This window comes from Aegilops tauschii, chromosome 1 (assembly GCF_002575655.3).
Source record: "Aegilops tauschii subsp. strangulata cultivar AL8/78 chromosome 1, Aet v6.0, whole genome shotgun sequence".
NCBI classification, from domain to species: Eukaryota; Viridiplantae; Streptophyta; class Magnoliopsida; order Poales; family Poaceae; genus Aegilops; species Aegilops tauschii.
In genome coordinates this window covers 11,957,746-12,101,924 of record NC_053035.3, presented here as the reverse complement: position 1 = coordinate 12,101,924, position 144,179 = coordinate 11,957,746, and the positions used below count along the sequence as shown (strand labels likewise).

General features: G+C 45.2%; 6 protein-coding genes, 1 long non-coding RNA gene and 2 pseudogenes across 9 annotated transcripts; 4 read left to right on the top strand and 5 right to left on the bottom strand.

Annotated features, from left to right (window-relative positions):
* Nucleotides 1-35,756: 35,756 nt before the first annotated feature.
* On the bottom strand, nucleotides 35,757-40,431 carry LOC109742004 (uncharacterized). The gene is made up of 5 exons (XM_073503570.1): nucleotides 40,404-40,431; nucleotides 40,213-40,305; nucleotides 39,396-40,113; nucleotides 39,193-39,290; nucleotides 35,757-39,106 (listed from the first exon to the last, which is right to left on the bottom strand). Exons 1-5 carry the CDS (start codon nucleotides 40,429-40,431, stop codon nucleotides 35,757-35,759), a joined length of 4,287 nt encoding a protein of 1,428 aa, XP_073359671.1.
* Nucleotides 40,432-41,448: 1,017 nt separating this feature from the next.
* LOC141039153 (uncharacterized) lies at nucleotides 41,449-42,141 on the bottom strand. Its single transcript, XR_012200153.1, has 3 exons — nucleotides 42,044-42,141; nucleotides 41,668-41,931; nucleotides 41,449-41,587 (listed from the first exon to the last, which is right to left on the bottom strand). It is a non-coding gene; the product is annotated as an uncharacterized lncRNA (long non-coding RNA).
* Nucleotides 42,142-44,751: 2,610 nt separating this feature from the next.
* LOC109742003 (uncharacterized) lies at nucleotides 44,752-45,237 on the bottom strand. The gene has a single exon (XM_020301091.1). It carries the CDS (start codon nucleotides 45,235-45,237, stop codon nucleotides 44,752-44,754), a length of 486 nt encoding a protein of 161 aa, XP_020156680.1.
* A 17,684-nt stretch (nucleotides 45,238-62,921) lies between these two features.
* Nucleotides 62,922-67,674, bottom strand: LOC120966851 (protein ACCELERATED CELL DEATH 6-like). The gene is made up of 3 exons (XM_040393413.3): nucleotides 66,774-67,674; nucleotides 63,989-64,530; nucleotides 62,922-63,876 (listed from the first exon to the last, which is right to left on the bottom strand). The coding sequence occupies exons 1-3, from the start codon at nucleotides 67,672-67,674 to the stop codon at nucleotides 63,160-63,162; spliced, it is 2,160 nt and encodes a 719-aa protein (XP_040249347.3). The 3' UTR covers nucleotides 62,922-63,159.
* Nucleotides 67,675-68,439: 765 nt separating this feature from the next.
* LOC109742002 (uncharacterized) lies at nucleotides 68,440-69,230 on the bottom strand (annotated as a pseudogene).
* Nucleotides 69,231-88,753: 19,523 nt separating this feature from the next.
* LOC109742001 (DEAD-box ATP-dependent RNA helicase 41-like) lies at nucleotides 88,754-90,870 on the top strand (annotated as a pseudogene).
* A 9,527-nt stretch (nucleotides 90,871-100,397) lies between these two features.
* LOC109741986 (uncharacterized) lies at nucleotides 100,398-105,374 on the top strand. 2 transcript variants are annotated; one of them, XM_020301076.4, is made up of 14 exons: nucleotides 100,398-101,039; nucleotides 102,165-102,312; nucleotides 102,419-102,527; nucleotides 102,619-102,762; nucleotides 102,964-103,068; nucleotides 103,454-103,537; nucleotides 103,676-103,791; nucleotides 103,883-103,984; nucleotides 104,066-104,179; nucleotides 104,272-104,328; nucleotides 104,445-104,511; nucleotides 104,595-104,648; nucleotides 104,730-104,804; nucleotides 104,893-105,374. In XM_020301076.4, the coding sequence occupies exons 2-14, from the start codon at nucleotides 102,284-102,286 to the stop codon at nucleotides 105,040-105,042; spliced, it is 1,206 nt and encodes a 401-aa protein (XP_020156665.1). In that variant the 5' UTR covers nucleotides 100,398-101,039; nucleotides 102,165-102,283; the 3' UTR covers nucleotides 105,043-105,374. The 2 variants fall into 2 exon arrangements, with proteins under 2 accessions (XP_020156665.1, XP_020156666.1); XM_020301077.4 differs by having other exon boundaries at nucleotides 100,413-101,043.
* Nucleotides 105,375-105,582: 208 nt separating this feature from the next.
* LOC141039148 (uncharacterized) lies at nucleotides 105,583-128,611 on the top strand. Of its 2 annotated transcripts, XR_012200152.1 has the most exons (7): nucleotides 105,583-107,479; nucleotides 108,123-108,297; nucleotides 108,724-108,783; nucleotides 108,876-109,169; nucleotides 109,522-109,562; nucleotides 110,130-110,236; nucleotides 127,801-128,611. XR_012200152.1 is itself a non-coding variant. In XM_073506459.1 (5 exons), the coding sequence occupies exons 2-4, from the start codon at nucleotides 108,148-108,150 to the stop codon at nucleotides 109,122-109,124; spliced, it is 459 nt and encodes a 152-aa protein (XP_073362560.1). In that variant the 5' UTR covers nucleotides 105,583-107,479; nucleotides 108,123-108,147; the 3' UTR covers nucleotides 109,125-109,169; nucleotides 109,522-109,751. The 2 variants fall into 2 exon arrangements, 1 of the variants encoding a protein (XP_073362560.1); XM_073506459.1 differs by lacking the exons at nucleotides 110,130-110,236; nucleotides 127,801-128,611 and having other exon boundaries at nucleotides 109,522-109,751.
* An 8,023-nt stretch (nucleotides 128,612-136,634) lies between these two features.
* On the top strand, nucleotides 136,635-139,014 carry LOC109742021 (cytochrome P450 71A4). Its single transcript, XM_020301106.3, has 2 exons — nucleotides 136,635-137,658; nucleotides 138,184-139,014. The coding sequence occupies exons 1-2, from the start codon at nucleotides 136,690-136,692 to the stop codon at nucleotides 138,787-138,789; spliced, it is 1,575 nt and encodes a 524-aa protein (XP_020156695.1). The 5' UTR covers nucleotides 136,635-136,689; the 3' UTR covers nucleotides 138,790-139,014.
* The last annotated feature ends 5,165 nt before the right edge of the window (nucleotides 139,015-144,179 follow it).

The window sequence follows — 144,179 nt, the reverse complement described above, 5'->3', positions numbered from 1 at the left end:
CCTCATTTCTAGCTAGTCTTTCAGGCCATAGTAGTTCTTACATCGACTTGCAACAGAATGCAATCGAGCGGGCATTTTTGTGATGAACTCACAATACCCAAGAATTAGTGATTAACATGTTTAACCATAATTCGCAAGAACTATATCTTTGACCAGCCTTCTATACATCAAAAACTTGTATGACATTCATACATGAGCTGGATATTCCAGTCTTCTTTCCTTTTGCCTTTATACTTCTAGCAGTTTAACTTTTAGTATTTCTCCTACTCTCGAAGAAGCACCCAACTTAAGAGTGGCATTAGCCCCGGACTTCCTAGGCGTGTAAGTCATACTAACACCCTTTGGACACTTCCTTTCTCTTTAAGTTGTTGTTTTATTCACCTTTCATTATATGACAGGCGTTCTTCTGGATCCCTTTCCCAACAGTCAAATGCATAGTAAACACTTTTACTAATACTTGCAAACAAACATTGCTTTGTTTGTATCTGAAAATAGTTTTCAGTTCCATGAATATCATATAACTATCCCAACTTTCGAAGTTTGGGTTTCATGGAAGCAAACATATTCCACTTGACCGTTACAGAATTCTAGCTTTTGGAAGGACGAGAGTCACATGATCCATAGCATTAGCGGGAGGATACGGAAAGCATGCGATAGGACAAAGTCCTTCTCGGCACTTTTGAGGACAATCCTCATATTACGTTACCAATCGTAAAGTTTTAACCAGATATTTAATAGCTATTCAATTTTAATAGGGAAGGTGGAAACGCGAGCCATTATTCTACAACTATTTTGCAAGAAACACTTAGACAGTGTTCATAATTAATTGCACTGAGAATTAAACATGTTAATTCAACAGTGCGCTCCCACTCAAATCAATATCTCTCAAAATTGATTGTGAGTGATACAAGACCCACATTTCAATTGTTCGCCATTGGTGTAAACCACTGATGATGAAAAATCTCAACCGGTAGGCCAACTTGCCAATCACATCTCTATGTGACTCTTATTCATCTTTCGATGCGTGTGTTCCGAGCTCATGACGGTCATGCCTGAACGTCAAGACAACCAAGTGATCTCGCTGCGAGGTCTCAACTCACCCGCCTCACACTTCTCTAATCGTTCGTACCCGTGTGACACGGCGCACCCCGAAAAGATAGGTGCCGTGACGGTGCTACACTTGGGAGAACACTAACTACTTGGTATTTTAAGTGAGAGATCACCCTAATAAAAGCGACTACCGCGCAATCAAGAAGGGTGCATCATAAGGGATAAACATCTCAGGCAATTCATAATAGCATGATATGGTATAGCCCTTTCTGACGGAGAAGTCTTTCATTTCTTCGTCTTCGGCATTCGCGTCGGTGTTCACCTTCGCGAAGATTGCCACCACCTTGTCGATGCACCAGATAATATTGCTATCTCTATAGCTAACAAAATAATGCATTACAACAAGGTTGACACGCAGGTCATTAAAGTGCAATCATATGGCTCCAACCATCATGCCGAATCATGACACGCAGGTCATGTTAATCAAATTACATCATATAGTCATCTCATACATAATCGAATTAGTATGAGCACTGCTATACCACATCATATGCACATCCTGCAAAACCAAGTTAGACGCCTCTAATCGGTTTATGCAAAATTTATTTTACGTGGCTTCTAAGGTTTTGACTTAAACCGCAGCGACCAACGTTTTATCATCAAGTATGATTATTCAAGTTGCTAGATTAACATCTCGGGGTGTATGAAACACGAGATAATTAAATCTCGAGCCCCATACTAAACTTCGTCATACGCATGACCCCCGTGCAGATAATATCTGCAATGCCCTTTCATCTGCGAATTTCATCTTTCTTTTGACTACGGCAGAACCCAAAGAACTGATAGCACTTCCATGATCAATCAGGATCATGGATTGCCAGAACTTTGTCAAATTCCACCATGCTGTCTCGAGATTGAGCAAACGCAAATTCTAGGGAAGCAACAAGAACGTCGGGTAACAGATTTCATCTGTCACCCGCATAAATAATTTTCAGCAATAGATCTCATCTACTACCTAATTATACTATGCAATACCCATACATCTCCATGTATTCTAGATCGAAACCTGCATCTATGCATAGCACGGCTCTTGATGCCACTGAAGGGGAACGCGACAGAAAACAAAAATTTTCCGACCTACGCACCAGCCCAGGACCACTATGGAGACTGCATACATGGTTTGATCTTTTTCGTTACCGACTCGTAGCGCAGCGGGAAGTAGAGTCGATGACGACCGGCGGTGCAGATCCCCGCAGCTAGGATTTACAACCTCCCAACCGCGAGGATGTATACCCTCATCTGCTCCTCAGACAGCCCTCCGAGAGGCGGTCGAACAGCCCCCCGGACGGTGTCGCGGACAGCCCTTCGGGAGGACCTTCGAAACTCGAACGGTCACTCGGACAGCCCTTCGGGAGGACCTTCGAAACTCGGACGGTCACACGGACAGCCCTTCGGGAGGCACTCACGAACTAAGACCGAAACTACGATCTCTCTACAGAGTTGCACACATACGGTGTCATCTATCCGGCAGGGCTTCGCCGTCCAGAACTAGTTCCTGCCGGAACCCAGACAGCCTTACGGCTCTACGAAACTCTTTTCGTGGGAGGGAGAGAAGAAGCCAGATAATGCATGGCATGTGTATGAGAGCAAGGGATGAGTGTGGAGGGCTGCCCCTCCACCTCTATTTATAGGAAATCCCAAGGGGGTAGGGTAGTTTCACAAAAAACCCAAAATGCACATGAATGAAGTCCTTCCACAAGGACCTAGGAGTGAAACCAAGGAACAAGAGGGTCCCCAAGGGGGTATACCCCATGTGGCCGGCCACACCCCCATGAGGGGCCCAAAAAATGGCTCCTATCCATCCATGTCATCCCCAAGATCTTTTGGAGCAAAGCCCCAAAAGGTGGCTTTCCATAAAGTAACCATAAAGCTGATTTTCACTATTCACGACGACATTTTTCAGCGTCTGATCGAACTGAAAATATTTATGTGGGCTAAGAACATTTCCAGTACCCACTAAAATGATTTTCAACGCATTCCGAAACAATTCCGGTTTTAGTGATTTTCATCTGCGAAACGCATCTGAAGTGGCTCCGGCAGCTCCGGAACATTTCCGGTTTTTATCTCAGAAAATTCCAAAAAGCTTCCAGAATGATTCTGGCATCCTCCAAGAATTATCAGGCATGTGCCGAAACCAATTTGACTTAATGGTGTATCCCGAAACAACTTTTCGGTATCATCGAAACTTATCCGATGACCTCTCTCTGCGGTACGATTCCGCTGTCCGAAACTTTTCGGTGTCCGAAACTTTTTCGGTGATTTTCTCTCAGACTCCCTGTCTAGTATTCAGCAGATAGATGACCCTTAAGCGTGTGACCCTATAGGTTCGGCGAAGTATAGACATGACCCGGAACCCCTTCCGATCAATGATCAACATCGGAGCCGTGGACACCCATATTGACCCCTATACCCACACGAATAAATATTCGAGCGAACCTCCAGTTGCCGTGTGCTATTCCTGTTGCTTCGCGATATGTTACAAATACCCGAGGTGAGACATGTTGGCATTCCCGTGGATCAACAACTTGTCCACTATGCTAGTTACCTCGTTACCGGTTTTGTTCTCTTTTCTCGTTTCGTGTTCCGGCATCCCCGTGATCAAATCACAAAGTGTCTGGCCAGACGATGATGGACACCGTAACACCGAGTGGGCCCGAGTATATCTCTCCATCGTCGGAGGAGCAAATCCCAATCTCGAGCTATCAAGTTACTTAACATAATTTCCCATGAACCCGTAAGCCGCCGTAATAGCCATCCAGTTACGGATGACGTTTAACAAACCCCAAAGTTCATGAAGCAAGCATGAAGAAACTCGATACTCTCATGGTCTAAGGAATTATGCAAACATTAACTATCTCTGTGTTATAAACCATTAACTTGTGACGAATGTATCTCATAGCATAACATCAATTCGGGTCGATTCAACACAAATGTCCTTCCTGACATTGTGCCCTCAAAGTTGCTTGGCATAGACATGCCCATGATTGGGAAAACATAATCATCATGCAACACTTGAGCTAGTCTTAGAGGCACGACTAGGAATACATTTTACTGTTTATTATTCCACACGTGCATATGGGTTCTCCCCAGAGCCTTTATGGATATACGGGCTCGGGAATCACAGCAGTTATAGCATGGAACATAAACATAATTATGAACAGGGAGATAATCAATAACATTTATTATTGCCTCTAGGGCATATCTCCTACAGGGCCCACTCGGTAATGCATCATCATAATGAGCTCAATGTGACTAAGGAGTTAGCCACGGGATCATGCATTACGGTACGAGTAAAGAGACTTGCCGGTAACGAGATTGAACAAGGTATTGGGATACCGACGATCGAATCTCGGGCAAGTAACATACCGGTTGACAAAGGGAATTGTATACGGGATTGATTGAATCCTCGACATCGTGTTCATCCGATGAGATCATCGTGGAACATGTGGGAGCCAACATGGGTATCCAGATCCCGCTGTTGGTTATTGATCGGAGAGGTGTCTCGGTCATGTCTTCATGTCTCCCGAACCCGTAGGGTCTACACACTTAAGGTTCGGTGACGCTAGGGTTGTAGAGATATTAGTATGCGGAAACCCGAAAGTTGTTCGGAGTCCCGGATGAGATCCCGGACGTCACGAGGAGTTCCGGAATGGTCCGGATGTGAAGAATTATATATAGGAAGTCCAGTTTCGGCCACCGGGAAAGTTTCGGGGGTTATCGGTATTGTACCGGGACCACCGAAAGGGTCCCGGGGGTCCACCGGGTGGGGCCACCTGTCCCGGAGGGCCCCATGGGCTGAAGTGGGAAGGGAACCAGCCCTTAGTGGGCTGGGGCGCCCCCCTTGGGCCTCCCCCTGCCCCTAGGGTTTGAAACCCTAGGGGTGGGGGGCGCTCCACTTGGCTTGGGGGGGAAGCCACCCCCCCTTCCCCCTTGGCCGCCGCCCTCCTTGGAGATCTGATCTCCCAGGGCCGGCGCCCCCCAGGGGTCCCTATATATAGTGGGGGGGGGGGGGAGGGAGGGCAGCAACACCACAGCCCCTGGCGCCTCCCTCTCCCCCTGCAACACCTCTCCCTCCCGCTTGTGCTTGGCGAAGCCCTGCCGGGATCCCGCTACTTCCACCACCACGCCGTCGTGCTGCTGGATCTCCATCAACCTCTCCTTCCCCCTTGCTGGATCAAGAAGGAGGAGACGTCGCTGCTCCGTACGTGTGTTGAACGCGGAGGTGCCGTCCGTTCGGCGCTCGGTCATCGGAGATTATGATCACGACGAGTACGACTCCATCAACCCCGTTCACTTGAACGCTTCTGCTCGCGATCTACAAGGGTATGTAGATGCACTCCTTTCCCCTCGTTGCTAGTAAAATCCATAGATGGATCTTGGTGATGCGTAGAATTTTTTTTAAAATTCTGCTACGATTCCCAACATCTAGTATGTGCCCTAGATGTGATCTGTTCATCTATTATGGTAGTTCGCATTATTAGTTTAATCTCTGCTATTGCTGTCATGATTTATCTTTTGTTCATTTGGATTAAATCTCGTAGTAATTTGCTCATATTTTCAACAGTTTTGTGTTAATTCAACTAGTAGGCTAGGTTCTGAGTACTTAGGTTCTAGTATGAATATAGCTTGTTCTGTGTTTTTTTAGAAAAGGAGGTTGAACCCCCGGCCTCTGCATCAATCGATGCATGCATCCATCTATATTAATTATTCTACAAAGGTCTGACAAGAACATACATCAAATCACCCGAAGCCATCACTCACACCTACAAATTCGATAATGAGGAGTGCTCTCACTGCCCATATCTACACCCAGTGTCGTCGCCGATCCATCCACATAACGACTAACAACCGGTGCAGCAGACCTAAAGCGCACACCACATGCACACGTTTTAGAAGCCGCCATCTTCATCGGACCACTGACCCATCTTCAGGAGATAGATCCGCATCATCCTTGCCAGTCCGGACATCCATCGACGCCACCACGGCGCCCAACGGCGCCACCGCCCTGCGCTCGTCCGTCCAGATGCGAAGACTCTGGAAGATCTGTCGTGCGTAGCACCTGCCAACCAGGCATGACTCAGCGTAGCACCTGTCGGCCAGGCATGACTTGACAACTCCACCGAAGCTCCGTGCAAGACAGAGCCGCTCCACCTCCTGCCTGTGTCTTCTAGCGCTGCTCCACAAACGATGCTCCCAGAAGAGAAACGGCACCGCAATACCGCCATCATCCGATCCGGAGAACCAGATCCTAGGGTTTCCCCCGAAGCAGTGCCCATCACCAGCAACCGTCAAGGACCCACACAGTGTCCACCACCACTTAGCCCTCAAGGTGACGCCTTCAGGAAGGTCACGGCGTCAAGGACGCCGCCGCCGCCACCGGAGTTAGGGTTTTCACCCGAGAGGCAGAGAGGGGGGAAATGAAGGAGCAGACATAGACCGATGTCTCCAAGAAGAAAAATGGCGCCCTTGAGCGTCGTCGCGGCCGACCGGGGCCGACCAAGGGGTTTCCCCCAATCTGGATCTCCTCCACCAGCTTCACCCGCGGCCAGGGTCCCGGCAACCACGCCGGCACCGTCAGGAACCCGCAAGAGAGAAGCCCACTGATCAGGGTCGGATGACTGCGGCCAGATCTGGCACTAGAACCCACCACCCGCGTGCACCGGCAACCGAACAAGCTGACCCTAACAACGCCGGCTACATATCTGGCCACACCCAGATCCGACGCACCCGCCGCGCCGACGACCACCTCCACTCGCCGGAGTAAAGAACCACCCCGGACGCGCAGCCAAGCGCCGGCGACACCACGGGCCGCCACCACCCACAGCAGGACGAATTTGGGCAGGGGGCGCCCAGATCCGCCACCACCGCGCGCCATGGCTGACCACCATGCTGCCCCTGTAGTCATGGAGGCGCAGCCCCGCCGAAAAGCCCTGGAGCCACCGCTCCAGCTTCCTATCTCCGCCGCCACGCCTGACGCCCAGGGTCGCCGTCGCGCGCAGCCCAAGTCCGCCCCCAGGAAGAAGGGCGAGCCCGCCACCGCCGTCCGCCGGACGAGCTTTGCTCGCCGGCTTCCTCCGGCGGCGGCGGGGGAGGGTGGGTTGGGGGCGGCGGCGGCTAGTGTTTGCCCGAGCTGCCCCCCTGGGGGCAGCGCGAGCGCATCAAATTCCGTGTGATATTGGATTAGCATATTGGACCTTCAGTGCTTGCTAGAGTTCCACTAACAAATTCCGCCATTTTCATTGGCAGCTACTAGAACAGAGTACTCTGCTATGTGCATAGAAGCATAGACTAATCACAGTGACGAGGATTATAATTAGGCCATTTTCGGTTAGCAACTAATTACACTGTTTTACATTCAGATGTGTGATGATACTCTGATCCATTAAGTTATGTATGGTAGTGCTACTCTGGAATAAATAATATACTTACCAGGCTTAGTCATTTACTATTTAGTATTTATAAATAGCTTATGTGTATGTGGTGCAGTACCACTGTGTTGTTCTGTTTGCTATTTCTGTTACCAATTTGGTTCACTTTCTGAATATGCATATGCCCCTTTAAAAGAAAATCAGTGCCAGCCTTCCTGCACCTTTGGCTCATCAAAAGAAAGGTGGACGATCTGAAGACTTAGGGAGAACAGGGGAGGTAAAAACAGGCCCACAAAAATTGATTGCCCCAAGCATTTTGCATCATACTGAAGACGGACTACAGACTGATAGTGCAGTTTGGGGGAAAATACAGATAGTGCTGTAAATTTATCCTGTTTATGATAAATTGACAATGGATTTGATCTCTACAAAATTATTTTAAAATCATTTGGTCAGTAATTCTATAGACTAGATAACCGCATTATCTAAAAAGGTATATACATAAGGTGATTAGCAAACATGATCTCCAGTACATATATGTGTGCTTTACTACTGTGCAAATTACTTATTGGTATTTATGCGCATATAGTTCTCCAGTTCAGTACCTCAGTTTCGAGTCCTCCTTTACTATGTGATTTTTTTGCAGGGTTACTATGTGATTTTTGGGTGTTACCCAGTACATTATCATGATACTCAGTGTTGAAAGTGAAACCTTATCTAGTTCAGCTCCTTGCTGTTTATGATAAAGCGATTTCGCGAGGTACACTCTGCTATGCCATTACCTGTTGCAGTCCACTCCTCTTGTCTGACTGAAATTGTTCCTAGTTCGTTGAATCAAGTTGCCTGACCTACCTAGCATCCACGTCGCTCTAGTTGATGTGTGTCGCGACCAGAGATACTATCAACAACCAGCAGTAGCAGTAGATGATGATGATGATATGATTGCGACAAGAAACAAAAACGATCGGATGGAATTCTTCACAAGAGGAAGCAGAGGTCTAGATCGATGCATCGATTCGCTCGGCCTGACTAGTGACCACAGAGCACCTAGCTGAACAGTCCTGACCACAAGGTCACTAACTCGCGTCTTCAGCTTTAATTTGTTATGGGATCGTAAAGAAATGATGACTATTAATTCGTGGTTTCCTTCCAACATGAATACAACACAACCCACAATACTCAGCTATGAGTTACATCTACGTTTCATTTGCGCGTAAACCCAAGTAAGAAGTCGAGTTAAATATTCAACATCTTAAAAACAGACTTATTAACAAACTGGTTAATGTATTCATGACAGATGACACAATACCACACCATGCAAATTCAACCGTCCATACTTTGTGCACAGACATCGACAACATAACCATTCGATCGGACTGCAGGCATATATAGGAAAAATATGGCAGATGGTGTTTACTTATTACAAGCACAAGTACCAGGAAGAACAAACACAAACTTCTGTAACATATATAGGTTCTGAGCAAACATATGTTGACGAACCATTAGTCACAAATCTTAACAGATCCATTCATTTGTTCTAGCTCATCACATGTTTGATCCTTCTACACTGTAGTCATCAGTGGTTCCGGAGCTTCTGTGCAATTGCGGCCCAACCGAAGATAAGTATGAAGGGCCAGAGTTCCCGGAGCAGTTGGGCAATCATCGTCATTGCTAACCACTTTGAAGCCCGAACTGGTCCCATCCGTACATATAACGGCCGTGCAAGAATACCCAACTTTAATAAGATTTCAAAATTTCTATATAGCACCACGAGAGGACTAAGCACACAGATAACAATGGCAGTGGCATGAGCAACCGGAGCTAGCACCATATACACGCCCAATGCAAAAGCAGCAGATAAGCTTGTGACTGAACTTGCCATGAAGAACCAAGAGGCGCTCAAGTACATGCGGCGGCTCACCAAGTTATGCATGGAAGATCCAGAAAACATGAGACCAATGGTAACTATTGAGGAGCAAATAAAAGCTAACGCATTCGCCGTCATGAATGCGTCAAACGTATACCTCCCAGCAAGTGTTGGTGTACCTCTATTGGTATGATCGTCAGCTACGAAACCTCCGGGAACAGCAAAGGTCGCCCCGAACGCCACAGTTGCTATTAAAACTGAACCAATGCCTATCATTTGGCTTAAATCTTTCACGTTCTCAGCTTCTTTAGTTGTTTCTTCAGCTGTTAGTTTGTATCTATCCTTCTCTTCAATATGATCCTCACGAAGACAATTATATTTAGCATTTGCCAATTTGAGTGTGTTGTGAATCAGGTTGTCGCTGTTCTGAAAAAACAAAGGAGAATATGATTACCATATATATGTACATGCCATCGATAAATTTGTGCTAGTTGAAGAGGCGAAGCCTTAAAAAGTACTCCCTCCGTAAACTAATATAAAAGCGTTTAGAATACTAAAGTAGTGATCTAAACGCTCTTATATTAGTTTACAGAGGGAGTAACAAGGTAAAAGTATGCTACCCAATGATAATACATTCCGCGAGGAAGCATGCTTCTTGATATATCAACAGGAGTCTTCTTTTTGTTATTTGCAGGGCCGTCCAAGGGCATGTGCGGGCTGTGCGACCGCACAGAGCCCCCAAATTCCAGGGGGCCCGGGTATCTGGGCCACTGTCATTGTATTTTTCGTTTTGGGCCTTTTTTCACAACTAGACTTGGGCCTGGGCAGCTGGCTGTCTCTCCCGAACTGGGGGCCTCCTCAATCTCCAGAAATGAGCGCTTCCTTATTACTCTTATTACTAGTACTGATCGATATAGTCTGCCGATCGAGGTCTATCGATCTAGCCCGCGCGGTCTGCTCGGAAAAGGAAAAAGCCGCCGCCGCACAGAGATGAACTAGCGGAACTGCGGCGCCACTGCATGGAGACGGAGGCTAGTGGCGTTTGACTCATTTGATCGGTTCGTTTCCTTCCCGGATACACAAGCCGCAGCCCTGCCGGCACGAAGAATTCACTCCACAACTATGTTGGCCGCCGGTGGCCGAGGCAAGGTTAGGGCACCACCGATCTATCCACAAGATGAGCTACTGAATCCTATTTAATTTAGACTATTTTGTCTTGTTGAATGATTATATTAGTGAGTATACTGTGTGCATACGTATCAGTTTATGAATCCAATTTTTTAGGGAAGATATATAGTAGGCTAGTTGATCAAGTTCCCGCAGAAAAAGGGCTAGTTGATCAAGAGTTCCACACTAAGTTTTCGAAGCTAGTTACTCGTTTGAAATTCAGAGTTTGGCCTTCTTCCTTTTGTTTTAATATCAAGATAAGCCCGTAATTTATGCAGTGTTTGAATTCATTCATATTTTTTATAGAAAAATCATCTATTCTAGAAAGTTTAGGGCCTCATCTTGCATTTCGCACTGGGTCCCCGAATTTCTGGAGACGGCCCTGGTTATTTGCTATACTCAAGTGCACTTTCTTGTTTGCAAACAGAGAACAAAAGGCCCGAAGCTTCTGAGCCTGGGCAGCTAAATGTAATGCAGTGTTCCCATCATTGTCTCGCATGTTCAAAATCCAGTTTAAAGATGATGTTCGGCAAACAAAGGAGACTATGTTCAATCTACTTTTCTCAATGGCAACATGAAGGAATGTCCGTCCTTGAGCAGTCTGCAATCCGCACTAGTAGAAAAAGGGTCAAATGTGAGACACATTAGTGCCGGTTTGCATTTGAGCCGGCACTAATGTGTCCATTAGTGCCGGTTCAAACGGCTAGGCGGGAGGAGATCTTTAGTACCGGCTCGGGGCGAACCTTTAGTACCGATTCATGCCATGAACCGGTACTAAAGAGAATGGGGCCCGGCCAGCACCTTTAGTACCGGTTCGTGGCACGAACCGGTAGTAAAGAGGTTGTGGCAGGCTGTTTTTAGTCCCACCTCGCTCCCCTAGCAAGATTTTTACCACCTTAAATATGTTACTTCTCAAACTATCACAAGCACTTGGTCTTCATTGAACTCTATGTGTAGAATTTGTGGTCGTAATATGAGTCTTCATCATTTCTAAACCGTTGAGGATTCATATTTACAATTCAGATTGTACACAAAAAAATCATTGATAATCAATGTATTTTTTATGATAATCATCTCGTGTACAAACTGGACGCACCTCGTGTACAAACTGGACAATCTCTTTTGGAGTATCAGGGTTTCGGACGAGAACTCATCTGTTACACGGGCACTTCAATGTTTTTTAAACTTATTTGAACTCCAGCCTATTTTTACATTCAGTATGCATCATTCAAAGCGACGTCATCAATTTCCAACACGTTCTGACATCATTTGCTGTTCTTCAGTCATTTATCGATTTGTTTAGAGAGCTAAATGACGGTGAAATTGAAAATCACTACAAAATGAACTCTGAAGATGTTGGAAATTGGCATGGTACATTTCACCCGCATAGCATGTGAAAAAGAGTAGAGAGGGTCACGGCGAAAACTGGACGCACCTCGTGTACAAACTGGACAATCTCTTTCGGAGTATCAGGTTTCGGACGAGAACTCATCTGTTACACGGGCACTTTAATGTTTTTTAAACTTATTTGAACTCCAGCCTATTTTTGCGTTCAGTATGCATCATTCAAAGCGACGTCATCATTTTCCAACACGTTCTGACATTATTTGCTGTTTTTCAGTCATTTACCGATTTGTTTAGAGAGCTAAATGACGGTGAAATTGAAAATCACTACAAAATGAACTCTGAAAATGTTGGAACTTGGCATGGTATCATCATTTCACCCGCATAGCATGTGAAAAAGAGTAGAGAGGGTCACGGCGAAAACTGGACGCACCTCGTGTACAAACTGGACAATCTCTTTCGGAGTATCAGGGTTTCGGACGAGAACTCATCTCTTACATGGGCACTTCAATGTTTTTTAAACTTATTTGAACTCCAGCCTATTTTTGCGTTCAGTATGCATCATTCAAAGCGACGTCATCAATTTCCAACACGTTCTGACATTATTTGCTGTTTTTCAGTCATTTATCGATTTGTTTAGAGAGCTAAATGACGGTGAAATTGAAAATCACTACAAAATAAACTCTGAAAATGTTGGAACTTGGCATGATATCATCATTTCACCCGCATAGCATGTGCAAAATAGTAGAGAGGGTCACGGCGAAAACTGAACGCACCTCGTGTACAAACTGGACAATCTCTTTCGGAGTATTAAGGTTTCGGACGAGAACTCATCTGTTACACGGGCACTTCAATGTTTTTTAAATTTATTTGAACTCCAACCTATTTTTGCGTTCAGTATGCATGATAATAAAACAGAAAATAAATAAAACAGAAAAGACAAAAACTATATAAAAAAATTACTCAAAAATAAATAGCAGAAAATAAATAATGCAGAAAAGAAAAAAACTATATAATTTTTTTAATATTCACAAAGAAACTAAATACAGCAAAAAAACTACTCAGAAAAAAATAGAAGGAAATTATATAAAAAATTGTTGGGGCGCTGCCCAGTGGGCCTGCCAGACCTAGGGTTTGCAAATACAGGCCCAAAAGGGCCAGCAGCTCACAGGGCAGCGCGCCGAAGTTAGGCCCAGAAGCCTGCTATATAGAGAAGTTTGAAGAAGCAGCCACGGCTGGGTTTATAAACCAGTGCGGCTGCACTTCGCTCGGCGAGGTGGGACTAAACATTGTGCACCGCCGGTGGCAGCGCACAACCATTAGTACCGGTTGGTGGCTCCAACCGGTACTAATGAGTGGGCCTATAGTACCGATTGGAGCCACCAACCGGTACTAAAGGCCCCCGCCGCCCGTTGTCGCCGTCACCGCCGTCGCCCCAGCCGCCCGTCGTCGCCGTCACCGCCGTCGCCCCAGCCGCCCGTCGTCGCCGTCACCGCCGTCGCCCCAGCCGCCCGTCGCCGCCGCCCCGTACTACGTCGCCGTCTCGATCGCGCCGTCGCCCCCGGCCCGCCGCTCGTCGTCGCGCCGTCCCCGTCGCATCGCCGTCTCGCGCCACTGCCCGTACACCGCCGCCCCTCGCTCGTACACACACACACACATACACACACACACACACAGACACACACACACACACATATTGTTTTTACTTATTTTCTGTTTTCTGTTGTTTAGATTAATGTTAAATAAATTACATAGATAAGAATGTTAGAATGTTAATGTTAAATGAATTATATGGAAAAGATGTTAAATATTAATGTCAATTTTAGATGAATTAGCTAGATATTAATTAGGTATATATATGAGATTTGAACTAGTTGAATTAATATAACTAGTTTATTTTTAGTATGAAAATTAATAGAACAAGTTTATTTTTAGTAAGAAAATTTAGATATATGAGATTATTTGAACTAGTTGAATTAATATAACTAGTTTATTTTTAGTAAATGCTTAGTTGAACTAGTTGAATTAGTAGAACTAGTTTATTTTTAGTAAGAAAATTTAGGTATATGAGATTTGATGATCTAATTAAAATATTACTATATATATAACTACTTTATATATTTTAGTAAGAAAATTAATAGAACTAGTTTATTTTTAGTAAATTCTTAGTTGAATTAGTTGAATTAATAGAACTAGTTTATTTTTAGTAAGAAAATTTAGATATATGAGATTTGATGATCTAATTAAAATATTACTATATAGAACTAGCTACTTTATTTTAGTAAGAAAATTAATAGAACAAATTTATTTTTTTAAATGCTTAGTTGAATTAATAGAACTAGTTGAACTAATAGAAGTAGTTGAATTAATAGAACTAGTAAGTGTTTAATGTTTCACCTATATGAACATAGGAAATGTCGTCTGACGACGAAAACGATTTCATTAAGTGCGAATACTGTGAAGACCAGCGCGGCCTGTGCGACAGAAATTTCCTTGTTGATGATAGACGCTTCAGCATCAAGCTGGATGAGACCTTCGAAGTGGATACAGTAAGTCACAACGACATGTCTTTTTTCGTAATTAAGCATGACTTATATATGCTTCATTTGCTTCAACTTATAATTTTAAATTTTCACTATTCTACTAGCGCATCCCCTGCCATGCAAGAATTTTTGTTTTGGATAAGATAGGTTTACGAAAAAGGGTTTTCCCCCGCTTTATATTATAAAGAACCACCGATTACAACCGCGAGCCGATACAAACACACACCCCACTACCACACCACACACCCAAGGCTAGATACAAGGGTGCCGGGCACCAACCCACCACTCCAACGACTACAAAGCACCAAAAAGATGAACAAAGAAGCGTCGCTTAGAGCCGACGGAGATCACCATGAGCAATCCACCGAGGAGAAATGAGACGGCCAACGGCGGAGCGAGGACTCCAAAACGATGCCTCCAACAAGGGAACGACCAAAGCCGCCACCGTCCGATCCCGCGGATCAAGTTTTCACCCGGAGTAACCTGAAGGGAGAGGGAGCACCGCGACGGAGCCTGCAGGGAGGGTACGACGTCCACGGACGCCGGCACCGTCGGCCAGTACAGAGACTGGACAAGTGATGTACCCCGGTGCACCAATCCCTCCAACGCAACCTCACTCCGCCAACCACCCGCATCCATGCCGCCCGAGCAGCCAAGTCTGCCCGCCCGCACCCGAGCCGCGCAATCCGCCCAATATCAACATGCCTCCCACCGCCAGGGCCGCCGCCCTGCATCCAGACCGTCCTGGAATCATCAAAGGAGCAAGCTTTGGCCAGTGCAAACCCCAACCATCGCCGAAAACTGCAACGACCGTCCCGCCTCAGAGCACCGAGTCAGCAACCAACAAGCACCAGGTTGGGGAAGTGGGAAGGAAGGAGCGGCACACGGCCCCGACCGGCGACGGGCGGCCCGACCTCGTCGAAGCTCCCATCCTACTGGCCTTCCCACCCGAAGCACTCTGCTTCGCCCCACCATGGCCATTGGCACCAACTAGCGAGAGGCCACTGACGGCGCGCGTCCGTCGAAGAGGGGGAGAGAACCGCCACCACCGCATCCAAGGAAGAACCACAAATAGCCTGCCCGCGCCGCACGCCGCACGCCCAAGCCGGGACGGAGACCCGGCCGGACCCACGCACCGCCACCGCCACAACCACGCCACCAGCACTGCCACCCCTAAGCACGGTAGCGCCGGCCACCCGCGGCTCCTGCAGAACCCAGCCCTCGCCGCTGGAAGGAACCCCAGCGCCAGATCCCACGGGATCCAACCGGGGCCATCCCGCGCGATCCGCCCGACGCAGCCACCCCATGGATGAGCAGCTCCACCACGCCAGGGGCCGGCCCAGCCAAGCCGGCAGCCGCCCCCAGCCCGCGCCGCCGCAGCCCTCGTCGCTGGCCACCGGATCTGACGAAGCAGCCACTGCTGCCCCGCCGCCCCCAAGCCAGCACGCCCCGCCACTAGCTCCACGCAGCCGCCGCCGCGCCGTCGACCCGCTGCGCCCGTCGCACAGCAGCCCGGGGCGCCGCCGCGCACCTCGCCTGACCCATGTGTCTCGCGCCACAGGGCCCCAGGGGAGGTGGGAGAGGAACCCCGCCGCCACCGACGCCAGCCGGGCTTCGCCCGGTGGCGCCCTCCGGCGGCGGCGGGGAGGGGGAGAGGCGGGGAGGGGGAGCTGGCGGGCGACGGCTAGGTTTTCGCCCTGCCGCCCGCGAGAGCGGCTCGGGCGAGATCTGATATTCGTCTCATGATAAGATAGGTTTCAGTGCTAGGAAACTATGGAGGTAAAGAGAGTTTACCTGAAGACCGAGCATGGTTATACTTTCAACGTCAAATTATACAATGCAGACACGTACACCTATTTTGAATGCAAAACTTGGCAAGCACTATGCAAGGCTTATGCATTTGAGCCTGATATGGTTATCACCTTTGATATTCGTCCGGAAGATGATATTGAAGGTAATAGAGACATCTAGGTCGATGTGCAGACGCCTCCAGTTCTACCATTATGTGAGTTTCTCAACCATATTTATGTCTTTGATATTGTTTATTCAAAAAAAAAGTTGACAACTAATTTCTATTGAGAGCTTATTTCCATTCAAGCAAACATGTCCGGCGCTTGGTAGACAGGACCTACTACTGTCCCGGAGCTGAACTAAACTGCGAGGAGATAAGTCATTATGTTTCATGGCTTGAGGATCTTCATACTGTTAAGACAAATTTTCTTCCTGCACTTAGAAATGTTAGTACTCAAAACGTGCGACCAATAGTGATCGTATTGAACTACGGTCACATCTATTTACGAAAGATGGTAAGATTTTTACTATTTGTCCTCAGTGCATCTTTTGCATACATTATTTTTTGCTAAACTTTCATTGCTAAGTATATTAATTACTATACGATGTTCTTCAACAGGGACTCCCGATAACAGTTGTGCCTCAGTGGATCGAGACTAAAGGTCACATGTCAATGGTTAGCTTACGGCCAAGATATCCTACATTGCACATGAGTGCATTCAGGATTTCTAAAAGCGATGAATGCTTAATAGTGAAAGATTGGAGCAAAATTGTTAACGATCCTAGCAGAGAAGTACTAGGGGGCAGCAATGAGAAGCGCAGCCCACGATTAGGAGACAGGTTCATCTGCATGCTCCAGTATGATGAATCAGGAGAGCTATACATGTTCTATGCTATTTTACCTGAGAGAGAGCAGCAGGAGTGATTTAGCTACTTCATGCTCTTAGTACTTTTGTCCTCTCATGTCCGTGTTCTTCGTCCTGAACTTAATCTCATAGGGTGATTTGCTTTTGTGGTGTTATGAACGCTTATAATATGATGACCATGTTGAACTCGATGATATCTTTGCTTCTGGTACAAGTGAATGTTTTTTCTTTAAGCTAGTGTTGGTGCTGATTAGATAGCGGTAATGACTGTGATGATTAAACAGTGGTAATGACGACTATGATGATTTTTAGCTAGCTAATTTACTGTTGTTGATGATATGATGCAAGGGTTTTTATATTAATATGATGATGATGATGATGAGTTATTATATCATTCATAAAAGAAACCGCAGATTAGTTTCAGCTGGATGGATCCTAGCTAAGTGATCAAGTATATGCCATATCCATATTATAGTTGATCACTTAATTATAGGTGATCAAGTATAATATGGATATGGCATATACTTGATCACTTAGCTAGGATCCACATGCATCCAGTCGAAACTAATCTGCGGTACTTTCACCTAATGATTTAACAACTAAAATAATCACTAAATTAAATTGAAAACACAACATTAAAGAAAAAAATAAAAAATAATACCAAAACACCCCCAAACATTTAGTACCGGTTGGTGTTACCAACCGGTACTAATGTCCTGCACACACCCGGGCCTGGCTCATGCCACGTGGTGGCACTTTAGCGCCGGTTCGTGATGAACCGGTACTAAAGGAGGGGACCTTTAGTCCCCATTCTTTAGTGCCGGTTGTGGAACCGGCACTAAAAGCCCTTACGAACCGGCGCTAAAGCCCGGTTCTGCACTAGTGCCGGCAGTACTAGGAAGCTTCTCAAGTAGAGTGCTGATGGTAGAATTCCCACCCATAGAGGCAGCAATATGTATGGGGAACAATCCTTTGTTGTCTGCCTGATACGCTGGTGCTGGGTTAGCTTTGAATAATTGCTTGAAATTCTTGGAATCCTGGAAGGAAGACGCCAAGTGAAGAGGCGTACTTCCATCACTGTCCCCATGTGTTGTAAGGCTATTATTCCTCTTTAACACAAGTTCTATGATCTCTGAAAATGTGATAATTTGTTTGTTAGTCCATGGTAAGCAAAGTCACATGGCGACTACAATAACCGAGTGTCAAACATTCAACGAAGCAAATGATAGGCGCCCGATCGATTATGGACGAGAAAATAGTTCTGGACATTCACTTACTGGGATTAATGAATAAAAACATGACAAATTACTTACCGAAAAAGGCTTTCGCCCCGCTTTATATATAAAGCACCAAACCACAAGCATCCAGAACAACCACACGCCACACCACCGCAACACACGCACACACCCAAGACATGATACAAAGGCGCTGAGCGCAGCAACACCACTCCTAGCACTACCGCCCCGAAGATATGAAGCTACATATGACGAACCATGCGCTCCAAGGCGGCGCCTTCAGGAAGGATACGACGCCGGAGCGCCGCCACCGCCCGATCCAAGGATCAGAGTTTTCCCCGGAGCCGCATGACGGGCAATGAAAGCCGCGACGACGCCTTCAAGAAGGGAACGATCTTCGCCGCCGCCGGTCCGTCCGAAGATAGAGCAGGTTTTCACCTCGGCCAACAATCACCGCCACCGAACGCCACACCCCGGCAACCACGCCGCCCACACGACCATGGTGATTGGGCAGCACCAAGGCACGGGCTTTGTCCAAGACCACCGCGCAACCACCACCACCAGGGCCACCGCCCCAACATCCAAGACCTCGACGCCGCCTCACCCGTGACCCGCCACACCCCAACGAAAGAGACGAGCAGAAATGTCCCACCTTTCGCGCCCCTGGGCGACCCCCAGCGTCGAGACCCAATAGGTCGGCCAGAACTGGCATCCACCGACCCATCCTGCTGCCCCAAGCGCAAGATGAGCTCGGTCCTGCAGCAACGAGAGGGGGACGAGGTCAGTACTGCTGCATTGTGCGCGAGACGAGCTCGGTCCTGCTGCATCGTGCGCGAGACGAGCTCTGTCCTGCGGCATCGGGCGCGAGACGAGCGGTGGACCGCAGCTGGGAGAGGACCAGCCCTTTGATGGGAGGAGCGCCCAGGAGACGAGGAGATGGGGTGAAGGTCGAGACGGCCTGAACGCAGACAAACCGACGCCGGAGAAGCCGGCCGTTGCCGCGGACAGATCCATCGAGCCACCGTGAAGCCGCCACGACACCGGTAGGCCACCGAGACCTACCCATGCCGCCGCCCACGGCCGGAGCAGCAACCACGCCCGGCCGCTGCCCATCCGCGTCGCCCGGCGAGCTCCAAGGCGCCGGAGCCGCCGGGCACGCACCACCGGAGCCATCGCCATTGCGCCGCCACCCCGACCAGCCGAGGGGGCCTCGGTCAGGGCCGCCGCCCGCAGCCCTAGCCGTCACGGCTCGCGCCGCCGAGAGGCCAGATCCGGAAGAGCCGCCACGGCCACCGTCTCCAACCTCCAGCCCGCACCACCACCACCAACTGCCGTGGTGCCACCACCACCTGCAGCGGCCACGGCAGAGGTGGCCACCTGCAGCCCGCGCCGCCCGTAGCCCGCGCCGCCATGGGCCAGATCTGGCCGCGCAGGAGACGCCGCCGTCTCGGGCACACGCGCGCCACCCGCCTAGCCGCTCTCCTCAGGGGGGAGGAAGGGATGACAGGGAGCCGCCCCAGCCCGCCGCGCCGCCATGGAGCCCGGCCGCAGCTCCACGACCCGGCCCGGGGCGTCGGCCCGCGCCAGCACCGCCCGAGCGGGGAGACAAAGGGGCCCCGCCACCGCCGGCAGCAGCAGGGCTTCGCCCGACCGCGCCCCTGGGCGGCGGCGAGGGAGGAGGAGGGGGGAGCGGCGGCGAGGGTTGGGGATAGCCTCCGGACCGCCTCGCGGGAGACGACGCGGAGGGAGAGCATTATCCGTCCCGATCCAAGATTGCTTATGTGACAAATTACTTAAAATAGGTACATGGTCATATTTGCCCAGAGTCTATCACCCACTACATGCTTGTGTCTCACTTACATTCTATCTAATACTCCCTCCGTTCCATAATATAGTGCATATAATGCACCCACAAAAAAAAGTGCATATAGATTTTCTAAAAAGTCAAACTTTACAAATTTTGACCAAGTTTATGGAGAAAACTATTTATATCTATCACACCAAATATATACAACATGGAAGTACGTCTTGTGATGTATCTAAGGATATGTTTTTGTTATTCTAGATGTATTTGTTTCTCTCTACAAACTTGGTCAAAATTTATAAAGTTTGACTTTTTAAAAATTTATATGCGCTACATTGTGGAACGGAGGGAGTAGCAAAAGTGTCAAGAGCACCTTGTCCCGAACATAAAGTTTGTACAGTACGAAATTGGCGACAACGATGGATATGGACAGAAAAGCTTCAAAGAATGTAGTATGCATACACTCCGCTGGTGATTTGGAGCACCTAACTTTCAAGATAGAAATACCTGAGCATTGAAAAGTTGCAGCATGTAGCGCATTTTGCCCATTTGGCCCGGAGTACGAGAGATTCCCATTGCTTTTATCATATAATGTCCTTGCAATGCCATGTTTTTCCAGTAAAATTGCTAGGTACAATGGTGAAGTGCCTTCTTTAGGATAACTAGTAGAGTGCCCGTGTGTGGCCACGAGCTCTTGAAATAGTTTACCAGAGTTACATGTTAAAATCCACACATACAAACAATATAACACAAACTGAAGTCCATTATTGCAATGTAACAAGCTGAGTGATGTTACAACTTAACATCTATTACAAAAATACTAATATCTAGATGATGCACTTAAGAAATTCTTTCACAATATCAGGAAAGTTTCCTCTAGCTTCATTCCCGTGATGTTTTAGCAAGTATAATAAAAAATGCTTCCTCAATTCATACCCATCCTGCAGAAAAAATAAATGTAGTTAGTATGAAAAATTCATAGAGAAGGTCTTAAAACATGTAACCCACAATACTCACCGCGCAAACCGGCTTGACCAATTCTTTACCGTTCCACCAGAGCATAAAATGAAAAACAAAATAGCCAGACACATTCCTGGAAAACTTTCAATTAATATTATAAATAATATAATGATAACAAAAGTAAATATTCTTGTTATGAATTCATTACCCGTCTATACTCATTGGAACACCGGCCGGAAATAAACGATGCCATTTAGATATATCAAAATTCCACCCAGGCAACTTTATTTCGAGTGCTTCTTTGAAATCCCTTGAAAAACTTTTTAATTTCAGTGAATGCTTCAAGTTTTTATTCTCTGACGATTGTGATGATTGAATAGGGTCCATAATATATAGACGACGTGCCTCTTTGTCGACGATGTACAGGATGTATCGACCGATGGATGCATAGGGAAGATAAATCTACAAGTGGAGCTATTAGAAACAAAAACAAACCATGATAACAATGGTCAAAATATTTTATTTACCTTATTGCAAGATGAGATGTCGGTCTCCATCCCAGGCCAGCTATCAAATAATGTTGCCAACGTCTGGATAGTTTCCTTCTCACAAAATTTCTGACCTCGTGTTGACTCTAGCAGCATGGACTAAGTAAAAGAAAAAAAAAATTGTTTCAACATGTTGATACTAATGGCACCTAGAATGAAGAGTTACGGTAACTTACACAAAATCGTAGATCCATGTAGTGTATAGGAGGGTCTGTGAACAATACTCCCTCGTCACATGCCAGCATAAGCACGGCGGTGTTGAAGCAATCATTGTCCTTGGGCTGCTCCATGTTGAGTATGCACTGAAGTTTCTTAAGACTTAAGCTCATTGGATCGGGTGTGGAGCTCCGGACCCATACCTTCCTGTAATTTGGATGGTAAGAAGAACAATATTATACATCCGCACATTAAATATTGATACATGATACTTACTCCAAACATCCAGCATCATTGATCGACATGATGTAGTTGCAGAGGCCGGCAAGTATTTCACGTTGGTCTGTGGGAATGATAGTGATTGGGGCGGGACGTTTCTCTTCGACCACGTCAGATGGATTATCCAGGATCTCAAGATCAGAATTAGCTAAAGTTTCTTCGTTGAGAGGTTGATGGTACATGGGACATCCTTTTAACTTATTAAGCTCTGAATCGAACAAAATAATTGCTATTTTTTGTCGAAAATGTTTCATATCCTCCTACAAAAAAAAAGATGAAAACAATTTATAAGATATTTTGATAAAACATTATGAGATAATGTATAAAACTGAAATACCTGCGTAAACTGGTCTGACAGTCCATGTGGTGTCCAGTATTCCATATAATTTAGCATAAACAATCCACATGATACGCTATAATATTATAAAATAATGCTTCAGAATATCACGCAGATGAATCTAAAAACAAACCATTGTAACAAGTGCTTACCCATCGGTTTGTATTGCCTCCTGAATTTGCTCTACAACTGTCCATTTTGTAACATTGAGATCAGGCCACTTATGACCTTTGATAAACTCCGGACTATGCTCTACAAGTTTCAGCCATTTCTCGAGCCCTAGCAACTATTTTATATATGAGAAATGTTAAGGATGAAGTCAAACAAAATAAATGCTAAGATGAGAAAAGAAATAGATATTTACCGTAGTAGCAAGGTCATTGCGTTTGACATTCTCACCAAGTGAGTCCAATACTTGGATCTCTTGTTTTTTGGCATTGGCAACTGCTAGATACCAATGGTAGCCCGACATGTTAATCGGAATGAATAACTGGTGTAAATAAGATACAAGTTACAGTCACAATTAGATATAGTTATTAATAAATCATTAAACATATGAACTAAATAAAAACAATCCATAATTATATGCATGGATTACGAGACAAAAACTAACCATATCTTGTTGTAGATAACTATTAACATGACGCACGATGCGACGATATTTTGATGGGTCTATGTCTCTTTCCCCGTCTTCTTTTATCTGGCCCGATACAAACGTGCTAATAATGTGTACCTTTTCACCCGCCCTGTCTTGTAGATGGTCGTGAGCAAGCATGCAATATATGTAAGCATTTATCACCTGTAATGGGCATTTAGATTATATTTATATTTTATGATATTATATATTGTTCGTATTATTAATTACAAAGTTTGTGCAATTGGTCTTACACCGTCATGTAAGAACATATCATCTTTAATAAGGCATTCCAAATCGTCGGTTGATAACAAGGCATCTCCAATGTCTACGAACTGGGTATTCTTCGGGGCAGACTTGATTGATTCGATGACTGTAATATCCCTAGCGGTACAAACATAGTCTGTCGAATTCATAAAAATATGAGCCAACTTAACAATCAAAATGAGCAAAATTAGTTCAATACAAAAGACAATATTACAAAAATAAGATTGATAATAATATAAAAAAATACCTTGTGGGATAATATGTAAATTAGCATCCTTTTTTGGTTTGTTATGAGAAATAACCTCTTTGACATTTTTATGTTGTGAATCTTCGTCCCCTTTCAGCGACATCGCATCTGAACCCTCAATGGATTCTTTCCGTGCATCTCCAAAGTCCATATCCATGTCTCCTGTATTCTGAAAAAAACAAGAAAAATAAAGAAAGCCCTTCCGTATTATCATCTATAAGATACATACAGAGGAAGGTTAGCTATATGCACCTCTTCTCGTGGTGTTTCACTGTGGTCTGTCATCGTTTCATCAGTGAGTATGTCGGAACCCATCAATTTATACTATGCTGAAATATAATTAATACTTTTTAGTGCATCATAAAATTATATATAATATATGATAAAACTGAATGTGAAACTAACACAACTGTTTTCTCTGCTAATAAAAATAGTATTTGGTTATATTAGGAAAAAATGACGCTTAGATCATTTTACTAACACAACAAATCGGCGAAAACAACAAAATATAATGTTCATATATAAGTAATTAAGCGTCTGAAATTGCTTAAGTTATTTTAAATTATTTGTATAGGCTATGGAAAATTGCCATACAAAAACTAAAACAAACAAACCAACATTAACCAAGTATATTTATTTTTTATATGATTTGTTTTGTGATACCCTTAGTATATGTCATAGGAATATAAATATTTATTTTTTATGCACCATATTTAGTATATATATATATATATATATATATATATATATATATATATATTCAAATTTGTTTAATTTTTGAGGTATGTATACTGTAAATATATATGATATTTTGTGAGGTATAAAAATAATTACAAAAAAAAATTCAGATGTCCACTAATAACAAATATACCATGATGAAATATTTAAGATGAAATATAAATGGTATTTCATACTACATCATATTTGTATATATAATATATAAAAAAATAAAAGTGAAACTAACACAAATTTTTTCTATGCAAAAAAGGATACCTATTTAAATAAATGTTGTTTAAATAAATGTCCTACCCCATGAAACTCGGGATAAACAACAAACCTCAATGTTCATATATAAGTAATTAGTCATTTGATAATTATTTAAAATATTTTTGTAGGCTATGAACAAATATCCAACAAAAAAAACATTTGTAAACTATTTCAAACAAAAAACTATAATGAATTACACGGGCCATAAACATCACGTCCAGGCCCAGACCAAATGCATCACGGGCTAGGCGTCGACCCACCTCCCCCGCGCGTCGGCCCGCCTCCCCGCGCGTCGGCCCGCCTCCCCCGCCGCCTACCTTATCAACCCACTCGCTCCTCTTCCTCCACTCACTTCATCTTCCCACTTTTCCCTCCGCCGCCGCATCGCCGCGGGGTAGGTGGCGGCCGCGCGACTCCGCCCGCCGCATCAGTCCCTCTCCCCTCCACTCATCTCTCCTGTCCACTCACTCGCCAGCTCTCGCCCTCTCACCCCCCACACCCGCCGCATCGCGGCGCGCGTCGCCGAGCTCGCAACCACCACGCCATCTTGCCGCGACCACCGCACCAGTCTCCGGCGCCACCTCTCGCCCTCCCACCTTGCCCCGCCGCATCGCGGCACGCGTCGCCGAGCCCGCAACGACCGCACCAGTCTCCGGCTTCACCTCTCGCCCTCTGACCTCCCCCCGCCGCATCGGGGCGCGCGTCGCCGAGCCCACAACCACCGCGCCATCTAGCCGCGACCACCGCACCATGCTCCGGCGAGACGTGTGCGACTGCTGTCGACGCACGCATGGAGCTTCATCGCCCAGACGCGGGTGCTGGATCCCGTGCCCTCCGGTCGGATCCGCGGCGGTGCTGGTCTCCGGCGAGTTCGACGATGGATCCGCAACGCGGTGCCTCGATCTACAACGCCAGCAGCTCCGGTACGCAGATCCGACCCCTTTCCTCCTCTACTTTTCTTTTTGATGATTCCTGAACTGATCTCCTACTCGCTGCTCTATCGAGGCGCCGTGACCCGGCCTCACAGGCAGGGCCAGGGCGAAGACTGCTCCCCGACGGCCAAGACACGGCCACGGTGGTGCAACCTGTGGTCTACATCGCCTACCACTCCGCCGTCTTCCGGAACCCCCAGCACTTCCGCGGCAAGGTGAGACAGACGGCCCCTCCATGACGACAACAACAATAATTACCGTAGCATGCCTCTTTCTTGGTAATTAGTTGTTGCATTCAATTCAATTAGCCTACTAACTAATCTAGTCCATTATTAATTATTGCTCTTCCACTGTTTCGATATCTCTTGGTTTGCATTGGACAACTATGTGATGAAAACACATCACCAGTTTTGGTTCAATTTCTATGTATGCACATGATTCAAGTTTCTTCAATGAATGAATATGCAGCAGCATTTTTTGGTTCAAGCAATGTATAGATTCTGTTATTACCATTGGTCCTTTAAGTTTGTTTGTTTCAAGTGATTTGACTTATTACTGCTCTCATGGCCATAATTCTGCTCTATGGTTGTTTACACCTGCCCATGGCATGCTAATGTTTAAAGCCGCCTCTGCTCTCAGGCTAAAGCTATATGTAATATGGTTCAGATCGCCCATGGCGCGGACGAGACGGCGACGTCGGCAGGAGGGCACTTTGCAGCCCCTGGACTGAGGAGGATGGGCGCACATAGCCACCAAGCCCTCTGCTCCTCTTCTTCCAAGGCGAGCGATCAAGGGTCCCGAGCTCGACGAGTCCAGCCTGGCCACCACGACGCATTGCTCCCAGCAGGTAGCACGTCCCTCTCCCTCTCCTCACTCACCTGCTACTATGCTAATATTCCAGTGATTGCTATTTGTTAGCTAGCTAGTTAAACAACCTGCTTTTCTGCTAAATAAATGCCCCATTAGCTAGGTAGAGGCAGTGTGCTATGCATGTGGTTGTTTAGGTTCTTGCGTATGTAATGTAAAAGAAATGAAAATATAGGCTGATTCTACTGTAATGCATTATTAGTCTCAAAACCAAGTTCTTGCATAATCACCAACACATTATTGACTGGTTATTTGTGAGAATCTCACTAAATTGGGTATTTGGGTGCTATGATGTGCAGGTGTTGGATAAGATCAGGTTTGAGACCCTGACCAAGTCCTCGTGAACAACCTTGGTACCATTGCAAGGTTGGGCGAGAAGGATTTCATGGAGGCTGTAGCTGCTGGCATCGACGTGTCCATGATTGGTCAGTTTGGTGTCAGTTTCTACTCCGCTTACCTTGTTAATGAGTAGTATGTGTGGGAGTCCCAGGATGGTGGCTCCTTCACTGTGAGACATGATACTACTGGAGAGCCCCTTGGAAGGGGTACTAAGATAACCCTATACCTCAAGGACAATCAGGTACAGCAAAACACAAGTCTTGTCACTATTTACATGCTCATGCTAAATATGTTCTTGTGGGGCATTCAGAATTTCTATGAATGTACCGTTAAATTGAAATGTTGTTCATGTGTTGCTTTTGTTTCTATGCTCTGGGGTTGTAGATTGGAAGACTGTTTGATTGATGATGCTTAGTTTTAGGAGGGTTCTGCAGAGAGATTCAGGGATTTGTTTTGGTTAACACACTTCACGCCCATCTGAAACATCTTCGTTTTGAAGATGTTGAATATGCTCCTTGGAGAAGTCTTCTTCTACCGCTTGCCGTCTAAAATATTTTCTTTAGAATATAGTGCTTCTTAAGTTGACTTGTCACTGTAGCTGTGATATGAATTGTAGTGTCCAACTCATCCATTTCATATTTGTACATGGAACATGTATCTTTGAATCAAAGTTATCCTTAAAACCACATTTTTGTAACTGAGTCTTGGAATCAAAGTTATTGTTAAAATTTGAGCTCCTAAAATTCTCAGTTCGGTTTAAATATAGACCTTGCACGTGTTCTTGCTGTCACACGTCATTTTGTTTTCAACGTTCCTCATTACTTCTCAACTCTACCATTTGAACAGCAAGCGGAAGAGAAACCGAAGGAGTGCCAAGCAGCAGCAAAACGGCTCGACAAGGCTCTCTTGGTTAGTATGGTTCCATGAAATTTGTGAGTCGTGGCGCAACATACTTTTTTGGTCTTATCCCTGATTTGTGTTCTCTCACTGCCTAGGCAGGGTTTTGACTTTCCTGTATATGCCTATGCCATGGATAATTATAAGGTGAAGTCTGTTTGATTTCCTCACTGCCTGTAATCATGGTTTCAGTTTATCGGTATAAAGTTCTTACTATTGTTATTTACATGGCTTATGGTTAATTATATGGTTCCTGGTTATGCCCTGATTAGTCAGCACCATCTCTGCAATGGTTGTTGTTATGCCATCGTAATTCTGGTTATGCATGATTTTGGTAGGGTCTATTCTTAGTTTTGGAGTTAAATTATGCTACTGTTTACAACATGGCATTTGAGGCATAATTCTTTAACAAAGGCATGTGTATGTGTTGTGCAATGTGTATTGCATTCATTGACAGTGTATTGTATATTTGAGCAATTTGCTGTTTTATTTCTAAGCTGGCAATGGGAGCAGCATAATTGACTTGGCTTCTGAACAACTAATTACCAAGAAAGAGGCATGCTACGGTAATTACTGTTGTGGTCTTGTATACCCTCATAATTATTTGTTGTTGTCGTCATGTATAAATAGCCAGATTCTTTTTTGGTTTTTTCTATGGCGTCGATGAGCACAGTAGCTCGGAGGAGGCCACCATGGAGCTGATGCCACCTCGGCAAACAAAACCTGTGCATAACGAGAACGACGAGGCGAGCCAATACTACAGAGGAGCTGAACCATAGTGAGGTATTAATTTTAAGTAGCAATATTGGTTGCTAGCATAGGAAAGGTTTGACGTATCTGTCCACCTTTTAAAATATAAGTATCTAAATACTGAATAATGATTATAGTGCTTTAAGACAATCAGGTGCCGTTTGGCTTAGCATATAAGTGTCTAATTACTATATATAGGTATCTATCCACACTTTGCTTTAACAATCAGGCATCGTTTTCTTCATCTTGCTAGCTCCAGTTTGTTGCAGAGGAACTATAGTGATCTATGACCGGACTTCCTGTTGATTTAGTGATTTATGATTCCTACAAGTATATAGGAATATTTTAGCTCCATCATAGGAAAAATAATCTGAAATAGAGTTTCGGTGAACTTGAATATCATGGCGTGCACTTGCTTCATTTACCTAGTTAACAATAAAAAGGCCAAGTCTTTCATATTGAAATGGCATTTTTTTGTTCAACATGATATTGTGATTCTAGCCTCATTTAGTCTGTGTTGCAGGTTATGAAATTTACAGTTTAAAAATTAATATAGCAGCGATCCCCTTCCTATAGTAAAAATGCTTATCAGGAATCCTGATATTACAAAAATCCATCAATGGTTATGTAAAATACATAATATTCACTGTTGTTGGCATTTTCACAATTAGCTTGAATTTATCTCACTGCAATTCATTGCTCATGGCTTCTACTGGCTTTTCTGTTTTGAATGTTCTCTTTCTTTAGGAATCTGGCTATCTGGCTATTGTTTGGTGCTAACTGTTGTGGTAAGTCATATTATATCTTGTGTCAATAGTCTGTATAATTTTTTGCATCATTTGCACTCATACGCCTTTTTTTAATGATGGTAATATAGGGAGCGCATGTACGTGCAACTGTGGAATGATAACCCAAACCACCTCAATCAGAAAGGGGAGGCCAAAATATGATATGGTTTAGTACCAGTTGATTGAGCAACAGAAGGTAATGCCTATCTTAGTAATTCTAAGCTCATTTCCCCCCAATAAGTGTTCCTTTGTTACCTGTATTATAATTATTATTCAGTGAATTAAATCAGAAGCTACTTCTATCAAAAAGCAGTTTCCTTTCAATTGAGGCTATGATGGCAATCAATATTTTTGTAGTATACCTCAACCAAACATACTTTTGATAGTACACCTCAAGCAAACATAACAACTATTACAGTTTTAGAGAAAATAAAGATCCAGAATTGTTCATACCTAGAGGTACTCGCCTTCTTGATGCTCCTTGCTTACACAGAGTACTCCTTGGGAACTTCTCCTCCAGGTCTGGCTGTTGTGATGGACGAAAGAAGAGCAAGGAGGGGGAGGAGGGATGGCAGAGGAGGTTCACATATATAGGTAGGCCATGCGGAGGATAACTGGCTAGCAGATCATTGCTTAATCTAGCACTACCATATATACCTGTCCCCTGCACATCTATTTCCTTTTTCCATCAAAATCACACCTGTTAATAAATTAGGCATTGACGGATTTTACAGGATGTTAACATAAAATGGTAGGCCATGCAGAGGAAGGCTGGGTAGCACATGTCTTTGCTTTTTTCATATATATACTTATGTATGGTGCAGATATCTTTCCTTTTTTCATCAAACGCATAACTTTTAATAATATATTAGAAAAGAAGTCAGAAATCAAAACTTACTATAAAATTAGATTGTCCTTAATGTCCTATCCATACTTTAGATCATGATGATGTCAATTGTCATGCCTTAATGTTTTTTTGTGGTACTCATTTTTTCCCAAATGCTTATGTTCTTACACATAAGCTTCATGAACTTATCATTGATTAGCATGTATCAAAATAGAACATTCACGGCATGCACACTAACATATCTACTATTAACGTGGTTCTAGTTGTGTACTGTAGGGTACTGATCAATAAGAAAAACCATGCATATATCATTTATTTTACTCTATTCAGGAACAGATAAAAAATAATCAGCGTTTATTCGCTAGCTGGAATTTAAGGCAACGGCGAGAGAGGAAGATCAAGGACAACTTCAGGATTAAATAATATATGCAAGGTACGTGCCGTATGACCTTCATATGTTTATTTACTATTCTATAGCTGGAATGTGATTATTTCTGAAGAATAAAGTATACATCGTATCGTATAACAGTGCGTGTATGGATGAAGTTATACGATACGAGATTAGCTACAGCAAAAGAAAATTAACGACGTGCACAATAACGATGAAATATTAATGAATTTATTTGTTCACTTAAATAATTCACTGAAAAAAGATCAGGAAAGCACTACGTGCTAATCATGCATTTTAATTTGCATTGCAAAATTAGGCAGTGAGAACTGTTCATCGGCACAAAAGCTAGGGGTGTGGCACAATTGTAATCTAAATAATAGTCTAATAGGCTAAAATATGTGTATAAACAATTGCCAAAAGCTAGGGATCGCCGGCGCATTGTTTCCAATGATGGGCTCCATCGCTGATCGATACGCGTGAGTGATCGTTCACTGAGGTGTCTTGGCAATTAGGATGTCGATGCAGCATATATATAAACGGATATATTTTTAATGCTTTTTATTGCCTGCCAAATATATTAAGTCGTTTTTAAGACGTAGATGATTCTTTCTAATTATAAAAAAACGTGACGAGGGCGTATCAGATCTTTCTCCTTTTTTATAGTTGAATATTTTGTTCCTAAGGCATGACATATTTACAGTTTAATCTCAACGAATCGAAAAAAAATCAACCTTTGTATAAAACCAGATATCCCGAATTAAGTACGCGTACAAATAATACATACTGCCATAATGGCTACACTTAGAGTTGACAAGCAAAAACAAAACACACTTTAACAGAAATGATTGTTCTGTGTGAATACATTATTATTCCAAATGTAGATAAAAGGACCGAGGGAAACGAGCTTTTTATTGAGCTGTGTTGAAAAACAAAGTAATCTACTGTCCATTTTTCCTGGCTACAACTGCAGCATTGACGTATGATAGTGTTTCGTCAAGTGTCATTAAGCAGGCTTCGTGGATATCTACGAAAAAACAATTTGTTAGTACTAATAACATCGTAATACAGAAAAGAACAAAAAGCCATAAAAATCGAAATAGTTTATATAACTTACCTTGAAGATGATGAACATCATCATTAATGTTGGGGGAGAACAAGAATGTGCTCTCCCTCATAGTCTCCATGCACTTATCCCTCAGGTTTATCTGTATGTACGTAACTGCAATTTTCTCGAACAAATTTTCAGTGCTCTGCAAGTGGTACAAGTGACGACCAACATGCTCTTGACTTAGGCGTATAAACAGTATCTCCCGTCTGGAATGATAAAGATATGTTGATGGTAGGCAACTATCAAATATTACTAATCATATAAAACCTCAAGTACTGATTGGAATTTACCGAAAATTCATGATGCCTATCTCAACAAAATGGACCTGCCGTCTATATACTGAATCCCACCTATGTTGTATCCTACCAGCATAGACAAGAATACCAAGAACATCTGGAAAAAATTAAGTCTGGGTGAGACAAAATGTTAAATCGATAAATATGCAAAAACAAACTAAAAGATGTTGCACCGGTAATGGTTTTGTCCCGTAGCAAGGATATGGCACCAAGTTGTGGGAAAAATGGTGGACAGATTGTCGATGCAATACTGTGCACCGATGTCCTAACCATGGTTATAGCATTTAGTTCAATGACAAACTCCATGCATAGATACCAGAAGTGACCATCTAGCATTTCCGTGGGGTTTATCCCGACGCTACTGAAGTCATATGTTAGCCCGGTCTGCAGAATGGCGTTGAATCGATAAGCTTGGTTGCTGAAGGCAATTGCTTCAATCTTTGTTCCCTAGAAATATTTAAAAATTCAGATAACAAGACTTTAGAACACATGTGTATATACATTAAAAAAGGTTGCTATATTTAGTGATCACTAATCTCATACTTCCTGGTCCAGAAGTATGCAACGAAAGTATGGGTTTCCCATTGCATGCACCCTGATATGGGACTTCCACATCACCTTAGCTCGAATTATCCAACATCTTTGATAGATATGTTCCAACTGTACACTTTGAAAATTCAGGTACCTACATAAAATAATACAAAATGATGGGATAAACAAACGGTGATGTCAGATAAGCGTGCATGAAGATCTGTACACTTGCCTGTTCATTGGAGGGATGGTAGGCAGAGGCATGATGGGATCCGGTGGATTCGCCATCACCCTCCTCGAGGGCCTCGAGCTGTACGATATCACCATGGTCAGGGAGCTAATGGATGAAGTGTTAAAGAAAGATAGAGGGGCGCACGGGCACGGGTAGTGGCATTTATATATATAGTCCAAGGGGCCCACACGTGGGAAAATCAAAATTCTTTCAATATTTGCATGTGGCCATCTAGCGAAAAAAAACCTCTACTATCGAAACTATTATAAATAGTAAGTTATGAGAGTTCTTTGGCAACAAAAAATTTATTGCTAAAACTTTTTGAATCAATTAATTATTTATAGATATTTCAGATTCTTAATCTGATCGAAATCATGTCAATTATCTCACCAGTATCATTGTTTCCTTTTCGCCTGTGAATCCGCTATATTCAATATAACAAACTGCGGGAATATAATGATGACTTCAGATTTTTAGTTAGGAACGCAATAATTGGATATATCAAAATAATTAAGGTGATAGTGCGTTAAGGTAAGTGTAGTCACGCAATTAATATATTACCATGGATTCGCCAATATTTCGTCGATTAAATATATTACCATTAATTACCAACATGTAATCAATTTCAAAAATCGATTATTTACTCAGCTTTTATTATACTATATGTTTTTTTAAATCCCAACATATTTGATTTTATAACATGTGATGAGACGTCGTTCTGTTACTTTGCAACGACTATTTTACGGGCATTTTAAAATAGTAACAAAAAATTAAATCGAAGTTATTAGCAATAGTAATAATTTGTTCAGTCGGTCTTTGATGGCTTGATTCGTTGGTCGTGGTTGCATGCACAATTGAGTATGCGCGTGAAAAGCTAACTTCGATCTGTTTTTTAATTAGCGTCTCTTTTTTAATTTGATTCTGTGTGATCAGTGTAGTAACAGCCGCACTTTCAAAACCAGCATGCTTAATTGAGAAGCATGTGCGTTTTGTGACGTAAGTTAGTTAATATAGCACAAACGCAGTAAATGCCATTTGTAATAAAAAGAATATTTCGATGAAAGTACGGATTACAGCATTTGTACCGCGTATTCATATAAGAAAAAGAAAAAAATAGCATGTTCGGCGACAAAGCTCAAAGGGAAGATCAAAAACAGAGAGTAAGAAAGCAAGCATGAAACAATATCTGTTCTTTATTCATACTTTCATAGTTTGACTCCAAATCGATTACAATGCAAAATGCTCTTAAGGAGCGTTGAAACATAAAACATAAAAAGTTGTAAAGAATATTGTATAACTCCTCATGATTGCTCCTTTCAAGGCATTTCCGTCTTCTTGTCGCATGTTTGCATGTGCTTCACAACCATATGTTCCAACTGATTGATCTTCTTTATGAGAGTTTGCATCAGCTTGTTGCTCTCCTTGGTTGCCTGCAGAATTTGATCGTTGCTAGTACCCCAACCGTCCCCCAAACCTTCTTTCCTATCGTCTTTCGTAACGGGATATCTACTACTAATAGGCAGGTTAATAGGCTCGACGTGATTATGCATCCTAAGCCTTTTTGACTTTGGTGTGTTACCCTTACCAAAGGGACGCATCGGCGTAGCGCCGTCATGATCTTCCAGTTCACCGAAATCTTCACTTTCTTCTTCCTGCCAACGAATATCCTCAACAGCATCATCGCTGAAGCGAATTGAACTATTGGATGACGCCATGTGAGAGGAGGATGGAGAGGTCTGGTAAGGTCGCTGGAACGGTTGATCTATATATAAGCGTTTCTAGGAAGCTCTGAATACGAAATCGGTAAACAAATCGGCCGATTTGGTCACAATCAAATATTAATTAATGGGATCAATTTTGTGATTCGGTGAGTAGAACCTACTATATTATTACAAGACAAAAAGATAACCTGTCTTAAGATTTCATGTGTGATAAACCGATTAGGAATTTTTTTAAAAGGAAGCAAATAAAATAGTTAACATGCACGTATTGTACATTTTTCAAAAACACTTCTAAAATTTCCTTATACACGGGATTTTTTTAAAACTATGTTGAATACTGTTTTCTTCAAATGCATTAACACTTCATTCAAGTTTGTGCCAGCTGTAACATTTACTTACATTTCCTTGTTCAAACAGGAAAGAGAACATCAAAAAATAAACATGAATTAGGGAAATAAATAAAAAGAAACCTATTGAGATCAGCTTACAACTCTTTCTTGCATTTCATGTGTAATACCTCATGTATATCAAAAAATATAATTGGACTACAAATCATTCAGTCCAACACAGCATTGCAAAAGATCATATTTATTATTCTTTTTCATCACAACAATCTGTATAACATACATACGTACATATGAGAAATAGTAGTAGAAGTACACGCTCCCATAGCTAGGAAACAACATAAATTTGTGTATTTATGCGTATGCATTAGCAGCAACGGTATTACACACATGCACTATCTGTTTATGCATTAGCAGAAGTAACACATCAGCGGCATCATTCGTTAAGAAAAATTACGCTTGTAGAAAATCTATATCAGCGATGATGGTGTATACATACAAATATTTTAGGTCTGAACTATTACAGATGCACAATAAATTCATGATGGTAAATGAACCAATGCAAGAAAATAATATGTAACCTGAACTGAACTGTTAAATAATTAGTTTAGATACGTGAAAGTATCAAGTATTCTAATTTTTTTCCAAATATTGTACACTTCAGCAATCAGACATGTCAGTTGTCACATTTTTTCAAAGTCGCACGGGCATATAAACTTATTCGCATGTACGCAGGCTAGCTTTTTATTATTTATTTGTAGTACATATGCAAAATATATATTCACAAGCTTCACAAACTTCCCTCCTGCGTGTGTTGGTCTTATAATTCAGACCAATCAGAATATTATAGTTCTGACCTAGCAGATGATTGTAGAGGATCATAAGGACGTCCATAAACTTACATTCAAACATACTATCAAAATACCAAAATAATAAGAACAGATATGTTAATTTGCCGTAATACAATAGTTTCATTGGATGTTCGAGGTCTTTATCCTGCCAATCACTATATCTGAATCACATATTACACATGAAAAAGTACGCTTGTAGAAAATCTATATCAGCGATGATGTTGTATACATCCAAATATAAAAATACCAAATAAAAAATATATGTAAAAGAAACGAAATTCAGCATATCTTGACCATCGCAAGAGTAAATGCTCTGTCATTACTAAACCTGCCAGTCTATTAAGACCGAACTTCAGCCTGTAAGGACTTCCTTGTAGACGATGTTCTTCATCGAGGTCAGTAAGGACATAGTCGGTCTTTTTCGCTTCTTTGGATTGTCCTTTAGCTTGTTGGCCTTCTCCTTCGGCTTCTCCTTCTGAATGAGTATCTTTATGTTTCTCTTCGCGGTGGCTCGAGACAAAGCAACATAGAGCTGACCATGAGAGAACACGGGATTGGGTAGGTAGACACCAACTATCGGTATGGTCTGCCCTTGAGCCTTGTTAATGGTCATAGCAAAGCTAAGCCTTATAGGAAATTGCTTTCTCTTAAACTTGAACGGAAACATGTCGTTTTCAGATGGGCAGAGAGGTATTCGAGGAAGGAAGACCATCCTGCCAGCGTGTTGACCAATCACGATTTCTGCATCAATGGTGTTCCTCTCAAAACCTCTTACAACAAGCCTAGTGCCGTTACACAGTCCATTAGCTGGATCAATGTTCCTTAGAAGTATGACAGGGCAGTTCAGCTTTAGCTTGAGTGCATGCGGAGGAAGACCATTAGGAGTCAATCCATTAAGAAACTCCTGAGCGTAGTAGCCATATGGGTCGTCCTCTGCAATGTCAAAGCTATGGTAGATTACTTCATCTCCATGAAAATGGTCTATCATGCGGATGTTTATCTTGTCGACATTGTCGTTTGTCGTGGAAAGGATTGCTCGAGATGTCATGTAATTGGAATCAGACATGTTGTCATCTAGACTCGGAAACACGTGGTCAATAAGTTTCTCCAGGTAGTCAACCTCGCCTGTAGACGGCAGACAAATATCTTCAGGGAGTAGTATGTTGCCTTGATCGTCTACATCCTCAGTGCCATTGGCGACCCTTAGCAAGTAATCTGCAAACCACGTGTCATTATGAGCCCTCATGTTGGTGATGAGCCGAAGCTGCCGCATACACTTCCACAGATGAGAACTTCGGAGGGTTGCATCAATTATCTGGCCCCGCGACCCCCTTCTGATAACCGGAAGCACCCGCCGAAAGTCCCCACCAAAAACAACAGTCTTTCCTCCAAAGGGCCGGTCATGTATTCCCATGATGTCGCGCATGCTGTTGTCCAATGCCTCTACCGCTTGTCGCTTCGTCATGCTGGCCTCGTCCCATATTATCAATGAGGCCATCCTTAGGAGCTTGGCAGTCCCACTCTGCTTGGTGAAGCTGCACGAGGCTCCATCATCGCAACTCAATGGGATCTTGAACCTCGAGTGGGCAGTCCTGCCGCCAGGCATGATAGAAGCGGCGACGCCCGACGTCGCGGTAGCGATATCAATCTTGCCTTGGCTCCTCACCTTGGCAAGCATCGCCCTGTATAGGAAGGTCTTCCCTGTACCTCCAGGGCCATCAACAAAGAATACACCCCCATCACCGCGTTCAACAGCCGTTAGTATCTCGTCGTATGCGGCCCTTTGTTCCAAGTTCAGCGAAGATACCAACTTAGTGTCATCCATGTCAAACTCAACGGTTGTTTCCTCGATGACCTCTCTTGCCTCGCCCTCGGTTGGGTCAAACGCATCATCTATGCTCGGAAGAGCGAAATCAACAATATCTTTACCCATGGACTGCAACATACCCCTAATGTCTAGCAACACCATCTGCTCCACCTCATCAGGGGACGTGCGTGATCGACGATAGTCATCTGACATAGGCTCGAGGTGCCTATCCCATAAACCACGCACGTTGCCTGGCTCGCAGTGCACCAAGATGGTTGCGAAGAGCCTCCTAAGAGAACATGGCATCGCCCACTGCTCAGCCTCAGTAAGACAGTCGTCGAGCGTGTTGTCTGCCTCGATGAGTCCCAACCTTTCAGCAGCCTCTCTAAAGCTCCCACATAGCACGCCGTCCACGGTGAGCAAGTCGTCAAAGGATGTTTTGCCCGTAACATGGTTTAGCAACACACGCAGATAGTATCGGTCCCCCTCGGCAGGATTGGCAGACACGATGCGACCTATTTGAAAACGCTCGACCCGCGGCTTCCAAAACTTCTTTTTCTTCTGCCACGTGAAGCTTCCGGGAAAATCCTTGTACAATATATTTCTAGCCCGAGGGTGTTCCTGGTTAGCCTTGAAATACTCCGTTAACATGGATTTTGAAATATTTTCTGAGGCGACAACATTTTTCAAGTCAGCCTGGGCATTGAATGCGACCCTGTGCATATTCGGGAGATGAAGAGGCAACTGCAAGACAGGAGGGTAGTTGGCGCAAAGTGGAAAGCCAAATATCCTCCACATAGCCTCCGGAGGGGTGATCCACCTTGCGTCAACGTATCTCTTGATCTCATCAATGTTACCATCGGCGTCGGGCTGGTCGATGCTGAAAGAAGCCTTATCATGGCCCTTGTAAATGTACTTGTAAAGATATTTGACGGCCTTTATGCTCGAGCAGACCTCAACGTTGATGTGGCAATTGAACATCCGCAGAAGGTATGGGTTATAAGGCACAACCCATCTGTTGTCCAACATCTTCCCTCGGACCTTAGCACGCCTACCATCGTCTCTACGTCGATAAACTGGGTACGAGTCCTTCCCCTGTGCTGTGTTTTCATTGAACGACCGCGGGTATCTGCACTTGCATCCGTTTTCTTGCATGCAAACATTCTTCGGGTTTAGAGCACCGCATGGTCCGTGCATCATATGTTTTACCACCATTGCATACAATTCCGGATACTTATGCTTGTCTGGGAGCTCTGCGGAAATGAGTCGGTCATACTGCTCGGGGACGATAAGCTTATATGTTGAGTCCATGATCAACAGAAAATGTGCGTGTGGGAGGCCCCTTTTTTGAAACTCGACAACATATACATATGCGACAACAACACCCAGGATGTGCTTCTTGAACAACATGTCCTTCATAGCCTCTAGTTTGCCAAAGAACACGCGAGCCACAATATCAGGTCGGTCTTGCGCCGTCTGACCAGGCAGCAACTCATTCGTTATCTCTTCCCATTTTGGATTGCAATTCATGGTCAAGAAGATGTCAGGCTTCCCGTATGTATGTACAATTGCCATGACATCCATATGCCTCTTCTTCATGTCGCGGTCGCCACCAGGGTATGTTCTAGGGAGAACTATTCTTACCCCAACAGCGCTTGCTCGTGTCTCCCCCGATGTGATCGCATCAACAACTCCTTTATACAAGTCGGCACGAATCTGCGTCTGGTTCTTCCTGTACCACCTTAACCGACAACTTTCAATCTTGACGTACATGTCGACGGCCCATTGCTGCAAGAGGCGTGCTCCACAGAGTATGGGATTAAAGATCGCAGGCCGTGTCTGCAGCATGTAACAGTAGTAGTCTCTAACAGAGACGCACAACCTGCTGTTGCCCTCTGCACATGATTGAGTACCATCAAAATGAGGATATAATCGACAAACAAAATATTATTTGTAGCAAAATGGGACGCAGACGGCATACCTGCATCCTCATCATCATCATGGACCAGTTGAGGATTTAGTACAACCTCCAAAGGAACATTACGTTTAGGTAGCTTCGGATGCCAACCTAGTTCTCCCCTTGGATAGAATAGGGGATAAGACAAAGGGTCATATGCTCCGGAGGTCACACGTATACTGTGCCTTTCGTTGTTATTACCACAAAGTGTTATCCTCCGGTCAAACCTTTTTGCTAGGTCGTTGCCCTCAACCCAAATTGCAGCGACCTCAGATGACAACGGTCTGTTATATCTTCTTTGGTCAAGCCTTTTATCGGTGTTTAGGTCTATCCTGTAATCATCGAGGTTGTCCTTGTGTGCACCCAAACTCCTAAATTGCTGGGAGTACGGGTTTTCTTTGAGTATGTCTACTAACTTCTTCACGACATCTTGGTCTAATTGCTTGGTGGCCGCCTTACGATGAGTGATGGTTGGGTCATCATCATAGAAGTATAACTGCAGATGCTCAGGACGGGAGCTAGGCCCGAACGAATGCACATTGTGGTAGATGGTGCCGTGTGCCCGGAATGTGTACACCCCAGACTTCATGTTTGTGTAGTTCTCATCAAGGCTGACGCCAAGGGTTGTGAAGGTGAAATGCCCGTTGAAGAAGCGTATGTTTTCCCGAAAATGTCTAGAATCTGCATCCATGCTTGACCATAGCCTCATCAGCTCTGGGATTGGCTCAGGTTGTTTAAGTTCGAACTGGCCATTGCGACAGCAGAAGCCGTCAGTCTCACACACAATTTTTTTTGCCTTGCAGTGTTTGCAGTTTGCGTCGAGCTTCAGGATGTGAGTCGTGTCTGGGATGTTTGTGTAGACAAAGTCTAATGGATCAACCTCGCTAGGTATAGCAGACGACATGATCGCTTCCTCTTCATCCTCCACGGTGTCATTATCGTATCCTACGTGCATTTGTTGAAACATGATGTTCAAAACATTATTAACTACTAACTATAATTATGATAAAGCCCCACAAATTCATAGATTATAGTTGACCATACCTTCGTCGCGAAACATGTAGTACTCCTCATCCATAAAGTCGGATGGTGTCGTCTCATCGCCAGTGATGCAATCTCGGAACCCATCGATTTCGTCTGCATTATCTCCATGGCGAATGTGACAATAGACAACATCATGTCAGATGAGGGTTGGTGAGAATGAGCACAACAAGGTGACAATAGAATTATCATACCATTGGTACCAACAATGAAATTCGGCATGATTGTCGTCGGGTCGCCATCAGATGAATCACCTTCGGCGGCCCGAGAGAGGGGTGTTGCGCGGGATAAGTTTGCTAGGTCTGGACGTGGGAGTGCGAGGGATTCTTTGCACGGGGTGTGCTTCTTTGCCGCATAAGTTGCCTTTCTTTTTGCACTTAACTCCCCCTTCTCTTTGCTGCATGCCCTCCATTCTCGCAGCGTGGTATTTTTTTCTTCAAGATCGATAGTTCCGTGCTCTAGATGTTTCCGATATGTTGCTCGCCTCCGCGCGTTTGTTTGCTCCATTTGATCAGGAGTTAAGCAAGTTCTGCGTTGCTTACCACGCTACTTCCTAGGTAGTTGGTTATCATGAATGACAGCTGTACTGATTGTATTGGTATGAGGCAATACCGCCTCATCTTGTGACAATGACGTATAGCTGGACCTATTTGGGTCGGCTGGTTATACAACAGTGTAAAACGCTAATCAGTACTGCATTAATTGATCATTGATACAAAAGGTACCAGCATATTATGTAGGTCATATCAGCTGACTCCTTCCGTCCATTTTCACAAGGTATTAATGTCTAATCAAAAGTCAAATGAGAGGACGATAAAACAATGAGTTTGATAAGCTTGTTTTCCAAGATAACTTATTAAACACTTGTATCCAGAAACATTAGGAATATATATACTATCAAGAGGCAGCTGAATCAAAAAGCATTCTAACCTGATATTGTAAGGGCAGGAAGGTTATCATCTTTGTGCTTCACGGTAGCTCACCCTTGAGCCTTGATCTGGCTATTTTTGTCGGCAAGGAGCATAGGGTGTGCTTGTACCCCATTAGTGATATCACCGAGAGCGCTCCGTGGAACATTTTGCATACCTGCAATATGGTTGCAGGTGTCATACTCACGGATTCTCAGATAATAATCATACTGTTATGAACAAAGGGAGTATATTCAATAGACGTTTGGCCTGTAATATAGAAATAGTCATACCCGACATGTCAACGGCAAGCATATTTTGATGGAGATGCTTGCCGGCGGCGTCATTATATTTTCTTCGATAACCATCTACCAACGGAGCTTTCATCTGTTCCTTGTTAATGTCAGCATTTTCCTTGTTCTTAAGATACGTTGCCCGCCTCCGCGCATTTATTAGCTCTTTCTTGTCATCTAGTAATAGATGTATGAAGGTGTGAGAGTAGTGAATGCAGGAATGTACATTGTTTTGATTTAAAATCAAACAATCATACCAGATATTGAAAGGTCAGGTTGACTTCCATGCTGTACTTTTTCTGCTTCCTCCTCTTTTTTCCTCCGATAAGCAGCTCGCCTCTTGGCGTTTATCTGCTCCCTTTTTTCATCAGACAAGATAACTTTCTTAGATGGTTTGGAGACACGCACGACAGATCCTGTAGTCATGTGCTTGGATGTTGAACCGGATTGTGGTAAAACTTGAGGAGTTGCATTGATGTTTACGTGATTTCCTCCATACATATGAGTCAAATCTAGAGCCTCTGGAACAAAACCAAACCAAAATGATAATGTACTTAGTATGTTAATGAACATCTGCAACACAACCTCTATAAGATAGATACGGTTCACAACGAAAGACGAATCTTGTAATACCGTTTACACTTTGTGCTACGGCTGCGGCTAACTCGTCAGTGAGACAACTGAGAGACACAAACGTTGATGAGGTTGCCGGGTTGCCCGCTTGATGTAAAAATAACCGATAGTGGTCATAACGGGTCAGTTTAGTGCTATCCGAAGAGTAGAGAGTACTGATTATGTTTTATACTAACCTGAGTCCAGTTCGGAAGGCCGCGGTACACATGTGACATCACCATCAGTGGGTTGAGGAACAACAACAACTGCGGTCTGTTCAGTGATGGACTGATCTGAAATTGGTTCATACAAGTAAATAGACGGTCTAATAATAGATGCAGCAAGCTGTGAGAGTAGTCAAAGCAGGAATGCACATTGTTTTCATTAAAAATCAAACAATTATACCAGATGTTGAAAGGTAAGCTTGACTTTCATGCTCAAGTTTCTTTGCTTCCTCCTCTTTCTTCTGCCGATAATTAGCTCGCCTCTTGGCGTTTATCTGCTCCCTTTTTTCATCAGATAAGATACCTTTTTTAGTTTGTTTGGTGACATTCTGGAAAGATCATGTAGTCATGTGCTCGGATGTTGAAATGGTTTGGGATAAATCTTGAGCAGTTGACATAGTGTACAGGTGTATTCCTCCATCAATAGGAGACACATCAAGAACATCTGGAACAAAACAAAAGCTAAATGTTATTGTTCTTAGACTGTTCTTGAATGTCTGCAACACAACCTCTATAAGCATGATAAATAACCGAGATTGCCGGGTCTCCTTTTCAATATGTTTTTTGCTCACCTGAGTTCAGATCAGGAGGCCACTGAACACATGTGATATCACCATCAGTGGGTTGGGGAACAACCGGGTCTGCGGTCTGTTCAGGTATCGAGTGGCCTGGAGCATGGTTCATACAAGTAACTGAGATTGAAGTCACGAACTTAAGGGAATAAAATGATGAGTACTCTATCCGCACAGCCTCATACCTGGACTAATAGGGTGATTATCAACAACGTTTGTCCCAGCCATCTGATATCCTACACCTTCAGTACCCACAAGTTCATTATCCGGAAGAACCGTTTGTCCAGACGGTTCAAGTGTCAGCCCATCTGAGTGTCATTCATACAAGTAAGCGAGATCAATTCGATAAATAAATAGTATTAAATCATGGTAAATTGACAATCCAACTGTCATAAATGGGGTACTCAGGTTGTTCTCACCATCATTTGTCCAATCCAAATTATCTGAAACAACGTCATTTAAGGAAATCACAATCGGGATATAGCTTGACATGTGCGGCAAGTTTTTTAGTCAAAGATTTACCTCTAGGTACACCTGACGCTGTTGTATGTTCCGCAGATTTGTTTTGTGGATTCCCCATACTTACCTACAAGCAAAGATTTCATACTATTAACAATGGCTTGTGAACTGAAGTTGTCTACCATCTTAATGATCTTATTTTGTTATGTTTCATACTGAAGTTGTCTACCGTCAATCATTTATTTTGTTATCCCCTTCTGGACGCGCCCAGGATCCAATTCCTGGCCTCCGTATTGGGAGGTTTTATGTAAATAGACTGATTCTTAATTGTCATGTTTCATGCATTTTCGTTCGTGAACTTGGAGACAACTTGGAGACTATGCTTATTGGACAGGCTGCTTCTTGGCAGTGCAAAGTAAGCAGAACAAGCCACACAACCAAGCAATCAAAGTAAGTAAAAGCAGCACAATCAGTTATGCAAACATGTACAGCAACTAAACATGTTCAGCAACATGCATAAACAGCTCCTAAGCTATTCTGTTGCAAATTTCAGAAATGGTGCCTGGCATACCATGGTCCAGGAAAGGAGGTCGTCTGCTTGATGTATATGTAATCTAAGATTGCCGACGTTGAGCATTCCAAGTAAGCACAAGCAACCAACTCAAATATGCAATTTCATAACTGCTGTTTGGCCTACCATGCTCCAGCAAAGATAGTCATAAACGAGTATAAACTTGAGATTCTGTATGTATTTTCTGTACATAGGTAATGTACGATTATTGAGTATAAACCTGCAATACGTACAGCAGAAGTTGGATGTTGGGCGCGTCCAGAAGGGGATCACGGCGTCACGTAGACGGGATCGCGGCCCCGTCTCCTAAAGCGATCCCACACCAGATCGCTTCGCGTCTCCTGAAGCGATCCCACAGTAGATCGCCGCCTCCTGAGATGTTTTTTTGTATGGCCTTCAGCATGAAATATTCAGTATGAAATAATGTGTATGAACTTGCATTACGTAGCACTGAAAGGGGAGCAGCGCCGGTTGAGACCCTGTGGGTGGTCAGAAGGTGGCCGCCGTCGGATCGGGGTCGTGATCGCCGGCGAACACGACACGCGGGATCGCGGCCCCGTGTCCTCGCCCGATCCAACGGCAGACCGCCGCCTCCTGCAAGTGCGACGGCGAAGGGATGGATCCGCCGCGGCGCGGCACAGGGATGGATCCGCCGCGGTCTGGGCGTAGGGGTGGTTCGGGCGTGCGATCGGGCGGCGGCGGAGATCGATCTGCTGTGTCGGGCGGCGGCGGAGATCGATCAGCTGTGTGAACGAGGGATCGATCCCAGGGGTTTTGTTTGCACCGGTTTTTTTCGATCGAGTAAGGCAGAGGTGGTGCGATGACGAAAAAAAACGGCGGTGGGAGTATGACGAAAATAAACCAGCGAAAATTAACCGCGCGGACTATTCACCAAGTCGTCCGTTAGAAGTAGAGATTAGCCAACTCAGGATCAGCCTTCAATAGATGATCCACAATATCCTCATTTCCTACGCGGACAGCATCGTGCAAGGCTGTTTCCTTATGCACATTCTCCTTTCTCAAGAGCTCGTGCAACCTGTTGCAACTTTCAGCAAGTTCAACGAGGCAAGAGAGCATTTGGAAGTAACCAGCTCTGGTGACACAATGCAAGGGTGTGTCACCCTTTTTATTTGCCACAAACAGGAGGTCTTCGTCCCTTTTGCAGATGATAGTAGCACACTCTAAGAAGTTCTTGCTGTCCCCGTTGCTCGCAACCGCGTGTAGTGCCGTGTCTCCCTTGGCAGTGACGCCCTTGAGAAGCAAGGCAGCCGTGGGTGAAGCAGACTGACCAACGACATTTTCTACGTCTTCAGAAGGTTTTCCTGTGGTGCTGCTGCTTGCAGGGTATCCCACTAGCAAGTCAAGAAATACCTGAGTAGGCTGGATCATTGGGGCTGCTTTTTGGTCTTCCTTGCTGAAAAGATAATTCAGTGCCGTCCAGGAGCCGAAACTTGCCGATGCCAGCAGCAAGGGATTTATAGGCACCGGCTTCCTATTTCAGGGTCCTCTTGTGAGCTTGTCGTTTTCTCTGTCGGGAACGAACGTCCCTTGCTGCGCTGCGGCGATATACTCCTGAAGCTTCGCGACGGGTATTCGCAGTTGCTCGCTCGTCCAAACGTACTTCCCTATTTCAGAGTCCAACGATCCCCAGCCCCGAAGAACCAAGTCCTTGAACGGTCTGGCCAGTGCAATGTCTCTGGTTCGACCCCTTTATCAAGCAGGTCATTCTCAGCCTTCTCCACAACGGCCGGGCTTTGAGGTAGCCACCTGACCCCTTGTGATGATAATGCTCGTTCTTTGCAGCATTTTTCTTGTTTGTCGCTGACATCTTCTTACTCTTGTCCGATGTCTTGTGGACCACAAATGCACCCCAGTGATCTCTTATCTTCTTGTATCGGCCGGTGAATTCTGAAGTCTTGTCTTTGTCGACAAACGTTGATTTCAGCTCATTCTTCCACCTCCTGAATAGATCCGCCATCTTCTTAAGAGCATGAGCCTTGACCAATGGCTCTATAACTGGCTTCTCTGGATCCTCCTCTGGCGGTAGGGTGAAGTTTGCCTTCAGCTCGGTCCAAAGATCATCTTTCTGCCTATCGTTGACATAAGACACCTGAGGGTCTTCGTTCTTAGGCTTATACCATTGGTGGATGCTGATCGGGATCATGTCCCTAACAAGAACCCCGCACTGAGCAGAAAATGATTACTTGGTCCGGATGGGTTCAATCGGTTGGCCATCACGCGCGATTGCTGTGATCATGAACCTTTTAATCCTGGCGTAACCTTTTCTTCGGGCCTCATCTCGTTACCGAAGTTTAGCTTGATCCGGAGGGCTAGAAAAGAAGAAAGAAAAGAGTTAATATGTGTACAAAACACCACACACAAAATTTCCATAACATATATAGGTTCTGAACAAACACATGCTGATGAATGATTATTAGTCACAAAGCTTAACAGGCCACTTCATTTTGTTCTAGCTCATCACATGTTTGATACTTTTAGACTCTAGCCATCAACGGTTCTGGAGCTTCTGTGCAATTGCGGCCCAACCGAAGATAATTATGAAGGGCCAGAGTTCCTGGAGTAGTAGGCAAACAATAATCTTTGCTAACCACTTTAGAGCCCAAATTGGTCCGATCCGAAGATAATAAAGGTCGTGCAAGAAGACCCAACTTTAGTCATGCAACATATCAAGCTGTTGTCATGCAACATATCATTTGGTCTGCTCAGGTATGGCAGGAGTGTTATTCTGGTATGCCCTACCACTTACCGCCTGCATAGCGTCATATTTTATCTATCTTGGATTTGTAGACCCGTGACGTCCTACGGTTGATAGACTGCCTCCACATTTAACACAAAGTAGTGAACGTGTCTCTGCTTGCGTTCGTTATCGCCCGCCCACGTGTCGCCCACGCTTGCGATGCCGAGGCTGCTAGCACTTCAGGACACTAGTAGAAAAATGGCTTATTGTCCCGGTTCGTGAGGGCCTTTTGTCCCGGTTTTTGAACCGGGACTAAAGGGTCGTTACTAATGCCCTAACCCTTTAGTCCCGGTTCTTACATGAACCGGGACAGATGGGCCTCCACGTGGCCGCTGTGCCCAGCCCAGGCCGGGGGGCCTTTGGTCCCGGTTGGTGACACCAACCGGGACCAATAGGCATCCACGAGTCAGCATCTGGCTGGAGCTGAGGTTTTTGTTTTTTTTGAAATGGGCTGATTTAGGGGGTTAATTTAGGTTGTTATTAGGTAGCTATTAGAGAGAAGTGTCCTCTTTTATATCTCCGTGCTTGGTTTACCAACGCTACGTACTGCTATGCCTAAACATGGCTTAGATTGAAGTGAAGGCAACATGTGGTGCATGTCGAAAGTAATACTAATCCTAACTTGATCAAGTTTGGATTGTACTACTTTCGACATGCACCACATGCATGTTGCCTTCACTTCAATCCAATCCATGTTCATTTCACCCGCTGATATATAATAACTTTTCATGCGCGCATCATGCATCATCATATATAATAACAAGTCCTACTAATCATCATCATACAACTTCTACTCGTTATTAATAACCAGTCATACGATCATCATCCTCATAGTCATCGAACCAACTCTACTTAATTGTTCTTAGCACATGATCATCAGTATTAGGTAGGACCGAAATACCCTCTTTAAGATAAAATAGCATAAAACAATATAGACCCTGACTCTCCATTATGGAGAATGGAGATAATCCTGTCTCCAATTCTTGCGCTTCGCTTCTTTTTGCTTCCAAGAACCTCCTTGCGACTGTCCATACATTTTCTCCATTCTTTGATTTGCATGTCTCCATTTCTTTTAGAAATCCGGTATGGATAGTTGAGATTCGTAGGATGACCTGGTTGTATGTTCAAAACATCAAGCCTACCATTCTGATACATCAAATGAGGCACACAATCCTCTGGGATTATCTGTTGAAAAACATAGTAATAACTTCATAGTTAGCAATGATGTACTAGTTTTAGAAGTATGCAAAAGATGCACGGATGTCGTAATAATAGTAAGAAATCTTACCAGGGTATCTCCATAGTAGTTACCGTAGTTCAACACGTGCACTAGTGGCACGTATTGACCATAATGTGGAGGAGTTTTACAATAAATATTGTAATTCTCAAGATCAGTACAAAATCCGAACAGATGAGCTTTCTCCTTATAAGTTAACTCAGAGCCATCGGTGTAGTAGGTTCTGTCTACCATGTTCCGCACATTGTTTGAACAATCAAAATAAGCTGTCAATGAAAATAAGCTGTCAACTATTTTGAAATGAACAATATAAATTAGCTAATAACTATGTTTGAGAAACTCACATAGCGGTAGAATTGGAGGCGTATCAACAAGGACCCAAATGCCCATATTGTCCTGCTCGATGTCAGGATCACCAAGATCCATGGTGACAAGCATACCCTCATCAAAACGATACATCTTGCAAAATGCTTCCCAATTTTTGCAACCAAAATGGAGTGCCGGTGTAACAGATGAGTTTTCGTCCGAAACAGGCCCTAATACTTCGAAAGAGATTGTCCAGTTTGTACACGAAGTGCATCCAGTTTTTGCCATAACACAAGAAGTCTGGAGTTGTAATAAGTTATTAAAAATAAAAAAGAGGCGCAATGCTCGTTAATTAGCTTCAAGCCTTTCAGAATAGTGTAGACTGCACTACACATAGCTCCATGCATGCAGTCTACCTTATTCCTCAAGGCTTGAAGCTAAGCAACGTGAAGGTGAGCATTGCGCCTCTTCTTCATCGTCTCTGCACTCAGGGCTTATAAACCGCTCCTAGTGCCTCTCTCTTCGCGAGAACCGGTGCTAAAGGTTCGCCACAAACCGGTACTAAAGAGCTCCTCCCGCCTAGCCGTTGGAACCGGCACTAATGGACACATTAGTGCCGGCTCAAAATCAAACCGGCACTAATGTGCTTCACATTTGACCCTTTTTCTACTAGTGACGAGCTCCCATGGAATCGGGTCAAAGCCCAACCAATAGCCCATCTAAATATGCTAAGTGGGCCAAACATATCTTAATGGCCTTTCGGCCTAGGTGGAAATCAATCAAAGGGGCCGAACGCTCCGATGACTCCACATCATCATTTTTCACTCCTTTCTGACTTCATTTATTATTTTTCATGCATTTACTAATTATTTTGAGCTATAAGACCATAAAATTGAAAAGCATTTCAAATGAACTCTGAAAAGGTTGAAAGTTGGCATGGTATCATCATTTCATCCACATAGCATGTGCAAGAAAGTTGAGAGGGTTACGGCAAAAACTGGATGCTCTTCGTGTATAAAACGGACAATCTCTTTCAAAGTATCAGGATTTCATACGGAAACTCGTCTGTTACAAAGGGATTTCATTTTTTAAAACTTATTTGAACTACTGACTTTTTGTGTGTTCAAAATGCACCATTCAAAGCCACATCATCATTTTTCAATCCTTTCTGACTTCATTTGTTATTTTTCATGCATTTACTAATTATTTTGAGCTATAAGACCCTAAAATTAAAAAGCATTTCAAATGAACTCTGAAAAGGTTGAAAGTTGGCATGATATCATCATTTCATCCACATAGCATGTGCAAGAAAGTTGAGAGGGTCCCGGCAAAAGGTGGATGCACTTCGTGAACAAAATGGACAATCTCTTTCAAAGTATCAGGATTTCATACGGAAACTCGTCTATTACAAAGGGATTTCATTTTCTTGAATTTATTTGAATTCCTGACTTTTTGTGTGTTCAAAATGAACCATTCAAAGCAGAGACTGATTTTGAATGGTGCATATTCAACACACAAAAAGTCTGTAAAGATCGCCAACCCCAACATAAAAAAATGAGCATAGATGCACCTATAGAGAAAATTCAACCTAAATTCATAATAAATTTCAGAGAAACTCACTATGAATTTAGGTCAAATTCCCTGTATAAGGGCATCTATTTTCATTTTGAGAGGAGCTCAACAAGGCAGAGAGGGACGGGCTTATAAACCGGTGTGAGCGCCCTTCGGTTGGCGAGGTGGGACTAAACTGGACCAATCCTTTAATCCTAGTTTGTGGCACAAACCGGGACTAATGGTCATGGGCCAGGGGCGAGGCGCATTGGTCCCGGTTCATGCCTTGAACGGGGACCAAAAGGTCTAGACGAACCGGGACCAGTGGCCCACGTGGCCCGGCCGGCCCCCTGGGCTCACGAACCGGGACTAATGCACCCCATGGGTCCCGGTTCGAACCGGGACTAATGGGCTGGCCAGGCCCGAACGAAAGCCCTGTTTTCTACTAGTGGGAAGTGTCACTGATGACGTTTTTCTCCCTTGATGCTTAGATTCTCTATGATGCGGATCTTGATGAAGATCTGCATGCCTCGGTGTGGCTCTCGAGAGGAAGAAAAACTCCTTCCGGATGTTCTATTTTTTCACTATCGCGCCTATTGCTATCTTCGTTGATGGTTTTGGGCTGGCCCACACGGTGTACTCGGGACACCCTGGTTTTGATTATGCCGACACACTTTAATCCCAACAGTGCACTTGGAGCGATGTTTCACCCTCTTCCCAATCTCCTTGCTAGTGACGCAGCCATGTTTTCGTTCGGGAACGCGCCCAATAACAGCTGCCCTCTTCTTACCCACCCACCCACCCCCATGCCTGCCACAATTTCATGTCGCCCGCTGCTCCCAAAAAGGCCGGTACCTCTCCATCTCTATCCACTTCTCCACTTCCCCCCTCTTTCTCCTCCTCGTCCAATTCACCATGACGCCTCGCTAAGGCTGAACTGGGTTTGTTAGAATAAATCCAAGGCCACCGTCGATCTACCGAGGACCAAGCAATCACACGAGCACGACACCGAGATTTGTTAACGAGGTTCACCTATGGCTACATCCCCGGGGCATGACTACGGACGCTCCTCCCCATGACACCGCTACAATACTGCACCGTGGCCGCCCGGGCGTCGGCACACATCGCCGGTTCCCCCGCGTTGCCTGTGCTATTATGTTGGCATAGGTTACATCGTGTGTCTACCCCACTATATATGAGAGGCTTATGATACAAGTGTCCTACTAGGACACAACTCCTAACCTATCTACACACAGTCAAAAAACAAGACCAACTGTAACCTACCTTGTAGAATAATATTCGACACAACTCTAACAGGGTTGACCTGATGGTGGAAGGGGGACATGAGGAGTAGGCTGCGGGAATTGGTCGCAACCATCAAGGAGGAGGAAGAGGAGGCCAAATTTTCCTTGGTCAGTGTCCGAGCAAGTGTGCATGGTTTCTCTCGGCCATCATACTAGACTGATCTACATGCTCGCGGACGAGCATAGATTAAACTTGGGGATGATGATACGTCGTAAACTTATCACTAATTTTTGTATTATTCATGTTATATTTCTACCAATTATAAACACTTTGGGCATACTTTTATTGAATTTTATTAGACTGACATATTAATACAGTGCCTAGTGCCAGTTTCTGTTTGCTGGTTTTCTGGATGATTCCTGCAAAGCGTCGGAGCTCAAAGCAGAGACCACTTTTGAATGGCTTTGACTGAGATGACCATCTAAAGAAATGTACATGACTCACCGGGCCTTCCAGGAATGCCTGGGGTGAGTAACTTCAGAGTGTTGTTTTTCAATCATAGATATGTTGTATAGAAATTTTTTCTTTTTAGGCGAATGGCCCTGTTGTGCTTGACACGTGATACATACCAATCAATATGTCAAGAGTTATGTTATGTGCCCCGGTATGTGGCAACACTGTGCACTACATTAGAGAAGTGGGGTGGGAGCGATCCACTAAACCACCCAGCTGCTCCAAAGCACAGCAAATGGATGAACTTTGTTTCCCCTTTTTCCTTTGAAATAAAACGAATTGGTTGAATCCCACCATAATTTTTACCGGATGTCCTCAAAAGGACGAATCCAACAATAGTGTTTTTTACGGTGACGACTTAAGATACTAATCCTATGGTCAATCTGGCAAAAGAAATGCGGATCGACTGATCAAAAGTTCTGATGATAACAGCCTCATTTTATATTCACTGAGGTAGACTCCGAAGATGGAAGGCCCGGGCTCTGGCGACTCCGGCTCCCCGCGGGGCGACGCACCCGCCCTCCCGGCCCCGTCCGCTGGTGACCCCGCCGCCCCCCTCTCCCCGCCTCCCCCCTCCTCGCCGTCCCCTGGACCCTCGGGTAGGGTGGTCTGGGCGGATCTGGCTGAGGACGCCGACCGCGCCGCCCGCCGGCCGGTGGAGTGCCGCGACCGGGTCCCCCCGCCCGCCCCGGCGCGCCCGCCGCCGTCCCGCTCTGCCGGCGGCCTTACTCCCGGGGGTGGGAGTTCGGCCGCCCGGGCGCGGACGAGGCCCCCCTGCCGGTTGCCGCGTGCTCCGCCGGGCGTTGGGGAGAAAGGCAAGGACTTGGGCCCCGGGATTGGCCGCCGTCGCCGCCGGAACGCTGGCTGGGGTGTCGCCGGCCGAGCCGACTTTGGCCCCGCTCGCTCGTCGTGGTGCTCCTCTGGCCGGCTCGCCCTGGCCCGGCCGGCCGCGCCGCCGCCGACGCAGGTTGTCGGCTCCCCCGCGCTCTCCCGGCGCTTCCCCTTTCGCCCCTTCATTGCTTTCTTCGGCTCCTCAAGTCTGTGCTGCTCGACCTCCTCCGTCGCCCTGCCTCGCCTCGCCCCCCCCCTCGCCGGCCGTCGGCCGCCTTACCCGCGCCGGCGGCGGCTGGGGATACCCTAGCCGGGCGCGTGGTTCCCGTCCCTGGGCTGGGCCACCCGATTCTGGGCCTGCGGCCTGGAGTGGGCCTGCTCCCCTCCCCGCACCGGCTGTCTGGCCCGCCTGACCTATTTGGGCCGGCTGGACCGCCCCAGCCCACTAGGGACCCAGCGCCGGCCTCGGCCCACCCCAGCCCCGCCTGGGGGAGGATTTGGCTCCCGCGAGGGTTTCCCCTCCAGCCGCCTTCTCCCCCCCCCCCTGCCCGCTCCTCGTCTGCATCCTCCTGCTCCCTCCTCCTGCCCCCGTCGCCCCCTTCGTCCCCACCTCCCGCCGCGGCCCCTCCGCCCATCCCCATGACGCGGGACTGGGGAGATGGCTCTGGGCGCCCCAAGCGCCCCCTCGAGGAGTCCCGCGCCTCGCCGGACGGCCACCGCCGGGAGGCTGACCTCCGTCGCCAGCTGACCTCCCGGGAGCCCCGGCGATCCCCGGCGCGCGACGCCCGGCGCTCCCGCTCCCCCGCCCGCGACTCCCGGCGCTCTCCTCCGCGCGATTCGCGCCGTTCCCCGCCCCGTTCTGACCGGCGCTCCTCGGCGCGCGGAGACGGTCGGCGCTCCCCGCAGGGGGATGTGGACCGGCGCTCTCCCGCGCGGGAGAGCCGCCGCGACCGCCCCCGCTCCCCTTCGCCCGTGCGTCGCCGTGGCCGCTCGCCGTCGCCCTCCCAGCCGCTCCCCGTTAGCGCTGAGGCGGCCCCTCCGCGCCCCTACCAGGCCCCCCGCAACCAACCAAGCTTGCCTCCCGGCCAGGGGGGCGCCGGGGCTCGGGGTCGCCAAGGTGCCAAGAAGAAGAAGCGGAAGGGCCCCGGTCGCCCACCCAACCCCACGGCCCCGACTCCTGCATCCTCGGCCGCGGCCGTTTTCGCCCCCCCCCCCCGATCCCCCGCCGTGCTTCAACTGTGGTATTGCCGGCCACTACCAGATCGAGTGCCCCAACCCACCGATGTGCTACCTCTGCAAGGGCTCGGGCCACCCCGCGGCCCTCTGCCCGGACCGCCCGGTGTTGGAGGAGCTCATGATGTACGGCCACGACATTGAGGGTCTCGGCTTCTTCCACATCGAGGTCGAGGATGTCCCTCCCCCATCCCCGTCACTCCTTGCGGTCGTGACCATTGTGGGGGCGGGGGTCGCCTCACCGGAGATGATCGAGGCCGAGCTTAACCACCTCTGTCGCCGTGTCTGGGACTGGCAAGTGACTCCGACCTCGGATAGCTCCTTCACCGTGGTCTTCCCCGACGCCCTTAGCCTGGGCCTCTGCACCCGTAGCGACGACATCACCCTTGCCCTCAACAAGCTCGTCGTCAACATCTCTGAGCCCCTGATGGACCCCAAGGCTGTGGCCGTGCTGGATACTGCTTGGATCCTCATCGCTGGCCTCCCCGACATTGCTCGCTCTGAGAAGGTGATCCGCAGTATGTCCAAGCTCCTGGGCAAGGTGGTGGTGGTGGACGAGCTCTCTCTCCGCAAGGAGGAGGAGGTTCGTGTCAAGGTCAAGTGCCTGGACTCCTCCACCCTCCGTGCCACCGTCCGAGTCTTCTTCAACAACCAGGGTTTCGACCTCAAGATCTACCCCGAGCCTCCCAACCACATCGGCCGCCCCCGATGCTTCACTGAGGACCACTTTGCCGGGGGAAGCGCGGCCCACCGCGACGACTCCCACTACCGCCGTCCGCGCCCCTCCCGCCACGAGGACCCGGAGGACGACGATGAGCGCTCAGGCCGTAGCCGCTCCCCCTCGCCCGTCCCTTCGGACCCTCCTCCGGGGCGCGGGCATTCGGGAGCGGGCCGGTCGCGGGGGTTGGCATCCGTCGAGGCGGCCCCCGCCGCGCTGCCCGACTCCTCCCCCTCCTCTTCGGCCGAGCTCAGCGACATCTCCAGCGTCAGTCTCCTCGTCCTCCCAGCATCTTCGCCGTGCTCGTCGTGCCTCTCCACCGAGGCCGCCCCGCCACCTCCGCCCCCGACGGTGGCCACTCCGCTGCTGTCGGGCTCGCCGGCGTTGGATCCCGCCCCCTTGGGTCTGCCCCGGCTGACCCTCCTGGGGAGGATCCTCCGTCGCCTCCCGCCTCTCCACCGGCTTCCGCTCCCGCCCCGGTGGCCGACCTGCCTGCCCCGGACCCGCCCTCCCCCGACTTGGCGGGGTCCGGTGCCCTGCTGGCGCCACCGGCTCCAGCGTCCCCGCCGCGCCTGCTCCTGGTGGCCTCCGCTGATGTGGCCACCCCTGTCGCCTCCCACCCGCCTCGGTCGGTTCCGTACGTCCGCCGGGCTCGGGCCTTGTCGACTCCGGTGACTGCCTCCCGCCGCAGTGCCCGACTCGACGCGGACCGCCCGGCCGGCCTCCCGGTTCCGTCCATCTCAGAGCGGGCGGAGATCCGGGCTGCGGCCCGGAACCTCGAGACTGGTGCGTCCGACACCCCCTCCAGTTCTTCCATCTGCTCATTTTCTGCGCTCGAAGCGATCCCGCTGGGCCGCCTCGCCAAGGTGGCCCTAGACTCGGCTATAGTTTTCAGGGGGGAAGTGGGCCCCCCTTAGAGCAGATTGCGGCTATCCAGGCTCGCGAGATCCTTGACGGGAAACTCGCCGAAACCCGGGCCCGCCTCCTCCGCACCCCGGCACCCCAGACCCCTTCTGGGCTGCCGGCCGAGGAAATCCGTGGTCGCACTCGATCCCGCACTGCCGCTCTTAGAGCCCACAGTGCTTCCACCGTCTTGGGGTCAAGCAGCCCCTCAATGGTGGTTTAGATGTGTGCCCTCTTCTGGAACATCCGCGGCTTCGGCCATGACGGCCGCCGCCGCCAGCTAGTTGAGTACATCCGTGACGAGCACATCGACATCATTGCCATCCAAGAAACCATGCGCATGGATTTCTGTCTTCCCGAGCTTGACAGCCTTAGCTCCCACCTGTTCGCCTGGCATTGGCTCCCTTCTAGTGGGAACAATGGCCACTCGGGTGGCATCCTCTTAGGTGTTAAGGATGCCACCTTTGATGTGGGAGGTATGGATCGGGGCGAGTTCTTCGTTAGTATGGAGATCTTCGAGCGTGCGCTCAACTTTAAATGGGAGGTCATCATCGTCTACGGACCGGCAGACCACAGCCGCTCCCCGACCTTCCTCGCCGAGTTGCAGCAGAAGATCTCCGCTTCCCCCCTCCCTGTTGTGGTGGGAGGTGACTTTAACCTCATCCGCTCCCCGGATGAGAAGAACAATGACCGAGTTAATCGCCCCCGGATGCAGATGTTTAACGACTACATCGCGGAGCTGGGCCTCCATGAGCTCGAGCGCACGGGGGCCCGGTTCACCTGGACTAACCGCCAGGCGAACCCGACGCAGTCTGTCCTTGACCGCGTCTTAGTTTCCCCAGAATGGGAGCTCAGATGCCCCCTGGCCTCGGTTCAGGCTATTACGAGGATCGGCTCTGATCATGTTCCTCTTCTCCTCTCCTCTGCTGATGAACGCCCCCCCATCCCCCCTCGGTTCCGGTTTGAGCTCTTCTGGCTCAACCAGGCCGGGTTCCGCGAGGCTGTTGCGACTAAGTGGACCGCCGCGCGCAATTCCCCTCACCGCGCCATGTCCGCGGTGGACTCCTGGCAGTTCTGCGCCAAGCTAGCCCGCCAATTTATGAAGGGATGGGGCACGAACCTCGGTCGTGATATCCGTGACCGCAAGAAGGCCCTCCTGAGCGCCATCCAGGCCCTGGACGCCCGTGCTGACTCGTCCGGGATCTCCCCGGATGAGTGGATGTTGAGATATGATCTCGAGGACCAGCTCTCGGTCATCTATGCTGACGAGGAGGCCTACTGGCAGTTGCGCGGCACCCAACGGTGGGTGCTTCAGGGCGACGCCAACACGGCCTACTTCCAGGCGATTGCCAACGGCCGGCGTCGTCGCAACTCCATTCACTCCCTGTGGGAAGGTGATACTCAGCTTGTTCGACCCTCGGACATCCGTGCCCACGTAGACGGCTTCTATAAAGCCCTTTTCACCCCCACCCCTCGGGGTGGGGCTGTGCTGGCCCCCGATACCTGGTCGGGTGCCCAGCTTGTCTCCGCCGAGGCCAACGCTGCTTTGGTGGCGCCTTTCTCGGAGGAGGAGGTCCTTGCGGTGATCAATGGAATGAACCCCTCCTCGGCTCCAGGCCCGGATGGATTGCCAGTCCTGTTTTTAAAACATTCTGGCAATCCATTAAACCGGAGGTCATGGCCCTCTTCGACGAGTTCTTCTCTGGGACCATGGACCTGGGGCGCCTGAACTATGGGATCATTACCCTCATCCCAAAGGTTCCGGGGGCCTCGGACATCCGCCAGTTCCGCCCGATCACCGTGATTAACGTGATCTTCAGGATCCTGGCCAAAGGATACGCTAATAGGGTGACCCTTCTTGCGGACTCTGTCACCCACCCCAACCAATCCGCCTTCATTCAAGGCCGATTTATTTTGGATGGGGTGTTGGTCTTTCACGAAGTCCTCCACAAAGTCCGATCCAAGCACCACCGCGCGGTGTTCCTTAAGCTCAACTTCCATAAGGCCTACGACACGGTCCACTGGCCCTTCCTTCGGGAAGTATTGCTTCAGAAGGGCTTCGACGACCGCTGGGTGACCCGCGTTATGCAACTCGTCACCTGCGGTCGGACGGCGGTCAACATTAACGGCGAGATCGGTCCCTACTTCCCCACCCTATGTGGGGTGCGCCAGGGTGACCCGTTCACCCCGTTCCTTTTTAACATGGTTGTCGATGCCCTTGCGGTCATCCTTGATAAGGCCAAAGCCTGCGGCCATATCCGGGGCGTTGTCCCCCACCTAGTGGACGGAGGAGGGGTTTCCCTCCTCCAATACGCAGACGACACCATAGTCATGGTGGAGGGCTCCGCGTCCGACATCGCCAACCTGAAGTTCCTCCTCCTGTGCTTCCAACAGATGTCCGGCCTCACCATCAACTTCGACAAGAGCGAAGTGATGGTCCTCGGCTACCCCCCGGACGATGCTTTGTCCATTGCGGACCGGCTGAACTGCCGCCTGGGCTCCTTCCCCACGACTTACTTGGGGGTGCCCATTAGTGACTCCAGACTCACCGTCGCGGATCTCCGCCCGACGGTGACTAGGATGCAGCACAGGGTTGAACCCTGGAGGGGACGCTGGCTGTCGAAAGCTGCCAGGGTGATTCTAATCAACTCCTCGCTTGCCAGCCTTCTCTGGTTTCTCATGAGCTTCTATAGCCTTCATGAGACCATCCATCAGGAGGTGGCCAAATACCAGTCGAGGTTCTTCTGGGCTGGTGAGGGCGACAAGCAGAAGTACCATATGGTGAGCTGGCCCGACATCTGCAAACCCAAAGACCAGGGTGGCCTTGGGATCCTGTCATCCCGACGCATGAACATTGCCCTCCTGACCAGATGGCTGTGGCGTATTGCCAATGGGGAGGGAGGCCTCTGGCTCACCATCATCCGTAATAAGTACCTCCGTGGCCAACCTCTTGCCTTTTGCCAACGTACGGGTGGATCCCAGTTCTGGCAGTCCGTGATCCAGCTTCTGCCCGTACTACGCATCGGCACATCCATCTCGGTTGGCTCCGGGGCCTCGACCTTGTTCTGGTTCGACCGCTGGCTTGGGGACTCCCCCCTGGCTGCGCGATTCCCAGAACTATTTGCCATTGCGGCTGACCCTCGGGTCTCTGTCGAGACGGCCCTTATTGACTTAGGGCGTCTCGCCTTCCGGCGCCCCTTTGGCCCCCTCGAGGGGGCCGCCTGGGACTCCCTCCTCCAAGACATCGCACTTGCCGATTAACGTCGAGGAGGACCGGGATGTTCTTTCCTGGCGCCTCGAGCCCTCTGGCCGTTTCTCCACGAAGTCCCTGTACGGCGCCATTGCTCCCTCGACGGCCCCGGAACCATTTAGCCTGATCTGGGACATCTGACTTCCGCTGAAAATCAAGATCTTCCTGTGGCAATGGATCCGTGGACGCCTCCCCTCTGGGCTTGAAGTCCTCAAGCGTAATGGCCCGGGTGATGGGATGTGCCCCATCTGTGGCACGATTGAGGATGCTAACCACATCTTTTTCTCGTGCCACTCGGCCCAGTTCCTTTGGGCCTGCTTCCGCGAAACGGTTGGCGGACAGTGGTGTAATACCAACTTCCCCGACCTGCTTGCCGAGCTCAACGCTTCCCCTACTCGCTACCGCCATATTAGATGGTTGTGCGTTGGGGTTCTCGCGTGGACGCTTTGGAACATTCGCAATAAGCTTGTTATTCAGAAGGTGCCTCTCCGACGTGCGATTGACGCAATCTTCAAATTGTGTGGCTACCTGCAGCTTTGGCGGCCGCTTAGCCGCCCCTAGGACCGGGACGTCATCACCACCCTCCTCTCCGATCTTCGCTCGATGGCGCTCCGCGTGGCTCCCCCGCTGCCGCCTCCTCCTCCTGAGCCTGACTAGACCGCCTGGCGGCTGTATGGCGTGTGTGTTTTGGGTTTAGGGCTTGTTGTGCTGTGCCCTCAGCATTGACCCTTTCTTGTACCTTTTGTTCCTGTGGACTTTCATGTGTGTGTGCGTGGTTTTGTGTTGGACCTTGTTGGATGCTTGTGGTGCGGTTGGCTTTATAATATAAAGCGGGGCGAAAGCCTTTTCCGGTATAAAAGTTCTGATGAGATGGCCAAAAGTAATAATAATGCACAACTCCCCAGCAAATTAAAAAAAGGTAAAAAGAATGCATGAGAACGAACCAGATTATTTGTACGGAGGTAATTGTGGTGAGATTGAAAAACTCCCGCTTGTCTATCATGGTGACGTAGCCACCGAGAAGAACCACCGTGTTCCACGTAAACACCAGGGCACCTAGGCCTTTGAGCATGAAGGTCACGTACACAATTAGCAGGACATGGCGATTGATATCCTGTACTTCCTTCCATTTGGAGTCGTATCTCTCGCGAGCCATTCTTCACACCAAGACAAACTCAGCTCCATGCCATCCTTCCCGTATTGAGAAACAGTATAACAGAGCGACCACCGAGCCACCACCGTGATTTTGTTCGCCGTCCATTGGATCCTTTAACGAGTGGCACAGATTTTGCCTCGCATCTCCTCATGCCGCAGCCCATCGTCTCTTGGGCCGCTGCTCCGGAGGTTGATTTAGTAGAGTTGTGGTTAACTGGGCTTATTTTAGGCTGGTAACGTTATCTGCCCCGCTCAGCTCGCACCGGCAGCAAAGCGCATTCTCGCCCTAAAAAAATTTCAAATCGGATTCCTTTGCGGCGGCGGGCGCAAATTGCTCGACAGCAGCGGCGTATGGTGTTGCTCGCGGAGCCGACGAGAGGTGATGGCTATTGCTCATGATGGCTTCGCGAGCTGACGGCGGCGGCTCCTGCGTGAGGAGCTCATCGACGACCCCACCGAGCGACAGTCCGACGCCCCCTCTACCAACTGCAACGGCGGTACGGCAGCCATCGAGGCTCATGTTGATTGGCCCCGCGAAGCCGAACGGAGACAGCCGATGGTGCCTGATGTCGCCAAGGTAAAGACATCCCCAAAGAGGATGTCGCCCCGAATTGATCGCTTGGTGTCGGGGATGCAAGGTGTAAGCAGGAGCGCGGGAATGGAAGGGTGAGAACGGCAACAACTGCTTCTCTCTGGTTGTGCTTTGTCTCGGAGCTCGCCGGTGGTGTTATCAATACACTGCCATCCTCCGTCTCTCCTCAGTCTCGCCTCTGAATCCTTAATGGACACCAAGCAGCATAACTACACACTGCAGTTCCTGCCCTGCTCTCCGTGATCAACCTCCCTGTTCAGGTATCTTATGCATGCTAACTGAACGACTGCCTAATGTTTCTCATGAATCCAGCATTCAGTTTGAAGCCTAACAATGCAGAAGATTAACTGAACATTTTCTGAGTACATTTTGTTGTGAAGCATTTAGTCATACGTGCACCAAACCAAAGTTGAAAACTCCACTTCAACTGTCCATTGTTTCTCTTAGGACTTCAGAAACAAGAACCAGCCAGGTCACTCTTGTGCTAAAGATGGCTCCTAATTAAAGAAAGGATATTTCTTTAGAAAATCTGAAGAAATAACGCCCGAAGGAAAATTGCACCATGTCACTTAGAAATATCAAGGTAATCCTTCAGAATTTTTTTATGTTTTCCTATGCTTTTTTTCTTTCAATTATGTGGTTGCCGAGGAAGGCTTCATATGATCTTCCTCACATCTTTCGAAGCTTTATTTACTAGTGCAATGCTCTGGCAAGAGTTCAAGTATCAGATCATCTTTTTTTATGACTATATGTGTGTTTATTCCTTTCAATCTCATACCATGAATGAATGTTGGAATCTCAAAGGAATTTAATTCATCCAAATTTCTCATATACGTCTAACATTCGTTCATCAAATTGGCTGGTCGTGGCATGGCAATGTGCGCCCAATCTTCGCTGTCACACTACAACCACAAACCCAAATGTATGAATCAAGTTATGCAAATTCAACATTCGTGTTTGGTAACTTCATGTATTTACGGATATTTTAATCAATTCATTACAAAAATGAACGGGTGCGGCAACGCGCGTCAACATGATCTAGTACTTATATATGCAGATTCATCAACATATAGACGGATTTTCATCAACGGGTGCGGTATTAGACGGATTCAGCAACATATAGTGGCTATTCATCAAGTTCTTGGTCTGCAGAGAGACTGCTGCATATGAAAATTGTTCAGTCGTCAGGTTCTGCATTTCATGAAAATTCAATGTCTCTCTCTTCCACCTCAGCAATTATCCTATGTGGCACTTCTAAGATAGCACCATTGTACATGCCCTTATCTTTATCATAATTCAACGTTTTTTTATTTCCCTTTTGAGGTCAACTTTCTTGATTATATATATCCTTCATTAGTGCCTCAACCTGAATCTTTTCTCTGTTGGTGTCATACCCCAGCGCTGACTATAAGGCTATATATACTTGTGGAACACTCGACCTGCAGGCTATTACGACTGCAGGGTTGAGCAGAGAATTTTAATGGGGATATCTATTCTACGTGAGGATGTTATCTTGGCTCTGTCATCCTTTGAGCAGAAGATATGTTTGAGGATGATTTATATGTTTTAGCCGAATAGCATGAGTTGTCACATTGGCAGCCTTCATATCCATATGGAGCACACTTCATATGCATTATGAAGACTGTTGAGGTGACCCGTAAACTCTGATTCTTCATATTTGTTTTCTTCATAGTCATGGGGTTCACTCGTCAATGGGGCATTTTTTCAATTTTTCTGTCATCTCAAGTAAGGCGGGGGCCACATGAAGTTTCTTCAGGCCACGTGCAATTGTAGTGCGCTTCAAAAGGCAGTCCCAAATCATCAAATATGAAGGCTGGGAGGTCAGATCTGACGAGCTGAAGGCATATTACTACTCTGCTAAACTGCATTTTTGGGCCAAAATTACTACTCCCTCTGTACCGGTGCATAAGTCATCTTACGTTGCGCACCACAACCAAGGCGGAGGGGAAAACGAGAGGACTTAATGTTTATTTTCTAGTTAATACCACTGCGTGCAATAAACTGACCACTGCATGTCATGCTAGGTAGTCTCAAGACATTAAAAACATGTACGCCCCATGTCTCTTATTGGTTTATTCCTTTATTCATGTCAAAAAACAAGAAATAAGGTGGGAGTTAATGCACCACGCCTAACTGTTTTGGTATTATTTGATTTTTGTAAGATGACTTATGCACCAATACGGAAGGAGTATGTTGACAGCTATCATGATCATTTGGCCAATACGAGGCTAGGGTCGTTGTCACCAACATGTTAAGTATGAGGGGACGCCATGCCACTGCCTGATCGTAGACACGGTCTGCGCGGTTTAACCATGCTTACGACATTTGCATACACTCTGCTCTGTATTAGTTCGTCCTTGATTAGCATATGTAGAGGAGAATAGAAAAAGACCATGCGCACGCGTTCAGATGCTATTCCCATTGATCTCATACAGATCAGTTTGCTTTTCTACTCCCTCTCTCTCAGTTTACAGGACGTGCGCGTACTTCTAGATCGTCAATTTGACCAACCTAATACAAGTCATATATTACAAAAAATATACCTATATAAACTTCAGATGTTCTATTTTCAAATGGTATAATTTTTGTGTTATATAGTTTATATTATGGTGATAAAATTGGCAACCTAGGTATACGCGTAGGACTTGTAAACTGAGACGGAGGGAGTACTCTGCATTGACCCCGGTGACCCTTTGGAATGGTTATGTGCATCACTTGCTGTAGAGGCTGGAGTTTTACCTCCTTTTCGCAAATAAAAAATACAACCATTCGAACTGCAATCTTTGAAAGACATGGTAAACATTGTTTACTTTATTACAAGCACAAGTGCTCTAAACAAATAAAGTTAGCGACTTACAAGCCAAGAAAACACACATAAGTTTCCAGTAACACTGCTATTCCGAGCAAACATATGCTTACAAACTATTAGTGACAGGCTTAACACACAGACATTTCGTTTAGCTTCCGTAGCTCATCATACATTTCATGCTTCTTGTCATCAGAGGTTTCGGAGCTTCCGAGCAATTGCGGCCCAACCAAAGATAAGTACGAAAGGCCAGAGTTCAAAGAGAATTATGTCAAGCATCATCATTGCTAACTGTTTTAATGCACGATATAGTCCCATTCGAAGGCATAATGGTCGTGCAAGAATAACCAGCTTTAGTAAGTATTCAAAATTTCTATATAGCATCACGAGAGGACTGAGTACACAGATCGCAATGCCAGTAGCATTAGCAACCGGAGCTAGCACCATACACACACCCAGTGCAAAAGCAGTAGCCAAGCATGTGAGGGAACTCGACATGAAGAAAATAGATGCGCAATAGTTTATTTGGCGAGTTACCAAGTTAACCAAAGGAGATCCAGTGAACATGAGAGCAATAGTAGCTATTGAGGAGCAAAGAAAAGCTAATGCGTTTGCCATCATGAATGCATCAAACGTATACCTTCCAGCAAGTGTTGGTGTGCCTCGATTTGTATGATCATCTGCTATGAAACCTCCAGGGACAGCAAAAGTTGCACCGAATGATACAGTTGCTATTAAAACTGAACCAATGCCTAGCATTTGGCTTGCCTCTTTCATCTTCTGTGCTTCTTTGACCTCATCCTCTGGTTTTACTCGAAAACTGTCCCTTTCTACAATATGATCCAAGAGAACGGAACTATTTTTAGCACCAACCAAGTTGAGTGCCACATATATCATCTGGTCACTATTCTGAAAGAGCAAACAGAAATATGAGTACCGTATGGAGATACTAGACATGAATTATTTTGTTTCACTTAAAAGGGCCAAGCATTGTAAATTAATAAGGGCGAAAGTATATTACCCAAACATGATTCAGTCCACGAGGAAACAAGCTTCTGGATAAATCAATAGGAGTCTGCTTATTGTTGTTTGCTAAACTTAAGTCCACTTCCATATTACCACATAGAGAACATAAATTATGAAACATTGCATACTTGACTGCAAAATGCAGTGCACTGTTCCCATCACTGTCTTGCATATTCAAAATCCAATTTAGTGATGGAGTTTGGCAAGCAAAGGAGACTATGTTCAGTCTTTTTTTCTCAATGGCGACATGAAGGAATGTCCGTCCTTGAGCAGTGCGCAAGCCAGCACTACTAGGAAACTTCTCAAGTATAATGTTTAGGACATCTTTCGCACCCATGGTGGCAGCAACATGTATGGGGAATGATCCGCTGTTGTTTGCTTGATATACTGGTGACGGATTAGCTTCTAATAATTGTCTGAATAGTCTGACTCCATCAGGATGCTCGAAAACTGAAGCAAAGTGAAGAGGTGTATTCCCATCTCCGTCCCCATGAGTGGTTAGGCTATTATTCCAGTTCAAAATATGTTTTGTGATCCCTGAAAATATGACATTTTGTCTATTAGTCCAAGGTAAGTGAGACAACATGACAGCCAGGAGATTATCAACAACAAAAGAGTTTGACAAATTCAATTTTTCCAGATTATCTTACTAGTAATGACCATATACATATATCTAAGAGTGTGATCCCCACTACTTCTAATTATCTCAACATTCATGCTTCCACATTATCATAATTATTGTAGCTGTCAGATTATGGACGCGGATTTGGTGAACATGGGTGCGCGCGCACCCTTTATGAATAATAAATTCAAAAAAATGCTAGAAATTTTAAAAAAAATCTGAATTTATTTTTCTAATATACATAGTTAACCGGTATACTCGCATATGAAGTTTCATGAAGAAATCACATCCGTGGTAATCTGGCCAAAAATGACAAAATCAAAACTAATCGAAGCTATATTAAAAAACACTATTTACTGAATAGTATGGTCGCATTTGTATTTTCTTCACTAAGAATACAACGGGTGTCAATACATCATGAAACTTCACACTTGAGTAGAATGATCGACTAAGGTTCATATCGCGAAATTTCAGAATTTTTTTATTTTTTTTAGTATTTTTTATGAATTTACTATTCACGTGGGTGCGCGCACCCATGTTCACCTTTGTATTTTCGTCAGATTATCCATTATAGTTTAATCTAGCTTATCCACTTTTAATTTAATCTAATTTTTGTGATCCCCACTCTTAGATATAATTATCCCCACGTTACTAGCTTATCCACATTAGCATAATCATAAGCTGTCAGATTATTGTGATCCCCACTACTTCCAATTATCTCAACCTTACTAGCTTATCCACTAGCATCCGCCCGATGTAAGTATGAATCCTCTACCATGCAACATGCACTAGTGCATTTTAATTGGATTTTAAATCAGAGATACACTACAACCCACTACCTATTTTTTTTCTAGACATGTAACCATGCCACTTCAGCAAGTCATGCATGCAAGTTATAAGTTGCAATTTTTTCATTAGTATATCCATGCAACGTTTCCTTGCCACATCACCGGTCCATGCATGCAAGTCATCATTGATTTTCTGCATTAAGTTTTGTGCTCTCATGGACACGTAATATGTGTTTGGCGCTTGGAGCATACACATATAGTTGATCCTTCACATTTTTCTTTAGAAATGACCCTATTTTAATTTAATCTATTTTTTTCTCATGTATATATAATTTTGGTTTAAGCTTCATAATTTTTTAATGTTTTAAAGTGTAATTCAAGAATACTCTTACATTTTATTTTCATTAGTTATCATTGTTTACATAACACCTAATTATGCACTTCTTTTCACGAAATTATCGAACAACGTGCGGGGTATCATCTAGTTCCATTAACACGGAACATCAAGACATTCACTTTTTGGGTAGGAGGGGTGCTTAATAAAAGGGTTTTTATCATTTATGCCATTAGTTATGTCTCACTACTCAGTTTTGCCATTAGAAATTACAACTGCTAAAAAATGCCATCGTTCCCTGAGATGTTTTCTCAAAAATGCAATTAGATATCTCAAAAATGCCATCGTTCCATTAGATGTTTGCTCAGAAATGCCATTAGACATCGTTATTGTCAGGTCAAACTCGTTGACCATGTTATATGACAAAAATACCTCATACCCGCATGTCAGCTCTCTCTATCTCACAATGATAAGTGTGGACCCCAATTGTTAGGAGTAAGCAAGCGAATAATTTTAGAGAAAATAAGAACGCCGTTGGATCAAGTGGCACCCACACTTTATTGTAGTGAGATAGAGGGAGAGCTGACATGTTTGTCTATAGGTATTTTGGTCATTATAACATGGCAAACGATATTTGAGCTGACAATCATGGTGTCGAGTGGCATTTTGAGCATGCCCCTAATGAAGCGATGACATTTTTGAGCAGTTGAAAATCCTAGTGGCAAAACTGAGTAGTGGGACACAACCAGTGACATAAATGATAAAAACCCATAATAAAAATGTGAACATATATATAACTTAATCGGGGTATACGGTCATATTTCCCCATAGACTACCGGAACCAACTGGACCGTTTTGATCTTGCTTATATTCTACCTTAATAGAAAAAGTGTCAGGAAGTCTTGAATGATCCCTCCCATCATCTATTAAACATACGCGCATACAACAAAAGTATATGCGAAGTTTAATAATTTATGCATATAAACTCAATGGGTAATTTGAAATACCTAACTTCCAAAATAAAATTAATTAATACCTATGGTTCGAAAAGTCGCAGCATGTAGCGCATTTTGGCCATGGGGTCCACTGTATGAGAGATTTCCATTGCTCTTGTCATGTAGGGTCCGTGCGATACTATATCTTTGAAGTGAAATTGCTAGGTACAATGGGGAAGTGCCTTCTTTAGGATAATTGGCCAAGTCAGGATCAGCCTTCAACAGACCTTCCACAATATCCTGATTTCCAATACGGACAGCATCATGCAAGGCTGTCTCCTTAAGCACATTCTCCTTTCTCAGGAACTCGTGGAACCTGTTGCAACCTTCAGCAAGTTCAACAAGAATAGAGAGCATTTGGAACTTACCGGCTCTGGCGGCACAATGCAAGGGCGTGTCACCCTTATTATTCACTGCAAACAGGAGGTCTTGGTCCCTTTTGAAGATGATGATTGCACACTTCAAGAATTTCTTGTCGTCCCCATGGCTGGCAACCACATGCAGTGCGGTGTCCCCCTCGGCGGTGACGCCGTTGAGAAGCAGACCAGCCGTGGTTGAAGCAGGCTGATCAACCACATTTTCTACATCTTCAGAAGCTTGTTGCACCGTGAATCTTCCCTTGGTGCTATTGCTGGTAGGATATCCCACGAGCAAGTCAAGAAATACCTGAGTAGGCTGGACCATTGGTGATGCTTGTTTGTCTTCCTTGCTGAGAAGATAATTCAGTGCCGTCCAGGAGCCAACACTCGTCGATGCCAGTAGCAGGGGATTTATGGGCGCCGGCTTTGTGTCCCCGCCAGTGGCAGCAGGGGAAACATTGCTGGAAGACATCACCCCCAACTGCTGGGCATCCCAAAGACCAACCGCCAGAGCATTTGACGAGCTATTAGCTACGACGCCTGTGCTCGACGACATCGCCAACATTGGGTCAGCCCTCTCCATTGCACTCTATGCTTAGGAACTACTCAAGGTATGGCTCGAGCTAGTTTGTGTGCTCTACTACTATTCAGGTACACCCTTAAGTATACAAAACCTCTAAGAAATGCAGCCAAGCCTCCTCCATTAGTTAAAGACGTAGTGAACGGTATGCTGACTAAAGTCTCCTCCGTTTGTCTTGTTTCTTGGTGGTGAGCTGGTGGCTCTTAAATCGAAGCACATAGCTATCAATTGTCTGCTCTTTGTGTTTTTAGTACTCGTCGATCGTCGATCGATGAAGTGGACATAATCTATCTTCCCAATGACCTGGAGATGCGGAAGAGCACATGACTGATGCTACGCTCGAAAAGTGTGAGTTGAGGGCATCCAGTGCGCTTTCTTTTCTGCGGTCAAACAATGACTTGAAAAAGCGGGGATTGTTTCCTTGTTTATCTTCATTGTCGTGGAACTAGGAGCACCAAACTTTCGAGAGTAGACTGGGGTGCTTGATGTAGGGCAAAAGACATGTACAGGACAAGGGGTGTGCGTGTGTGTTCGTGAATATATATACTGCACCCTGTATGATGAATAGTATTACTGACTATTCATCACCCTAGGCGAGTAATAGTTATTCTTCACCCCTTCTATCTTAACATCAATGGACGGTAATTTTATGCATTTCAAACGTAAAAAGAGAACATAAAAAAAATATAATCGCCATAAAAATATTTTATGTCATGTAAAATTACAAACGTAAAAAAATTGTGTAAAATATACATAAAATGCAATTTTTCAAGCCTTAGGACCTATATATTTGTTTTCTTATGCCAAATTTTACGTAGTGAATCAATATAAATGTAACTATTTGTATTTCAAATGTAATTTATTTGTGAAAAGATCGTAAAATTACCTCAGATTGAAAATAAATACCTCTGGCTCGAATACTCGCAGCATGTAGCGCATTTTGCCCATCTGTCCCGAAATAAGAGAGATTTCCATTGCTCTTGTCATGTAAGGTCTGTGTGATAGTAGATCTTTGCAGTGAAATTGCGAGGTACAATGGGGAAATGCCTTCTTTGGGATAATTAGCCAAGTCGGAATCAGACTTCAATATACGCTCCACAATATCCTCATTTCCAATGGGGACAGCATCATGCAAGGCCGTCTCCTGAAGCACATTCTCCTTCCTCAGGAGCTCATGCAACCTCTTGCAACTTTCGGCAAGTTGTACTAGACAAGAGACCATTTGGGATTTACCGGCTCTCGCGGCATAATGCAAGGGTGTGTCACCCTTTTTAGTCACTACAAATAGGAGGTCTTGGTCCCTCTTGAAGATGATGATTGCGCACTTCAAGAATTTCTTGCTGTCCCCGTTGCTCGCAACCGCATGTAGTGCGTTGTCTCCCTTGGCAGTGATGCCCTTGGGAAGTAGAGCAGCCATGAGCCATGGGTGAAGCAGGCTCATCAACGACATTTTCTATGTCTACAGAAGGTTGCTGCACCGTCAATCTTCCTGTGGTGCTGCTGCTGCTTGCAGGGTATCCCACTAGCAAGTCAAGAAATACCTGAGTAGGCTGGATCATTGGTGCTGATTTTTGGTCTTCCTTGCTGAAAAGATAATTCAATGCCGTCTAGGAGCCAAAACTCGCTGATGCAAGCAGCAAGGGATTTATAGGCACCGGCTTCCTTTCCCGGCCAGCGGCAGAAGGCAAATCATTGCTGCCGGACGGCATCATCTCCAACTGCTGTGCTTCCCAAAGGCCAACCGCCAGAGCATTTGACGAGCTCTCTCCAACATTGCCGGTGCTCGACGCCATCGCCAACATCGGGTCAGCCCTCTCTGCGTATGGATGGGTCTAGTTAGTTATTTTGTGCTCTACATCTGTCCGGGTACACCCTTATTATGTAGTATACAAACCTGCAAGAAAAATGCAGCCATGCTTACTCCTTTAGTTAAAGACGTAGTGAGTGGTATGCTGAAGACTAAAGTCTCCTCCCTTTGTCTTGTTTCTTGGTGGTGAGATGGTGGCTCTTAATTCTTAAATCGCAGCACATGGCTGTCAATTGTCTGCTCTTGTGTTTTTAGTACTCGCCGACCGATGAAGTGGACATAATCTATCTTCCCAATGACTTGAGATGCGTAAGAGCACATGACTGACGCTACGCTCAAAGTAGTATGACTTGAGGGCCTCCAGTGCGCTTTCTTCTCTACGGTCAAACAATGACTTGAGGGCTGCGATTATTTCCTTGTTTATCTGCACTGTCCTGGAACTACGAGTGCAAAACTTTGAAGAGTAGACTTGTATAGGACAAGGGGTGTGCGTGTGTGTTTGTGAATATATATACTGCACCTTGTGTGATGAAAAGTATTACCGACTATTCGTCACACTGGTGACTAATAGTTATTCTTCACACCCTCTATTTTAACATCAATGCATGGTAATTTTATGTTCCATATTTTTTTCTTATTCAGACGTAAAAAGAGAACATTAAAATATATAATCGCCAGAAAAAATATTTATGTTATATAAAATTACAAACATGAAACCATTGTGTAAAATACACATAAAATGCAATTTTTCTAGTCTAAGGACCTATATATTTGTTTTCTTATGCCAAATTTTACATAGTGAATCAATATAAACATAACTATTTGTATTTCAAATGTAATTTATTTATGAAAAGATCGTAAGATTATGAAGAATAACTTATTTCACACCCTTTGTGATGAATAGTATTATATAAAATATATTTACATACTAAAATTAACACGCATAGAAAATAATGTGTATTTTTTTGGTTATTTTTACATGTTTAAATTAGCGCGCGACTGTGTTGTGTTCGTCAACATTTGTACACAAAGACGAAGAACATCTCCTCGAAAATAGAGCTACAAAAGGGCGGTGGTGTCGTGGCGGAGCTAGCAGCAGTTGTTTCTGTGTCGGAGCAACTAAAAAAGGCAGACCTGGTAATTTATAGGCTTCAGGACTGAAGGAAGAGGAGAAGCTGCAACCACGCCGCTGAATCAGAGAGCCTTTGCATCCGATTAGTTCATGGTCAGTGACTGTACTACATTCGTGTGTGAGATAGAAATCTTGAATATCTCCTGCCCGATTTTGTTGGTTTTCTACCAAATTTGGTTTGCAGACTGGGTTGTTACGTTTTGAGTCTGAAATCAGGTTATGTTTTGTGTTAATTCAACCAGTATGCTAGGTTCTGAGTACTTGGGTTCTAGACTTCTAGTATGAATGTAGCTTGTTTTGTGTGATATTGGATTAACATGTTGGACCGTGAGGGCCAGAGTTCCACATAGACAAATTCGTCTATTTTCATTTGCAGCTACTAGAACAAAATGCTCTTCTAAGTGTTTAGAACTTAGAAGCATAGACTAATTACAGTGAGGATGATTAAAATTAGGTCATTTCCGGTACCAGCTAATTGCACTGTTTTACATTCAGATATGTGTGATGATGATTCTTTAAGTTCTGTATGGTAGTTTATTTGATTCCCTATTGATAGCAGTAGTAGTGCAACTCTGGAATAAATAATATACTTGATAGGCTACACTGAGTTGTGATAAATAGCTTATGTGTATGTTAGAGTACCACTGTAGTGTTTTGTTCTGTACTTCCTGTTACCAATTTGGTTCAGTTTCTGAATATGCATATGCCTTTTTTTTATGCTCTTGTTGGAAGATCTGAAGCCAAAGATAGAACAGGGAAATGTAAAAGCAGGCTTACAAAAATTGGTTGGCTCAAGCATCTTGGGTCATTATGAAGACGGAAACAGACGGAGCTGCTGATGGAGACGGGAACCGATTCTTGAGGCCAGGTCATATATCTGCTCCAACTTCTTCTGATGATTAGTTTCCCCCTGATAAAAATAAGATTTTGTGTGATTTAGTAAGTTTATTCATGAGATTGAACTTGATGGTCCAAATTTGCAACACAGTCATCTTTATTATATTATTCAACAGAGTCTGACAAACAAATACATAGATCAATGCAAAGCCATCTTTCTGGCATTTAATGTCGCTACACCTACTAATTTATTAAGTGCGCCCTGACATCGCATCAACACACGCCATATAATTTGGCAGTCTCATCAAGCTGCTCCACGGTGAGCCAAGAGCACCATCAATGCGCATTCCATGCGCATGCTTCAGAATCCGCCGCCGCCATCTTCTGCTATCTCAACTTCAGTAGATATCAACGTATTGATCTTGTCAGGCTCAGCTACGGTCGATGCCATCACGACGTCAGACAACGCCACCACCCTACGCTTGTCCATCAACATACGCCCATCACCGAGATTCCACTACACCACACCACCGAGACCCGCCGTCACCGGTGCGGTAGATGCGACACCGCACCACCTCCTGATCTAGATCACCACCAACGGTGTCCATCAGTCAACTATCTCCCAAGCATTGGTAGCTAGTCAGATCTTAAAAGACATATTGTATCTGTCGCTGCAGTAATCGTATTATGTACTGTTTAGTGTCCTGCAGTGTACTGTTTAGTGTCGAGAGCAGAGTCCTCGTCAATGGCAGAAGCATCTATCCACTCAGCCTGACCAGTGGCCATGGCACAGCTAGATGCCTAGATGAAGCGGGCTGTCGGAGAGCCACAACCCGATAGGTGATGGATACTTGGCAGAAGCGTCAATCAGTCACACAACCATTCAGCATGTACTTGTTGGAAGATATAGTACAAAGTTGTACTACAAGAGTGTCAATTAATTTGGATCAGAGGAGTAACATTGTTTACTTCTTATATATAAACACAAGTACTCTGAAGAAAGAAAAGGTACAAGCCATGTCAAGAAGAACACACAAAATTAAACTATACATAGTATAGCTTTTGAACAAACAGATGCTTATGAACAGACCCACTTCATTTATTCAACTCGTCACATATTTGGTGCTTCTTATCATCAGTGGTTCTGCAGCTTCCATGCAATTGTGGCCCAACCGAAGATAACTATGAAGGGCCAGACTGCCATGACCATTTGAGCAACAACCAAGCATGCTAACTTCCAATGTGCCAAGTAACTCATCCTAACGTAGAGCGGTTCTATAAGAATAGCCCATTTTACCAAGTATTCAAAATTTCCATATAGCACTACAAGAGGAACGAGCACACAGACTGCAATGGCTGTAGGAAAAGCAACGGGTGCTAGTACTATATACATGCCCAATGCAAACGCAACAGAAAAGCTTGTTACTGAACTTGCCATTAACAACACGGCTGCACCCAAGTTAAATTTGCGGATCCTCAAGTTAACAATAGAAGATCCAGAGAACATGAGACCAATCATAGCCATTGAGGAGCAAACGAAAGCTAATGCATTGGCCATCATGAACGCGTCAAAGGTAAATGTCCCAGCAAGTGTTGGTGTGCCTTTATTTTTATGATCATCCGCTACGAAACCTCCAGGAACAGCAAAAGTTGCACCAAAGGTCACAGTTGCTACTAAAACTGAACCAATGCCTAGCATTTGGCTTAAATCTTTCACCTTCTCTGCTTCTTTGACCGCGTCCTCTGGTTTAAGTGGACGATTATACATTTCATAAAACTCATTCCAGCGAAGACTAATATGTTTAACATCAATCATTGTGAGTGCCATGTGTATCTTCCGTTCATTGTTCTGAAAAAAGGGTATTATGAACACCATACGAAGATATTAGCCATGGATTATTTTTGTTAAGCTTGAAGTGCCCAAGCCTTGATAAATAGTAGTAACAAGGGTATATTACCTCAATATAATGCATCCCCGGTAGAACCAAGCTTCTGGATAAATCAACGGGAGTTTGTCCATTATTATTTGGTAAATTTAAGTGCACTTCCTTATTCCGGTATAGAGAACAAAACATTCGAAGCTTCCCAGCTTGGACAGCTAAATGCAATGCAGTGTTCCCATCATTGTCTTGCATATTCAGGATCCAAGCTAAAGATGGAGTTTGACAAACAAAGGATACTATGTTCAATCTTCTTTCCTCAACGGCAACATGAAGGAATGTCCGTCCTTGAGCAGTGCGCAATCGGGCACTATTAGGGCACTTTTCAAGAATAAATCTAATGGTAACTTCCGCACCAATGGAGGCAGCAATATGTATGGGAAATAGTCCATTGTTGTCTGCTTGATACACCGGTGCTGGGTTAGCTTGGAATAATTTCCTGAATCCAGTGGAAACCAAGAAAGATGAAGCCAAGTGAAGAGGCGTACTCCCATCTCTGTCCACGAGTGTGGTAAGGCTATTGTTCCACTTCAACAGATCTTCCGTGATCCCTGAAAATGAGATATTTTGTCCCTTAGTCGAAGCTATGTAAAGCAACATGACGGAAGGGGATTATGGATGAAAAAAGTATCAAACATTTGCCTCACTTTTTACATGACCTTACGGCTAGGTCTATTATCATTTTTCCGTACCATGAATGGGTTCTGCTATGAACTGATCACGGAACTTCAGGGGTGCCATTTACATATGGGGGTTAATGACATATTTCCATAAAATAACTTAAAATAGGTATACTGACACATTCCCATGCAGGTTCTCTTGAAAACATTAGATGTCTAGATAGTTTGAGTCTCACTGCTATTTCAACAAAAGGGAGAAAAAGTGTGAGAAAGTGTTGTGCCACACATCATGAAAAGTAAGTACATTGCCACAACAAAAAGAAGTGTATTCCCGCCAAAAAAAGGGGGTGTACAGAATTGATAGACGACCAATGGATATATGTTTAAGCTTGAAGAATTGTTACATCTAAACCCATGTTTAATCAGGTCCACTAATAAGTTTTAGAATAGAACTTTTGGTACCTGTGCCTCGAAGAATTGCAGCATGTAGCGCATTTCCCCCTTTTGGTCCGAAATATGAAAGATTCCCGTCGCTCTTCTCATGTAGTGTCCTTGCAATGATGTCCTTTTGCAGTGAAATTGCTAGGTACAATGGTGAAGTGCCTTCTTTAGGATAATTAGCCAAGTCAGAATCAGCTGCCAACAAACGCATGACAATATCGTTACTTCCAATCCGTACAGCATCATGCAAGGCCGTCTCCTTACGCATATTCTCCTGTCTCAATAGTTCATGCAGCCTCTTGTGACTTGTAGCAACTTCAATGAGACAAGAAAGCATCTTGGAATGGCCGGCTCTAGCAGCACAATGCAAGGGCGTGTCATCCTTATTATTTAGAGAAAATAATAGTGCTTGGTACCTCTTGACGATGATTCTAGCACACTCCAAAAACTCCAGGTTGTCCCCATGGCTAGCGACCACATGTAGCGCGGTATCCCCCTCGGCCGTGATGCCCTTGAGAAGCGGAGTTGCTGCTTGCAAATCAAGTTGATCAACGACATCTTCTACACCGCCAGAAGCATGCAGCACGGTCAGTCTCCTTCTGGTGCTCCTACTAGGGGTGTATCCCACTAACAAGTCAAGAAATGCCTGAGTAGGCATTATCATTGGTGCCACTTTTGCATCTTCCCTGTTGAAAAGGAAATTCAATGCACCGGCCGAGCCATAGCACACTGATGCCAGCAGCAGGGGGTTTATGGACTCCGGTGTTGTATCCCCACCCCTTCGTGAAGTCTTGCCGTCGATCACCTGTAACTGCTGGCCATCTGCATGTCTTACCGCCAGAGCATTTGGCGAGCTAGGAGGTGCAACGCTGGTGCTCGACGCCATCACCAAGATCAGGTCAACCTTTCCCCTGCACTTCCTGTATAAGTTAGTTAGTTTGACCCTCCAAGTATGGAGTAGTAGTACGAAGTGTAATAACTAGAGTCATATATAGACCAAGAGTAAGAAAGATACTATTAAGAAAATGCTTAAAAAAGATTGAGGCTTACTAGTCCCTCCGTTCCTAAATATAAGTCTTTTTATTCATTTCAAATGGACTACATCATACGGATGTATGTAGACATATTTTAGGGTGTAGATTCATTCATTTTGCTCCGTATGTAGTCATTGTTGTAATCTCTAGAAAGACTTATATTTGGGAACGGAGGGAGTACATTTTTTTCACGTGAGTTACGTTTTTTCTTAGCAGTAAACATAAACATTAACTAAGAGACAAATATAATATATATTGCTTAAAGGGTTTTTGTATATAATATATTTTTTAAAGTTATTCTAAGATAGAGCATTGGTGTTACTATGAAATAAATAAAATCAAATCAAGGAAACAATTAATCAAGCAAATACAGAAACTAAAACAATCATATAGGCAATGAACACAAGAAGGAAAAAGAACCATATTAGCCCATACTAGAAATCTGCATGCAAATTACATAGAATTTATATTATTCAACAATAAGCAAGAACAAACATATAGTGGTGTAACTTTCAAACAACAGTATGATTTGTGTGTATGTATACATCCATATTATACTCGGTGTTCAAATAACATAACAACAATGTTGGAGATTAACTGTCCTGGCCCGACGTCAAAGATGAATCTCATGTCAGTGCCTTGACTCCCCCCCCCCCCCCCCCCCTCTCTCTCTCTCTCTCTCTCTCTCACACACACACACACACACACACACAACTGAGCACACAGGGAAAAATGACTAATACACCTAAAAAATGACTGAATGCAAAGGAACAAATTGACTAAAATGAAAAAAATTCTGCAACTGACGAATAGCAAAGTGTACTTAATTATACTAATAAGTGACTAGTAAGATAGTATGACATCAAAAAGTAGTAAAAAGGATATAAAAAGGGATAAACCAAGAGACATTAGAAGTAAAAAAAAATACCAAATATAAGCTTGGACTAGGATCACTAATTAATCTATGTGCTTCTCACCACCTCCACGGCCTTGGAGCAATCGACTGGTTAGCTTGCCAGAAGCATCAGAGCGGTAGGTACTAGCTAGCCAGCAGACACCGCCTGCAGCACATATATATGCATAGAGAGAGTCGAGGCAAAGATGGAGGAGGGGTGGAGGGCCCTAGCAATGATGACAGTGAGACAACGAATAGGAAGCAGAGAAAGGATTAGTTCCTTCCAAACAATACCTGCTTTTCGACTGCCAGTGCACATCCATGACGGATTCGCCGAGACCGCCATGGATGTCTGAGTGAGTGGAAAGAAGGGCTCGGGGTTGATTTGGTGATGAAGGAGGAAGAACATTTGTGCGTATGGGAAGTTATTGAGCTAAACACTCTTAGAAGTTGTAAACATGCCAGCAGGTGGTTTCCGTTTTCTAAAAGAAGAACAAATAAATAAACTCAACTAGGGTTAGATGATACATATTGGAATTTGGAGAGAGTGTACTGCATTATTCGGCAGAGTCAACTGTATGTTTTGGACGGGGCATGATACATTCCTAACATAATGCATTTCATTTTAGGACGGAATTAGCTGCATTTTTTATCGAGCATACAAAATTTTGGAAATTCTATGCTTCAATTTGTTGCTGATTTTTACTACATTTATTTTTGTACAATAGCATTTCATTAAAAACGTGTATTTCATTCTTTTCTCCTCGTATTCTTTTGTAATTTTTTGTTGCACTTTACGATTGTTGTATAATATAGTTTTGATTTTGTTATCTACACCTCGCTAGGATATATGTGGTCTAATTTTTTCATCCAATAAACACCTTCATATTGTATATTGTCATGCTGGTAAGTATGATACCAATCGTGATGGTAACTATTATTGGATTGTCTGGAAAGTACATGACCACCATGGTGTTAACTAATATAATGCCCACACTTAAGCATCACTATGTTAGGTAACCACCATGGTGGTAATAATATTAAGGACCACACATAAGCATTACTATGTTCACAAATTCTATAGTAAATACCTCATACCTATATGGTGATAACCAATGCAATTATTATACCATTTTCATAATAAGTTATCGTGAAGCATGATATGTACATTGTCATTATGGTGTTATCTTGTGCTAAAAAGTCTAGCAAATATAGCATCAGCATGGTGGTAACTAATACTAACCAGTATGGTGACAACATCAACACTATATGCCGGTAAATTCTTTTCATAAAACCAGCTATACTGGCTAAAGTGTCTATGTTGTAACCCCACTATAAACACATACAACGACCATGAAGACTCCATGGTTGATGCATCTGGAATCGAAACTCTTTAACCTGTGTCTAGAAAGTATACAGAATTACAAACATTTGCTAAGAAAGTCCATACATTTACATGATTCTAATTGTTTGTAAAATAATATAAAAAATAAATGTGTTCTAAAAATATAATGTTCCAATAACGTTCATGTTCTAACCTTATATTCATCACGCAAGAATTACCATAGCATTCAAAGCCAACCTAAAATGTTTGAACTCCAAGAAACACTTCCTTCATCATTTGCATTTGAGATTTGGATAACAACTTGATTTCATGCAATTATACTTCCTTTTTAACGTTTGCACGTGAAATTCAGACAACTTCAAACGTTCATGTTCCAGCTTGTTATGTACTCCCTCTGTCCCAAAATAAGTGTCTCAACTTTAGCATAGCTTTGTACTAAAGTTAGTACAAAGTTGAGACACTTAAGTTGAGAAACTTATTTTGGGACGGAGAGAGTAATAATTTGTATTTTAAATACCAAGTTGAGGTGCTACCATAGTACCTTACAAAATATTTATCTAAAATGCTCCAACGTTTTTTTGCATGGAACATAGTCGATTATATTGTTCATATAAACATTAACTATTTTCCTCGATTCATTAAATTGCTCGTATTATTTGGGCATTAAATGAATTTCTAGCTATAAACTAGATATAATATCAAATTTAACAACATGTATCTAAATGGAAACACAATTCATATTTAAGTTCCTCCACAACTCTATACATCATATTAAAAATAAATATATAAATTCAAATGGATGTTAGGCTTATTTAATTACTATTTGGAATCTTCAGTTACACTTTTTTGTTAGAAACATATTAAATGCCACGTTTCATGTGCATGCAAATTTCACGAATATATAGATGTCAGTATTATGAAGATTTCTATACATTATTCATTTTTTGCTTGTACATATAAATTATATATGCTTTTTCCAAGACTATGTTCGTTTTACTACATTTTTTCTAAAAAAGAGAAATAAAAATGTCTTTATTGGGCTTGCCCCGGTTGTCTTACTGGACCATGATTCGGTCAATGGTAACATGTGTTGGTTTGTAATAACACGATGATTTCCCGAAATCATTAATTAAGAAGTGCTCCTTCCAAATTTCACTCCCGTCTCCCAAGGTTGCAACAAGTGGTGCCCTGCATGTGCGCCACTTGTCGCAACATAAGCATTTTCCATTTTTTGTAGATCCGTTAATTCAAAACGTTTTATCTCACCGTGCGTCCAAATCTCGAACCATTTTCACCGTTGGATTCCTCACGTCGAGGTCTTTAATACTAGCTTCCATGTTGATATGTGTTGACGACTTTTTTCATGAAAAAACCGGACAAAAAACCATGGTTGTGCCTCTCGCGGAAGGAATTTATTTTTTCCGTAGCAAAACCATGCCTCTCGCGGAAGGAAAAAGAAACACTTTTTTTTCATTTACGAGAGGCACAGCCATGCCTCTCGCGGAAGCAAAACTGTGCCTCTCGTGAAAGCAAAACCATGCCTCTCACAGAAGAAAAAAAATGTGTTTTTTCTGTTTCCTAGAGGCACGGCCATCCCTCTCACGGATGCAAAATCATGCCTCCCGCGAAAGTAAAACCGTGCCTCTCGTGGAAGAAAAAGATTGTGTTTTTTTCTGTTTCCGAGAGGCACGGCCATGCTTCAAATTTTTGTTATCGAAAAGCTAAGAAAGATCGGTGAAAAACCGAAGTGCTGACAGTAACCGGAAAAAACCTTCTAAAAAGCCAAAAATGCATGCACAAAAAATCCGGAGGGAGCATCCAGAGCGCGACACATGGCATGCTCTCAGCCCACCCGCAAGTGACCCTTGGGAGGCTGCGAGCGAGCGCTCCTCAACTAGTTGCTCCATTGATTTCCTAATTGCATTGTAAAAAGTATCATAGGCCAGGCCTTGTGACACCAAATAATAAATCAAAATACGGTCTGTTTTTTTAATTTCTATTAATTTTTCAAAGATGAGGTCTTTGTTTCTATCTTTTATACATGCATTGCAAATAGCTGCACTCTTTCCTGATGGCTTCGCGTCCTATGCCTAGCTAGTGTCGTATTCACATTTGGGTTTGTACTTTTATGTTTCTCTATCGTGTATTTCGAATTTGGATTTGAAACTTTTAGTAGCCTTTGACATATATTTTGCGAACATTAATAAAAGAAGAAGTTTTAGAAACACTAAATATGGTTTTTTAAACACGACAGCATGGAAGTATATAAGCGCGAGGAGCACTACTACTAGATATAGATGTAGATATAGTCTCGCGACAGAATAGCAGCGGTGATCGACCTAGTAAAGAGACAGATGAAGCTGAAACTCATGGGGAGGAATAGATATCGATCTCTCACCTCGAACTGACGCGGCCACTTTCCCCCGGATCAATCGAGCCGCCGGAGCTGGAACTCCGCTACAACCGGCCGGCCGGCCACCAAGCAAGCTGCTGCGCTGCGTCGGGTAATTGGAGCAGTTGGCCGAGGAGCAGGAGGCACTAGCATATTAGCTAACCGCCACTCACAGCACGTTTATATGCTTCTTGGAGAAGAGGGCGGAAGGTCTATGGCTCTCAGTCATGTGTCGTGGTTGCTTTCATCGGGTGTCTAAGCATCAAACCACGGGGTACCCCCATGGCGCACGTTCCTCCATGGCCGGAAAGAAAGTGTGTGTCTCTACTCTCTCGTACGTTTTTCTCTAGAAAGAAACCAAGGTTCGTTTCAACTCTCACGCAAAGCAATCAGCATGTATAGATGCCAAGTTGAAGCACTTGGTCTCCCGCTTTTGCGATTCTCTCAACCTAAATACTTCAAAGTGCAGTTGCGCTACTCGGGCGTCGCGAGCGCACGCAGTACATGACAAAAAACTCATTTTACAAAAATAGTAATTAACATTTTGTGTCATCATTACACTATGAAAAAAGAAAGTATCTGTTCGTGTTCTCATTGATGCTGCCTACTTTACACAAATCAGTCAAGAAAGGACATGTACGTGCATTTCATTGGGCTTAATAAAATTTTAAAAAGCCATAACTTTTGATTCAAGTATCGGAATTCAGATTCGTTTTCACCGTTGGGTTTCTCGCGACGAGCTCTTCAAAAGTAGATCGCATATGGATATGTTTCGACAAACTTTCTGTTTTGAGCAACTTTGCGTGCTAAAAAGGCAACTTTAGTGCTATAGAAAAGCAACTTCTTCTTAACTTACCTACTATGATTGCCTATCAACGAGAAGTCATTATAAGCTGCCTCACATGACTATCTTGTTCACTAAATTCACATATAAGTTGTCCCCAAATGCTTATTAGTGCTGCTGTAATATTTGGAGACGTCGAGCGCACCATCCCAAGCCATTCGATTTGGCACAAATCGTGCGCAGGTGTTTTCCTCTCTAGTGTGGTGACCGAAGTTATGGTGAGGCCCCACCCAACCTTTTTCAGGTGTCATCGTTGCCTACAATCAACGATACTGTTGCCTAAAACCATGTATCCAGTTGCCCACAATCAACCATACAGTTGTCTAAAACCATGTATCCAGTTGCCCATGATCAACCATACAGTTGTTTAAATCCATGTATCCGGTTGCCGACAATCAACGATACTGTTGCCTAAAACCATGTATCCAGTTGCCAACAATCAACCATACAGTTCTCTAAAACCATGCATGTATCCAGTTGCCCACAATCAATCATACAATTGTCTAAAACCATGTATCTGGTTGCCAACAATCAACCATACAGTTGTCTAAAATCATGTATCCAATTGCCCAATCCTCATGAACAGAAACATTACCAAGACCATAACTTGGCTAATATGTAAAGATTTTAGATACCTTTCAAGTTTGTGTCATAGAGATGCGTCAACAATTTATCTCCTCTGGGTCGGATCCCTTGATACGATCGAAACTACTTGGCGGATTCTGCTCCTCTGATGCCTTGGGAGATGGGATCCAACTTGATGTCGGAGGGAGCAACGGATGCTGAGGGGCCTTGAGAACGTCGCCTCATTGTTCGGTTTGGAGGATTTTCAGACGTACAGACTTGTTCAAACAAATTAGGTGACCATCATTGGCTGGTTAAAGGTGTCTGGAGAGGCCGATCCTGAAATTTGGCGTGATTGAGTGTCCTTATGGTAGGAAATTTAGAGGTGAAGTTAGTTAATTGGTAGTCATGGTAACCAACTTAGAAGAATCCTCCGATGATAGTAGATGAAAAAAAAGGAGTTGCTTTCCTATAGCACTGAAGTTGCCTCTGTAGCACACAAAGTTGCTCGGAAAAAATGTTTATCGAAACCTACTCATATAGGATCTAGTTTTGAAGAACTCGTCAGGAGAAACCCAATAGTGAAAACGGATCTAAATTCCGACACTCGAATCAAAAGTTATGACTTCTTAAATTTTTTGAAACCATAAATAATTGCACGTGTTCTCTCGGCTGAGGTAACCTGACGATGTGAGACTGCATACTTTCCTTTTTTGGTAGGCTAAGATGACATGTCACATCATTTTCCTAATATGGAGGGTGCGCTCTGGACAACTAACGGGTGCCGCGGCGCTCTGTAGCCACGTCCTTCTCTCAAACCACCCGATGCCACATCTGTTTGTTGTCCTGTAAGTGAAAACGAAAAAATAAATCAAAACACTGTAAGTTTCCACTTTTGTTTTCTTAGCAACACCTCCAGAAGGAAAGGGTTCATTCACTAAAAGTTATCTAGTTGATGGGAAAAAAATCATGCGAAAACCAAATACAAAGAGCACGTAGCCCCTATCGGTTGTTGCAGCGAGTGTAACCACAAAGAAGTGTTTGAGTTTTCAAAAGTTGTTCACATATTCAAAAAAAACCTATTCGTTTTTTTGAAAAAAATCAGGAATTACAAAAACTGTCCTGTTTTCAAATTCGTTCACAATTGTGAAAAAATGATTTTTTTTAAGTATCCCATTTTCATAATTTGTTCAAAAATCAAGAAAATGTTCTTAATTTTTTCATGTTTTAAAAAAATGCTTACTTGTTTGAAAAATGTGCAGGAATTTGAGAAAATGTTTTTCCTTTCCAATTTTATTTGAATTTTTTAAAATTCTGATTTGTTTTGATTTGAACTTCGTTCTTTTTTTCAAAAACCTTAATTTATAAATTTTGCTAATTTCTAGAAATTGCATGGAATTTTGAAGAAAAAAACTGCATTTTTTAAAAATGACAATAATTTCAAATTTTGTTCATTTTTTAAAAAAATTGTTCACGTTTTGACAAACATTTTGTTAAATAGTTGTTCAAAATTTTGAAAAACGATCTGATTTCAAAAAGTGCTCGTTTTTCATGTTGATACAGTAATGGGGCTACATTACATCATTGTCCTTTTTTGCTACAGTTCATTTGCTAGAGTGCATCAGGGCAGGGTGCTACAATATATTGGGCCCGCATCGCTATAGTTCATTGGTCCATTTGCTAGTGTGCATCAGGTCAGGGTGTTACAGTACATTTGGCTGGGTCTCCCATTTGCATCATCAATGGGCCGGCCCAGCAGTGGCGGAGCTTGGAAAAAAAAGCTGGGCGGGCCAAGCTAAGGAAGAGCCCGAATTTTCGTAGGCATTAATCACTAGTCGGTCCCTTTTGTTCTAGTTCAATTTTCATACTAAGAGACTCATCTTCTACCTTATTATGCCTTGTTTCAATGATCTTCCTATACTAAGATGCAATTATCAAAAAATGTTACGGGTCAAGCACAAAGGAAAAATATATCTTTATCGTGTAATTCTACGTATGAATTGATAATAAAATGCATTAATGATGCTCAATTCATAACAAAAGCATGCTGCTCTAGATATAATTGGAAACTACCCAACGGCAACGTCATCAGGAGGTGAACATAGAGTTGAGCTCTACTCGGCGTCCGCACTCGACAGCGGACCGGCGAACCTAGTTGGTTGGTAGCACAGTGTACTACAGTGGTCAGAGGGCGCAAGGGACGGAGGCATCTGGGCGGCACAGTGGCAGCATCCTGACGGCCGGGGCCAGAACTGGCCGGTGTGGAGGCCGGAGCCTGGAAAGAAGGGCCGAAGGGAGGATGGCACCATGGTGAGGTCGCGATAAGGCGGGCAGAGCCGTGGAGCATGCAGCAGGAAGCGTGTGTTTAGCGACAAGGAGGCTATGCGATTTGTGCGGCTAGGGAAGGGCCAAAGGTGGGACTTGGGAGCCTGGAAGGAGATTGAGTGCTGGCTCTCTGACGCGAGATCTGAGCAGGAGATCCAAGGAGGAGAAGGAGAATCCCTAAAAAAGGAGCAGAAGGAGATGACCCCTTTGGCTGCAAACACTTCGACAGCTACAACACCAGCTATACCAAGGCATACACAGGGGAACAACATTATGTTGCTCCTTCCGCCTGTGGTTCCCCAAGCCCAAGCTCGAAGCAAGACCTGAAGCGTACAAAGACCATCTCGAAACAGGCTTTCGCCCCGCTTTATATATAAAGCGACAACCACAAATGTATATAGCCGAACGATACAAGATGGTGAGGTAGCCCTCTTATAAAACTGATCCTGAGATATCTGGCAAACGCACGCGACGATGATACCAGCTATTGCACCGCAAGCACTAAACACCCACACACTACAACTTAGCACACATAGAAAAAGCAGGGGAAATGAGTGACCGAGCAAAATATGGGCCTTAGGAAATGAAGAAATCTGTTGTTTTTTAGTTAATGAGGAAGGCAAGAAGCACAATCAGAAATTGTTATCAGATGGACGAATACGAAAAGGGCCCAACAAAATGACAAAGCCCAACTAGATACAACCGGGTCCAACAGAAAAGAAAAACAGAATCAGAGATGGACGAATAAGAAAGGCCCACCAGATAAAACCGGGCCCAACAGAAAAATCAATTATCAGAGCCAGGTTTCGATCCTGGGACCTGTGGGTTATGGGCCCACCACGCTTCCGCTGCGCCACTCTGATTTACCTGTCAATCATTTGACGCCGCTCTAGATAAATACAGCAGATCAGTTAGGAAGCAAAGCCCCCTGCATACAATCCAACCTTGTAAGGCAAATCTATCGTTAGAGGTAGTACGTTAGTCCCAATTGAGACAGGCAACGTACGGGAAGTTTCCAAGGAAAGAAAATCATTTTCTTCTCACCAACAAAAACTGTTTGTGAGTACAGTTGGTTACCAGTTTGGTCGAAGAAACAGGAAAAGGGAGTTTGCTGTGTTCAAAAAAAAAATTTAATGTCCCCCTGTTTTGTTCTACAATACAACTAATCAAGCTGCAAGAAATGCATTTCTACTCTATGGAATCTGAGAGAAGGCAATAATCACTGTCTCTCACACTAGCATCAAATGCATTCGAGTTCTTTCGCGAGAGCGCCACGCCACGCTTGTTCTTCAGTTAAAATCTCGACAGATGAACTCGATGAGACTCGTACTACGCAGAAGCGCCAGCCTTCCTCCTCTTAAGACAAAGGCCTTCTCCCACAAAAGCCTATTCTGCAGACTGCAGTGTCAAGGAGGAGGGGAGATGAAATTCAGTTTACTGCAGAAATGCAAGTAAACCTGAGCAGCTTTGTTGCAGTCTTACACACAATAAGTTTATATCTGGATCCAATCCATGGTTGTGACCTGCGTTGGCACGAGCAGAACGGATCACCTACAGTAATTGGTGGGAAGAATATTCATGAAAAACAGCAATAGTCACTCTGGACCTATCACAGGAAGCAGTAGAGCTAGTTGAGTAAGTGACATTTTTCCCTGATTGCCGAACCTGGTACAATGTTTTCGCAGCTCTTTTAACTGTCACTTGCAACTGTAAAAGGGCATCTTCCACGCGCATTCCTCGATCGAACCAGCTTAGCTTCCAGATTCACCTTCTTGGGGCTCTAAAACAAGCAGGAACATTAAGATCAATTGGAGAAATAAATATCTCTTGATGGTGCTACCAATACATTAGGATCAGTAAACCGGTTCAAGACGTTAGTTGGCCAACCTTAGCGTCTCTACGTGCTCGTTAATAGTAGTATGATCTAGTGAAGTAATATAAGCAGTTGTTTTCCAACCAATACATAAATCTAGTGATGCAAACACATTTTAAATTGACCTTAAGAAACAAGTGCATCTTCGGCCAAGAGCAGACAACAATGAAAGCTTTCTACTTTCACCGTTGCTGACAGTATGCTTTGCTATGTAACCGTTGCAAATGACACATATTTAACAATTGCAGATGATGTGCAGCGCCTAATGGGCGATACTCTGTAAATCTGTATAAATGATCAGATGGAGTCTGCTGAGCAGCCCCGGTCTCTCTACGTGCTCGCTATTACATTCCAGTCTGTTGATGATCAAACTCGTTGCTCCTTCTAAGTCCAGGTTGTAGTAGTTTTTCTCTGCCTGAGTATGACACTTTGTTCAGTCATGTTCAGTTTCATTTTTTCTTCAGAGTTCAGTTAAGTTCAGTTTACATTTGCTTGTTGCAAATAAAAGAACCTGATGCGTGCGTTGTTCATGTGGGGTGCGTCTAGTGGTTGACTGGGCCGTGAGCTAAATCGTGGGATGGCACGATAGAATTAGATCATGGCGTAGGATCCGGTCCAAAGTTGTTACTCTGTTTCAGGAGAATAAAAGAAAAAACGGAAAAGACGCTGAGATTAGCGCGTCGCGAAAAGAAAGAACGGACAATATATAAAGTTAGCGATGAATAAAAGCTACAAAGTACAAACACATTCAAAACTGAAATTAAGAAAGAAGTGCAGCTTCTGCTAAGAGCAGACATGTATGCATTCATCAGTTTCTACATTCATTGTTACTAACAGTGTGCTTTGCCATGTAACCGTAGCAATTCTCAGCAACACATATATAGCAGCCTACGCACCTGACCCCCGCGTCGCCCCCGCTCGGGCGACTCGGGAGGTTCCCCAACCCTAGCCGCCGTCGGGGCCGACTCCTCCTTACCTCACCCCATCGCCGCCGGGATGCACTCGGGGGCCGATGGCGATGGCGGGGATCCTCCTCTAGCGTCTCATGGGTGGTGCGGAGCCCTTGCGCGTGTGGAGGCGCAGCGGATCCGACGGCGACTGCGGTGACTGGCCCTGCCACGGGCGACGGCGACTGCGGCGCGTCGGGCAGCCCGGTCACGGGCGGCGGCGGCGACTTCTGCTGCGGCGGGGCGTCATCCGGCTTCGGATCGACAGCGGCGTGGAGGGCCTGGTGGGCTGCTTGGCGGCACCTCCGTTCAGATCTGTTCTGGCCGGTGCAGCTGGAGGTGGTGGTCATCTCCTCCATCGAAGGTGGTCGGCCTGAAGCTGGGTGATCGGATCCCGAGATCTGTCATCTAGTCCCTGCTGCGAGTCGGGGAGACATGGTTGCCGGTGAAAACCGAGCCAACGGCAGGCGATGGTGGCGTTCTGCGCCGTTACCTTGATGAAGGCATCGTCGAGTAACTACTGTCAACCCACTCGTGCTGCTCCGGAAGAAACCCTAGGATATGATGTTCCAAATCGGACGATGGCGGCACTACGGTGTCGTTTCTCTTTTGGGAGTATCGTTTGTGGAGCAGCACTAGAAGGCAGAGGCAGGAGGCGGAGCGGCTTCGTCTTGAACGGAGCTTCGGTGGACATGTCAAGTCATGCCTGGTCGACAGGTGCTACGCTTTGTCATGCCTAGTCGGCAGGCGCTACGCACGACAGATCTCCCAGAGTCTCCGTGTCGGGATGGACGAGCCCAGGACAGTGGCATCGTTGGGCGCGTGGTGGCGTCGACGGTTGGTCGGACTGACAAGAATGATGCGGATCTCTCTCCTGAAGATGGCACAGCGGTTCGATGATGATGTCGGCTTCTAAAACATGCGCATGTGGTGTATGCTTTAGGTCTGCCGCACCGGTTGTTGGTTCTGATATGTTATATGGATGGATGGCGCGGGTTGACATCGGTTATAGATATGGGGAGTGAGAGCACTCCGCAATATCAAGTTTGTAGGTTTGAGTGGTGGCTTGATGTATGCTTTTGTCAGACCTTCGTGAAATAATTAATAAAGATGGCCGTATGCATCAATTGATGCAGAGGCCGGGGGTTTAACCTCCTTTTCAAAAAAAAATATATAGTAGCCACAGAAGATATGCATAAAAAAAGCTTAGGGCGTGTTCGGTTCAAGTTGTGAACAGTAGCTACATTGCATACACATCTCAATCTAGTCTAGTTGAGCAAAAACAGCCCCAAATGCGTCATCTGCAAGTTGTTTGGTTGCCTGCATCTAGGGTCTCTACATTAGGTAATACGCAAGTGCACTTTATTTGGTTGCCTGCATTGGCCCAAGCGGCACATGAACACGGCGTTTGGTTGTATACGGCGTACATGGTGTGCTTGTTGGGGAACGTAGTAATTCAAAAGATTTCCTACGATCACGCAAGATCTGTCTAGGAGAAGCATAGCAACAAGCGGGGAGAGTGTGTCCACGTACCCTCGTAGACCGAAAGCGGAAGCGTTTAGTAACGCGGTTGATGTAGTCGAACGTCTTCACGATCCAACCGATCCAAGTACCGAACGTACGGCACCTCCGTGTTCTGCACACGTTCAACACGATGACGTCCCTCGAGCTCTTGATCTAGTTGAGGGAGTGTTCTTTCAAGAGGAACATGATGACGTGGTCCGAAACAAGGAGGATGATGACTTGGGTTATGTTGACCTGGACCCAAACGACGACGACGCACGGATTGATGGTGAGGCAGTTGTGAATCAAAGAGACATAATTATGCAGGTTTGCTAATCATGGGCAAGTCCAGCGGCGCCAGTTTCCTCAGTAAATTCAAAGGACTTACTCGGAGAGGACGAGCCCACAAGGTTCCCTCCCGACTACGCGAGGATGACACCTCACAGGGAGGTGGAGGGGTCGGGGGAGGAGACCCTAGAGGATGAGGGGGTGGGGGAGAGCCCCTGGAGGAGGAGGAGGTGGGGGGAGAGGCAGCCGGGGAAAAAAACTCAAGGCCGTGTCCGAAATAGGAGGGTCTTCTTCGATGCCCTCCTATACTAAGGCACCTTTTGAGTCTGAGGAGGAGGAGTATGTTCCTAATGGCGACGAGGAGGAGGGTGAGGAGGAGGAGGGTGAGGAGGAGGAGGCCGAGGAGGAGGGTGAGGAGGAGGGCGAGGAGGGTGGAGGGGAGGTTGACCCCGAGTTGTGGGGTGACTTGCCACCGGGTGCTCCGCAGAGGTGGCTGCGTGGTACTGCCGGAGTACCTACACCACCTTCTATCGAGGCGCACAAGTGGCTCATTGAATCTGCGGGGACAGAGTAAGTGCCTCTCAATCATATTTTCAACACATGACAACATTTTCTTATTGTACACATGGCAATCCTTTGATTCTTTTGCAGTAACTGGATCCTTCATGGAAAGGGCCGTAAACCGAACGGCCTTATCACTGTCCTGTTGAAGGAGTTTTGGCCAGGCCTATTCTGCCCGCGGCCAGACAGGGACCCGCAGCTGCGGGTTTTGGCCACGAGCTGGGCCCACTACGAGGCTTACAGCCACGCGGAGTACGGGACGGCCGCTAAGGCCGTGATCACCAAATTTTGGGTAAGTTCCCTTCTGAATCACTTGTCTTCAGTTTCGTTCATAGTTTATCATTGAATCACTCAACTCATGCCTTGTTTGCTTCTGGTTTATGCATGATTGGAGCAACTCTATAGAGTTCTTGACGAGCACAAGGCCAGAGCCGACGTGGTCTTGCTTGCGGCTGCGAAGAAGAAAGCTCGTCAGTTGCAGTACGAGGTGCGCTGGGTTGCCGTCTCGCAGTACTACATATTATATGTACACGCATTTTCTTTATGTCTATTTATTTCTATACATACTATAAATTTTTCATATACATCAAAAACATCTTATATGTACACGCATTTACCATATTGGGAATACATGACTAATATTTTGCTAAACAAAAAAATTTTGATGTCTACTTTTTTCATAAACATTGTACATTTTTTGTATACAGCAGTAACATTTTATATATACACGTCTAACATTTTCTAAATACATGCTTAAGATTTTTAAACATATGTTATTGATACCTCTTTTTCATATACATTGTACATTTTCGGTATACATCGGAAACATTTTAGATGATTGCCTTCTCTCTGCTCCACGTTTCAGTCAAGGAATCAAATCATCTTGTTCATGATATCTGTTACTCTTGCAGATCTACGTGTGAAGGAAAGATGCTTTGAACAAAGAGAAGCTCTTCCTGGGGAGCCTCGCTGCGTTATGTGTGGTCCATACGGCGAATATATATGTGATCAGACTGATGATGACATCTGCGGTGTGGAATGCAAGACTGCTCTTCTTGCTAGAATTGCTGCTGAAACAAAAATACCAGTAAAAGCACCAGCACGCATAAACGTTCCTTTTGGTGATGAGAGCTTCTGTGTCAGAGACAATAATTTTCCTGATATACCGAGTTTGCATGCCAGCCAGATTGCTTCACTGAGAAAAAAACTTGACATTTGTGTCAAGGGTGAGGCCGTTCCTGATCCAGTCATGTGTTTCTCTTCCTGTGACCTTCCTGAGAAGCTTGTGCACAGTCTTGAGGCGGCAGGAATCAGGATACACTATGCCTACTCCGGTGCAGATGCAAATGATCCCTGCATCAATGAGTAATAGAAGCTTACTTGTCTCTGCGGATACTGTCTCAGGGAAAACAACTTCTTTTCTAGTTCCTATAATTGCACATTGCCCACGGAGAGGGATGCAGCAACATACAAGCAAGCATGAGCCCTTGGCTATAGTCCTTGCTCCCACTAGAGAGCTATGCCTACAGGTGGAGGATCAAGCGGAAGTGCTTGGGAAGGATTTGCCATTTAAAACTGCTCTAGTTGTTTGTGGAGACCCCTTGGCTCAGCAAATATATAGAATTGAAAATTGTGTCGAGTTAATTGTTGGCACCCCGGGGAATTGATCTTCTGATGAAACACGATGTTGACCTTACAGACGTTTTTGTGTTTGTTCTGGATGAAGTGGACTGCTTGCTAGAGAGAGGATCCAGAGATCAGGCCATGCAGATCTTTCGGACGCTCTCATGTCCACAGGTTATGATGTTTTCAGCAACGGTACATTCAGATCTTTCGCACGCACCTTCTTGACCAGCATGCATACCAGAGAGGTGGTCAATTTTCTTAAGATGTCAACTGTATGTGCTACCGGTAATATGGCTTTGTTGTTTGATAATTAAGGTTAAAGTTTTGTAGGAAGACAGTCATGAAAGTGTATCGGAATTCGTAACTCCTGAAGTATATGGCAACTTCCTTACACAGCTTTACCAATGAGTCTAAAGGCGGTTCCTCAGGGCATGTTTCTGGAAACAATCAAGTCACGCAGAAAACGTAAACAAGCTACCTCATGTGCAATTGATTTCATAATGGTATGGTTCGCATTTTCCTTGGTTCACTTTTTCAATGTTACACTGATGGTTTTCGGGTTCTTGTTTGTTTCCTTTGTGATTCTGGATTATCTCAAAATATGCTATTTTAACCTGAAATTTATCCATTTGACTAGAAGTAATTGTTCTAATAAATGTTCATACTGAGTTTTCCTCACATCTTACTCAGGTCCTTGCTGAGAATTCCATTATTTTGTTTACTTTATTTTTCTTACTACATATTTGATAATTACATGTTAAGGGGACATTTATTTGTTTCCTTTACTGGGAAACCATTCACTAGCTCAATAGTGCAACTACAATGGTGACTACTACAATAACTGACTGCACGTTTTCTTATTAAAAAAACTAGCCATATGATTTCAACAATTCCCATTTGAGTGGACCACTGGCAATTCTTGCATGTCGCTTTTGTTTTTATTTGTTCTTTCAGTTGAAAAAACAGTTTGTTAGTTATAATTTGAACAACCATTCTTCTATGCATGATGTTGGACTAATAACCATCCAAATACAAATTATGCTTTATTATTATTCTTTTGCCAAGAAATTATGCTCTATTGAGTCTACTAGACTGGCTAAAACATGGTTTATGTTTCAATTTTGCTAATTTTCAATCGACTGATTTTGATTTCATGCTAAGCCGAGTTTTGTGGCCGTCCGGAGTGTCTGAACTTGGATTGATTCATTCGCAAGTTGTTTTGAGTAGATTTTTCCGGCAAGGACATGCCATAAGTAAGTGTAGTGTGTTTCATATTCTCATTCAGCTTAGTCAGTCAGTACATGAGGTGATTAGTTAGTAATTATTTGTGGTGTGCACTGGATTAGTATGATAATCATTGGTCACAAGGGGCATTGCTTTGCCTGGATAATATTTTTACTGAACAACTGAATGCAGTACATGCAATTCAAGTTTTTGCATAATAATGCTCTGTCTATGCCATTGATTTTGTGATAGCAAATTTTTAATCCGTCCTCTGCCACTAATCACCCATGGTCATTTGACAGAGCATTCTGGGTTCACTAAGTTTCGCTGAGCATTCCTGTTGATTCCGCTGAGCATTTTGGTACAATTCCAATTAATAAATTAGCTTTTATTTGGTGGAATGCTTTAGTTTCGTAAGTGTTATTCACTAAATTTCTGTGTGTTCGGCTTTTCGTTTCAGATATAATGCTCGAAAAGGAAGGAGTGATCCCTCAGTTGTTTATTAGATACATTCAATAGCAAGGGATCTTATCTTTTTTAGCATGACTCTGTTGAGTCTTTATTTTTGTAGGGTGTGTTTTGGTCTTCTGGCTTCTTCTCTATTCAGTGATGCACGAGCAGCTTGCTCCTCGTCAGGAAGCTAGTGAGGTAAGTCCTCTCAGGTTCTGTTTGGTTGGATCTTGGATGGTTGTCGAGCCCGCCTCCTTTGCCTGCTTCTTCTGGGTCCTATCGGCAACTCCCCGGGCAGTGCGTCAACAACGTTAGTCTGACTCCAAGATTGTTCCTACAATATAGAGGTGGCATCGAGATTTACTCACGACGCGCCGCTGACGAGTATGGGAGTAAGATGACATCAATATACAAAAGGACTTGTGTGGTATTTTTCTTGTTTATGTAAGGATGTTCTTGTAAGGGTGGGACAATTTTAAATATGGCCATGGCCTTCTAGGAAAAAAGTGGTAGAAACCACACATTGGCCTTCCTATATTCTCATGATTAGAACGGACCTCCTCAAAGAACAAACTGGAAATTGACCTTTCCATTTTTTTTGAAACTTTTCATTCTTTTTTTTAAAGCTATCATGGCGCATGTTATTAATAATAATCAAGTGTAGATACATCCACAAGTACACCATAAATTAGGTTAGGGGGTTCATCGAACCGTTTACATTTAGTTTTCTCTCTAAAAATATTCTTAGCTATTTCGTGTCTTATGAATGCAATGGACCTTCTTAAAAAGTAAACCTTCCTAAAAGGTAAACCAGAGACTTGTAATGCCATTGGGATAAATGCATGACATAAAAATTACTCCCTTTGATCCAAATATAGTGTCGTGGCTTTAGTTCAAATTTGAACTACATTCGCAAAAAAATGTTCAAATCTGAACTAAAGCTGAACTAATGCCATGACACTTTTTTTTTGCAGAGGGGGTACTATATGGAGCAAGCCTCTTTTGTTTTTCCCGGAATAAACCGGATATCTAAGACAAAAAAAAATTGGATGGGAAGAAGATGATATAATACAAAGTAAGCAGGGGAAATGAGTGACCGAGCAAAGTATGGGCCTTAGAAAAGGAAGAAACCTGGTGGGGTTTTTTCAGTTAATGAAGAAGGCAAGAAGCATAATCAGAATTTATCATCAGATGGACGAATAAGAAGAAAAGGGAGGAACAAAATGACAAAGCCCAACTAGATAGAACCGGGTCCAGCAGAAAAATAAAAACACAATCAGAGATGGACGAATAAGAAAAGGGCCCAACCAGATAAAATTATCAGAGCCAGGTTTCGATCCTGGGACCTGTGGGTTATGGGCCCACCACGCTTCCGCTGCGCCACTCTGATATTCTTGTTGAATTTGCAACGCCGAGCTACATATACACAGATAATCAGTTAGCAAGCGTCCATCCTTGTAAGGCTAATCTCGGGCCGTTCTGAAATTAGAATTTCCGACCAAGAATGATCTATTGTCAGAGGTGGTACGTTAGTCCCAATTGAGACAGGCAACGGGAAGTTTCCCAGGAAAGAAAAACATCTTCTTCTCACCAACAAAAGGAGTTTGTGAGTACAGTTGGTTACCAGTTTGGTTGAATAATTCTCGAAGAAACAGGAAAAAGGAGTTCGCTTTGTTCACACACAAAATGTTTCTATTGATTGGATGCTGCTGTCTCCCTGTTTTATTCTACAAATACAACTAATAAAGCTGCAAGAAATGCATTTCTACACTATATATGGAGTCTGAGAGAATATCTATCCATTATATATCTTGGTACGGCAATGATCACTGTCACTCACACTGGTATCAAATTTATTCATGGTGAAGTACAGCAAAATGTCTGGAAAGATTTGGTACAAACAGAACGGAGACTGGTCAGGCAAACGAGACATCGGATTCTTTCCCGACAGCGCCACGCCACGCTTGTTCTTCAGCTAAAATCTCGACAGATGAACCACGGGAATTGATAGGAAGAATTTCTCATGAAAAACATCAATGGTCACTCTGGACCTATCACAGCAACTCTTGAGTAGGTAAGTTTTCGAGAATTGCCAAACCTGGTACAATGTTTTCACAGCCCTTTTAGCTGCCACTTGCAACCATCTCCACGTGCACTCCTCAAACCAGCTTAGCTTCCAGATTCACCTTCCTGGGGCTCTAAAACAAGCAGGAACATTAAGATCAATTGGAGAAATAAATATCTCTTGATGGTGCTACCAATACATTAGGATCAGTAAACCGGTTCAAGACGTTAGTTGGCCAACCTTAGCGTCTCTACGTGCTCGTTAATAGTAGTATGATCTAGTGAAGTAATATCTATACTCCTATATAGTACCAATAGCAAGTCATATGGACCGTTAGATAGCAAGTCATATGGACCGTTAGATCTTTCTAATCGCACGGCTCAAATTTAATGGCTTGTGTTACAAGTCTACGTGGCTGCATATGGACCGTTGGATATGTCAATCTGACGACCTGCATTGCAGGGATTCGCTGCCCCTTCACCTGTGCTGCCAGCCTGCAACTCTCAGTTGTAGTAGTAGTTTCCAGAATGTGCACGTGATTCTCCATGCTTTCTTTGTAGCATTGCCACTGTTCAGAAATTTCCAGCACTCCCGTGATACATGCTGCAGTAGAGTATAGTAGGACTAGGAGTACTAGCAACTAGCTAGCACGCGTCATGGTGAGAGAGAGAAAGCATGTGATGGTGCAGCCTGGGTATAGGCGCACAAGCCGAAACCAATTGTTTTATAAGTCGGGGTATAAATGCAAACAAAGTAAAAATATAATATATGTTACAGATAAATAGCTTTCACTTTCTTTTATAAATTTGTTTTACAAATATTATTACCATTGTTTTTCTTACCAATAAATTATGTGAAAAATTCATATCAACAAAACATACATAATTAATGTTTATATTATTATTTTATTTCTAACGATAAATAACTTGGAAATAGCACTCTTTCCATTGCTCAATCTAATACGTATTAAACTTTATTAGGACAAATGTTTAAGGATGAAGTGGGTATGCTTTTTCCCATGGTATTCTAAATTGTGTAAATTTAGTATTACACAGAAGCATGATTAAATTGTTTATAATTTAATAACTAATGATTAATTAGCTGATGAGTTGGGTGACTCCACCTATGGTAGTTCAAACTATGACAGTACTATTCAAAATTACCTATATTTTTTCGCATGTATCTGTGTTAATAACTATCTCTACACGTGCATGGCACGTGCCATTTACTAGTAGGCAATTGTTCTCCAACCAATACATAAATCTAGTGATGCAAACACATTTTCAATTGATGTTAAGAAACAAGTGCATCTTCGGCCAAGAGCAGACAACAATGAAAGCTTTCTACTTTCACAGTTGCTGACAGTATGCTTTGCTATGTAACCGTTGGTCCATTGACAATGACACATATTTAACAATTACAGATGATGTGCGTCGCCTAATAGGCGATACTCTGTAAATCTGTATACATGATCAGTAATGAGCACTACACCGGTTCATGGAGTCTTATGGGCAGCCCTGGTCCCTCTACGTGCTCGCTATTACATTCCAGTGAAGTGGGATGAGCAAATATTATCCAACCAATATATAAATTTAGCGATGAATAAGAGCAGACATGTATACATTCATCGATTTCTACTTTCATCGTTACCAACAGTGTGCTTTTTCTATGTAACAGTTGCAATTCTCAGGAACACATATCTTGCAATTTGCAGGCAATATATATATAAAGCTTAATGTGCCTAACCCGTGATCTTTGCAATATCCGTTACTTGGTTGGACTTACTAACTATGCAAACACTTTCAGTATGTTTCATAGAAATTCGTGAACTCTCTCCAATTCGCGAACAGACCTCCTAAAGAGAAGATCTTGGTTTGCAAGATATACAGTAGCAAGAGTACTGCATTGGCCGGCCTTGAATCTTTATTTTCTTCTATTTGACACATTTCGACATGTACACACTTCCGGTCGTGGAATCTAGGCTGTATTGGGCACACACTCCTGTCGATCGTTCTTCCGTTAAAAGGCCGGCCCATATAGCGTAGCTTAGCGTGCCATCTGGTAGTAAGCTGCTTCTATTTTGCAAGCTTCCAAGCCCGGTTTTGGACCCCTTTTCTACTGTTTTACCTGGTTTAGTTTATTTTTTTAATTACTTTTTTGTTTCTTTTTCTTTTTCGTTTTCCCAAATGTGTGAACTTTTTTCGTTTGTTTTTTGCAAATTCTTGAACTTTTTTGCTCAAACTCATGAACCTTTTTTCAAATTTCATCAAGTTCTTTCAAATTTCCGTGGTTTTTTTTTCATATTTGTGAACTTGTTTTCAAATGATGAACTTTTCCAAGTTTTGAAATTTTTTCAAAGCGTGAACTTTTCTTAAATTCGTGAACTTTGTTTGCAATTTTTATGAATTTTTTTCAAACTTGAGAATTTTTTTAGAATTCATGATCATTTTATGTAGACGCTAACTGTTTCAACATTGCTAAAATCTAACTCATGAACATTTTGATTGTTCTTAAAAAATCAACTTTTTCGAAAAATCAACAGTCAACCGGTCGACTGGTTAACTGGTCAACAAGTTTTTTTGGAAAAAAAACTAGGCAAGCGAGCTGGGGGAGCTGGGCCTGCCCATATCGCGTGGGCGTGAGCGCTAGCTGGGTTGCTGGCGCCACAAGCGCTGTTTAGGAGGTTTCCTTCCGGGCCGGCTAATCTCGGCTTCACAAGTTTAGCAGGCATCATAGTGGGGTGGGCTCAGGGCCAGCGGCTGGGAGTTGACTAATCAAGGCATGACCTGGTCAGACCGGCCCAGATCGCCGAGCCAGCGACGCTGGGCTTGACTTCAAACTGTTTGTCGGTCCATCGCGCGACCTGCTCAACGCGCGCACATAAATGACGAGAAAAAGTCATGCGCAGTGGTGAAAAGGTGGAGTACTGCTCAGCATCTTTTTTTAGCTCAAAAACAATCTACTCCGTTCTCCCACCATCCCGGATTATTTTTCAAACTATGTTAGCTTGAGAAACAGTCTTATATTGTACTCCCTTCGTTCCATAATATAAGAGCGTTTTTGACACTAGTAGTAATTTTTTTATCTCAACATCAGTCTCATGGCTTAACCAAACAGCAGTACGCATGAAAGATCTCGCTAGCTAACCCAGCCTGTACCATCTTCTACCCGGAACGGACCATCAACGCTAAGTTTAGGCCGTGTTCGGTAGCCCTCCAGCTTCTCAACTCCTTGACTCCAAATCGGGAGTCCAGCCGAATGGTTTAAATCCTGGCTATGGGAGTGAGAAGCTGACTATTTTCTGTAGTGTAAAATTGGAGGAGTCATGAAGTTGGAAAGCGCTAGCTCACATAAATCGAAGGAGTGGGAGTTTGACATAAATTACCTTCCTCTGCCGCTGCCAAGTGACTATCGAACTGAATTGGTACGAGAAACAGCCCGAGCGAACAAGGCCCAACACGAATCCCTGGTCAATCCCTTCGTTCTCCCCTCACGCTTCTTGGCAGATTTGAGTATTGCTTCCTTGTCACATGAAATAACGAAGCCCAGAACAACCCCACTGCGGGTGCAAGAGTGGATACCACCACCGGCGGGTCACCACAAGGTAAATGTTGATGCAGCTACTTGTAAACACCCTCCTATCGGGGCTGTTAGCGCGGTCTGTCGGGATCAATCAGGAGCATATGCTGGGTCAGCAGCGGTGGTATTCCATGGTATGACCGACCCGAATATATTGGAAGCTCTGGCATGTCGCGAGGCTATTGCATTAGCCAGGGATCTCGCACTGACTCATTTTATGGTGGCTTTAGATTGCCTTTCGGTGGTCAAGGACATACAAACTGGAACTATGGGTACAATTGCTCCAATCGTGCAGGAGATCATCGACTCGAGCAGGGAGTTTCAGTCCTGCTCTTTCACCCATGAGAGACGTCTTTCCAACAAGGAGGCTCATGGCTTAGCTAGACATGCTTTACATTTAGGGGAGGGTCGCCATGTATGGCTGTTACACCCTCATGATACTTCTATTATTCCTGTAATTCGCTCTATTGATCAATAAAGTAAAGCATGTTTCCCTAAAAAAAACCGTAGCCCTCGCAGGACACTGACCAGGCGATCTGGTCGATCGCGACTCGGCGGCCACCGCCCTCCCCTGCGCCCGCTCCTTGTCTTCCCGTCGAGCGGTCGTCGTCCCATTCCCAGGGACCAGGAGGCACCGTCCCTAGCGACTAGGAGCACCTGAGGATCCCCGGTCCACCCCTCGTACACCTCCTCCGTCTGTACTCCTCCACCAGCCACCAGTTGCGCCTCACGTTCCAGCGGCGACGCGACGGCTCAAGGGACGGATGCCCTGGTCAACGTCGGCGACCACAGATGTAGGACAACATCGATGAAAGATGCAGGACGGCCAAGGGCCTGATTTCAATCTTATTTTGTTTTCCAGGGTGGTTTATGCTAATGTGAGGGATCGGTGTGAGAAGCCAGCTCGCCGAACGATCAATCAACTCCACCTTTTTGACCGAGAAGCTGGATGTTGGATTTGGGCTGAGGAGTTAAGGAGTTTTGGGTCATAAAGAGCTACCGAACAGGCCCTTATTCTAGCCCGAAGGAGGATGGCACCAACGCCTAGGTGGAGTACCGTTGGTTTTATCTGGCAGTCTCTTGTGCACGTTTGTAGGAGTCCCTCGTCGAGTCCACGACCATCTTCACCTTTTCAAGATTAGCTTTAGGGTGCATAAATGGATATATGTAGAACTAAAAATACATCTAGATACATTCATTTCCACGAAAGTGTAATAGCAAGTCAATGTAGTTGTTCAAAAACATCCTCGAGGCAGCAACAAGAGGCACCGGGTTGTTGTGGGTTATCTCATTATAGACGTGCCAGGCCCTCCACAACATCATAAGAATAGGAAGTCCCTCATCATCAGAGCATTAGTGCAGCAGATGGAGGAGCCATTTAGGCCCCGTATTCTTGATCTCCTTATTTCCGTTTGTGGACGAAAATAAGAACATTGTGTGTGTGCGCGCGCGCACACGTGTGTGAATACCAATTGAATTTTGTAGGTAAAGTGTGCAACCCTCTTATTGTAAAGTTCTAGATCTGCCCCGGCCCTCGGTTCTCGAATTCTAACCAAGGGTTGGTTTTTCGCATAAATGAGCAAAGCTATCCACCACTGGTCCCATTGTCGATTGAAGATTTAATTATGTCCAAACAAACATTATGTTTTTTGCTACCATGCATGCCGCTCGATATTTGTTACTCCCTCCATTTTCTTATACAAGGCCACTATCAAAAATACATTTTGTATCAATACAAGGCCATCAACAATAACGGAGGCAAAAATTAATGATGTTTCCTCGTACTAGCAACTTTTTAATACTTACATGCATGTAGTCATAATGACACTCAGATACTTCCTTCCCATTCATTCGTTGCATGCTTGTGGCGTATTAATGATCCCGGTTAATGAAAAAAAAGGTTGAATTGAAAAGCAGTCATTAGATTTTATCTTGGTGCCTGTAATATGAGTTTGTGGCCTTGTATCTGTTTCCTTTATTGTTTCTCACATATATACGCTCGTTTGTCCGAATATATGGACATCTTGTTGCCTTGTTGCGCGGGTGCTGGACATCAGCAGTGGAGGAACTGGGACCCCGAGCAATGTGAGGAAAACGACGGTGCTTGAGAGGAAGGCGGGTCCGTCCGCCTTCCCTGATAACGGGGGAGGCGGTCATTTTCACATAGTCAAACGCGTTTGAAAGCATACTTGTGGTATAATTCAAACATGAAGAGTCTGCGCACGTACTCTACATGTTTTGCTTTGACCACTGGAATACGTACGGTGCTGCCGTGTAGACGAGGGAGAACGGAAATCCAGGAGTAATGCAAGTATACCGAGGTCTTTTTGATTAAATGTCTCTAAATCTTGTGCAAAAACATGAAAATCTTGGTGGGAGACGTGCGCATGGCAGCTTGGTAGGTGGCTGCCATTTTCTCCTGTCCGTCTGTCGCGGGAGGAGACAGACACAGACAGAGCGAGGGACAGCGCACAGCTCGGACGGCGGTTGGCGCGCGTCACGTGGCCCTACCCCCGCGCGCGCGCCCATTCGTCCACGCATCCCGGCCGTGCGCTGCCGGATCGGCCGCCGCGCGCGCGTGGACCGCACCGCAACCGGCGTCGCGTCCACGTCCACGTCCACGACGTCGTCGCCTCACCCCGCCCGGAGTGGGAGGGGAGGGAACAGTGAAACTTCCTTTCCTCTGCTTCGCTTTCCCCTGCTTGGCTTGGGCTTGGGTTGTTCTGTTTGTGCGGTTGGTTGGACTCCCCCTCTCCCTCTCGCCGTCGCACGCCGTTGCCGCGCCCCACGACTTCCGCCCCCTCCACCCACCTCCCCCTACATATACGCGCCGGCCACAACCTCGTGCCGCACCGCCCTACTTTCCTAGCCGCTCTGCCCGCCGCCCGCCGCGCACCTGCTTGCTTTCTTGGTTGGTGGGATTCGGCCGGCCCGGGTTCCGCCGCCGCTCGGCTCGATCTTGTACTGCGTCGCCGGCGGCCCTGTCTCCCCTGCCCGGCTCAGCGGCCGCGCCGGAGGCGAGGGGGATCGGCTACCTCCCCAGCAATCCAGCTTCCTCCTCCGCCTCTGATTCCAGGTAGGTGCGCACACAGGTTCCTCTCTTTCCCCAACCCTTTTGGAGTAGGAAAAAAATGCTTTTTCTTCTTCTTCTTCTTCTTCTTCTTCTTCTTCTTCTTCTTCTTCTGGAAGCATGCTTTTAGGTAGGTAGGTGCGATTGGTTGGATTTGGGGATTGGATTTCAGCAGATGGGGACCTGTATGGATTGCTACTACTAATTGGCTGTTCAATCAATATATTTATCACCATCTAGTATTGTTTGTTTAAGAAAAGATTTAGTAGTTTATAGTTTAGGAGTTGAATCCTCCCCGTAAGCATGCCTGGACATTCAACGCTCAAGTCTTAGTTAATCAGCTGATTTGGTCGGTCAGCAGCAGGAGTAATCAATCCCCGTGCTTAATTAGAGCCAGGTCTCTCAAGTTGACTGCAGGCTAAATTTAAACTGCTGTTACTGCTTGTTGTGATGTTCGATCGATACTTCTGAGGTTGAGCAATTGCAGGCTGTCAGCGTCTTGTGGGTCACTACAATGTGTTCTGGTTGGTCATTAGTTCATCATGCATAAGTCAGAGAGAGGCAGGTTTCTCAAGTTAGCTCCACGCAAAATTACCACCACTACTACTACGATGACTTATTAGCCTTCCATTCATCGCGAAATATCGTGTTGTTCAATGCTTTTGAGGTTGAACAATTTCAAAATGTCAGCGTCTTGGGGGGCATTAGAATATGTTCTGGTTGTCAATCTTGAAAAAAAAAAGAATTTGTTCTGGTTGTCAATCTCAAAAAAAGAAAAGAATATGTTCTGGTTGGTCACTTGTTCATCATGCATAAGTCAGAGAGGCAGGTTTCTCAACTTAGCCGCAGGCAAAAAATTTAAACTACCACTTACCACTTGTTAGCCGTCCATTCATCATGAAAACATTGCATTGTTTGATGCTTTTGAGGTGTTGAACCATATTACAATTGCAAACTCTCAGCGTCTTGTGGGTCATTAGAATATGTTCTGGTTGTCAATCTCGAAAAAAGAAAAGAATATGTTCTGGTTGGTCATTACTTCATCATGCACAGGTCATGCAAATATGCAATGTCACTTGCTTGTACTTCTCGGGGACCCTCACCATGGGCTTGCCATTGCGTTTCCTACAGGCTTTCATTTTGTTCTGCGTATGGTGCGGCGCAACTCCATCAGCATGATCTCTGGACGATGAGTAGCAGTCCTCGCTCGCAACTGTCCACCCCCTGTGGTTGCGTTCTTGTACTGGATCATGGCGAAATTCCCAGCTGTCAGTCGCAGGTGTGTACCTTTTTCACGCTCCACTTCTGATTCCAATTGGCTGTACGCTTCCCCTGCAGTTAATATTTCCCCATTTGCTCTTTGTGTGGCATGTCAATGCTCGCAGCGTGTTTAGATTTACGAATGAAACCATGAGGATCGTTATGGTAACGGTTATCGGAGTGGTCCTTGGCTTCTTCATCGGAATTTCATTCCCGTCGGTGAGCATAACGAAGGTAATAATGATGATTTTTTTTATCAGTGAAATAACCACATTGTTTTGGTTCATCGGAACAGAGTAACTTATTTGTGTTTGGAATGTGCCAGCTACACTTCCCATCCAGCTTTGTTTCGTACATAGAGGAGAGGAACTCTGGGCTCACGACCCAAGCCTTACTTAATCATGCCTGGAATTCTGTCAGAAATGCAAGGGAGAACACTTCCGAACCAAATACAAACACTACTTTAAAGGTTTTGTTCTATGACTTGTTAATTTTGACAGAGTGACAGATTAGTAAAGTATTTGATATGGTGTCCATTTGGCAAAACATTCTGCTTGAATAATCAGTGTGCATAGATTAACCATTTACATTGATTACATCCATTCCTGATCAATGTTCACCTCTACTAGATTTTGTTCACTAAAACAAAGTATTTGCTTATGAATCATAGATTTATGTCCCGACAAACCCCAGGGGTGCAGAGAGGCTAGCGCCAGGCATTGTTGTGCCAGATACCGACTTCCATCTGCGCAGGTTGTGGGGAGACCCAAGTGAGGTACTTCTTCTTGTGCAGAATACTCACATCACCCAACTGCTATTCAGTTCAATGGAACTATTTTATAACTGAACATCTTGAGAAATGTCTTGAATTCCTATCTCTTTGTCAAATATTCAGATTTACAAGCATGTGTGCCTTATCTTTAAGCTAGTTCTTTCTTTAAGATCAAAACGTTATGCATTGTTGAGATTGAAATTGATGTTATACTTTGTGGCTCTTCATGTTCATCTCCATTGTTATTAAGTTAGAAACTTAGTACCTCACAACCAGTGCTCACAACTCACATGTTATGTCTTGAACCAATTCAAATCAGAAGTCCTAAATTTTCTGCCCTTCTACCGTCTGGTTCTTGGAGTGCTGACATTTGATCTCAAATATGCAGGACCTGCCATTCAAACCAAAGTACCTTGTGACTTTCACTGTTGGATATGCACAGAAAGAAAATATAAACAGAGCAGTGAAGAAGGTAATGCTGTTGGCAACTTTATTGAGCAGAACAACCAAAATTTTAACACTACGCAGTTTCGGCAGAAACTGAATTTTCTTATGTATGCATGCCGTTCCACTTGATTACCATTCTGATTGTTTTTTTCCCTTGTTGCAGTTTTCTGACAATTTCGCTATCCTGTTATTCCACTATGATGGTCGTGTGACCGAATGGGACGAATTTGAGTGGTCAAAGCGAGCCATCCATATCAGTGTCAGCAAACAAACTAAATGGTGCGCACTGTGCTGTAATGTGCTGGCTGTTCCTCTGATTGTAATTTGAAATCAATCTTCTTCTAACGCTTCTTTATGCACGTACCTCTAGGTGGTATGCCAAAAGATTCTTGCACCCTGATATTGTGGCAGCTTACGAGTACATATTCATCTGGGATGAAGACCTTGGGGTGGATCATTTCAACGCAGAGGAGTATGCTTCCACTCTTCAGTTCTCCAGACAATTTTTTCTTGATATGAGAACTGACATATGCATATTGGTGTTGGATTACAGGTACATCAAACTTGTTAAGAAAAATGGTCTGGATATCTCCCAGCCCGGCTTAGAACCTGACCGAGGACTAACTTGGCAGATGACCAAAAGAAGAGGTGACCGAGAGGTCCACAAGTGAGTGGTGCAGTTACAATCTGAAAGAAAGCAAAGAAATAAATTTCTTGTTCTGTTGTAGTAACTTCAGCTGGCAAATTCTGTTGTTGCAGGGAGACGGAGGAAAGGCCAGGCTGGTGTGCTGACCCTCATCTTCCACCTTGTGCTGCGTATGTGCTTATTATCCTCTTTGCTGAGTTCTATCCACATCTATACTATTACTGAGAGATCTAACTGACGCGCCTCTGTTGCTGATTACTTTGATCTATGTTTTGCTGTAAAACAGGTTTGTTGAAATAATGGCTCCAGTCTTCTCAAGGGAGGCATGGCGATGCGTATGGCATATGATTCAGGTCAGTATATGTTACCAACTAGTGCCTGCCGTCCTATATGGACTTGCTCCGTCTTTACTCATTGGTGCCTCTCCTGAATGCAGAATGATTTGGTTCATGGATGGGGCCTCGACTTCGCCCTCAGGAAGTGCGTAGAGGTATATTTACCTCTCTTTAAATTCGTCGTGAAATTTCAGCAGCATATATCTTTACTGAACTGTTTTGGTCCTCGTTCCCAGCCTGCTCATGAGAAGATCGGAGTCGTCGATTCCCAGTGGATCGTTCACCAGGTGGTTCCTTCTCTCGGGAACCAGGTAATTATTCATTACAGATACTTCGCGATATCAGGTACCATGGCATTGAGGCCAATCTGCTGATTTGTATGAGTGTTGAATCTGGCAGGGCAAGGCGGAGGGCGGGAAGCCAGCGTGGGAAGGGGTGAGGGCACGGTGCCGGAAGGAGTGGGGCATGTTCCAGACGAGGTTGGCGGATGCCGAGAAGGCCTACTACAAGATGATGGGCATCACCCCTCCAAACTCCACACTTGTCTAGCTTAGCTGATGGCTCGTCTCGGTCCTCCTCGTCTCCATGTTTTCTCTCGGTGGATGACATGACAAGCCCTGACTCCTCTACTCGGATGATGGAGATGATGATGACGATGACGATGACGACGATGATGAATGTATAGGTTTTAGATGCATGTAGAGTACATGATGGTGTTATGTATGAACCAACATTACAGTGCAGTTGTCGACTCATGGTCCTTTCTGACTGTCAATCTCATGAGAGAATTGGCTCGAGAATTTCGAGAAACCTTGTCTTTTTCAGATTGTACCTGCATATATGATCCTATATATAATACCACTGAACCAGATTGCATGATAGTAATGAGCACCAGCTAGTCAGGGGTGGTGCATCCCCTCTTCCTTGGCCTTACCTCTGTGCCAGATTGTCTATGGAAGTTGTTTTTTTTTTGGTCTGGTGAATGATAGTACAGTACATTACAGGTGAATCAGAATAGCTCACCATTGCCAGGCAGTCGGCGGCGATGAGTTCATCATCTCCATCGCAAACCTGAAGACAACACCTTCTCGCTGATCTTCCTGGTCTCCTTCCGGTGAGATTGCGTGCGTTGATATCAAGGTGCCATATTGAACATTCCTCTCCAGAAAAGGTGCAATACTGAATGGTTCTGCTGTCTTCTGTTGCAGTGTATGTAGGGGAGGCCCAACGATGAAGCTGTGCCTTGATCCCGCCTTCAATGTCTGTTTGGGTAGTTGAGCTGCAACTGCCTGCAAAGAAGGGCTGGTGCTAGTTTGTGTGCTGGAATATGCCAGGACAGGTATGAACACAGTATGTGTGATTGCCATTATTTTCTCTCCAGACCCCTGCTCGTTTTATTTCCTGCAAAGTAGAACAGCGCGATCTTGGTTATTGGCCCAACTTGTATTTTGATCCTTCTCACAAATAAATAAATAAACTGGATTCTGATCTGAAATGGGGTACTTTCAGATATGTAGAACACTTTCTTTTTTTTCAGTTTATGAAGTTTCAGAAAGATAATTCACACATGGAAATGTTCGTATAATATACGTATTTGCAGATTTCATGTCCTTGTGCAGAAAAGAAAACAAAAGCTGTTTCCTGTGCTAAATTACCCCTTCATCCCTGTCTCATTGCCGTTCATCGCCGTTCTCCTTCACTGCGGAGAAGATGTTCGTCATTCTCCATTTATCTGCAAAGAAGATATTCAGTCAGTCTATATTTTTCTACAGGGAAGATATTCATCACAGTCTAACTAAGTTTAGTAGGCCATTCTGTAGACAACCTAATGAATAATTGCTGAAAAGGGCAGCCCGTGATGCAAGAATCCAAAGAGACATAACTACAGCAGAAAAAACTGCAAGGCCTGCATTCTACGTGATTCAAGAATCCAAAGAGACGAGAGCTAGCAACAGATGTTAGAAACTGAATCTGATTAGTTGCATTTTGCTTGAAACCCAATCTTTTGCACATATGCTTGTTACAATTTTATAAACCTGTTACTCTTTACTGCACTAAGGCGTGATGGCCAGATCATCGCCAACTCCTACCCTGACCCCAAGGTCGCTGTCAGCATCAAAGGTCGCTGTCAGCATCAATCCCAATACCCAGGTCGCCGCCACCCCCAACCTCGACGTCCAGGTTGTAGGCAGAAGGTATATTCGGTCGCTGGTACATTTGTTGTATGAAGGTCCAAGGTTTTGAAATCTAAGAGTAAACCACCCGCTACTGAAATACGTGCAAGGGTTAGTTTTGTTTTGTTCTTATGAAAAATGGGCATAAAGTTCAGAGAACATATGCAATGGTTAAGCTTTTTCTTCTTGGACAAAAAAATGCATCAGTAAAATATATATGCTCAAATTATGCACCAGATATTCCCAGTCACAAATCTTGGTTATGTGAGCACTCCTTGCCCTATTATTTAAATGAAATCATCCTGATCTCATTAAGCCATCTTACCACGAGGCAAAAATATTTTTAATTTGTAGGGTTAGGGACCTAAGATCCTAAGCAGTAGTTTTTTTTCCTGTCTCTTACAAAATTATGAAAACAAAGTTGGTTACAGCAGCAAAAGATCCATGCTTTGTATTTTACAGTGGTAAGACCTACAGTCAATAAATTCAAGTGCCACATGTGGCTCATCTGCTGCTACGATTAGACTACATGTGTATGCTAGAGGGAAGTTCAGAAGGTGTATCCGTCCCACAAGGATATGCTGCTATAATTGGACTCTGACGATCTATGAATATGTTGCATCCAAATCTGCATTTATCTCTCTGCAATATGCTCATTTGCTATATAGTTTTGAAGTTTACATATCATGTATATTTATTACCATATCCTGCTCGAACGTTTGGGCGTTCTTCGAAGGAATATCTTTTTTTTCTATTGCAGATTTCTCCTGGAAACCGTTGTTATGAACCAATCAACTCTTTGAGAATTAAAGGTATGCCAATATACTCGACTACTATTCTCATGTTGCTTTGCTATCTACTATTTTCATACCTGGTTTGGCTTGCTTGTGGTGCGTTCTGTTGTATAGATGCATTGTTATGAACCATTATTTGGACTGCACACCTAATATAAAATACCAAGTATTTGCAATGCTTGATTGTTATGCAAACTTTCCTTAGAATTTCGAGGACTTGGTGCATGAGCTATACAGTGATACACTATATGTAGTTTACGTCGCTACACAGATTTGGCGGTGGCCATCAGCCATCATGTTATCTGGCCTGCAGCTCGCCAACCTCGCCTGCTCGAGCCCAAGACGCCACTGCTTCTTTGCCAATCCATGATAATTTGATGACTGTACCATCTTTCTTATTTTCATTGGAATGATATTATAGCCTCTGTTAGTAGCTATTTTCCTTGTTTTTTAATGCCACCGAATTAAATGCCATTGTTTCCAATGTGTGTGTCTGTCTCTATGTGTGTCTGTGTGTCTGTGACAAGTTCTGCTCTAAACAAATATATGAGACACACAAATGCACATATGTGTATTCATGTCCAATTGTTGTGACTGGTGCAACTATATTTTGATCCAAATTTCTGAACAAGCATAGGTACGAATACTAATGCCAGTGCAGTTTCGCTCGTCCTAGGACGGCCCGGATGGCCCAAGGTGAGCAGCCTTTGATACGCCATGCAAGACGCCTAGGGGCTGCCTTCCAGATAAATCCGGCTGCCACCGACCGGCGTGAGCTCGCTTCAGCCTCCTCCTTCGATCTTGCAGCTACTGCCTCATCGCCAACCCACAACAAGGTGAGCCTCCTGCCTTTATATGTTGTCATGATTAAGAAGGTTGGAGTAGCTTTGTTAATGGGATGGAATCCCCTGCATGTTCCGTTCACCACCCCCAATGACCAGTGTTTAGCCCCAATGTCCGTCCAATTGAATCCCTTGCTACAGTTGCTAGGTCCCAGCCTCATTTCATTAGTTAATTTGATGTATAATAGTGTGATAAGACAGTGAGGGGTATGCATATCTATACCAGTATATCATACTTTTGATTGTGGTATAGGTAATTTGGCCGTTTTGGTGCATGTATCTAGCTTTGATTGGTTTTGTGCTTTCTCTAATTATGCTACTATGTTGTTTTGGTTGATAAAATAGCTACAACGAAGATATATAGATTTCGTGTCTTAGTCAATGTGTTCTATAATGATGAAAGCCTCTTTTATTTGCCAGCCTTATGAGCTCCTTTATAGGTCTCTTGATGCGAAGCTTGTGGTTGGCATACCATTCAAGGTCTGATCTCCTATAATTGTATCTTCTAGCATGCAGCCATTTTTTTTGAGGTACTCAAGTTTGAACTGACTGATTTCTTTTATGAACATTAGGATTTGGAAACTGCAGCTTCAATTCTTGCGAGCACAGAGTTGGAGAAGGTGGGGCTGCAGAGCAGAGCCAGTTGCAGCATCCATGGCCTTGTTGTGCTTTCCATCAGACGATGCGCCAACGCCAAGTCCATGATTGGCGACCTCGCTGAGCATGAGGACAATGATGGGTCCTCCTCGGCCATGGCCAATTGTGCGAGATTCACCAGGTTGCGGGGCTTGGTCAGCAGTGTGTGTGGCCAGTGGTTGTAGTGCACTGAAGCAGAGAGGCAGTGCCGTCGTTGACCATGGATTCAGGTAATTTCAGGTTTTCTCTCCTGTTGTGGTGGCCCTCTAGGTTATTGTTTACATTCTGCATTGGTTGTAGTTGGTGTCGTGCTTGCGTGTCTCCTAATGCCTCTGCTATAACATGACATGTGGCAATGTAGTGTTTATTAAGGTTTGGTCACCATGCTGACTAAGTCCAATATCAATCTGTTACATTTGATCAGTGTGCAGGTTCTCTAAAAGCAAAGTTGTGTATTGCAATTAAACTGTCATTTCTCTTGCCCTTATAAATTGATAGATTGTTGGTTTATGTGTGTTCCTCTCCTATGCATTCCTTCTTATACCTTATGTGATTAAACATGGATTTATTTGTGTGTAGCAGATCCTGGGAGTTCTGTCAGGATAGGGAGGCAAAAGGAAAATGTACATGCTCCTTATTACTTATCAGAAACATTTCCTACCAGTTCTTTTTTATTGTGTCTCATCTGAAATGCGTAGTCCTGAGTTTCATATTCTAATGGGTAGCAAAACTGTACATCTTTTAGATCTTGGTTCTAAATTTCCATTTTCGAGAAATGCCATCTTTTCATTTATATTTACTGTTTTAAGAAATGTTCTGAAGTGACAAGATTATTTTTTGTATGCAATTTCCAATAGTAGGTATTTTGTCAATCTATTTGTAGATGTTGCATTTGTCTTACTACCCTTTTCACTAATTTGCTACATTTCGTAAATGCTTTTGCTAAATGTCTTTATCCTTCTGGGATATACCTATGGAAAACAGAAATCATTTAAACTAGACATTCTAAATTTCAAATTTGATAATCCATATATTTGCATAGGTATTCCCAGGAGGTGGAAATCCCATAGCTCTCTTAACTTTTATTTGTTTGTAATAATGAACGCTTATCCTATTTGGTTAATGTTTGTATTCATATCTATCACAAAATGATTGATGTCAAGTCTATGTTGTTGTTTGGTTTCTCTTAGGAACTCTATGCATTAGACTACAATACATAATAGAGCGAGGGAATCATCTTACCATAGGGAGGCAGGGGAGCATTGAAAAATGCACTGTATTGGATTCCGCAAATTCAGTGAGTATGAATGCACCTTTTACTAATTAGTTTGTGACAAGGAGGGGAGATCCATGTGTTGGAAACATGCCCTAGAGGCAATAATAAATTGGTTATCATTATATTTCCTTGTTCATGATAATCGTTTATTATCCATGCTAAAATTGTATTGATAGGAAACTCAGATACATGTGTGGATACATAGACAACACCATGTCCCTAGTAAGCCTCTAGTTGACTAGTTCGTTGATCAATAGATGGTTACGGTTTCCTGACCATGGACATTGGATGTCGTTGATAACGGGATCACATCATTAGGAGAATGATGTGATGGACAAGACCCAATCCTAAGCCTAGCACAAGATCGTGTAGTTCGTTTGCTAAGAGCTTTTCTAATGTCAAGTATCATTTCCTTAGACCATGAGATTGTGCAACTCCCGGATACCGTAGGAATGCTCTGGGTGTATCAAACGTCACAACGTAACTGGGTGGCTATAAAGGTGCACTACAGGTATCTCCGAAAGTGTCTGTTGGGTTGGCACGAATCGAGACTGGGATTTGTCACTCCGTGTAAACGGAGAGGTATCTCTGGGCCCACTCGGTAGGAAATCATCATAATGTGCACAATGTGACCAAGGAGTTGATCACGGGATGATGTGTTACGGAACGAGTAAAGAGACTTGCTGGTAACGAGATTGAACAAGGTATCGGGATACCGACGATCGAATCTCGGGCAAGTAACATACCGATAGACAAAGGGAATTGTATACGGGATTGATTGAATCCCCGACATCGTGGTTCATCCGATGAGATCATCTTGGAACATGTGGGAGCCAACATGGGTATCCAGATCCCGCTGTTGGTTATTGGCCGGAGAACGTCTCGGTCATGTCTGTATGGTTCCCGAACCCGTAGGGTCTACACACTTAAGGTTCGATGACGCTAGGGTTATAGGGAATAGATATACGTGGTTACCGAATGTTGTTCGGAGTCCCGGATGAGATCCCGGACGTCACGAGGAGTTCCGGAATGGTCCGGAGGTAAAGATTTATATATGGGAAGTCCTGTTTTGGTCATCAGAAAAGTTTCGGGTGCTATCGGTAACGTACCGGGACCACCGGGAGGGTCCCGGGGGTCCACCAGGTGGGGCCACCGGCCCCAGAGGGCTGCGTGGGCCAAGTGTGCGAGGGGACCAGCCCCAGGTGAGCTGGTGCGCCCCCCACAAGAGGCCCAAGGCGCAGGGAAGGGGGGAAGGGGGAAACCCTAGGCTCAGATGGGCCTAAGGCCCACCTAGTGGTGCGCCCCCCTCTCTTCCCCCTTGGCCGCCCCTCCAACTCCCATCTAGGGCTGGCCGCACCCCTTGGGGGGGAACCCTAGATGGGGGCGCAGCCCCTCCCCCTCCCCTATATATAGTGGGGGTTTTGGGGCTGCCATAGACATGAGTGTTGGGGATCGTTGCAGAATTTTAAAATTTTCTACGCATCACCAAGATCCATCTATGGAGTCTACTAGCAACGAGGGGAAAGGAGTGCATCTACATACCCTTGTAGATCGCGAGCGGAAGCGTTCAAGTGAACGGGGTTGATGGAGTCGTACTCGTCGTGATCCAAATCACCGATGACCGAGTGCCGAACGGACGACACCTCCGCGTTCAACACACGTACGGAGCAGCGACGTCTCCTCCTTCTTGATCCAGCAAGGGGGAAGGAGAGGTTGATGGAGATCCAGCAGCACGACGGCGTGGTGGTGGAAGTAGCGGGGATCCCGGCAGGGCTTCGCCAAGCGCAAGCGGGAAGGAGAGGTGTCACGGGAGGGAGAGGGAGGTGCCAGGGGCTAGGGTAGAGCAGCCCTCCCTCCCCCCCTTTATATAGGCCCCCTGGGGGGGCGCCGGCCCTGGGATCCCATCTATGGGGGGCGGCGGCCAAGGGGGGAAATCCCCCCCCCCAAGTCAGGTGGGGCGCCCCCCACCCCTAGGGTTTCCAACCCTAGGCGCAGGGGGAGGCCCATGGGGGGCGCACCAGGCCACCAGGGGCTGGTTCCCCTCCCACTTCAGCCCATGGGGCCCTCCGAGATAGGTGGCCCCACCCGGTGGACCCCTGGGACCCTTCCGGTGGTCCCGGTACAATACCGATAACCCCCGAAACTTTCCCGGTGGCCGAAACTGGACTTCCTATATATAATTCTTCACCTCCGGACCATTCCGGAACTCCTCGTGACGTCCGGGATCTCATCCGGGACTCCGAACAACTTTCGGGTTTCTGCATACTAATATCTCTACAACCCTAGCGTCACCGAACCTTAAGTGTGTAGACCCTACGGGTTCGGGAGACATGCAGACATGACCGAGACGCCTCTTCGGTCAATAACCAACAGCGGGATCTGGATACCCATGTTGGCTCCCACATGTTCCACGATGATCTCATCGGATGAACCACGATGTCGAGGATTCAATCAATCCCGTATACAATTCCCTTTGTCAATCGGTATGTTATGTGCCCGAGATTCGATCGTCGGTATCCCAATACCTTGTTCAATCTCGTTACCGGCAAGTCACTTTACTCGTACCGTAATGCATGATCCTGTGGCTAACTCCTTAGTCACATTGAGCTCATTATGATGACGCATTACCGAGTGGGCCCAGAGATACCTCTCCGTCATACGGAGTGACAAATCCCAGTCTCGATCCGTGTCAACCCAACAGACACTTTCAGAGATACCTGTAGTGTACCTTTATAGTCACCCAGTTACGTTGTCACGTTTGGTACACCCAAAGCACTCCTACGGCATCCGGGAGTTACACGATCTCATGGTCTAAGGAAAAGATACTTGACATTGGAAAAGCTCTAGCAAACGAACTACACGATCTTTGTGCTATGCATAGGATTGGGTCTTGTTCATCACATCATTCTCCTAATGATGTGATCCCGTTATCAATGACATCCAATGTCCATAGTCAGGAAACCATGACTATCTGTTGATCAACGAGCTAGTCAACTAGAGGCTTACTAGGGACACGTTGTGGTCTATGTATTCACACATGTATTACGATTTCCGGATAACACAATTATAGCATGAACAATAGACAATTATCATGAACAAGGAAATATAATAATAACCATTTTATTATTGCCTCTAGGGCATATTTCCAACAGTCTCCCACTTGCACTAGAGTCAATAATCTAGTTACATTGTGATGAATCGAACACCCATAGAGTTCTGGTGTTGATCATGTTTTGCTCTAGGGAGAGGTTTAGTCAATGGATGTGCTACATTCAGGTCCGTATGTACTTTACAAATATCTATGTCTCCATTTTGAACACTTTCACGAATGGAGTTGAAGCGACGCTTGATATGCCTGGTCTTCCTGTGAAACCTGGGCTCCTTGGCAAGGGCAATAGCTCCAGTGTTGTCACAGAAGAGAGTCATCGGGCCCGACGCATTGGGAATCACCCCTAGGTCGGTAATGAACTCCTTCATCCAGATTGCTTCTTGCGCTACCTCTGAGGCTGCCATGTACTCCGCTTCACATGTAGATCCCGCCACGACACTTTGCTTGCAACTGCACCAGCTTACTGCCCCTCCATTCAAAATATACACGTATCCGGTTTGTGACTTCGAGTCATCCAGATCTGTGTCGAAGCTAGCGTCGACGTAACCCTTTACGACGAGCTCTTCGTCACCTCCATAAACGAGAAACATATCCTTAGTCCTCTTCAGGTACTTCAGGATATTCTTGACCGCTGTCCAGTGTTCCATGCCGGGATTACTTTGGTACCTTCCTACCAAACTTACGGCAAGGTTTACATCAGGTCTGGTACACAGCATGGCATACATAATAGACCCTATGGCCGAGGCATAGGGGATGACACTCATCTTTTCTCTATCTTCTGCCGTGGTCGGGCATTGAGCCGTGCTCAATTGCACACCTTGCAATACAGGCAAGAACCCCTTCTTGGACTGATCCATATTGAACTTCTTCAATATCTTGTCAAGGTACGTACTCTGTGAAAGACCAATGAGGCGTCTTGATCTATCTCTATAGATCTTGATGCCTGATATATAAATAGCTTCTCCAAGGTCCTTCATTGAAAAACACTTATTCAAGTAGGCCTTTATACTTTCCAAGAATTCTATATCATTTCCCATCAATAGTATGTCATCCACATATAATAAGAGAAATGCTACAGAGCTCCCACTCACTTTCTTGTAAACACAGGCTTCTCCATAAGTCTGTGTAAACCCAAAAGCTTTGATCATCTCATCAAAACGAATGTTCCAACTCCGAGATGCTTGCACCAGCCCATAGATGGAGCGCTGGAGCTTGCATACCTTGTTAGCATTCTTAGGATCGACAAAACCTTCCGGCTGCATCATATACAATTCTTCCTTAAGAAAGCCGTTAAGGAATGCCGTTTTGACGTCCATTTGTCATATCTCATAATCATAGAATGCGGCAATTGCTAACATGATTCGGACGGACTTCAGCTTCGCTACGGGTGAGAAAGTCTCATCATAGTCAACCCCTTGAACTTGTCGATAACCCTTAGCGACAAGTCGAGCCTTATAGATGGTCACGTTACCATCCGCGTCTGTCTTCTTCTTAAAGATCCGTTTATTTTCTATGGCTCGCCGATCATCGGGCAAGTCAGTCAAAGTCCATACTTCGTTCTCATACATGGATCCTATCTCGGATTTCATGGCTTCTAGCCATTTGTCGGAATCCGGGCCCGCCTTCGCTTCTTCATAGTTCGAAGGTTCGCCGTTGTCTAACAACATGATTTCCAGGACAGGGTTGCCGTACCACTCTGGTGCGGAACGTGTCCTTGTGGACCTACGAAGTTCAGCAGTAACTTGATCCGAAGCTTCATGATCATCATCATTAACTTCCTCCCCAGTCGGTGTAGGCACCACAGGAACATCTTCCTGCGCTGCGCTACTTTCCGGTTCGGAAGGGGCGACTATCACCTCATCAAGTTCCACTTTCCTCCCACTTAATTCTTTCGAGAGAAACTCTTTCTCCAGAAAGGACCCGTTCTTGGCAACAAAGATCTTGCCTTCGGATCTGAGGTAGAAGGTATACCCAATGGTTTCCTTAGGGTATCCTATGAAGACGCATTTTTCCGACTTGGGTTTGAGCTTTTCAGGTTGAAGTTTCTTGACATAAGCATCGCATCCCCAAACTTTTAGAAATGACAGCTTAGGTTTCTTCCCAAACCATAATTCATACGGTGTCGTCTCAACGAATTTCGACGGAGCCCTATTTAAAGTGAATGCGGCAGTCTCTAAAGCATAGCCCCAAAATGAGAGCGGTAGATCGGTAAGAGACATCATAGATCGCACCATATCCAATAGAGTGCGATTACGACGTTCGGACACACCATTTCGCTGTGGTGTTCCAGGCGGCGTGAGTTGTGAAACGATTCCACATTTCCTTAAGTGTGTGCCAAATTCGTGACTTAAATATTCCCCTCCACGATCTGATCGCAGGAACTTTATTTTCCTGTCACGTTGATTCTCAACCTCACTCTGAAATTCCTTGAACTTCAAAGGTTTCAGACTTGTGTTTCATTAGGTAGACATACCCATATCTACTTAAATCATCAGTGAGAGTGAGAACATAAAGATAGCCACCACGAGCCCCAACACTCATTGGACCGCACACATCAGTATGTATGATTTCCAATAAGCTGGTTGCTCGCTCCATTGTTCCGGAGAACGGAGTCTTGGTCATCTTACCCATGAGGCATGGTTCGCACGTGTCAAATGATTCGTAATCAAGAGACTCCAAAAGTCCATCTGCATGGAGCTTCTTCATGCGTTTGACACCAATGTGACCAAGGCGGCAGTGCCACAAGTATGTGGGACTATCGTTATCAACTTTACATATTTTGGTATTCACACTATGAATATGTGTAACATCACGTTCGAGATTCATCAAGAATAAACCATTGACCAGCGGGGCATGACCATAAAACATATCTCTCATATAAATAGAACAACCATTATTCTCGGATTTAAATGAGTAGCCATCTCGAATTAAATGAGATCCAGATACAATGTTCATGCTCAAAGCTGGCACTAAATAACAATTATTGAGGTTTAAAACTAATCCCGTAGGTAAGTGCAGAGGTAGCATGCCGACGGCGATCACATCGACCTTGGAACCATTCCCGACGCGCATCGTCACCTCGTCCTTCGCCAGTCTGCGCTTATTCCGCAGCTCCTGTTTTGAGTTACAAATATGAGCAACCGCACCGGTATCAAATACCCAGGAGCTACTACGAGTACTGGTAAGGTACACATCAATTACATGTATATCACATATAACTTTGGTGTTGCCGGCCTTCTTGTCCGCTAAGTATTTGGGGCAGTTCCGCTTCCAGTGACCACTTCCCTTGCAATAAAAGCACTCAGTCTCAGGCTTGGGTCCATTCCTTGGCTTCTTCCCGGCAACTGGTTTACCGGGCGCGGCAACTCCCTTGCCGTCTTTCTTGAAGTTCTTCTTACCCTTGCCCTTCTTGAACTTAGTGGTTTTATTCACCATCAACACTTGATGTTCCTTTTTGATCTCCACCTCCGCTGATTTCAGCATTGAATATACCTCAGGAATGGTCTTTTCCATCCCCTGCATATTGAAGTTCATCACAAAGCTCTTGTAGCTTGGTGGAAGTACTGAAGGATTATGTCAATGACCGCGTCATCCGGGAGATTCACTCCCAGCTGAGACAAGCGGTTGTGTAACCCAGACATTCTGAGTATGTGCTCACTGACAGAAATATTTTCCTCCATTTTACAACTGAAGAACTTGTCGGAGACTTCATATCTCTCGACCCGGGCATGAGCTTGGAAAACCATTTTCAGCTCTTCGAACATCTCATATGCTCCATGTTTCTCAAAACGCTTTTGGAGCCCCGGTTCTAAGCTGTAAAGCATGCTGCACTGAACGAGGGAGTAATCATCAGCACGTGATTGCCAAGCGTTCATAACGTCTTGGTTCTCTGGGATGGGTGCTTCACCTAGCGGTGCTTCTAGGACATAATCTTTCTTGGCAGCTATGAGGATGATCCTCAGGTTCCGGACCCAGTCCGTATAGTTGCTGCCATCATCTTTCAGCTTGGTTTTCTCTAGAAACGCGTTGAAGTTGAGGACAACGTGGGCCATTTGATCTACAAGACATATTGTAAAGATTTTAGACTAAGTTCATCTAATCAAATTATTCAATGAACTCCCACTCAGATAGACATCCCTCTAGTCATCTAAGTGAAAACATGATGCGAGTTAACTAGGCCGTGTCCGATCATCACGTGAGACGGACTAGTCAAGATCGGTGAACATCTCCATGTTGATCGTATCTTCTATACGACTCATGCTCGACCTTTCGGTCTTCCGTGTTCCGAGGCCATGTCTGTACATGCTAGGCTCGTCAAGTCAACCTAAGTGTATTGCATGTGTTCCGAGGCCATGTATGTACATGCTAGGCTCGTCAACACCCGTTGTATGCGAACGTTAGAATCTATCACACCCGATGATCACGTGGTGCTTCGAAACAACGAACCTTCGCAACGGTGCACAGTTAGGGGGAACACTTTCTTGAAATTATTATAAGGGATCATCTTACTTACTACCGTCGTTCTAAGCAAATAAGATGCAAAACATGATAAACATCACATGCAATCAAATAGTGACATGATATGGCCAATATCATTTTGCTCCTTTGATCTCCATCTTCGGGGCGCCATGATCATCTTCGTCACCGGCATGACACCATGATCTCCATCATCATGATCTCCATCATTGTGTCTTCATGAAGTTGTCACGCCAACGATTACTTCTACTTCTATGGCTAACGCGTTTAGCAATAAAGTAAAGTAATTTACATGGCGTTATTCAATGACACGCAGGTCATACAAAAAATAAAGACAACTCCTATGGCTCCTGCCGGTTGTCATACTCATTGACATGCAAGTCGTGATTCCTATTACAAGAATATGATCAATCTCATACATCACATATATCATTCATCACATCTTCTGGCCATACCACATCACAAGGCACATGCTGCAAAAACAAGTTAGACGTCCTCTAATTGTTGTTGCAAGTTTTTACGTGGCTTCTATAGGTTTCTAGCAAGAACGTTTCTTACCTACGTAAAATCACAACGTGATATGCCAATTTCTATTTACCCTTCATAAGGACCCTTTTCATCGAACCGGTTCCGACTAAAGTGGGAGAGACAGACACCCGCTAGCCACCTTATGCAACTAGTGCATGTCAGTCGGTGGAACCTGTCTCACGTAAGCGTACGTGTAAGGTCGGTCCGGGCCGCTTCATCCCACAATACCGCTGAAACAAGATAAGACTAGTAGTGGCAAGAAAAATTGACAACATCTACGCCCACAACTGCTTTGTGTTCTACTCGTGCATAGTAACTACGCATAGGCCTGGCTCATGATGCCACTGTTGGGGATCGTTGCAGAATTTTAAAATTTTCTACGCATCACCAAGATCCATCTATGGAGTCTACTAGCAACGAGGGGAAAGGAGTGCATCTACATACCCTTGTAGATCGCGAGCGGAAGCGTTCAAGTGAACGGGGTTGATGGAGTCGTACTCGTCGTGATCCAAATCACCGATGACCGAGTGCCGAACGGACGGCACCTCCGCGTTCAACACACGTACGGAGCAGCGACGTCTCCTCCTTCTTGATCCAGCAAGGGGGGAGGAGAGGTTGATGGAGATCTAGCAGCACGACGGCGTGGTGGTGGAAGTAGCGGGGATCCCGGCAGGGCTTCGCCAAGCGCAAGCGGGAAGGAGAGGTGTCACGGGAGGGAGAGGGAGGCGCCAGGGGCTAGGGTAGAGCAGCCCTCCCTCCCCCCTTTATATAGGCCCCCTGGGGGGGCGCCGGCCCTGGGATCCCATCTATGGGGGGGGGGGCGCCGGCCAAGGGGGGAAACTCCCCCCCCCCCCCCCAAGTCAGGTGGGGTGCCCCCCACCCCCAGGGTTTCCAACCCTAGGCGCAGGGGGAGGCCCATGGGGGGCGCACCAGCCCACCAGGGGCTGGTTCCCCTCCCACTTCAGCCCATGGGCCCCTCCGGGATAGGTGGCCCCACCCGGTGGACCCCCGGGACCCTTCCGGTGGTCCCGGTACAATACTGATAACCCCTGAAACTTTCCCGGTGGCCGAAACTGGATTTCCTATATATAATTCTTCACCTCCGAACCATTCCAGAACTCCTCGTGACGTCCGGGATCTCATCCGGGACTCCGAACAACTTTCGGGTTTCCGCATACTAATATCTCTACAACCCTAGCGTCACCGAACCTTAAGTGTGTAGACCCTACGGGTTCGGGAGACATGCAGACATGACCGAGACGCCTCTCCGGTCAATAACCAACAGCGGGATCTGGATACCCATGTTGGCTCCCACATGTTCCACGATGATCTCATCGGATGAACCACGATGTCGAGGATTCAATCAATCCCGTATACAATTCCCTTTGTCAATCGGTACGTTACGTGCCCGAGATTCGATCGTCGGTATCCCAATACCTTGTTCAATCTCGTTACCGGCAAGTCACTTTACTCGTACCGTAATGCATGATCCCGTGGCTAACTCCTTAGTCACATTGAGCTCATTATGATGATGCATTACCGAGTGGGCCCAGAGATACCTCTCCGTCATACGGAGTGACAAATCCCAGTCTCGATCCGTGTCAACCCAACAGACACTTTCAGAGATACCTGTAGTGTACCTTTATAGTCACCCAGTTACGTTGTGACGTTTGGTACACCCAAAGCACTCCTACGGCATCCGGGAGTTACACGATCTCATGGTCTAAGGAAAAGATACTTGACATTGGAAAAGCTCTAGCAAACGAACTACACGATCTTTGTGCTATGCTTAGGATTGGGTCTTGTCCATCACATCATTCTCCTAATGATGTGATCCTGTTATCAATGACATCCAATGTCCATAGTCATGAAACCATGACTATCTGTTGATCAACGAGCTAGTCAACTAGAGGCTTACTAGGGACACATTGTGGTCTATGTATTCACACATGTATTACGATTTCCGGATAACACAATTATAGCATGAACAATAGAAAATTATCATGAACAAGGAAATATAATAATAACAATTTTATTATTGCCTCTAGGGCATATTTCCAACAATGAGAACATCTCTCTCTTGGCGCAGCCCTACCCCTCTCCCTCCTCGTCTCTCGCAGTGCTTGGCGAAGCCCTCCTGGAGTGCCACTCTCCTCCATCACCACCATGCCGTTGTGCTGCTGCTGGACGGAGTCTTCCCCAACCTCTCCCTCTCTCCTTGCTGGATCAAGGCGTGGGAGACGTCACCGGGCTGCACGTGTGTTGAACGCGGAGGCACCGTGGTTCGGCGCTTAGATCGGAATCAACCGCGATCTGAATCGCTACGAGTACGACTCCTTCATCCGCGTTCTTGCAACGCTTCCGCATCGCGATCTACAAGGGTATGTAGATGCACTCCCCTTCCCCTCGTTGCTAGATTACTCCATAGATTGATCTTGGTGATGCGTAGAAAATTTTGAATTTCCGCTACGTTCCCCAACAGTGGCATCATGAGCTAGGTCTATGCGTAGTTTCTATGCACGAGTAGAACACAAAGTAGTTGTGGGCATCGATTTTGTCAATTTACTTGCCGTTACTAGTCTTATCTTGATTCGGCGGCATCGTGGGATGAAGCGGCCCGGACCGACCTTACACATACACTTACGTGAGACAGATTCCACCGACTGACATGTACTAGTTGCATAAGGTGGCTAGCGGGTGTCTGTCCCCCCCACTTTAGTCGGATCGGATTCGATGAAAAGGGTCCTTATGAAGGGTAAATAGAAATTGGCATATCACGTTGTGGCTTTTGCGTAGGTAAGAAACATTCTTGCTAGAAACCCATAGCAGCCATGTAAAACATGCAACAACAATTAGAGGACGTCTAACTTGTTTTTGCAGGGTATGCTATGTGATGTGATATGGCCAAAAGGATGTGATGAATGATATATGTGATGTATGAGATTGATCATGTGCTTGTAATAGGAATCATGACTTGCATGTCGATGAGTATGACAACCGGCAGGAGCCATAGGAGTTGTCTTAATTTATTGTATGACCTGCGTGTCGATGAAAACGCCATGTAATTACTTTACTTTATTGCTAACCGTTAGCCATAATAGTAGAAGTAATAGTTGGCGAGACAACTTCATGAAGACACAATGATGGAGATCATGATGATGGAGATCATGGTGTCATGCCGGTGACGAAGGTGATCATGCCGCGCCTCGAAGATGGAGATCAAAGGCGCAGGATGATATTGGCCATATCACGTCACTTTATGATTTGCATGTGATGTTTGTCATGTTTACATCTTATTTGCTTAGAACGACGGTAGCATAAATAAGATGATCCCTCACTAAAATTTCAAGAGACGTGTTCCCCCTAACTGTGCACCGTTGCGAAGGTTCGTTGTTTCGAAGCACCACGTGATGATCGGGTGTGATAGATTCTAACGTTCGCATACAACAGGTGTTGTCGAGCCTAGCATGTACAGACATGGCCTCGGAACACATGCGAAACACTTAGGTTGACTTGACGAGCCTAGCATGTACAGACATGGCCTTGGAACACAAGAGATCGAAAGGTCGAACATGAGTCGTATAGTAGATGCGATCAACATGGAGATGTTCACCGATGATGACTAGTCCGTCTCACGTGATGATCGGACACGGCCTAGTTTGACTCGGATCATGTATCACTTAGATGACTAGAGGGATGTCTATCTGAGTGGGAGTTCATTAAATAATCAGATGAACTTAATTATCATGAACATAGTCAAAAGGTCTTTGCAAATTATGTCATAGCTTACGCTTTAGCTCTACTATTTAAAGATATGTTCCTAGAGAAAATTTAGTTGAAAGTTGGTAGTAGCAATTATGCGGACTGGGTCCGTAAACTGAGGATTGTCCTCATTGCTGCACAGAAGGCTTATGTCCTTAATGCACCGCTCGGTGTGCTGAACCTCAGCGTCGTCTGTAGATGTTGCGGGACATCTGACATACACGTTTTGATGACTACGTGATAGTTCAGTGCGTAATGCTAACGGTTTAGAATTGTGGCACCAAAGACGGTTTTGAAACGTCGCAGAACATATGAGATGTTCCGAAGACTGAAATTGGGATTTCAGACTAGTGCCCACGTCAAGAGGTATGAGACCTCTGACAAGTTTCTTAAGCCTGCAAACTAAGGGAGAAAAGCTCAATCGTTGAGCATGTGCTCAGATTGTTTGAGTACTGCAATCGCTTGAATCGAGTGGGAGTTAATCTTCCAGATGAGATAGTGATGGTTCTCCATAGTCACTGCCACCAAGCTATTAGAGCTTCGTGATGAGCTATAACATATCAGGGATAGATGATGATTCTTGAGCTATTCGCGATGTTTGACACCGTGAAAGTAGAAATCAAATAGGAGCATCAATTGTTGATGGTTGGTAAAACCACTAGTTTTAAGAAGGGCAAGGGAAGAAGGGATACTTCATGAAACAGCAAATCATTTGCTGCTCTAGTGAAGAATCCCAAGGTTGAACCCAAACCCGAGACTAAGTGCTTCTGTAATGAGGGGAACGGTCATTGAAGCAGAACTACCCTAGATACTTGGTAGATGAGAAGGCAGGCAAGGTCGACAGAAGTATATTGGATATACATTATATGAATGTGTACTTTACTAGTACTCCTAGCAGCACTAGGGTATTAGATACCGGTTCGGTTGCTAAGTGTTAGTAACTCGAAATAAAAGCTGCGGAATAAACGGAGACTAGCTAAAGGTGAGATGACGATATGTGTTGGAAGTGTTTCCAAGGTTGATGAGATCAAGCATCGCATGCTCCCTCTACCATCGAGATTGGTGTCTGCGTTGAGCATAAACATGATTGGATTATGTTTATCGCAATACGGTTATTCATTTAAGGAGAATAATGGTTACTCTGTTTATTTGAATAATACCTTCAATGGTCTTGCACCTAAAATGAATCTCGATCGCAGTGACACACATGTTCGTGCCAAAAAGATATAAAATAGTAATGATAGTACCACATACTTGTGGCACTGCCATTTGAGTCATATTGGTATAGAACGCATGAAGAAGCTCCATGTAGATGGATCTTTGGACTCACTCGTTTTGAAAGGATTGAGACATGCGAACCATGTCTATTGGTATATATGCGTGAAGAAACTCCATGCAGATGGATCGTTTGGACTCACTTGATTTTGAATCACTTGAGACATGCAAATCATACCACATGGGCAAGATGACTGAAAAGCCTCGTTTTCAGTAAAATGGAACAAGAGAGCAACTTGTTGGAAGTAATACATTTGATGTGTGCAGTCCAATGAGTGCTGAGGCACGCAGTGGATATCGATATGTTCTTACTTCACAGATGATTTGAGTAGATGCTGAGAATATTTACTTGATGAAACACAAGTCTGAATTATTGAAAGGTTCAAGTAATTTCAGAGTGAAGTTGAAGATCGTCGTGACAAGAGGATAAAATGTCTATGATATGATCATAGAGATATCTGAGTTACGAGTTTGGCACACAATTAAGACATTGTGGAAAGTGTTCCGCAATTAATACCGCCTGGAACACCACAGTGTGATGGTGTGTCCGAACATCATAACTGCACCCTATTGGATATGGTGCATACCATGATGTCTCTTATCGAATTACCACTATCGTTTATGGGTTAGGCATTAGAGATAACCGCATTCACTTTAAATAGGGCACCACGCAATTCCGTTGAGACGACACCGTTTAGAGAAACCTGAGTTGTCGTTTCTTAAAAGTTTGGGGCTGCGATGCTTATGTGAAAAAAGTTTCAGGCTAATAAGCTCGAACCCAAAGCGGATAAATGCATCTTCATAGAATACCCAAAACAGTTGGGTATACCTCCTATTTCAGATCTGGAAGCAAAAGTAATTGCTTCTAGAAACGAGTCCTTTCTCGAGGAAAAGTTCTCTCGAAAGAATTGAGTGGGAGGATGGTGGAGACTTGATGAGGTTATTGAACCATAACTTCAACTAGTGTGTAGCAGGGCACAGGAAGTTGTTCCTGTGGCACCTACACCAATTGAAGTGGAAGCTTATGATATGATCATGAAACTTCGGATCAAGTCACTACCAAACCTCGTAGGTTGATAAGGATGCGTACTACTTCAGAGTGGTACGTAATCCTGTCTTGGAAGTCATGTTGCTAGAAAACAATGAACCTACGAGCTATGGAGAAGCGATGGTGGGCCCGGATTCCGACGAATGGCTCGAGGCCATGAAATCCAAGAGAGGATCCATGTATAAAAGCAAAGTGTAGACTTTGGAAGAAATACTTGATGGTCGTAAGGCTGTTGGGTGCAGATGGATTTTAAAAGGAAGACAGACAATGATGGTAAGTGTCACCATTAAGAAAGCTCGGCTTGTCGTTAAGATGTTTTCCGACAAGTTCAAGGAGTTGACTACGATGAGACTTTCTCACTCGTAGCGATGCTAAGAGTCTGTTGGAATTGTATTAGCAGTCTTGCAGATAGGATGTCAAAACATTGTTTCCTCGACGATTTTCTTGAGGAAAGGTTGTATGTGATACAACCAGAAGGTTTTTGTCAATCCTGAAAGATGCTAACAAGTGTGCAAAGCTCCAGCAATCCTTCTAAGGACTGGAGTAAGCATCTCGGAGTTGGAATGTACGCTTTGATGAGATGATCAAAGATTTTGGGTTTATACAAAGTTTATGAGAAACTTGTATTTCCAAAGAAGTGAGTGGGAGCACTATAGAATTTTTGATGAATATATGTTGTTAACATATTGTTGATCAGAAATGATGTAGAATTTCTGGAAAGCATACAGGGTTATTTGAAAGGTGTTTTTCAATGGAAAACCTGGATTAAGCTACTTGAACATTGAGCATCAAGATCTATAAGGATAGATCAAAAACGCTTAATAGTACTTTCAAATGAATACATACCGTGACAAGTTTTTGAAGGAGTTCAAAATAGATCAGCAAAGAAGGAGTTCTTGGCTGTGTTACAAGGTGTGAGTATTGAGTAAGACTCAAGACCTGACCACAGCAGAAGAGAGAGAAAGGACGAAGGTCGTCCCCTATGCTTTAGACGAAGGCTCTATAGTATGCTATGCTGTGTACCGCACATGAAGTGTGCCTTGCCATGAGTTGGCCAAGGGGTACAATAGTGATCCGGGAATGGATCACATGACAGCGGTCGAACTTATCCTTAGTATCTAGTGGACTAAGGAATTTTCTCGATTATGGAGGTGAAAAGGAGTTCGTCGTAAAGAGTTACGTCGATGCGAACTTTGACACTAATCCGGATGACTCTGAGTAGTAAACCGGATTCGTATAGTAGAGCAGTTATTTGAAATGGCTCCAAGTAGCGCGTGGAAGCATCCACAAGATGACATAGATATTCGTAAAGCACACACGGATCTGAAAGGTTCAGACCCGTTGACTAATAACCTCTCTCACAAGCATAACATGATCAAACCAGAACTCATTGAGTGTTAATCACATAGTGATGTGAACTAGATTGTTGACTCTAGTAAACTCTTTGGATGTTGGTCACATGGTGATGTGACCTGTGAGTGTTAATCACATGGTGATGTGAACTAGATTATTGACTCTAGTGCAAGTGGGAGACTGTTGGAAATATGCCCTAGAGGCAATAATAAATTGGTTATTATTCTATTTCCTTGTTCATGATAATCGTTTATTATCCTTGCTAAAATTGTATTGATAGGAAACTCAGATACATGTGTGGATACATAGACAACACCATGTCCCTAGTAAGCCTCTAGTTGACTAGCTCGTTGATCAATAGATGGTTACGGTTTCCTGACCATGGACATTGGATGTCGTTGATAACGGGATCACATCATTTGGAGAATGATGTGATGGACAAGACCCAATCCTAAGCCTAGCACAAGATCGTGTAGTTCGTTTGCTAAGAGCTTTTCTAATGTCAAGTATCATTTCCTTAGACCATGAGATTGTGCAACTCCCGGATACCGTAGGAATGCTTTGGGTGTATCAAACGTCAGAACGTAACTGGGTGGCTATAAAGGTGCACTACAGGTATCTTCGAAAGTGTCTGTTGGGTTGGCATGAATCGAGACTGGGATTTGTCACTCCGTGTAAACGGAGAGGTATCTCTGGGCCCACTCGGTAGGACATCATCATAATGTGCACAATGTGACCAAGGAGTTGATCACGGGATGATGTGTTACGGAACGAGTAAAGAGACTTGCTGGTAACGAGATTGAACAAGGTATCGGGATACCGACGATCGAATCTCGGGCAAGTAACATACCGATAGACAAAGGGAATTGTATACGGGATTGATTGAATCCCCGACATCGTGGTTCATCCGATGAGATCATCTTGGAACATGTGGGAGCCAACATGGGTATCCAGATCCCGCTGTTGGTTATTGGCCGGAGAACGTCTCGGTCATGTCTGCATGGTTCCCGAACCCGTAGGGTCTACACACTTAAGGTTCGATGACGCTAGGGTTATAGGGAATAGATATACGTGGTTACCGAATGTTGTTCGGAGTCCCGGATGAGATCCCGGACGTCACGAGGAGTTCCGGAATGGTCCGGAGGTAAAGATTTATATATGGGAAGTCCTGTTTTGGTCACCGGAAAAGTTTCGGGTGCTATCGGTAACGTACTGGGACCACTGGGAGGGTCCCGGGGGTCCACCAGGTGGGGCCACCGGCCCCAGAGGGCTGCGTGGGCCAAGTGTGGGAGGGGACCAGCCCCAGGTGAGCTGGTGCGCCCCCCACAAGAGGCCCAAGGCGCAGGGAAGGGGGGAAGGGGGAAACCCTAGGCTCAGATGGGCCTAAGGCCCACCTAGTGGTGCGCCCCCCTCTCTTCCCCCTTGGCCGCCCCTCCAACTCCCATCTAGGGCTGGCCGCACCCCTTGGGGGGGAACCCTAGATGGGGGCGCAGCCCCTCCCCCTCCCCTATATATAGTGGGGGTTTTGGGGCTGCCATAGACATGAGAACATCTCTCTCTTGGCGCAGCGCTACCCCTCTCCCTCCTCGTCTCTCGCAGTGCTTGGCGAAGCCCTGCTGGAGTGCCACTCTCCTCCATCACCACCATGCCGTTGTGCTCCTTCTGGACGGAGTCTTCCCCAACCTCTCCCTCTCTCCTTGCTGGATCAAGGCGTGGGAGACGTCACCGGGCTGCACGTGTGTTGAACGCGGAGGCGCCGTGGTTCGGCGCTTAGATCGGAATCAACCACTATCTGAATCGCTACGAGTACGACTCCTTCATCCGCGTTCTTGCAATGCTTCCGCATCGTGATCTACAAGGGTATGTAGATGCACTCCCCTTCCCCTCGTTGCTAGATTACTCCATAGATTGATCTTGGTGATGCGTAGAAAATTTTGAATTTCCGCTACGTTCCCCAACACCATGTGCATGCAAGTTTGCTTGGTTTTTGCCGATTCACTTGATTATTAATTTTGGGATTGTGACGATTAGCAGGGGCTGTGGGGTCACTGGCAGACGACGTGCTTTGTTTCGCAGGTCGTATTGTCAAAGTGCCAGTTAATTACCTGCCTTCAGGCTCTTCTCCTATCAAGGGTGACGTCACCTGGGATTGCTATGGTCTTACTGAAGAAGCTGACAACCTTGGCTACTTGTCTATGATGTCGACTGATGCCATCAAGACCATCGGTAATGACACATGTGATGATGAGTCTAACTACGCCGAATATGATGAGTTTCCTGACTTACTATTCATCTGACCATGAGGACAACAATAGTGGTTACTGGTTACTGCTCATCTGAGCTTAAGCTGTGGTGAATGCGGCCGATGTTTCGACCACATAAGAAAATGAAGTTCGACCGCATAAGAAAATGAAGTTATTTTGGTTTATCGAGTAATATTATGTGTGGTAGCAGACTACCACACCCTTATTGTAAATTACGTGTGATCGTCACTATGAGACAGTCCTACAGTGTGGTAGTTCTACAGAGAATTTCTAAATCAGTGTGGTAGCAGACTACCCTACCCTTATTGTAAATTATGTGTGATCATCAATATGAGACAATCCTTCAGATGGATTAACTACTAAATGGTTATGTCAAATTATGAACGAATTATGTCTTAGTTCCAGTGTTGGTTCTCTAATTTATTTTATATGCCTGCATTATCCTGTATTAATGAATATACTAAACTTGGATTTCTTAACTTATCATTACCTGCATTACCAAAATGTTGCGCCCGGCACCCTCGCGCCAAGGCGCGCTCCCGATCTAGTGGGAGATGGTATATGAAGACGGTGTGAGGCCACGAGAGCTTCACGGGTGTTGTGTGGTGGATAAAAAATTGGTTGCATGCATATGCATGTGTCTAGGCGTACGGGCCACCACTTGCCCGTTGTATTGACCGAGCACCCACAAGTGGTCACCGCTTGATTAGATACCCTGAAGAATTCCTAGGAAGCAGGAGTACCATCCATCTAGATAGTCATTCATAAGTAGTGAGGCAATTTTGCTCTTGTCTAAATGTACATGTTTTCGTGTCTGAGAGTAAGTCGAACTAAAACATCTTAGTAGGCAGAGGAAAAGACTAAGAGGCTATCTGGTTTGAGACTAAATTTGTTTAAGTTTGTCACACCTAAGGTTAGGAAACTTTGACCAACTTAGATGGAAGTTTGGTTTAAGACGCATCATAGGCAAGATGCTTTTTGCCACACTGAGAACCCATGTCGCGTACACTCAAAAAATGTGGCAAGATTCTCTTATGTTTGCCAACTTGTGGCTCCAATTTATGAAACTAACCTCAGGCAGGTTTGCCAAAAATATTTAGTGTGGCATTCCTAGGTCTAATACCAAACAACCCCTAAACCTTTGTACTTAATCCATTGATTTTATCTCGCAGGAATACAGGTGTCATTCTTGTTCTTGTTCAAGATTTGGTCGGTACTATTGTGCATGACTCACTAACTTGTGATCTATTGTTTTGAGATTGTAAATTTGCAAAATGCATGTAGTGTTGGTTGGTTGTGCGGATTGATGCCCCAGAGTGTTTTATGATTAAGATGCTTGAACTGAAGCAAAGAAATTATTATTTTTAAATAACTATGTTTATGCCTGAGGATTTATGCATGTGCACCATATAATTTAAATATATCTTTTTTGAGTTTGCAAAGCAAGATGTCCAGGTTTAGCCCATATACATTTTATCTATCTGATGTCTTTCTAATAAAGACATCGTGTTATGGTGTTAGGTGCAACTCAACCTTCTAAATTTTCCTTGGTAAGTTTCATGTATAGTGTAGTGTGTGACACCCTATCATTAGATGGAAAATGTGCCTTCTTTAACACTGGGACACTGGGTCATTTTCCCTCTTGGTCCGCCCCTGATAGTGAGCTGGAACATGCAACTGAAAAAATAGGAGGACGATAATAATTAATGAGGTGACATGTGTGATAAGGTGGCATGTGTGCATATTGAGAAAAATAAAAGTAGTGAGAATCAACTATCTTGGTATACTAGAAGATAACTATCTCTCTTTTCCTGCAAAAAAGAAGAATATAACTCTCTCATTGCAGCAGTAAGACATGCTAAAATTGGTAGGATAATGATATTATGAGGATGAGTTGCATGGCAAACATGCATGACTTATTAAGGTGGATGAGTTGCATGGATAGGAAAAAATGTATAAATTATGAGGATTAACTATGTTGCCATTGCATGTTGATGATGTGACAAATGTGCATGACTTATTGATGTGGATGAGTTGCATGGATGGGAACAACATATATAAATTGTGAGAATTAACTATGGTGGTGATAATGGTGTGGCAAACACGCATTACTTATTGATGTGGATGCATTGTATGGATAGAAAAAAATACTAAAGTGAAGCATGCAACTAAAGAATGGAAAAAAGAAAGCAATTGACGAGGTGATATATGTGATTGTGTGTGTTCTAAAAGAATATAAGTATTGGGCATCAACTATTTACTTGCCATTTCTACTTCTCCATGGAGAAAAATTCATCGATGCCAAGCTAATCCTAGTTGCAATTGTGATGTTGTGCATTCGTGGAAGGGGTGACACTCATGCTATGGGACGAGTTGCCCGATGAAAGGTTTCTTCCAAACGACAAACTTGTTAGCGAGGGTGATGACACTGGTTGCTACCATGATGGCAACAATGGTAGGTGCAACTGCTAACAAGTTTGGCGTGATGGAAGCAACCTTCACCGAGGCTGCTCGGCCAATAACATGAGTGACACACTGCCCATCAATGAATGCACACTACCGGTTGTCCTAACAAGTGGCTGAGGGATGATTTGGGAGAGATGTTGTTGCTTCCAATGGGATGCTTCATGTGGAGGCTTATGAAGGTGACCAATGCTTGAAATAGGAGATAGTGCATGAAGGCCGCTTGAGGCCACAAGAGCTTCACGGGTGTTGTGCGGTTGGTGCAAAATTGGTTGCATGCATGCATGTCTAGGCATATGGATCACCACTTGCACATTGTATTGACTGAGCACCCATGAGTGGCCACCCATTGGATACCCTCAAGAATTACCAGGAAGCAGGAGTACCATTCATGGCCGCAACGTTGGAGCGGGGTGGCTATTTATAGCCGCAACCTTCCCAGATGGGAAATGATCATTTTGGACATGAGGTCCAGCCAATGGCCAACTGACACGTTCACAACGGTCGGATTTTGGAGCAACGGTAACATTACTTGAGGAACAAGTAATGCTAACTCCTCGGTCCGAGTCAAATCTCTCGCAGCAAAGAAGAACACAGTCTCTTGCTGACAAGTATTTGCTCGGAGCACAAAGAGATTTCTCTCACAACTTTCATAAGTTTTGGCTAAGTATCACAGCAGATCTAAGCATCGAGAACCTATACCCCTCTTCATAGTACGGAGGTCCTATGACTCAAATGAATGAAAGAAGAACAACGAAATGAGTACTATGCCTTCACTTTGTCTTCGATTTCCATCGCTGCAGTCAATTTGTTCGGACGACAGTACCGAATCGAAAGCTTTCCTTCAGCAGTGAAGTTTTGAGGGGTCAATTTCTTCACATCATTCTTCTCGACTATATGACTTCAACACACATAGCTCATTCCTCTCTTTAGCGCAGATAGCCAGATATGCTTTGGTGAAGTTCCTCCAACTTAGCACCGGAGACAACATTCTCTTCGGTTGTGTAGGGAATTTTTCTCCCTGTGTGCACTAGCAAACAAATCAGTCCATACCTATTTCTATCAGCAATGTCCAAAACACAAGGTAGGCAGATATTGCACCAACAGATATGATGCCAGTATTCCCCCAAACTTTTCTGGTACCCTAAAAATGACTTCCTATATATCAATCTTTACCTTCAGACCAGTCCGAAACTCCTCATGACGTTCAAGATCTCACCCGGGACTCCGAACAACATTTGGTCACCATTGTACATATCCCAATGCAACCCTAGCGTCCACGAATGTTAAGCGTGCGACCCTACGGGTTCGAGAATCATGCAGACATGACTGAGACTTCTCTCTGGTCAATAATCAATACCTGGACCTAGATGCCCATATTGGTTCCAACATATTCAATGTAGATCTTTATCGGTTGAACCACGATGTGGAGGATTCGGGTAATCCCGTATGCATTTCCCTTTGTCCGACGATATGTTACTTGCCCGAGATTCGATCGTCGGTATCTCCATACCTAGTTCAATCTCGTTACTGGCAAGTCTCTTTACTCGTTACCGTAATACAAGATCCCGTGAATAAGCTCATTAGTCACCTGAAATTTCTTGTGATGTTTTATTACTGAGTGGGTCCAGAGATATCTCTCCGTCATATAGAGCGACAAATCCCAATCTCGATCCATGCAACCCAACAGAGACCATCTGAGATACCTGTAGAGCACCTTTATGATCACCCAATTACGAAGTGACATTTAATAGCACACAAGGCATTCCTCCGGTATCCGGGAGTAGCATGATCTCATGGTCGAAGGAACATATACATGACATGAAGAAAGCTATATAAAAACTAAGTGATATGATCTTATGCTAAGCTAACAGTTGGGTCTTGTCCATCACATCATTCTCCTAATGATGTGATCTAGTTATCAAATAACAATTCATGTCTATGGTCAGGAAACCATAACCATCTTTGATCAACGAGCTAGTCTAGTAGAGGCTTACTAGGGACACGATATAGTTTATGTATTCACACATGTATTTAAGTTTCCGCTCAATACAATTCTAGCATGAATAATAAACATCTATCATGAACAGAAAATATGATAATAACCAATTTATTATTGCCTCTAGGGCATATTTCCAACACCATGGTGCCAACATTTTTCCTGTTTGTTCTTTTCTTTACAGTTTGAACTATTATTGCTTAGTTTTATTGCAGAGTGGCCATTATTCACCGCAACATGTGGTTGCCTTCATGGATGGGGAAGAATGCAACTCTGCTTGGTACCACTGGTACCACACACAACATACCAGACAGAAGTCGTCGTTGCCTTCATGGCTGCCATAGTTGATTTGGTGTGCGGAAGGCAAAGCTGCCATCAATGTCGACGACATGGACGGTAAGCGGTTGGCCAAGTGGAGGAGGATGGTCTTCGAGGTTGCCAGGCAGGACCACATTATTTGCTTCTAGCTGCTCAAGACTCACCTCGCCACATGGCCAGAGTAATACTACATACTTACATTTTGTGGTTTTGTTTCTCCTTGTTGAAGTGATGGATTTTCTGTGATGCCACTGATGATTACTTCACAATGATAACACAAAGTGGTATGTAGTATTGTCCCAGTTTTTTCCTTCAATGGGCAAAATTCAGTCAATGGTAGCACAACTTGAAACTCCAGTCAATTTTAGTTCATATAAAATACAGTTTACAAGTGCAAGTTTCAAATGATACTACATATTTTCATCTGCATTTTGTCATGTTTAGAACCAAGGATCATCGGCCTATGGCACCTTCATACAACTCAAAGGTCATGACAGCAACGTTTGTGTTCCTTAGATGCACAAGCTTGTATCTTAGAACTTTGATGAATTATGTCATCAGACCGGCTTATTTGGAAACCACTTACTTCCATTACTTCTATACACACACACTTGCATATCTATTTTTATTTATTTTTCGATGGCTACTGTAATGACCCATTCATAGGAACCAAATAGAAGGAAATAAGATTGATATATTTTTTGATTGGAAATAATATACCTCATCCTTAGTTAAAATTGGATACAATGATGATAAATCATAGACAGAATGTGCTATCAAGTTATGTCCGCGATACAGGACAAATAGTGATAGTGATGTCTCCGATACAAGACCAACATCTATGTACCATGGTTAAATACTGATAGTGATAGAATTATTATATTTCATATGTATTTTAGTTGAGACATGTGTTGCACGTGCATGCTTACTAGTTATAAAAATAAAATAAAATAAATCAATAGGGAGCAATTGCTGATTGAAAAATAATAATGTTAATTGTTCGTAATAGTGACCAAGAGCTGGTGACAGTTTTCGGGTGGTGGTTGCAACAAGTGATGTAGCATTAATGATTAATTACAAAATCGTTAAGAATTGTATTTTTTTCCTGATAAATTTAGGAAAATGGATATGCATCAGCACATCTCCAAATAGTAGAGGATACGGCTTGCATTCATAACAATAGTAGTACCATTCCTGTTTAGCATTGGGATCATCGCTGGTTGACGTTCTGTTTGAGGAATACAACATCTCGAATGTGGGCCTTGCTTATATAGTGCACGTGTCCGTACATGTTTGACATTCATGGACTACATGAGAAATACTCGAATGCACTTGGGTCATCATGCCCTCTCCTATATCACATCTTTCAAGTTCATTGAGATCCGTGCTCTTCTTATTAGACATTCCTTGATGAGGGTATCATAGCACGTAGTATTATGCATGTCAACTAGGCAATTTGGTTCATTAGCAAATAAAAAAAACAAAAAAAAACTAGAGAATTTGGTTGACGTATCATAAAGTTAAATGGAAAAGGAGAAGGTTGAATATCATATCACGATACTACTGTATGATACTTTCCACTACGAGCAGTCTTAGTATCTTTGTTGTATTTTATGAAAATATTCAAATACAGCAAACTTTTAAAAATTTACACTACATGAAAATGTCGTACGTATAGCAGCTCTGGTACAGAAAAACTATTTGTGGTCCGATTCTTGCCGTACTTACCCTTTTTTAGAAAGCGTTGTTATCATTCAAAAAAAAAAAGGGCTGTCATTCAAAGATCAGCACCAGCAGCCACAATACAAACTTGCACACACAAACAGCCGAACACACCAGAAAACAGATGTGCTAGATCTTTACACAAAATGAACTCGTCACAGAAAAGAATATTACATTAGCATCCTTGGAAATCCGTGTGAATCCATCTCCCGTATGTGGAGAGGATTTCCTTGCATGGGCACAAGAACCCTCAGGCAACTACACCGTCAAGTCAGCGTACCGAGCTCTAGTGACTCAGAAAGAGCGTCAAGCTCCAGATGAAGGGCAGGTTACCTGTCCCTCAGTTGATAATCAACTGTGTGGAAGCTAAATGTGCTACCTAAAGTGAGAATATTTGTCTGGCGGGTTCTTCGAGGCATTCTTCCAGACGAGAGTACCCTTATGTATCGACATCTGAGACAAATTAGTCTCTGTAAAATCTGCATGGCTTTCACTAGTAGAAAAAGGGCCTTTAGTTCCGGTTCTGAAACTGGGACTAAAAGGTCGTTACTAAAGCCTCCCCCTTTAGTCCCGGTTCTTGCACGAACCGAGACTAAAGGCCCTCCACGTGGCCGCTGCCTGGAGGTCCACCTTTAGTCCCGGTTGGTAACACCAACCGGTACTAAAGGAAATTTTATGATTTTTTTTGAATTTTTTTTTATTTTCAAATTTCTGAATTATTTTAACCTCTAATCTCTAATCACCCCTCATCATTTCAAATCATCTAACTTCCCGGACGGTCACCCATCCTCTCACTACTCCAGCCTGAGCACGCTTAACTTCCGGGTTTTATTCTCCCTCGTTTCCAAGTCTACACTTGTTGTTTTCTTGACAATAGTAAGATGTCAATCCTATTAACCCTCAGGAATTTAGCTTGAGCATGAAGTCACACATTTCACTGTTTGAGTTTGAAACTATTGTTCTAAAAAACAATAATTATTTAGTAACACTAATATTTCTTGAATAAGTAGTTTGACCACACTTTGACCAAAATTCAAAAAAGCTGGAATAATTATTTAGTAACACTAATGTTTCTTGAATAATTAGTTTAACCATTGTTTGACCATAGTTTGACCACATTTTGACCAGATTTGACCACAGTTTGACACACACACACACACAGAGGGAAGCTCGTATGCAGGTTTGAAGTGGAAACGTATCTGGTGCACCGGGGCCATTGGTGCTACCAGTGCACCGGAACCCGTTGAACATCCAAAAACATTTGAAAAAATCCAGAAAATATGACACAACATCTAATTTTGTGTCAATGCACTAATTGTTTTCCTAATTTTTTCAAACATTTTTATATATGCAACGAGGGACTGGTTTGACGTAGGCTGGTAGCAGGACTCAAGGAAGAAGAAAAAGTTCTTGCTACAAACTCTCACATGCTCCCATGTTCTCATTCAAAATGATTGATTTTAAATGTTTCGAACAAAATCAAAACAAAATTTTGAATGTTCACAAGATATGTGTGTCTACAACTTCAAAAATTCAGATCCAGATTCAAAACACATTGAGAAACCGAAAAGGCAAATTCAGACGTGATTTTTTTTCTGTTTGCAACGCTATTCATGCTGATTTTCTCTTTTTTGTTTAGTCATGCGTATTTCGAATTAGGACCGGAAACTTTTAGGGGCTGTAAAGGCATGTCTTGTGCACCCTCATAAAAATTGATTTTTTTAAATCTTTAAATTTGTATTTCTGAAGTTGGAATAATGAGATCATTTTTTTAGCAAAAATGATCAAAGCTATATATTATAAAAGTTCACTTGAAATACAAAGCATCTCAAACATAATAAAAATTACATTGAGATTCTGAGACCATCGAAGGACCACTACTGGTGCCAGAACAAGCTGCCGACACGCCGTTGTAGCCCTTCCCTACCGGAGCCGGCTTGACCTTGTTGATGACAACCGAAAAGCCTTCGCGCATGTGTCTCTAAGGACCTGAGATCGTTTAAGGGGTGGTATCGTACTTTCCTTGGAGTGAACAGGTGGACTCTGTTCTATAACAGGATCTCAGAATCTCCGTGCTACCAGCCCGAGCGAGGTTCCCTATATACACATACACACACACTACCGATCGACGTACGTAGAGGACGATCGAAGAAAACCATGGAAGATACTACTACCATGTTGGTTTTCTTATTATTGCCCGCCCTCACCATCCTGTGCACGCTACTCCTCCGTGCAGCTATCTCGAAGGAGCACGCCACCAGCTGCAGTAGCGATGCCGTCGACGTTCCTGTGCCGCCACCTTCCCCTTGGCGACTCCCTCTAGTAGGTAACCTACACCAGCTCGCCGGCCGGCGGCTGCTCCCGCACCGCTCCCTGGCCAGCCTCGCCGCCGCTCACGGCCCCGTCATGCTCCTCCGTCTGGGCCAAGTCCGAGCCGTCGTCGTGTCGTCCGCCGCCGCAGCGCGGGAGGTGATGCAGACGCATGACCGCGTCTTCGCCAGCCGCCCGTCGCTCGCCGTCCCAGGGAAGCTCTTCTACGGCTGCACGGACATCGCCTTCGCTCCCCACGGCCCATACTGGGTCCACGCCCGCAAGATGAGCGTGCTCCACCTCCTGAGCCCCGCGAGGGTGCGCGCCTACCGCGCCGTCCGGGAGGAGGAGGTGCAGGCGTTGGTGCAAATGGTACACGTACAGAGATTGTCCTGTGGTGGCGGCGTCGTGCGCCTGAGTGAGCTCCTCGCCGGCTTCGCCAAGGACGTGACCGGGCGGATCGTGTTCGGGGCGAGCCCGAGCACTGCCGAGGGGTGGGGAGCCAAGGTAGACACGCTGCTGGAGGAGGGCAACGCGTTGCTCGGCACCTTCCACGTCCAGGATTGCTTCCCGGGGCTTGCCTGGCTCGGCCTCGGCGGACTGGACAACAAGGTGAGGAAGGCCTTCGAGAGGATCGATCCGATTCTTGAGGAGATACTGGAGGTCGCGGGTAGACAATTGTTGTCACCGCAGCAGGATACTCCTACGACTACGAGTGGCAGCACGTTTGTGCATGTGATGTTGTCACTCGATAATATCTCGGGCGGGTCAGCAGCATGGCGCTTCAGCAGGGACAACGTCAAGGCTATCTTAATGGTAAAGTAATAAACTGCTTAATTTTCCTTCTTCCCGGGCTGTGGACCACCGCCGATCACTTTTTTCTAGGGGAGTTCCCCGGCCTCTGCATCACACAATGCGCAGAGCCACACTGCCCATCATCACTGAGATAAACAAAAAACAACAACACGCCGGCTCTAAAAAAAATCACAACAAAAGGTAGCATCTATTCCAAAATATAAGTCACTGGGGGAGTTCAGTTTACACTCCCCCAACGGCTTATATTTAGGAATGGTGGGGAGTAGCTAGCCGCAAAGTGCATAAAATAGTATCTTATATTTCTTTACAGAGAGACCCATGATTAAACTTTAACCATCGCTTGGATCATAGACATATATGTATTAGTCACATGTCACAAAATTATACACTTCGTAGGAAATGATTTTAAGACGAACTGAATTGAGCCTTTCTACACATAAATCACGCTTTCGTGATCAAAATAAGTCACATCGAAATACATGACCGTCATCGAAATAAATAAAAGACTCTTTTTCGATCTTGCAGGATCTTTTCGGGGCAGGGACAGAAGCAACCATCGTCGTCCTTGAATGGGTTATGGCGGAGCTGGTTCGCAACAAGGGAGCCATGGAAAGATTACAACACGAGCTAAGGAAATCGTTAATCTCAGACTCCGATATGATTACCGAGCATGATTTACAAGGGATGGTTTACCTCAAAGCGGTGATAAAAGAGACGATTCGGCTGCACCCTCCCGGGCCTCTCCTGCTCCCTCACGAGGCCATGGAGTCCACCAGGATCCAGCAGTACCACATCCCGAGGAAGACCATGGTGATCATCAACGCGTGGGCCATCGGTAGGGACCCACATACCTGGGAGTCACCCATGGAGTTCCGGCCAGAGAGGTTCATCGGTAGTGAGGTCAGCTTTCGGGGTAGGCATTTCCAGCTCATACCGTTTGGCTCTGGAAGAAGGATGTGCCCTGGAATCAACTTCACCATGTCCATTTTGGAGATTGCGATAGCGAACCTCGTCGGCCGGTTCAACTGGGCGCTGCGGGAGGGAGAGACAGAGTTAGACATGGAAGAGACGCCTGGGGTGGCCTCAAGGAAGAGGGTTCCCCTCTGCGTCATAGCTAGACCGTGGCCATAGGGAATATATATTTGACTTCCTTCTTATCAATTGTAGCACCCGGTTGAGCAAATAAATATCTAGTAATGGTGTCTTTCTTTCTTACCAAAAATTGTAGCAAGATGCTCAACTTTAGGCAGAGTGGCCAAGCAGGGCAGCGGAGCCTTGCGCGGCCGCTCACGGAGACCTGTCCCAGGGCCGGTCCTGAGATTTCGGGACCCAGGGCAAGATAATACCAAGATGTCGTAAAGCCATATAAAGATATACATATGTTTTTGTATTTTAATTGCAAATAAATGCTCTGTACACTATAATTTAGGTGCCTTGTCATCTCGAATATTTTGCAAACCAAAAATCATAACTGAAAGTTGGTCGCAGTTGTCAACCGACACTTCTATTTTTTACTATGTGAATTAGGAACACTTCCCTGCCTACTCAAAATTTTATCATCCTATTGTTTTTCACTAGGTTTTGTTCTTCAGCAGCGACTATACCTGGCCATGGGCAGCCCGGCCCGGACGGCCCGACCCGACCCGGCTCGAAAATCCCGGGCCAGGCTGAGCCCGAGCGTGCAATTGGGCCGGGCTCGGGCCTGAAAATCAAGCCTGACATGTAGATCGGGCCGGGCTCGGGCTTGCGCAAAACACGTTTTTAGCCGTAGCCAGGCCGGGTCGACCAGGCCATGTCGGGCTTTTCCAGGCTTGGGCCGGGCTCGGGCCTGGGTTTTCAGCACCGGCCTTTTTTTGGCACGGCCCGAAGTCTGGCCCGAGGTATGCCCTTGTATAACAGTGAATAATGCTAATTCCTCATAAGTCCTAGCAGTAGGCATACCGTCTTTTTTTTTTTGCGAGGAAGCAATCAAATTGTGTGTGTTCTAAAAAAATACCAATAACTCCTTTCTGGAACTCAATCAACTTATATGCATTGGTCTCAATGTCAGACGGATATTTTCCAAAATCTTGCTAAATCAATAGCAATCTTGCTAGTTAACACCCAAACCAATAAATTAAGAACACTGCTGAGTAAATAAAACTGCTGGAAAGGGCAATGAACAAGGTACCTGGATCGTGGCAAGAAAAATAGAAATTGAAAGATTTTGGTGCTGCTTACGAGTCACAAACGGAAATCTAAGTTTCCCTTTTCTAATCCCAATCAACACAGGAAATTGGGAAATCGGAGTGTGAGAAAGATATAAGTATGTACGAGGAATGATCTCCCAAGACTATAAAAAGAGGGGATTTCCATTGAGGAGGTTGATGGAATCTGTAAAATCGAATTACCTCCTCCGGTAGTCCCGCTCAGTGGCGAGAAATCACAGCTATCCAGCGGCGTGCCATCAACCTTGGCATTATCATGGCTCATTCGTTGCCAATGGGTACAGAGAAGGAGTAGAATCCGAGAATCCGTGGGGCAAACCGAGAATGAGTGTTTTGGTTGGGGGGGGGGGGGGGGGGGGGGGGGGGGGGGGGGGGCAAGCGATCGGGGGCCTTTCCTACCCCTGCCCCCTCAGGGCCGGCCTAGCCCATCCCCCACCACCGCTAGATAACCAAGAATGCTACAGCCTGCGCGGCTTTGGTCGGTGCGCCGATGTGGTCCATTTCATGCAACCAATGGAGGACAGCGTGGTGCTGCAACATATTGTGCCATGCAAAGCGCTGGCTGCGGTGGCACGTTGAGATAACTTCTTCTGAAACCAATTGTTATAACACGCAGTGTTAACATGTGTTTTTAGTTTCTTAGACCATGAGTGTATCATAGGCACTTTTTACCATACGGTGGACTTTGTGGTTGCTCAAATGTCATGTGTTACATGGTGATCATATATAATGACAACTTACAGGTTCATGGGAAAATTTGACAAGGGACTAGATAGCTCGAGAGTGAGATTTGCTCCTCCGACGATGGAGAGATATTCTTAGGGCCCTCTCGGTGTGACAGCATCCATCATCGTCTCGCTAGACACAGGGGACTATGTCATGGGTGACGGTGTCTTGGACTATGGTGTCTCGGCTTAGCTGGCCTAGTCCATTGGCCGAACTGACGGCCCACTAATAAGGAAGGACTTCGGAGGCCTCAAAACTGTGACATGAGCATGTCGGGATTCACCGAGGACTTGGCATGTACTCCAAGTATGACTATTAGATTCGGCATGTAACGCCTAGATGGCAACCGACCATGTGTAACCCTAGATATCCTTGGTGCCTATATAAGCCAAAGGGTTTTAGACCGTAGGGGGATCATTCATTCACCATCATCATTACTCCTAGGGTGTCGGTGCAACAAACCCAGGGTTTGTTGCCCAACTGCGCACAGGCACAAGATCAAGATTGAAGCACTAGCTCAAGTTAGAGATTGAAGAGCCAAGAGATTTGAAGAACCAACGTGCAGCTTAGAGAGACCATGATCGAGCCAGAGGAGCAAGATATTGGCAAGAGAAGGGCCTCCCTTGCCGGGCAGACGAGCCCGGCAAGGGGCAAGGCCACCACCAGAAGCAAGCAACCAAGGATCCCCGGCAGAGCCTGCTGGGGCTCGCGGGGGCTGAACCACCCCGCCAACCACTCAGGCATGACCCACGTCGTCAATCAGTGCGGTGTCAAGCCGCAAGACGATTAAGTGGCAGTCATTCGCCACAAGGCAGCCATTTCCTACAGGAGAAACCCACAGATGACACCCGTCCTGCGACGTGTCAATGGAACAGGCGCGGAGCTGGCAGGATAACCCGGCAGGCCTTGCCGGGCAACCAGTGATGTGACACTAAGCGGCGCAATTAATGCACCCTGTCAGCCCGTAGAGTTAGGGATGATAGCACTGTTTGCTATCATATCACTGGATAATGACCACTTTGCCACTGTGGTGACCCCTTAATCTATAAAAGGAGGCCCATGGCACTCGTAGGAGGGGTTAGAAGGTTGGAAAGTTGATGAACCCAAGCCACCATACACGCATAGTCGCTACGGCCCCGAGGAAAACCCTGCCGGGCAAGTGTACTACGCACCACCACACTCATTCCACCATCAATCCACCAAAGCAGGAGTAGGGCCTTACGCCTCGCGGCGGCCCGAACCTGGGTAAATTGCTTGTGTGCTCTCTGTCGTGCTGCCGTGCGCTGATCTGCTCTTTGTGCAACGCGACGTCCCCCCGCTGAACCAGCAAGGGGCCACCCGGTCCCATAGGTGGCCGCGGATATCCCGCGACATCTTTGGCGCGCCAGGTAGGGGGCTCGCTTCCGCGAACCTGAAAGCGTGCGCAGCGCGTCATCTTCATCGCCATCTTCATCTTCGACGACGCCATCGAATATGGCGCCCAAGAAGAAGAAGTCCGGCCCTTCGGCCCATCCATCCACCTCGAAGGCTCCGCCGCCCGCGGCCTCTAGTGCCCCGGAGGGTGCAGAGGTGAGGGAGGACGTGAACGCTGCTGGGGGCGTGACTGGAGCAGGTGGCGCCATCACCGCTCCCCCCGCGGCTGACATGGGGGCTGGAGATGCCAGAGGAGAACAGCGTCAGCAGCGTGTCGACGGTCACGCTCCACAAGGTGTGGACGAGGGGGTCACTCCGCTCGCACCCCGTCCTCCCACCAGCGGGCAACGCCACAGTAATGGCGCTCGGTCCGGGGCGAGCCATCATCCTTCGGCCACCCCTGCCACGGGGACGGTCACGGTGCATGTGCCTCCTCCCGGGCGAGCCGACCAGACTGTTGCGCCCAACGGAGCCGCCGACCCTCGAGCACCACCGCCGCGCAACCCCGCTGCCCAAGTGGACGTTCCACAGCTGCATGGATGCGGCACTACCGCCGTCGCCGCCGCTGGCACCATCGGGAGCTAGGCAACGGTACGGTTGACGTCATCAACATCTATGCGAAGCACGACCACATAGGCTATGGCTCGAGCTCAGTTGCTGTTGAGGTTTCCGCCGGCAACCGAGCAGATGGATGAATGGCATGCCACCATCCAGAGCCTGCTCGGTTTTGCCGAGGCTGGGGGCTCACGGCAAGCTGGCCCGCCACGACCTCCCCAAGCGACAGCAACCACCCGCACTGATGGCCGAACGGAGGGGGCTGTCCCCACGGTGCAGTCTCCACCACGGCAGCCAACGCGGGCGCAGCAGAATCAAGACCCCGACAACGTCTCGATGGCCTCTTCCGACCCTCGAGCACGTCCAGGCCAACGTCGAGCCTCGGAGGATAGGCGGCAGGGAGACGCGCGCGTCATCATGGATCAGCGCTCCGACGACCTCCGCCAGACCGACGGGTGCGACGGCCTCAACGTCGACGAGCCTGCGCTCGGTGTTGGCGGATGCCTGCGCTCGGTGTTGGCGGGTGCCTGCCCTTCGAGGTCGGCTACCCTGCCTTTACACGGGAGCTGCGGCAAGTTTGTTGGCCGGCCGTTCGCACGTTCAAGCCAAAGATACCTAAGAAGTACGACGGGAGGCTGAACCCGGCAGAGTTCCTGAGCATCTACACCATCGTTGTTCAGGCTGCCGGGGGAAGATATGAGAAGGTGTTCGCCAAATACTTCCCTTTGGCCCTCAAGTCCAAAGTGAGGTCTTGGCTGATGCACCTGCCGGAGAACTCCATTTCGTCATGGGCAGATATGTGCCACGAGTTCATCGGTGCGTTCACCGGTGGCCACCAAGAGCCCGCCAGGCCCAGGGACCTGCAGCTTCTCCAGCAGAAGGAAGGGGAAACCCTCCGTAAGTATTTACAGAGATTCAGTAAAGTTCATAGAAATATTCCAAATATCCATCCGGCAGCCGTTATAGCAGACTTCCAGTCCAATGTGTGCAACCATCGCATTCGTTCTAAGATGAATGTGCGGTTGCCCAACACTATGAAGGAGTTATGGTGGATAAGTGTGCTCGGATGGAGGAAGGAAGGAAGTTGCCCGGTGAGGAGGATTGCATCAATGTTGATTCAGAGGATGAGGATGAATCAACCAGTCAGAGAAAGGGCAAGAAGCGCAATAAGAAGCCAAGGGATAAGGCAGTAATGACTGTGGAAGAATCGGGCACACCTAGTACCGGCAAGAAGGCCAAGGTTGAGGCCCCCGGCAACGAAGCTGCTGCGTGCGCTGCCTGCCGGGAAGCCGCTGCTGCGGAAAAAGTTGGGATAGGTGATGGGCCATAATGCAAGATCCACCAGACCAAGGGCCACGACCTTCAGGAGTGTTATCAAGTTGAGTAGCTCGTCAAGAAACAGAGGGCAGAGTATGATAAGCGTGATAAGGAGAAAGGTCAGAACACTGCTGGCGGTAAGGGCTGAGGCGGTGAAGCAAATCGCCCCGGCAAACCCTTTCGGAACCAAGGAAAAACCGCCAGGGGCCAAGAGAAGGAAATCTGTGATGATGTTAGTGATGAAGGGAATGAAAAGGAAACTAGTGAGCAGGAATTTCAGAAGGCCACTGACGCCCTATGCAT

Excerpts from the sequence above, each read along its gene's own strand:
- LOC109742004 (XM_073503570.1), bottom strand. The coding sequence starts at position 40,431 with ATGCCGAATTTCATTGTTGGTACCAATG. Across the intron at positions 39,291-39,395 it reads GGCAACGACCTAGCAAAAAG|GGGAGAACTAGGTTGGCATC; the intron begins GTTTGACCGGAG and ends ATTCTATCCAAG. Across the intron at positions 39,107-39,192 it reads TGATGATGATGAGGATGCAG|AGGGCAACAGCAGGTTGTGC; the intron begins GTATGCCGTCTG and ends AATCATGTGCAG.
- LOC109742003 (XM_020301091.1), bottom strand. The coding sequence starts at position 45,237 with ATGATCCAGCCTACTCAGGTATTTCTTGACTTGCTAGTGGGATACCCT.
- LOC120966851 (XM_040393413.3), bottom strand. The coding sequence starts at position 67,674 with ATGGAGAGGGCTGACCCAATGTTGGCGATGTCGTCGAGCACAGGCGTC. Across the intron at positions 64,531-66,773 it reads TGCGACTTTTCGAACCATAG|GGATCACAAAACATATTTTG; the intron begins GTATTAATTAAT and ends TCATATTTTCAG. Across the intron at positions 63,877-63,988 it reads GTGGACTGAATCATGTTTGG|AATAGTGACCAGATGATATA; the intron begins GTAATATACTTT and ends TTGCTCTTTCAG.
- LOC109741986 (XM_020301076.4), top strand. The coding sequence starts at position 102,284 with ATGGCGAAATTCCCAGCTGTCAGTCGCAG. Across the intron at positions 103,538-103,675 it reads TAAACAGAGCAGTGAAGAAG|TTTTCTGACAATTTCGCTAT; the intron begins GTAATGCTGTTG and ends CCCTTGTTGCAG. Across the intron at positions 103,792-103,882 it reads GTCAGCAAACAAACTAAATG|GTGGTATGCCAAAAGATTCT; the intron begins GTGCGCACTGTG and ends ACGTACCTCTAG.
- LOC141039148 (XM_073506459.1), top strand. The coding sequence starts at position 108,148 with ATGGCCCAAGGTGAGCAGCCTTTGATACGCCATGCAAGACGCCTAGGG. Across the intron at positions 108,298-108,723 it reads CATCGCCAACCCACAACAAG|CCTTATGAGCTCCTTTATAG; the intron begins GTGAGCCTCCTG and ends TTTATTTGCCAG. Across the intron at positions 108,784-108,875 it reads TGGTTGGCATACCATTCAAG|GATTTGGAAACTGCAGCTTC; the intron begins GTCTGATCTCCT and ends TATGAACATTAG.
- LOC109742021 (XM_020301106.3), top strand. The coding sequence starts at position 136,690 with ATGGAAGATACTACTACCATGTTGGTTTTCTTATTATTGCCCGCCCTC. Across the intron at positions 137,659-138,183 it reads ACGTCAAGGCTATCTTAATG|GATCTTTTCGGGGCAGGGAC; the intron begins GTAAAGTAATAA and ends TCGATCTTGCAG.